Source organism: Lolium rigidum, chromosome 6, assembly GCF_022539505.1.
Source record: "Lolium rigidum isolate FL_2022 chromosome 6, APGP_CSIRO_Lrig_0.1, whole genome shotgun sequence".
In the NCBI taxonomy this organism is placed as follows: domain Eukaryota; kingdom Viridiplantae; phylum Streptophyta; class Magnoliopsida; order Poales; family Poaceae; genus Lolium; species Lolium rigidum.
Window position 1 is genome coordinate 98,722,075 of NC_061513.1, and position 137,899 is coordinate 98,859,973.

The 137,899-nt window shown below is 43.5% G+C and overlaps 7 protein-coding genes, 6 long non-coding RNA genes and 1 pseudogene across 15 annotated transcripts; 4 read left to right on the forward strand and 10 right to left on the reverse strand.

The window, feature by feature from the left end:
• Nucleotides 1-35,849: 35,849 nt before the first annotated feature.
• On the forward strand, nt 35,850-39,986 carry LOC124660459 (protein IQ-DOMAIN 3-like). Of its 2 annotated transcripts, none has more exons than XM_047198273.1 (6): nt 35,850-36,032; nt 36,926-37,031; nt 37,131-37,523; nt 38,009-38,230; nt 38,716-38,835; nt 38,979-39,986. In XM_047198273.1, exons 2-6 carry the CDS (start codon nt 36,954-36,956, stop codon nt 39,669-39,671), a joined length of 1,506 nt encoding a protein of 501 aa, XP_047054229.1. In that variant the 5' UTR covers nt 35,850-36,032; nt 36,926-36,953; the 3' UTR covers nt 39,672-39,986. The 2 variants fall into 2 exon arrangements, with proteins under 2 accessions (XP_047054229.1, XP_047054230.1); XM_047198274.1 differs by having other exon boundaries at nt 35,850-36,023.
• Nucleotides 39,987-43,079: 3,093 nt separating this feature from the next.
• LOC124663016 (coatomer subunit delta-3-like) lies at nt 43,080-47,754 on the forward strand. The gene is made up of 11 exons (XM_047200779.1): nt 43,080-43,174; nt 43,379-43,418; nt 43,765-43,988; nt 44,264-44,506; nt 44,576-44,696; nt 45,002-45,318; nt 45,691-45,877; nt 45,950-46,103; nt 46,769-46,831; nt 46,958-47,054; nt 47,668-47,754. Exons 1-11 carry the CDS (start codon nt 43,172-43,174, stop codon nt 47,752-47,754), a joined length of 1,536 nt encoding a protein of 511 aa, XP_047056735.1. The 5' UTR covers nt 43,080-43,171.
• Nucleotides 47,755-63,073: 15,319 nt separating this feature from the next.
• LOC124661054 (serine carboxypeptidase-like 27) lies at nt 63,074-66,624 on the forward strand. Its single transcript, XM_047198916.1, has 9 exons — nt 63,074-63,428; nt 63,521-63,616; nt 63,728-63,820; nt 63,995-64,080; nt 64,166-64,426; nt 65,253-65,380; nt 65,460-65,555; nt 66,058-66,163; nt 66,261-66,624. The coding sequence occupies exons 1-9, from the start codon at nt 63,074-63,076 to the stop codon at nt 66,402-66,404; spliced, it is 1,365 nt and encodes a 454-aa protein (XP_047054872.1). The 3' UTR covers nt 66,405-66,624.
• Nucleotides 66,625-67,849: 1,225 nt separating this feature from the next.
• LOC124661057 (uncharacterized protein At4g08330, chloroplastic-like) lies at nt 67,850-68,756 on the reverse strand. The gene is made up of 2 exons (XM_047198918.1): nt 68,567-68,756; nt 67,850-68,453 (listed from the first exon to the last, which is right to left on the reverse strand). The coding sequence occupies exons 1-2, from the start codon at nt 68,620-68,622 to the stop codon at nt 68,012-68,014; spliced, it is 498 nt and encodes a 165-aa protein (XP_047054874.1). The 5' UTR covers nt 68,623-68,756; the 3' UTR covers nt 67,850-68,011.
• A 442-nt stretch (nt 68,757-69,198) lies between these two features.
• LOC124661055 lies at nt 69,199-72,887 on the reverse strand. The gene is made up of 3 exons (XM_047198917.1): nt 72,543-72,887; nt 72,100-72,445; nt 69,199-69,449 (listed from the first exon to the last, which is right to left on the reverse strand). The coding sequence occupies exons 1-3, from the start codon at nt 72,875-72,877 to the stop codon at nt 69,384-69,386; spliced, it is 747 nt and encodes a 248-aa protein (XP_047054873.1). The 5' UTR covers nt 72,878-72,887; the 3' UTR covers nt 69,199-69,383.
• An 11,792-nt stretch (nt 72,888-84,679) lies between these two features.
• Nucleotides 84,680-85,237, reverse strand: LOC124660228. The gene is made up of 3 exons (XR_006989822.1): nt 85,192-85,237; nt 84,964-85,067; nt 84,680-84,852 (listed from the first exon to the last, which is right to left on the reverse strand). It is a non-coding gene; the product is annotated as an uncharacterized LOC124660228 (long non-coding RNA).
• Nucleotides 85,238-86,158: 921 nt separating this feature from the next.
• LOC124663017 lies at nt 86,159-89,741 on the reverse strand. Its single transcript, XM_047200780.1, has 14 exons — nt 89,725-89,741; nt 89,325-89,445; nt 89,161-89,226; nt 89,007-89,069; nt 88,486-88,913; nt 88,259-88,382; nt 87,990-88,163; nt 87,734-87,859; nt 87,560-87,631; nt 87,427-87,460; nt 87,027-87,080; nt 86,665-86,912; nt 86,428-86,547; nt 86,159-86,287 (listed from the first exon to the last, which is right to left on the reverse strand). Exons 1-14 carry the CDS (start codon nt 89,739-89,741, stop codon nt 86,159-86,161), a joined length of 1,776 nt encoding a protein of 591 aa, XP_047056736.1.
• Nucleotides 89,742-99,748: 10,007 nt separating this feature from the next.
• Nucleotides 99,749-100,306, reverse strand: LOC124661132. The gene is made up of 3 exons (XR_006990096.1): nt 100,261-100,306; nt 100,033-100,136; nt 99,749-99,921 (listed from the first exon to the last, which is right to left on the reverse strand). It is a non-coding gene; the product is annotated as an uncharacterized LOC124661132 (long non-coding RNA).
• A 51-nt stretch (nt 100,307-100,357) lies between these two features.
• LOC124659640 lies at nt 100,358-101,050 on the reverse strand. Its single transcript, XR_006989655.1, has 4 exons — nt 101,019-101,050; nt 100,704-100,875; nt 100,492-100,599; nt 100,358-100,394 (listed from the first exon to the last, which is right to left on the reverse strand). It is a non-coding gene; the product is annotated as an uncharacterized LOC124659640 (long non-coding RNA).
• Nucleotides 101,051-101,308: 258 nt separating this feature from the next.
• On the reverse strand, nt 101,309-101,806 carry LOC124659641. The gene is made up of 3 exons (XR_006989656.1): nt 101,732-101,806; nt 101,495-101,614; nt 101,309-101,354 (listed from the first exon to the last, which is right to left on the reverse strand). It is a non-coding gene; the product is annotated as an uncharacterized LOC124659641 (long non-coding RNA).
• A 24-nt stretch (nt 101,807-101,830) lies between these two features.
• LOC124659642 lies at nt 101,831-102,389 on the reverse strand. The gene is made up of 3 exons (XR_006989657.1): nt 102,283-102,389; nt 102,095-102,148; nt 101,831-101,980 (listed from the first exon to the last, which is right to left on the reverse strand). It is a non-coding gene; the product is annotated as an uncharacterized LOC124659642 (long non-coding RNA).
• Nucleotides 102,390-104,079: 1,690 nt separating this feature from the next.
• On the reverse strand, nt 104,080-104,460 carry LOC124661835. The gene is made up of 3 exons (XR_006990302.1): nt 104,398-104,460; nt 104,234-104,299; nt 104,080-104,142 (listed from the first exon to the last, which is right to left on the reverse strand). It is a non-coding gene; the product is annotated as an uncharacterized LOC124661835 (long non-coding RNA).
• Nucleotides 104,461-110,088: 5,628 nt separating this feature from the next.
• LOC124666524 (CTD small phosphatase-like protein) lies at nt 110,089-113,335 on the forward strand. Of its 2 annotated transcripts, none has more exons than XM_047203874.1 (6): nt 110,089-110,429; nt 111,379-111,507; nt 111,597-111,717; nt 111,828-111,909; nt 112,912-113,120; nt 113,198-113,335. In XM_047203874.1, exons 1-6 carry the CDS (start codon nt 110,109-110,111, stop codon nt 113,239-113,241), a joined length of 906 nt encoding a protein of 301 aa, XP_047059830.1. In that variant the 5' UTR covers nt 110,089-110,108; the 3' UTR covers nt 113,242-113,335. The 2 variants fall into 2 exon arrangements, with proteins under 2 accessions (XP_047059830.1, XP_047059831.1); XM_047203875.1 differs by having other exon boundaries at nt 112,912-113,065; nt 113,155-113,329.
• Nucleotides 113,336-114,322: 987 nt separating this feature from the next.
• Nucleotides 114,323-121,626, reverse strand: LOC124661842 (annotated as a pseudogene).
• Nucleotides 121,627-137,899: the final 16,273 nt, after the last annotated feature.

Below are 137,899 nucleotides of genomic sequence, written 5' to 3' on the forward strand. Positions count from 1 at the left end.
ATGCGCAAGTATAAGGTTTGCTCTTGATAGGGTTTCTTTCTCACCGGTCTCATAGTGTAGTTGGAGACCGGTTTATAGTTTAGTTGCCGTACTATCAAGAGGGCTCTCGAGTGAGTAACTCGATCGTATCGTTCGGAGAGAGCTCAAACCTTTGCATCCTTGCATCATCTTTCTTGGTTGTCATTTGGACCTTATCCATGTGATGTTTTAGAGCTTGTGCTTATTCTCATGACAAGCTCTAGTTCATCGAAACGGATTTCGCATAGATCACTTGTTGCGTTTTCGAGTTTGGTTCATCATCTTTCTTGGTTGTCATTTGGATCTTATCCATGTGATGATTTAGAGCTTGTGCTTATTCTCATGACAAGCTCTAGTTCATCAAGAATGATTTTTGCACGGGCAACTTGTTGCATTTTCGAGATTGGAGGTTTTACCGGTATGTCTTTTTTAGATAGGTCAAACCTTTCATCATTTGTTTCTATCCTCCCTTGTTGGACTATGATGGTTTCCTGCATGATCTTGTAGAGCTTGTTCCTAGCTTCAAAACAAGCCCAAGATCATCAAAATCGGAGTCCGGATGCTAAAGTTATGCCCGTTTTAGTTTTGGTGTTTCTGCAGTTTACTTGGGCCGGATATTTCGGAAATATCCGGGCCGGATTTATCCGGCCCCCTCGAAATCGACTAAGGACCTGGGGAATTGCTGCTCAGTATAGGGGCCGGATTTTTGGCCGGATTTTGACCAGGTTTTGTCCCTGAGGCCGGATTATCCGGGGGGCGGATTATCCGGCCCCAACTTAGGCCGGATTATCCGGCCCTCGAAAGTCTGCAACGGCTCGATTTTCTTGGGGGGTATAAATACCCCCTTCTTCCTCCTTGGGCTGTTGCTTCTTCCACTCTCTCTCTCCTCCATTGTTGTTCTTGAGAAGCTTGCCCTATCTCTCTATCCCTCCATGATTCTTGCCCCATTTTGAGGGAAAGAGAGAGGAGATCTAGATCCACACTTTGACCAAACCAAATCATCTCTTTGTGAGTGAATCTTTGGGATCTAGATCTTGGAGAATTTTGTGTTCTCCTCTTTGTTCTTCCTCTCTTATTCCCCCAATAGCTTTTGTAGCTTTGTTGGAATTTGAGAGAGAAGGACTTGAGCATCTTTGTGGTGTTCTTGCCATTGCATTTGGTGCATCGGTTTGAGTTCTCCACGGTGATTCGTGGTGGTGAAAGCAAGAAGGTTGTTACTCTTGGGTTCTTGGAACCCTAGACGGATTCTAGGCCTTTGTGGCGGTTTGTTGGGAGCCTCCAATTAAGTTGTGGATGTGTGCCCCAATCTTTGTGTAAGGCCCGGTTTCCGCCTCGAAGGAAATCCCTTAGTGGAACCGTGACCTAGGCCTTTGTGGCGAGGGTCACCGGAGATTTAGGTGAGGCGCCTTCGTGGCGTTCGGTGTGTGGTGTGAGTACCGCATCTTGGGGTGAGGCCTTTGTGGCGTTGGTGTGCATCGAGCAACCACACCTCAAGGTGAGCCTCTTGTGGCGTTCGGGAGCACTAAGCAACCGCACCTCTCCACCGGAGATTAGCACTCGCAAGAGTGTGAACTCCGGGATAAATCATCGTCTCCCGCGTGCCTCGGTTATCTCTATACCCGAGCTCTTTACTTATGCACTTTACCTTGTGATAGCCATCGTGCTTGAAGTTATATATATCTTGCTATCACATACTTGCTTGTATTGCTTAGCTTAAGTTGTTGGTGCACATAGGTGAACCTTTGCTTAGAATAAGTTGTTGGTGCACATAGGTGAACCATAGTATATAGGCTTTGGGCTTGACAAAGTAAACGCTAGTTTTATTCCGCATTTGTTAAGCCCATCTCGTAAAAGTTTTAAACCGCCTATTCACCCCCCCTCTAGGCGACATCCGTGTCCTTTCAATTGGCACCTCACAAGATCTAAACATGATGGCATAATAGGAGAAGACTACCATCTAGCTACTGCTATGGACCCATAGTCCAAGGATGAACTACTCACGCATCAGTCCGGAGGCGGGCATGGTGATGTAGAGCCCTCCGGTGATGATTCCCCTCTCCGGCAGGGTGCCGGAGGTGATCTTCAGAACACCCGAGATGGGGTTGACGGCGGTAGCGTCTCAGGAACTTTTCTCGTATTTTTGCTCTCGGTACTAGGGTTTTCCGATACGAAGGAATATATAGGCGAAGAGGCAGCGTCGGGGGAGCCAGGGGGTGGGCTCCCCACACACGGGCGCGCTAGGGGGTAGGGCCGCGCCGCCCTATGGGGTGGCCCCCCTGCTGGCCGCCTCCGACTCTTCTTCGATGTTCTGGAATCCTCCGTGGAAACTAGGGCCGTGGGCTTTTGTTTCGTCCAATTCCGAGAATATTTCTGTGTAGGATTTCTGAAACCAAAAACAGCAGAAAACAGGAACTGGCGCTTCGGCATCTTGTTAATAGGTTAGTACCGAAAAATGCATAAAAATGATATAAAGTATGAATAAAACATGTAGGTATTGTCATAAAACTAGCATGGAACATAAGAAATTATAGATACGTTGGAGACGTATCAGTAGTGGTTATTGATACGTCTCCAACGTATCTATAATTTCTGATGTTCCATGCTTATATTATACCAATTTCTACATGTTTTATATACACTTTATATCATTTTTATGCATTTTCCGGGACTAACGTATTAACAAGATGCCGAAGTGCCGCCTCGTTTTCTCGCTAATTTTGTTCCGTGAAAATTACTTCTGCGAATATTCTCGGAATTGCGTGAAACAAAAGGCCACGTCCCTATTTTTCCAGAAGCTTCACGGAGTCCGAAGGAGAGACGAAGGGGGGCCACGAGCTGGCCACCTCATAGGGTGGCGCGGCCCCACCTTCTCCCGCGCCGACCTGTGGGGAGGGAGCCCCTGGCTCCCCCGACGCTGCCACTTCGCCTATATATTGCCCTAGATGCGAAAACCCTAAAAAATCCAGTCATATTCCACCAAGGGTTCCGCAGCGCCGCCGCCATCGACGACAAGTTTCGGGGGACAGAATCTCTGTTCCGGGACGCCGCCGGGACGGGGAATTGCCCCCGGAGCCATCTCCATCGACTCCATCGCCATCTTCATCGCCGCTGCTGACTCCCATGATGAGGAAGGAGTAGTTCTCCCCCGAGGCTGAGGGCTCTACCGGTAGCTATGTGGTTCATCTCTCTCTCCCATGGTGTGATCTTTATGTGATCATGAGCTTTGTAATCTGTTGAATATGTAGATGTTACTCTTGTCTATTATGCACTCTAGAGGTTACTTTAATATGAACTCCGGATTCACTCTCCACGGTGTGATGTTGACAGTGTGCGCATCGTGTGTGATTCCTTTATGACGTTGTGGAGCTTGTTTACTCCGGCTTGAGGTGTGCTTTTGCAGCCCTACACAATGAATGGTGTTTGTTATCCAACAAGAGAGTGTTTGAGAGTAACATTTATTTATTCAGTTATGTGATCATTGTTGAGAGTGTCCACTAGTGAAAGTATGATCCCTAGGCCTTGTTTCTAAGCATTGAAACACCATTTCCAACAAGTTCTGCTACATGTTCGCTTGCTGCCATTTTTATTTCAGATTGCAATTACTACTTATAATCATCCATATTACTTGTATTTCACTATCTCTTCGCCGAACTAGTGCACCTATACATCTGACAAGTGTATTAGGTGTGTTGGGGACACAAGAGACTTCTTGTATCTTAATTGCAGGGTTGCTTGAGAGGGATATCTTTGACCTCTACCTCCCCGAGTTCGATAAACCTTGGGTGATTCACTTAAGGGAAACTTGCTGCTGTTCTACGAACCTCTGCTCTTGGAGGCCCAACACTGTCTACAGGAATAGAAGCGTGCGTAGACATCAAGCTATTTTCTGGCGCTGTTGCCGGGGAGGTAAGGTAAAAGGTATTCACATCCTCCGACTACTAAGCTATTTCCTAGCACTGTTGCCGGTGTGTGAGTGCTCGAAGCTATTTCCTTTAGATTCTGCAATTATATCTTTTTGTTTCTTGTTTTTATTTTCACCTGTTAGGCTTAATGGAAAACAACAAAAAAATTAGAGATCTTTATGAACTTTATATTGAATTAGGACATGATGTGTTTGAAGAGAGAATTAAAAAACCCATGGAACTTTGTTTGCAAAATAGTTGTAGCAATGTTTTTAGCATGAATTCTTTGAACACTATTATCTTTAATGCTATGGAAAAGTCTAAGCTTGGGGAAGTGGTTGTGATATTTTTAGTCCCCCAAGTTTTGAGGAGAAGATTTTCTTTGATCATACTTTGCCTCCCATTTATGATGATTATAATGATAGTGGTATTTTGGTGCCACCTACTATGGAGGATAAAGTTTATTATGATTATACCATGCCTGCAATTTATGATGATCACAATGATGGTTGTGATAGTTTTACTCCCACTATTACTAATAAAATTGATTATGCTTATGTGGAGAGTAATGATACTTTTATGCATGTGGATCATGATAAGAATGCTTTATGTGATAGATATATTGTTGAGTTTATTCATGATACCACTGAAAATTATTTTGAGAGAGGAAACTATGGGTATAGAAATCTTCATGTTACTAAATTTCTTCTCTTTATGATGAATGTTTTGAGCTTTCTCTTGATTTGGTTTTATTTGCAGGGTACTTTAAGACCTACTGGTCCTTACGAGAGACGGAGACACGATTTCATATATCACAATAATATTAAGTCTCCTCTCCTTGTGTTGAAATTTTTGAAGTTACACTTGTTTTGTCTTCCTATGCTACTCACTTTGTTCTTCATTGACTTGTTTTCTTACAAGGCTCCTATGCATAGGAAGAGTGTTAGATTTAAACATGTTTTATATATGCTTCTTGATGCTCTCTTTTCAACTCTCATCTTTATGTGAGCATCATAAAAATCACTATGCCTAGCTAAAAGGCGTTAAAGAAAAGCGCTTATGGGAGACAACCCATCGTTTTTATTTTCTGTAATTTTTGCTTTTTGTTTTGAGTCAAGGTGCTTGTTACTTATGTAGCAATACCTTTGTATCTTTATTTTCTTGCATTGTTGTTTGATGGCGTGTATTTCACACGTTCGTTGGGCAACCCCAAGAGGAAGGTATGATGAGCACAGCAGCAAGTTTTCCCTCAGAAAGAAACCAAGGTTTATCGAACCAGGAGGAGCCAAGAAGCACGTTGAAGGTTGATGGCGGCGGGATGTAGTGCGGCGCAACACCGGAGATTCCGGCGCCAACGTGGAACCTGCACAACACAACCAAAGTACTTTGCCCCAACGAAACAGTGAGGTTGTCAATCTCACCGAGCTTGCTGTAACAAAGGATTAACCGTATTGTGTGGAAGATGATTGTTTGCGAGAGAAAACGGTAAAAACAAGTATTGCGGTAGATTGTATTTCGATAAAGAGAATTGGACCGGGGTCCACGGTTCACTAGAGGTGTCTCTCCCATAAGACGAACGGCATGTTGGGTGAACAAATTACGGTTGGGCAATTGACAAATAAAGAGAGCATGACAATGCACATACATATCATGATGAGTATAGTGAGATTTAATTGGGCATTACGACAAAGTACATAGACCGCCATCCAAGCTGCATCTATGCCTAAAAAGTCCACCTTCGGGTTATCATCCGAACCCCCTCCGGTATTAAGTTGCAAAGCAACGAGACAATTGCATTAAGTATGGTGCGTAATGTAACTAGTGACTACATCCTTGAACATAGCACTAATGTTTTATCCCTAGTGGCAACAGCACAACACAACCTTAGAACTTTACGTCATCTGTCCCGGTGTCAATGCGGGCATGAACCCACTATCGAGCATAAGTACTCCCTCTTGGAGTTAAAAGCATCTACTTGGCCAGAGCATCTACTAGTAACGGAGAGCATGCAAGATCATAAATAACACATAAGCATAACTTTGATAATCAACATAACAAGTATTCTCTATTCATCGGATCCCAACAAACGCAACATATAGAATTACATATAGATGATCTTGATCATGATAGGCAGCTCACAAGATCCAACAATGATAGCACAATGGGGAGAAGACAACCATCTAGCTACTGCTATGGACCCATAGTCCGGGGGTAGACTACTCACTCATCACTCCGGAGGCGACCATGGCGGTGTAGAGTCCTCCGGGAGATGATTCCCCTCTCCGGCGGGGTGCGGGAGGCGATCTCCGGGATCCCCGAGATGGGATCGGCGGCGACGGCGTCTCGGTAAGGTTTTCCGTATCGTGGCTCTCGGTGCTTGGAAGTTTCGTCACGGAGGCTTTAAGTAGGCGGAAGGGCAAGTCGAGAGGGGGCACGGGGGCCCCGGATGACGGGCGGCGCGGCCAGGGGGGGCGCGCCGCCCTAGGGTTTGGCTCCCCTGTGGCCCCACTTCGTTTCGTCTTCGGACTTCGGAAGCTTCGTGAGAAAATAGGCCTCACGGGCTTTTATTTCGTCCAATTTCGAGAATATTTCTTTACTAGGATTTACGAAACCAAAAACAGCGAAAACGACAAGCGGCACTTCGGCATCTTGTTAATAGGTTAGTTCCGGAAAATGCACGAATATGACATAAAGTGTGCATAAAACATGTAGATAACATCAATAATGTGGCATGGAACACAAGAAATTATCGATACGTTGGAGACGTATCGGCATCCCCAAGCTTAGTTACTGCTCGTCCCGAGCGAGGTAAAACGATAACAAAGATAATTTACGGAGTGACATGCCATCATAAACTTGATCATACTATTTGTAAAGCATATGTAGAGAATGCAGCGATCAAAACAATGTGTATGACATGAGTAAACAAGTGAATCATAAAGCAAAGACTTTTCATGAATAGCACTTCAAGACAAGCATCAATAAGTCTTGCATAAGAGTTAACTCATAAAGCAATAATTCAAAGTAAAGGTATTGAAGCAACACAAAAGAAGATTAAGTTTCAGCGGTTGCTTTCAACTTGTAACATGTATATCTCATGGATATTGTCAACATAGAGTAATATAATAAGTGCAATAAGCAAGTATGTAGGAATCAATGCACGGTTCACACAAGTGTTTGCTTCTTGAGGTGGAGAGAAATAGGTGAAGCTGACTCAACATTGAAAGTAAAAGAATGGTCCTCATAGAGGAAAAGCATCGATTGCTATATTTGTGCTAGAGCTTTGATTTTGAAAACATGAAACAATTTTGTCAACGGTAGTAATAAAGCATATGCATCATGTAAATTATATCTTATAAGTTGCAAGCCTCATGCATAGTGTACCAATAGTGCCCGCACCTTGTCCTAATTAGCTTGGACTACCTGGATTATCACCGCAATACATATGCTTTAACCAAGTTTCACAAAGGGGTACCTCTATGCCGCTTTGTACAAAGGTCTAAGGAGAAAGCTCGCATTTGGATTTCTCGCTTTTGATTATTCTCAACTTAGACATCCATACCGGGACAACATAGACAACGAGATAATGGACTCCTCTTTTAATGCTTTAAGCATTTGACAACAATTAATTCTTTTCTCATTAGAGATTTGAGGATATTTGTCCAAAACTGAAACTTCCACCATGAATCATGGCTTTAGTTAGCGGCCCAATGTTCTTCTCTCACAATATGCATGCTCAAACCATTCAACTCGGTGTAGATCGCCCTTACTTCGGACAAGACGAACATGCATAGCAACTCACATGAAATTCAACAATGAGTTGATGGCGTTCCCCGATAAACATGGTTATCGCACAACAAGCAACTTAATAAGAGATAAAGTGCATAATTACATATTCAATACCACAATAGTTTTTAAGCTATTTGTCCCATGAGCTATATATTGCAAAGGTGAATGATGGAATTTTAAAGGTAGCACTCAAGCAATTTACTTTGGAATGGCGGGAAAATACCATGTAGTATAGGTAGGTATGGTGGACACAAATGGCATAGTGGTTGGCTCAAGTATTTTGGATGCATGAGAAGTATTCCCTCTCGATACAAGGTTTAGGCTAGCAAGGTTATTTGAAACAAACACAAGGATGAACCGGTGCAGCAAAACTCACATAAAAGACATATTGAAAGCATTATAAGACTCTACACCGTCTTCCTTGTTGTTCAAACTCAAAACTAGAAATTATCTAGACCTCAGAGAAACCAAATATGCAAACCAAATTTTAGCATGCTCTATGTATTTCTTCATTAATGGGTGCAAAGCATATGATGCAAGAGCTTAAACATGAGCACAACAATTGCCAAGTATCACATTACCCAAGACATTTATAGCAATTACTACATGTATCATTTTCCAATTCCAACCATATAACAATTTAACGAAGGAGAAACTTCGCCATGAATACTATGAGTAGAAACCAAGGACATATTTGTCCATATGCTACAGCGGAGCGTGTATCTCTCCCATAAAGTGAATGCTAGGATCCATTTTATTCAAACAAAACAAAAACAAAAACAAACCGACGCTCCAAGAAAAAGCACATAAGATGTGGCCGAATAAAAATATAGTTTCGGGGGAGGAACCTGATAATTTGTCGATGAAGAAGGGGATGCCTTGGGCATCCCCAAGCTTAGACGCTTGAGTCTTCTTGATATATGCAGGGGTGAACCACCGGGTGCATCCCCAAGCTTAGAGCTTTCACTCTCCTTGATCATGTTGCATCATACTCCTCTCTTGATCCTTGAAAACTTCCTCCACACCAAACTCGAAACAACTCATTAGAGGGTTAGTGCACAATATAAATTGACATATTCAGAGGTGACACAATCATTCTTAACACTTCTGGACATTGCATAATGCTACTGGACATTAGTGGATCAAAGAAATTCATCCAACATAGCGAAAGAGGCAATGCGAAATAAAAGGCAGAATCTGTCAAAACAGAACAGTTCGTATTGACGAATTTTAAAATGGCACCAGACTTGCTCAAACGAAAATGCTCAAATTGAATGAAAGTTGCGTACATATCTGAGGATCATGCTCGTAAATTGGCGTAATTTTCTGAGCTACCTACAGGGAGGTGGACCCAGATTCGTGACAGCAAAGAAATCTGGAACTGCGCAGTAATCCAAATCTAGTACTTACTTTTCTATCAACGGCTTAACTTGGCACAACAAAACTCAAAACTAAGATAAGGAGAGGTTGCTACAGTAGTAAACAACTTCCAAGACACAAAATAAAAACAAAGTACTGTAGGTAAAAACATGGGTTGTCTCCCATAAGCGCTTTTCTTTAACGCCTTTCAGCTAGGCGCAGAAAGTGTGTATCAAGTATTATCAAGGGGTGAAGCATCAACATTACCTTGGGCTTTACCCTTACCTTTCTTATTGTTTTTCTTTCCCTTTGGTTTAGGAAATATACGAGTTTCTCCCGGTATAGAGGTGAATTTCAAAGTGCCTTCTCCAACATCAATGACTTGCTCCCAATAGTTTCAGCGGGGATCTTAGAGTGTGAGTTTTCTGTTTCAACAACAAGATAATCAATAGATATTGTTCTTCCACAAATAGTTGTATGCACACCTGCGGCTATTCCTTTAGGGATTATAGTAGAGTTATCAATGAGAGTTATCTTTTCTCCTCCTTCCTCAACTCCCCAAAGTTTCAAAGATTTATAAATACTTTCGGGCATAAGGCAAAATTCATACATAATATCACGGTAGGCATGGAGGGTTCGATCACCGATAACAATTTTAACGGCGAGGATCCCACAATGAGAGTTTAGAGTTCACTAAGACTTGTTCAAGACGATTACGAACGTGGCAATAGTTATCATTCAAGCGAGATGTACTTATCTCCGAGTATTTAATCTACTATATATGCTAGCGAGGATTTGAATCAAAGTTATTAGGCTGAATCATATGATGCAACCAACTTCTTTATGGCATTAAAAGCTTGATCCCCATTGCAATGAAGGAAATCTCCTCCCACTAAAGTATCCAAAGCATATCTATAGCGAACCATAAGACCAAAATAAAAATTGCTAAGGAGCAAACTTAGAGTCATTTGAGGTTCGGTTTTACGATAAGAAGTAAAAATTCTAGACCAGGCATCCTTAAAACTCTCCTCATCCCCTTGTTTAAAAGTGAAGACTAATTCTTCAGGCGAAGAAGTAACAGGTTCAGAGCTAGACATGGTAACAAAAGTAAAAAAAAAAAAAAATTGTATTTTTAATATAGAGTGCAAGACAATAAAGTAAACTAGATAAAGTAAATGCAAGTAAACTAATTTTTTTGTGTTTTCGATATAGCAAACAAGATAGCAAATAAAGTAAAACTAGCAACTAATTTTTTTGTATTTTGATTTAGTGCAGCAAACAAAGTAGTAAATAAAACTAAGCAAGACAAAAACAAAGTAAAGAGATTGAGAAGTGGAGACTCCCCTTGCGGCGTGTCTTGATCTCCCCGACAACGGCGCCGGAAAATATGCTTGATGGCGTGTATTTCACACGTTCGTTGGGCAACCCCAAGAGGAAGGTATGATGAGCACAGCGGCAAGTTTTCCCTCGGAAAGAAACCAAGGTTTATCGAACCGGGAGGAGCCAAGAAGCACGTTGAAGGTTGATGGCGGCGGGATGTAGTGCGGCGCAACACCGGAGATTCGGCGCCAACGTGGAACCTGCACAACACAACCAAAGTACTTTGCCCCAACGAAACGAGTGAGGTTGTCAATCTCACAGGCTTGCTGTAACAAAGGATTAACCGTATTGTGTGGAAGATGATTGTTTGCGAGAGAAAACGAGTAAAAACAAGTATTGCGATAGATTGTATTTCGGTAAAGAGAATTGGACCGGGGTCCACGAGTTCACTAGAGGTGTCTCTCCCATAAGACGAACGGCATGTTGGGTGAACAAATTACGGTTGGGCAATTGACAAATAAAGAGAGCATGACAATGCACATACATATCATGATGAGTATAGTGAGATTTAATTGGGCATTACGACAAAGTACATAGACCGCCATCCAAGCTGCATCTATGCCTAAAAAGTCCACCTTCGAGGTTATCATCCGAACCCCCTCCGGTATTAAGTTGCAAAGCAACGAGACAATTGCATTAAGTATGGTGCGTAATGTAACTAGTGACTACATCCTTGAACATAGCACTAATGTTTTATCCCTAGTGGCAACGACACAACACAACCTTAGAACTTTACATCCTTTGTCCCGAGTGTCAATGCGAGGCATGAACCCACTATCGAGCATAAGTACTCCCTCTTGGAGTTAAAAGCATCTACTTGGCCGGAGCATCTACTAGTAACGGAGAGCATGCAAGATCATAAATAACACATAAGCATAACTTTGATAATCAACATAACAAGTATTCTCTATTCATCGGATCCCAACAAACGCAACATATAGAATTACATATAGATGATCTTGATCATGATAGGCAGCTCACAAGATCCGACAATGATAGCACAATGGGGAGAAGACAACCATCTAGCTACTTGCTATGGACCCATAGTCCGGGGGTAGACTACTCACTCATCACTCCGGAGGCGACCATGGCGGTGTAGAGTCCTCCGGGAGATGATTCCCCTCTCCGGCGAGGGTGCGGAGAGCGATCTCCGGGACCCCCGAGATGGGATCGGCGGCGACGGCGTCTCAGTAAGGTTTTCCGTATCGTGGCTCTCGGTACTGGAAGTTTCGTCACGGAGGCTTTAAGTAGGCGGAAGGGCAAGTCGAGAGGGGGCACAGGGGCCCCAGATGATAGGGCGGCGCGGCCAAGGGGGGGGGGCGCCGCCCTAGGGTTTGGCTCCCCTGTGGCCCCACTTCGTTTCGTCTTCGGACTTCTGGAAGCTTCGTGAGAAAATAGGCCCCTGGGCTTTTATTTCGTCCAATTCCGAGAATATTTCTTTACTAGGATTTCGAAACCAAAAACAGCAGAAAACGACAAGCGGCACTTCGGCATCTTGTTAATAGGTTAGTTCCAGAAAATGCACGAATATGACATAAAGTGTGCATAAAACATGTAGATAACATCAATAATGTGGCATGGAACACAAAAAATTATCGATACGTTGGAGACGTATCATTGTTCCAAGTAAATTCTTTGATAGAAAGTTGATACTAGATTTGGATTTCTGGGCAGAAACAAATTTTTAGCTGTCACGAATTTGAGCTTTTCTCTCTGCAGAAAAATATAAAAATTCTGAAACAATTCATGAGTAATCCTTAGATATGTATGCAACTTTCATTAGTTTTAAGTTTTCAGATCTGAGCATGTTAAGTGCCTCGAAAAAATTCGTCTTTACGGGCTGTTCTGTAATGATAGATTCTGCCTTTTATTTTGCATTGCCTCTTTTACTGTGTTTGAGTGGATTTCTTTGCTCCATTAAATTTCAGTAGCTATGGGTAATGTCCAGAAGTGTTGGTAATGATTGTGTCCATGCAGAACATGTGAATTTTTGATTATGCACTAACCCGCTAAGAAGATTACTTCGAGTTTGGTGTGAAGGAAGTTTTCAAGGATCAAGAGAGAAGGATGATATTACATGATCAAGAAGAGTTAAAAGCCTAAGCTTGGGGATGCCCCCGTGGTTCATCCCTCCATATATTCCAAGAAGACTCAAGCGTCTAAGTTTGGGGATGCCCAAGGCATCCCCTTCTTCATCGACAATATATTAGGTCATCTCTAGTGAAACTATATTTTAATTCCGTCACATCTTATGCACTTTACTTGGAGCGTTTGTGTGCTTTTATTTTCGTTTTGTTATTTTCATTCTCTGAATAAATCGGATCCTAGCATGCTTGTGTGGGAGAGAGACACGCTCCGCTTTTTCATTTGAACACTGGTGTTCTTCCTTTTACTTTTAATGTTCATGGCAAAAGCTGAAAGCCGCAGCACTGATTGCTATTTGGTTGGAAACAGAAAATGCTGCATGTGGTAGTTGGTATATTGTCTTGAATAATTTGATACTTGGCAACTGTTTTGAGCTTTCAAGTAGATCATGTTTAAGCTCTTGCATCATGTAGTTTAAACCTATTAGTGGAGAACTACCGTATAGCTTGTTGAAATTTGGTTTGCATGATTGGTCTCTCTAAGGTCTAGATATTTTCTGGTAAAAATGTTTGAGCAACAAGGAAGACAGTGTAGAGTCTTATAATGCTTGTAATATGTTCTTATGTAAGTTTTGCTGTACCGGTTTATACTTGTGTTTGCTTCAAACAACCTTGCTATCCAAAGCCTTGTACTGAGAGGGAATGCTTCTCGTGCATCCAAAACCTTGAGCCAAAACCTATGTCATTTGTGTCCACCATAACTACTACTATGTGGTATTTTTCTGCCATTCCAAGTAAATACTTCATGTGATACCTTTAAACAATTCAAAACTTTATTATTCCTTATTTGTGTCAATGTTTTATAGCTCATGAGGAAGTATGTGGTGTTTTATCTCTCAATCTTGTTGGGCAGACTTTCACCAATGGACTAGTGGCATATACATCCGCTTATCCAATAATTTTGCAAAAAGAGCTGGCAACGGGGTGCCCAGCCCCAATTAATTAACTTTCATTAATAATTCTCTTAACATGTTTTGCCCTGATTTATCAGTAAGCAACTTAATTTTGCAATAGACAATCCTCCATGGTATGTGAAATGTTGGAAGGCACCCGAGGATTCGGTTAGCCATGACTTGTGAAAGCAAAAGGTTGGGAGGAGTGTCAACCATAAATAAAACTAAAGTACATGTGTAAACAAAAGAGAAGAGGGATGATCTACCTTGCTGGTAGAGATAACGTCCTTCATGGGAGCCGCTCTTTGAAAGTCTGTTTGACAAGGGGGTTAGAGTGCCCACTACCATTCGTTGACAACAACAAACACCTCTCAAAACTTTATTTTTATGCTCTCTTTATGATTTCAAAACTTAAAAAGCTCTAGCACATGATTTAATCCCTTCTTCCCTCTGCGAAGGGCCTTTCTTTTACTTTATGTTGAGTCAGTTTACCTACTTATTTCTATCTTAGAAGCAAACACTTGTGTCAACTGTGTGCATTGATTCTTACATGCTTGCTTATTGCACTTATTATATTACTTTGTGTTGACAATTATCCATGAGATATACATCTTAAAGTTAAAAGCAATTGCTGAAACTTAAATCTTCCTTTGTGTTGCTTCAAAACCTTTTATTAAGAATCTATTGCTTTATGAGTTAACTCTTATGCAAGACTTTTTGATGCTTGTCTTGAAAGTACTATTCATGAAAAGTTTTTGCTATATGATTCGGTTGTTTAGTCATAATCTATTTGTTAGCAAACTATAGACCATTGCTTTGAGTCACTTCATTCATCTCATATGCTTTACAATAGTATTGATCAAGATTATGTTGGTAGCATGTCACTTCAGAAATTATTCTTTTTATCGTTTACCTACTCGAGGGCGAGTAGGAACTAAGCTTGGGGATGCTTGATACGTCTCCAATGTATCTATAATTTCTGATGTTCCATGCTTATATTATACCAATTGCTACATGTTTTATATACACTTTATATCATTTGTATGCATTTTCCGGGACTAACCTATTAACAAGATGCCGAAGTGCCAGTTCCTGTTTTTTGCTGTTTTTGTTCCAGAAAATTACTTCTGCGAATATTCTCGGAATTGCGTGAAACAAAAGGCCACGTCCCTATTTTTCCAGAAGCTTCACGGAGTCCGAAGGAGAGACGAAGGGGGGCCACGAGCTGGCCACCTCATAGGGTGGCGGGGCCCCACCTTCTCCCGCGCCGACCTGTGGGGAGGGAGCCCCCTGGCTCCCCCGACGCTGCCCCTTCGCCTATATATTGCCCCAGATGCGAAGACCCTAAAAAATCCATTCATATTCCACCAAGGGTTCCACAACGCCGCCGCTATCGATGACAAGTTTCGGGGGACAGCTGTTCCGAGACGCCGCCGGGACGGGGAATTGCCCCCGGAGCCATCTCCATCGACTCCATCGCCATCTTCATCGCCACTGCTGACTCCCATGATGAGGAGGGAGTAGTTCTCCCCCGAGGCTGAGGGCTCTACCGGTAGCTATGTGGTTCATCTCTCTCTCCCATGGTGTGATCTTTATGTGATCATGAGCTTTGTAATCTAGTTGAATATGCAGATGTTACTCTTGTCTATTATGCACTCTAGAGGTTACTTTAATATGAACTCCGGAGTCACTCTCCACGGTGTGATGGTGACAGTGTGCGCATCGTGTGTGATTCCTTTATGACGTTGTGGAGCTTGTTTAGTCCGGCTTGAGGTGTGCTTTTGCAGCCCTACACAATGAATGGTGTTTGTTATCCAACAAGAGAGTGTTTGAGAGTTGCATTTATTTATTCAGTTATGTGATCATTGTTGAGAGTGTCCACTAGTGAAAGTATGATCCCTAGGCCTTGTTTCTAAGCATTGAAACACCGTTTCCAACAAGTTCTGCTACATGTTCGCTTGCTGCCATTTTTATTTCAGATTGCAATTACTACTTATAATCATCCATATTACTTGTATTTCACTATCTCTTCGCCGAACTAGTGCACCTATACATCTGACAAGTGTACGTATTAGGTGTGTTGGGGACACAAGAGACTTCTTGTATCTTAATTGCAGGGTTGCTTGAGAGGGATATCTTTGACCTCTACCTCCCTGAGTTCGATAAACCTTGGGTGATTCACTTAAGGGAAACTTGCTGCTGTTCTACGAACCTCTGCTCTTGGAGGCCCAACACTGTCTACAGGAATAGAAGCGTGCGTAGACATCAGTTATCATCAAATTAGGATGAAAGAAGGGGATGAATGGAAAACAGCCTTTAAAACAAAATTTGCTTTATATGAGTGGTTAGTAATGCCTTTTGGGTTAACTAATGCACCTAACACTTTCATGAGACAGATGAACCATGTTTTGCGTGAATTTATTGGCAAATTTGTGGTTGTGTACTTTGATGACATATCAATCTACAGCCGCAATGAATCTGATCATACTATACATATTCGACATGTTTTGCAAGTGTTGCGTGATAATAAATTCTATGGTAATCTTGAGAAGTGCACATTTTGCAAAGATAAGGTCATATTTCTGGGTTATGTTGTCTCTCAGCATGGAGTAGAAGTAGATGTGTCTAAAATTGAAGCTATTCAAAATTTGCCTACTCCCATGAATGTGAGTCAAGTTAGAAGTTTTCATGGTCTAGTTGGGTTTTATAGAAGATTTGTGCCCAATTTTAGTACTATTGCTGCACCTTTGAATGACTTGACTAAAAAGGGTGTTATATTTGAGTGGGGCGCAGCCCAAGATCATGCTTTTGATGAACTTAAGAGATTATTAACTTCTGCACCGTTGCTTGCACTTCCTGATTTCAATAAACAATTTGAGATTGAATGTGATGCTAGTGGTATTGGAATTGGTGGTGTGTTGATGCAAGAGGGTCGCCCAATTGCATATTTTTCAGAGAAACTGTCTGGTGCTAAGTTGAACTATCCTATATATGATAAAGAATTGTATGCTTTAATTAGAGTTCTTGGGGTTTGGCAACATTACTTGTGGCCAAAAGAATTTATCATACATTCTGATCATGAAGCTTTAAACTACCCGAAAGCTCAGTCTACTTTGCATAAGCGTCTTGCTAAGTGGGTTGAGTTCATTGAGTCTTTTCCATACATTATTAAGCATAAGAAGGGAAAAGATAATATTGTTGTTGATGCTCTATCTAGGAAGAATATGCTATTAACTCAAATTGATGTTAAAATTCCTGGATTAGAAGTACTATGTGATTTGTATGCTACTGATCATGATTCTGCTGAACCATATCGCTTATGTGCTCTTGGTAAAGCATTGGAAAAATATCACATACATGATGGGTTCTTGTTTAGAGCTAACAAACTATGTGTTCCAGAATCGTCTGTGCGTTTGCTCTTATTGCAGGAATCACATGCTGGAGGTTTGATGGGTCACTTTGGGTGTGAGAAGACGCTACTCATGCTCGCTGATCACTTTTATTGGCCAAAGATGAGGCGGGATGTGGACAGGTATGTGAAGAGGTGCATTACTTGCAACAAGTCCAAGTCCAAGCTGAAGCCTCACGGTTTGTATACTCCTTTACCGACACCTACTACACCATGGGAGGACATAAGTATGGATTTTGTGTTGGGTTTGCCGCGAACTAAGAGAGGCCATGATTCTATATTTGTGGTAGTGGACAGATTTTCTAAAATGTCACACTTTATTGCCTGCCACAAGAGCGACGATGCGTCGCATATTGCTAACCTGTTTTTCAGGGAGGTTGTACGTCTACATGGAGTCCCGAAGAATATTGTTTCTGATCGTGACGTGAAGTTTATGAGCTACTTTTCGAAGACGTTGTGGAGAAAGTTGGGGACGAAGATACTGTTCAGTACTACTTATCATCCCCAAACTAATGGTCAAACGGAAGAGGTCAACAGAACATTGTCACAACTGTTGAGATCCATGATCAAAAAGAACCTGAAGGAGTGGGAAGAGTGTTTGCCGCATGTGGAGTTTGCTTACAACCGGGCGGTACATTCTACCACGGAGCTATGTCCTTTTGAGGTGGTGTATGGTTTCAAACCCATTACTCCACTTGACTTGTTGCCTTTGCCTATACATGAGAGAGTCAATATGGAGGCATCAAAGGGGGTAGATTTTGTACGGAAGATACACATGAAGACTAAAGAGTTGATAGAGAAGAAAGGCAAGAGCAATGCTACAAGGATGAATAAGAAGCGCAAGGAAATATTGTTCAAGCCTGGTGATATGGTTTGAGTACATTTTCGCAAGGATAGGTTCCCGAAGCTACGGAAGTCCAAGTTACTTCCTCGTGGTGCTGGTCCTTACAAAGTGCTTGCCAAGATCAATGATAATGCATACTCGATAGATCTTCCACTTGATGAGTTTGGTGTCAGTAATTCTTGCAATGTTGCTGATTTGACACCATATGCCGGAGAAGACCTTGGAGCGTCGAGGTCGACGCCTTTTGAAGGGGGGGAGATGATGAGGACATCCCTACCTCACTACTACCTCCGTCATTACCACATAAAGATGAACCTGCTGTGAAGCTCAAGTCCAATGAAGTTCGGATTGGACCTACTACAAGGGCTCGTGCGAAGCTACTTAAAAAACAGGTGAACTTGTTCCTAAACAATACTTTGATTGATGAGAACTTTATACTGCCTAAGTCCTGTTACTTATGTATCATCAGATATGAAGAGGAGACAAGCATCGCACGAGGAGGAGAGGAGCAGCTGGACGTGAAGATGGACGTGGAGCTGGACATGGAGCTGGACATGAAGATATCTCGTGGACGCGCGAGGGAGGAGCGGGAGGCATGCGCGAGAGGAGAAGATGTTGTCCAGGCCGGTGCCAGATCCGGTCCGACCGGCCGTGCCGTCGGACCATCCGGTCCCAGGCCCGGTCCGACCGGATCCCGCGCCGGGTCCGTCCGGTCCAAACCGGCTGTGGCGCTTGTGCCAACCGGGCGCTATCCAGTATGCCCGGAAGCCTCGCCCGGTCACCACCCGGTGCCAGGTCCGGTTTGAACCGGTCCGTCCGATCCCAGACCCGGTCGACCGGCCCCCAGGCCGGCCGCGTCCGAGTCTGTCTCGACCAGATCTATTCTGGGTCGGTTATTTTCGTACTTTTTTGACCTGAGGTCGTCCTGAACCCCTATATAAGTGCCCAGGACGCCCCCAAAGTTGCTTTAGACCACGTTTAAGATAAATCCTAGTTCTTAGTTCTTTACTCTGCAAAACTATTGAATTCCCTATACCATATTGCTTGATATTGTGTAGATCTGAAAGTCTTGTGTAATCTGCTGTTCCGTTGGGAATTAGAAGGTTGCAACTTACCGCTTCGTGGTCGGCGGCTACGTGCGCAAGTGTGTGGAGTTGCGGATATCTTGCAGGGTTGAGAGCTGTTGCATTGGCAACAGGAATCAATCGAGAGATCTCGTTGCGTCATACAAGTTATCATCCACTTCATCCAGTTACCTCTGCTGCAATCAGGGGCGGAGCTAGCAATATGGCGAGTTTTGGCGGCCGCCATACCTAAAGTTTTGCGTTAATACTAGCTATATGTATGTGTTAGGTTCAGGAGTTCAGCCTTGTCTTCAGAAGCATATATGGGCATCACCAGGAGTCAGAAACAACGAACCGGTGAAACGATCCTTGGTTTAGTCCCGTGTTGGGCCTTGTGATTGTTGGGCCTGGTAGCTATCGGTATAGCACAGGGGTATCACGACTCGGAAACAATCGATACATGATTCTACCTACTGCCCGTGCCGATCGCGATCGGCAACTTCCCTGCTTGGCGGAAACCCTCGCCTCGCCGAGTCGTGATCGTGCCGAGCGCAGAGCGCAAGAACCGCGATCGCCGACGAACGAGTGGATCCTAGGCCACGACCTGCAAGGCCACTAGGAGGACTAGGAGAATAAGGACATGGTGTCAAAGAAGAACATCAAATTCAGAACGCAAGGTATTAGATTTTGGAACTGAAACTGCACTTCAAATTCTGAAACTAATTTTGTTGTTGACTGAAATAAATAAGCTTCAGTACACAGTACGTAGTGTTCTCTAGTCTGAATGATTAATTGACTGGTTTTCTCAATGATAAATTGATTGATTTTCTGTTGGTTCCCGTGATTGTCTGATGGTTGACTTAATGACTTGATGGTGTGCTACATCGAGCGGGAAATATGATGCTACTAGTTATTAATTCATTTTTTTTGTTGTTTCTGTGCAGATCATCCGTTGTTGAACTATCTAAAATTGTTGATCGCTAGTTTAAGTTATATTTCATTTAGTGAGGTACTTTGAGAAAACTACTTATTTTAAGATTATGCAGTTAGAATGTACGTCTGTACCGTGAACACATAGTAATATTTATCTATTGGGGTCTTAATTTTTTTTTCTTTATCAACTCCGCCACACCATAAATTTATTCCTGCCTCCGCCACTGGCTGCAATCACCCATGATCATCATCACCACCGTCGCTTACTGAGAAGATCGGACCACCCCTTATCACTTATACTATCTATATGAGTAGCACTAAAATACTAGGCCGACAGATCGAACGAAGTCGCAAAGAATTCCTCGCTATCGATGGGAAGATGTCGTACATGACTTTCACATGAAGCATATCCATGTAGGCATGTAGCGTATCATGCTTCATCATTACCAGCGTACCAGACTGCGCTCAGTGCCTCAGTCTGCTCCCTGATCAAAATCGAGCGCACAATGATCCTCCCTCAACGCACCCATCACGGCACTCTACGTGGCTAAAGCAGCAATCATCATCACTCGTTCGTTTGCACGATTCATCCATTCGGCAGGATCGCAGCTGAGAGTAGCGTCCCCTAAACCTTTCTTTAAAGAGATTTGGGAGTCGAAAAAAAAAACATTTCCAGCCGCGCGTTCCAAAACCTCCTTTTGTCCGGCGCGGTCCAATACGGTGTCCGATGTCCCGAGTCCGTTCCCGCTACACAGGGGACGTTTCGGGCACGCCGTACACAACGAAAAGCGAGGCGTGGCGGGACCGACGCGTTACCGACACGTTTAAGTTTGGACCTAACCGTCGCCTACCTCGGCGACGGAAGTTATTGGCGCGCAGTAACACATGACCGAGGCGTCGCAGCTTTGCCATAATGGCGACGGAGGAGCAGGCGAGACATCTCGTCAGTGTTGCGCAGCCTCAACGCGTTGCCGGCGTTCGCACGCCATCGCGCGTTCCCGCGCTTTCTTCCCGCCGATTTTGGCCTCTTCCCGCGCTATCTTCCCGCCGGCATCTATAAAAGGTCCCCCCGGCTCAATTGCAGCCACCACAGCCGCCGACACCCCTTTCTCTGCGGCAAGCACAACCCTCGTCGCTCGAACACCACTGTGCAATGATGAACCGCCCGGCACCGGCCAGTTCCCTCCACCACCGTCTCCACCACCACCTCCAGGACGACGCCCGTGCCCACGAAAAGGCGCAGATTCGCCGCGCCATCGAGCTCTCCCTCCAGGCGGCGCAACAAGGGAGGGCAGGCGACGATGCGATGCTGGAGCTGCGGCGTCTGCTCACCGCCTTACGCATGGAGAGGCGGCGCGGGCAGCAGGAGATGCAGCGGTGTGGAAGCGACGACGGGCGGGACCATCGAACGCACCGCCGGGCGGTCAGTAGGCTAGGGTTTAAATGAAATCTAGCTATTTTCATTTAAACTTTATAATATATAATTAAATTTGAATGAAAATATCCCTAGTGGCTAAGCTTTTCGGCCCATTTTGAAATCCAACACGAGACTAGCTTTAGGGATGTTTTCATTCAACACGAGGTTAGGCTGAATTCCGGGAATTTATGGCCCACTTCAGACGCCCAGGCGGCCAGGCACAACTGTGACGGGCGAAGATACGAAAACGAATCGTTTTTTCACTTTAGGGGTGGCAGGTGTTGTAATTTTAGTGAAACTTAGGGGCAAGAAAAAGTGGACCAATAAGAAACTCTTTTGCTTTTATTATTAGGTACAGATAATCAAATTTGAATGAAAACATCCCTAGTGGCAAAGCTTTTCGGCCCATTTTGAAATCCAACACGAGACTAGCTTGAGCGGGCCTAGCTACGTGAATCACGTACATCAGTAATGGGCCCAGCACTTACATCTAGCGAATGACTTGGCCCGCTGGACTGCGTACATAACTTTCACATGAAGGATATCCGTGTAGTACCGAAACATTCTGAAGTGTAGTACCGAATTATCCAAAAGAAAAAGAAGAAACCATATAGGCATGTAGCGTATCATCATGGGTCATCATTAGCAAACTATCGGGCTACCAGCCTACCAGGATGCACTCAGTCATTCCTCTGATCAAAATCAAGCGCACCATGATCCTTCCTCAGCGCAACCATCACAACACTCTCCGTCGCCAAAGCAGCAGTCAGTAAGTCACCATCACTCCTTCGCTCGTGCGATTCATCCATTCGGCAGGATCGCAGCAGAACCACGCTCAAGTGATCTGATCTGTCACTTGGCTGGACTGATAGCTACACTAAGGGCATCTCCAGCGGCGCGACGTAAATGGTCGTTTTCGTCCGCCGTGACCGGAAATGCGTCTGGCACCCTCTCCAGCGGGGCGACGCAAAGCTGAGCCGAGCCGTCCGCGGAGACGCAAACCCGGCCCAAATATGCGCCTCGGATGCGTCTCCGCGGACACTGCGCGGACGCCGAAAGTGTCGGTCGTGATCCGGCGGACGTTTCGTCGGGCCCGCTCGGCAGCCGACTCGCGTCGATGCGTCTTCTCAAACGCGCCGCGACTAGCGCCGCCGCGCCGCTCCGGCGGTCCGCGCCACGTTAATGGCAATGCCTCGGCTGCCGAGCGGCCGCAGCCCACCTCCGCCAACCACGTTAATGGCGTCGCCACGCGTCCCGCGGCCACCGCATGTCTCCGGCCTATATAAAGGGGCCGCGCCTTCTTCTTCCTCATCCACTCCCTCCATAAAAACCCTAGCTGCCACAAAGCTCCGCCGTTCCGCCGCCTAGGTGTTCCCGCGACGCAGCCGGCCCGCGAGGAAGACCATGGCGGGTCCCGGTGGCCGGCGAGGCGGTCGAGGCCGCGGCCCCGGACGGCCCCGGGGACGGGGCGAGGGCCGCCGTGGTGGAGCAGCTACGGCCCCACGCTCGCCGTCGCTCGCGCCCTCTTCGTCTTCCTCCGACGTGGAGGGACGCCGCTTCGAGTTCCTCCTCCGCATCGACGACGACCCGCTCGGCATCAAGCGTCTCCCGGACAAGTTCGCCGAGGTTCGTCGACGGCGTCGAGCCGGCGCATTTGCGGCTACGGGAGGCCAGCCGCAACTTCGCCGCCGGGCCGTGGAGGTCCTGTTCGACGAGGCAGGGCAAGATGTACTTGCACACCGGGCGGGGCAAGTTCGCCCGTGACTCGGCGCTCGAGTCCGGCTGCCAGCTCACCTTCCTCTACGAGGAAGACGGTGAGATGGTCGTCAAGGTCTTCGACGACACGGCATGCCGCAGGCACTACCACACCGGCGAATCCGAGTCGGACTCCGATAGTTAGAACGTAGAGTGTTCTTTCTTTGCAGCGAATCTGGCTACGGCCAGACGAAGCCAGTAGTGGAAGGTTTCTGTCTGTTCGCCTCATCGGTAGAACCAACAAGGGCACCGTCAATCCTCCCGCTGGATTTTCCAGTTTGGGTGACTGGGTGTGCCCTCGAATGTTCTTTCTTGGCAGTGAACATACGGAAATCAACACAACTGGTTTCTATTTTTAAAATATTTATGTTTGTGTCCACCATGGTACAAACTATGTATTAGTTTGTGTAAACCATGTTCCAAACTATGTATTAGTTTGTGTAAAATAATCTTCCAATTTGTAATATTTGGAAGTATGTTGAAATGAAAAAGAGAAAAAAAATGTGTCGGGCCGCTGGAGCTAACCCCAGACGCAAACGGACACGCTGACGAAAACGATCATTTCAGCGTCCGCTGCGCGACGCAAACGGACGCGCGCGAACACTAAAATGCGTCGCGCCGCTGGAGATGCCCTAAACATTGGAGCATGGTGATCCCAGGAACCGAAAACGGGGCGATTTACACAAAAATAACCAAAAAGTGAAAGAAAAGCACAGACTAACCCTCCGGCGAAACTATTTCACCAATCTAACCTTTTTGTGTGGCGCCCCTCCCACGGGCGCCACACATGCCCATGTGGCTCCCCTCCTGCCGGTGCCACACACCCAGCCGACGTGGCGCCATCGACGATGAGCTGGTGCGCCCATCCGACGTGGCAGCATGTGTGGCGCCCCTCCCATCGGCGCCACACATGCACTTGGAATCCCCCAAAACATACTGTGAGACAAATCCTCTGGGACTTAGCCGTTTTGCGAGGCTCGATGTGTGGCGCCGATGCCACGGGCGCCACACCAGCCTGTGTGGCGCCGAGTGCCACGGGCGCCACACATCCACTTAAGTGTGGCGCCGCGCCCAGCCCCGACCCTTCTTTCTTCTTTCTCTTCCTCTCTCCTTCTCCTCCCCAACCGCCGCCGCCGCACGCCTCCTTCGGCCCCCCACCAAATCAACCAAGGAATCATCGGATCTATCCGGCCAACTCCTTCCTCCTCCATTCCTCAAGGTATTCCCCTTCGATTCCCTCCGATTCATCCAATAGTGTTGGTGGATTTGGTAGATTTGGGTATGAACCCTAGATTTGGTAGATTTCTTGGATTTGGATATGTAGAAATTTATGTTGGTGGAATCTACATTGTAGTATATGTGTTTGAACCAAAGATTTGTTGGAGCCCTAGATATGAAATTTTACATGTATGTGTTGAAATCCTATGTATGTATGTGTTGAAATGTCTAATATTTGCCTAGCAAATGCATTCAAATTTGTTACATATGCCTAGCAAATGCCTATTCAAACTTGTTGCACTCAAATGTGTGTATGTATGGGTGATTCGAAAGTTAGATATATTGTCTTACATATGTATGTATGTGGTGAAAGGCAAAATTGGAGCTTAGCAAATGCCTATTTTATTGTCTTACATATGTCTATTATGTGCCTAGGAATGGTATGTCTCATGTATGTGTTGCTCATTTTTGTTAGTGGAATGACTCATAATATGGTTGTGTAAACATGTAGGATGGTGTGACTTCTGGATGAAGAGTACGACAGGATGCACCGGGCTGTTCATATGACGGAGAGGGGAACGGATCTTCACCCTTTGAAGATTCGTTACCATGGCACATCGGATATACCTTATGACGAGAGGTACACGGAGTTCATCCGGCCTACCGGTCTTATGCCGTTCATATCCCTTGTAAGCCGTGGGGGGCCACACATGAACCCCTCGGCACTCACCGCCCTTGTCGACCGGTGGAGGCCGAGGGCCGGCGAGATGGCCCCTACTCTCCAGGATGTTTCCATGATCCTTGCACTACCTATTCAGGGCGAGCCACTGTGTATGAACACAGCTTCTGATGGGTGGCGCCAGCAGATGGAGGGGCTTATTGGCGGTGGCTCCTCCGCCGCCAACGTAACCAAAGAAGAGAGTTCCCGCCGGCGCGTCTTTCGAATGGATCAGGACTAACTTTGGAGAATGCCCGATAGAGGCCGACGAGGACACTCGGAGGACGTACGCCCGCGTGTACTTATGGTACATGATTTCGAGGACTCTCTTTCCCGACGATGGGGGTAAGCTGGCCCATTGGTGTTGGCTGAAGGCGCTTATGGTGTTGGACGACCGGTGGAGTTGGGGAACAGCGGCACTTGCCTACCTCTACCGGCAGGTGATGATTTGTTCTATGTACTATTTTCCTATAGTAGTGCGCTAGACAAAGTAGTAACCAAATATCTTATGTACGAAGTTGGACGAAGCTTGTCGCAGGACCGGGAGCGAGGACCGGGAGCGGCGGTATTGGTGGATGCATGCTCCTACTTTCCGTATGGAGCCGGGACCGCCTATCGCTTGAGCGTCCCAGTGGTACTCAAAGAGACGCCATGGCCACATCACCCTCACTTTCCCGATCGGGAGCCCACTTGGGCATACCTTTGGGACAATGTCTCGGAGATGACGAGCGATCCAATGGTCATGTACAGAGCAGTACATCGCGGAGTTGGACACTCTTACCGCCGAGCAGGTAACCGATCACTCGCGGAGTGCCAATCCTAGTTTTGATTGATTCTACCGGCATGTTCTAAATAATTGTATGCCGCAGGTGGAATGGGAGCCATATGGTAGCTACTACCATATTGGCGCGGGGATGGCCGACTCGAACCACAAGTGCACGGAGGAGGCGCGGTTCCGGCGTATGCGCTGCCCACTCATATGCATGTGGCTTGTTGAACACCACCAGCCGCAAAGAGTGATGAGACAAGCTTGGGCCGTATCGAGAGTGCCCACCAATGTGGCAAGACACGGACAAGACGCTTCATAGGTAAACTTCGGAATCATGCGATGAAAGATTCTTGATAGAAGAGGTACAAACTAACTTGTTGATTCTTGCGAGCTTGATAGGCAGCGGCAGAGGAAGATCACAAATTGGCCGCTCCATCATAGCGGCCACATCGCGGCGTTCCAACACCGCTTGGAAGCGGCACGGAATGCTGGCCCCGAGCGGATTGTGCCTCACGACTTCACCGCTTTCAACAACTACCTCGAGTGGTTCCATCGAACACGCGTATCGAGTTAGTGAAGCGCGCGTATCGTGAGGAGATCTTGGACGACCCCATCCAGGTTCGATGAGGTTGGGCAAAGCCAAGCACGACACTTTTGCTCGCAGAGGGAGATCGACTTCTATTGCTTCCGAGCTGAACTTCGTGGTAATGGATTCTCTCACTAACTAGTACATCATCTAGATTGCCATGTGCTCGCTTAAATTGTGTATGCTATGTTTGTCACAGCGGGAGGAGATCCAAAAAACAGCTGAGGAGTGCGAGGTTATGTGGGAGGAGAGCGGGAGAGATGAAAAGCCTGTCGGACCGTTGCGGAATTTCATTAAGGTATGATCACCAACTTTGAATGTACACTATTATGTTCTAGTGGCTTTGTAACCATGAGTTCCATGACGCAGAACACTGCACGAAAGATGCGGCGGTTAGCGAACTTGCTAGGTTGCCGCGAAGGCGAAATCCCAACATCCTCCTCTTCTGAAGAACCGCAGGTATGGACTATTTTGTTGCTGTGAAACATGTTCTTACTAATTTCAACTTTTGTAATCTCATGTGTTCATGTTTGTGAATATTCCTCCTGAGGACGACCTAATTCTGAGTCAAGGCATACTTCCGAAGCGTACCTCCAAGCAACGGTCAGCTTACCAGTTGAAGCCAAGGGGCAAGGCTCCAAACCGGTACACTCCGGAAGATTATGTCAACCGAGGAAAGAAGGTTGTCACTGAGGAGGATGACGGGCTGCCGCGGAGATCAGCTATGTTGAGGATGAGGAACGACGAGCCGTTCTCTTCAGATGAGGAGGAGGAGGAGGAGGAGCAGGAGCAGCAGGAGGAGCAGCAGGAGCAGCAGGAGCAGCAGCAACAACAGCCAAGGCAGCGGATGAAGAGGATGGCCGTCCGGAAGCAGCCCACGAGGACGGCACGTCGAGGACGCTACTAGGATGTGCTACGTGTTGTTCTGAACTCTATATTCATAAGTATCGATTTGTGAACCCTATGTCATTTCGAACCATGGTCCGTAATGCTACTTGTTGTTTGAATCTACGTGCTACAATGTGACCTATGAAGTGTTATATGTGTATGTCATGAAATTGCTACTTGTTGTGTCCAATGTTGTACTCGTGAATCGTTGGAGTTTGGTAGGATTTTTCATGTTTTCAACACAAGTCCATGTGTGGCGCCCTTCCCACCGGCGCCACAAGTGCTAGTGTGGCGCCCGTGGCATCGGCGCCACACATGCCAACTTATATGAACTATTGGGTCCAAAACATCCAGGGGCTCCGGACGATAAGTCCTTAGCCGTTTTCGCGAGCCTCTATGTGTGGCGTCCGTGGCATCGGCGCCACACAGGCTGGTGTGGCGCCCGTGGAATCGGCGCCACACATCGAGCCTCGCAAAACGGCTAAGTCCCAGAGGATTTGTCTCACAGTATGTTTTGGGGGATTCCAAGTGCATGTGTGGCGCCGATGGGATGGGCGCCACACATGCTGCCACGTCGGATGGGCGCACCAGCTCATCGTCGATGGCGCCACGTCGGCAGGAGGGGAGCCACATGGGCATGTGTGGCGCCTGTGGGAGGGGCGCCACACAAAAGGGTTAGATTGGTGAAATAGTTTCGCCGGAGGGTCAGTCTGTGCTTTTCTTCCACTTTTGGGTTATTTTTGTGTAAATCGCCCGAAAAAGGGGGACGAGCATCATTGCGGTCCTGGTCTTCCACGGATCACGGGCCCATACCTGTCTGCTACTGTCGACCAACGGCCTCGCGACAGTAGCCAGCGGGAGCAGCAGACGATGAACACGAACCCACGCGAGGCTGATGGTGATCGTCTGGTCGATGCTCGGTCGACATGCTGCTCGGCCCCCACCTCGCCGGTCAGCGTCCTTTCAGACGACTGGATCCAGGCTACGCGCTAGCCCATGCATGAGCCGAACAGGAACAGTTCGTAGTCGCCTCACGAGGAATCGCCTGCGCACGCAGCTAGGAGCTAGCGTTGGCTACTTCTGCTGCCATCTACCGATCGCCCATCGTCTCGAGCGCATTGCCGTCCGCGTGGAGAGACGGTTGGATTGGAAGCAAAAGCTTTTGACATTTTCCTATGCTGTATCTTCATCCTACGTGTCCCACGCTTTACGCTTACCGCATATGGATTCCATGAGGTACTCCACGCTGCCGTCGCGAAGCTCCAGCGAGTGAACCACACGGCTCGAAGCTCCAGCGTTAGAACGGGGCCGTCACAAATCTCCAGCAAGAGAACGGCGCCGTCGTGAAAACTACCGCGAGAGAGCGCCGTCCTGAAGGTAGGCTAAGTTGTCGTCGTCCGCGTCGTTGCTGATGTATTGCGCGAGCTCCTCGTTGTTGAGACGCGCGAGCCATTCCGACGGCCCTTCCTCGATCGCTATAAATGCCGTGCTCTTTTCGATTCAAGAGACAGAGGTAGGCGTTGTTTAGCTAGCTATTCCGCGACACGGTAGCCATCCTACATGTGACACTATATGATGAGCTACCAAACGTTCGAATGCATTTCTGACATTATATGATGAGTACATAACTACATATACATGGAGACATGAATACTGCGCGCACTACCTCATCGATCAAACTCTTCTACTATCAAAACCTAGGTGGGTTGACAATGCGCGCCTGGTGGTCATGCTCGTCCATGCCCCACGCCTGTGTGCTCGTCCCAGCCATGTCGACCGGTCATGCCTAACTTCCGACAATCATTTCTGGCAACATCAAGGATGTAGACGTCGGTGTTACCGTGACTAGCACCAGCCCCTTAAGCAAGGTCACTACTAGCAACTCCATGAAATTTAAGTTTGGGAGTATCGGCAATCAAATCACGACGAGGCGAAAAAGTGTAAATTATCGTGCGCTAATTTTTGTGGCAAAAATATTTGACAGCTTACAAAATGGTATGGGTGAAGTACATCATATGCTGAGAGAACAGATTACCATTTCTAGATATTACTATTTCTCATATTGTTCTAATATTTATCATTAGTGCAAAATTGAGATTATCTAGACTTAGTAAGTGTTATTTTTTTATTTTTAAACTTTAAACAAATTATGTTTATATTAAACTTTTTTACTTACTACTAATTTATTTTGAAAACTTCAGATCTTAATTAGTATATTTTCGGCTTAAGTAAATTAATCGTGCTACAATGTTGTTAAATATTAACATTTATGAATGCACATATAATACTTATTTTAATATTTGATCTTATTTCACATAAATATTTTGGTTTATCTTTTAGTTGTAGAATCTTGTTTGATACACTGTATCTTACTAAAACTCATCATTCAGTTGAATTCCCTAGATATAAGAATAGAAAGAAGCCAAAGTCATTTTTCTCAACCGATTATTCTTCCTTACTTAGATAGATTAAATTTATCTATATCTGGTCGTGATCATCATACTATTCGTAAGTACCTTGGTAGAAATATGTAGAGCTTACGAGTGAAAATATCGTTCCCCAGATATCTAGTCTATAATTGTCTAAATGTAGATGATAAATTTTAAATGTATATGATTTGCCCGCATACAGTTTCTCCTTGAAACCAATATTGAAAAGAGCAGAACAATAGTACAAAGCGGGCTTTTTTAAGGCCCGGCCACACACGGAAAACAGTTTACCTGTGTGGTGTGGAAGATCACTAATGCCAAAAATAGCCCGTCTGCTCTCTACCTGTGTAGGCTCCTTCACGGGCTCAACAAAGACAGAAAGTGCATGAAAACCGTCACAACAATTTCGCGCACCGCTGGCCAGTAAAAAACCATCAGAATATATCAAAATCATCGCACATGATTCCGCCAAAGTAAAGCGTGTGCATTATATTTGCTCAAATATGTTCCGTTTGTGTTTGTGGATGCATCTTAGGATGGCGGGAAACATTAATCATGTGGTGTATTCCTGCCAAGTTAGCTATTGGGCTTCCATTGGTCGTGTGTTGCATATTCGCCTCCTCAGAATGCCACATGTTGGCGATGAGGCAACTTCATCGGCCTTGTCTCTGAGCGCTATATAAAGCTCTCTGCCCACAACTTCCGTACCAAGGAAGGTATAGTTGAGCTGGCAAGGCCCGAAAATTGCATCTTGTAAACCGATTTGGCCGAACAACTTTCATTTTTAGTGAACTTCCATATGATTTTGTCCGACGTGCCATCATCCAATTGGATGTTTTCAAGAAGCTCCAAAAGCTTTGACCTTCAAGAATTGGACAATGTGTAGTGAGGCCATTGAGCAAGTTGATTTTGGAGACCCAAAAGTCAATTTCCAAATATTTTGCAATTGTGCATTCCTTCTTGATTGTAATCTCAAAGATCAAAGGTGCAATATCTTTTGGTCTCATGCCATTTAGTCAAGTGGCCTCCTAAAAGAGGGCCTTATGTTCATCTCCAATGGTAACTTTGGTGGCCATTGCGAAGACCTCGCGGTCAGGGGACGTGCATGGGTTTCCAAGTCCAAAACACAAGGTTTTGGCTCAACACTCCATTCGTGTCAAAGCCACCTCATATGAAGTGCTGAAGCAAACTTGGTGAAGTTGGATTTTGAGACCACATTTGTCTTCAGGTTTGCACATACACTTTCCCAATTAACTTTGCATTCCTTGCTTACTTGGTCACAATCTGTCCAAAGAAAGGCGCGCCTAATGCTATCAATATTCATGGGAAACTCCATCGGCACATCGAGCACAACCTTCACAAGAGTGGACCGGTCATCCATAGTGACGAGCTTCCCAAACCAAGGAACTAACTTGGCATCTACTTTATCTTCCACAAGTTGGAAATGATTTCTCTTGAGGCATGTGACCAACAAGGGCATACCAAGGTACTTCATAGGTAAGTTGACTCGGTGGCCGGGAAAGCTTGAAGGATATCCACAAGATCATGTCCATCACAACATATGGGAGAAACTTGCCTTTTTGGACAGTTTGCAACAATGCTGGTGGCATTTCAAAGAAATTCCAAGATGGATGCTCTAGAATTGATGTAATTTTTATTTGGGGCCACGAAGAAGGCGGCACCATCGATAAAGAGAGATAGGTTCGGACCGTGGGTGCACTCCATGGAGCTTGTGCAGTTTTCCTTGTTCGGTGGCCTTGCATACGGTGTGGTGAAGAGGATCAATGGCCAACACAAAAAGAAGCGGGGATATGGGACCCCCTTGTCATATCGCCGACCATATTTGATAGGTTCCCCAAGAATTACATTTAGAAGCACTCTTGAGGTAGAGGTGGATAGAAGTGCCAAAACCAAATCTCTAAACTTGGTAGGGGAACCAAAATGTTGAAGCATGTCCATCAATTAGTACCAGCAAACCGAGTCAAACACCTTTTTGATGTCAAGCTTGAATAGGAGCATTGGCGTTTTCGTCTTATGGAACTTCCTTGCAAGGTTTATAACACACAAAAAATTGCCATGAATACTTTTTTTTATTAAAGTTTATTGGGATTTGGACATGTGAGGTGAAAGTCTAGTGGCCATCATCTTTGCAATGAGCTTTGTGACTGCGTGGATGAGGCTAGTAGGTCTAAAATCGGGAACTTCCTCGGCCCCTTCTTTTTTATGGGACAAGTGCTATATTTGTGGAGTTTAGCCAATGGAGTTCATTGATGTGAAGATTTGAGAATTGGTTGATGGTGCTCCAGAAAGCTTTGAACAAATCCCACGTGAAGCCTTCTAGCCCCGATCCCTTGCCACTAGCGTTTTTATCGACCACAACCTTGACTTCCACGTCCGTGAACGGCTTGTCACTAAGATCACATTGGCGTCCAACTAAAGTTAGTCACTCGCGGGGGGTGGGGGCTTTATTTATGATTTTCTTCAAGTGGTCATGGATAATGCATTTCTTTTGGTCATGCCCGGCTTGGCATATATTCATACGATTTAGTTGATTAATGTTATTTTTTTCTTTTTCTTGCATTGATGCGAATGTGGAAGTATCTAGTGTGTCCATCTCTCTCGTTTGAATTCTTGACCCTCGAAGATTGACGCTTTCTTGTTCTCTCAAGTGTTGCTAAACCTATGAATCTTATTTTTAGTCTAGAATCAATGTCTCTTTCGGTCTTTCCTCGTTGTTTTCTTGGGCCACATCCAAAGGTAGGATTACCTCCAAGGCTAAATGAAGCCCAACTTTTGGTTTGGAAAAAAGGCTCTTGCTCCATGGCCTCATTTTTTTGCAAGTTCTCTTGAGCTTGTGGAAAGGGCGATGGAAAGTCTCAAGGTTGGTGATTTCTTTATCCCAAGCATCAGCGATCACCTCGGAGAAGCTTGACATCTTGATCCTGAAGTTTTCAAACCAGAAGGTTTTAGGCCTTTTTAGCCCACTATCAATCTCAAATAGTAGAGGGAAACGATATGAAAAAGAGGACGAAAGACCATGGACGATGTGTTTGGAAAAGGTGACATCACATTCATTATCGCAAAAGAAAGTGTCAAGCTTTCTCAAGGTTGTATCTTGTTGTTCGTTGCTCCATGTGAATTTTCAGTTTTGGGGATGAACTTCTTTGAGGTTGCAAGAGTTGTGGCAGTCTCCTTCCTCTTGTATGTGTTGTATAGAGGTCGTGTTGGTTTTGTTCGTTGAGTTTGTCCTATATTTTTTTGTCTCCGTTTGTATGTTTGGCCTATTCCTTTTTTAATATAGCACATGCAACTCTCTTGCATGGTTCGAAAAAAAAGGAGGAATACAATATCAGTCAAGCGTTGAATAGACTCTCCTAAAAATCTATATAGCTTTTTTTGGGATCTATCTAACATTATCTGAAACATTTTATATCCATGAAAATGTTTTGGTTGTTTGTATTTTCTCCGTCATATACTCCCTTGCAAGGTCTATTTCCTTTGGCTATTTGATTTCTATGATATTGACATAGGTGGAGAAAGTCATGGTGGTTGAGATCGGATGTTTTAGGTGAAGAGGTGTTTTGATTGCATTGGAGACTTTGCTGCACAGCCTGTGTCGGGTGTTTGGAGACTGGTAGCAGCAGCCTTGGCAAGAGGGGTGACAACACAGGTAGAGTGCATTTTTAGTGGTGCTCCTCGAGTACCGAGTCGTGATTTCTAGGCTGAAAACCCAATATCTTGCCTTCATTGGTTGTACGTGGAATGTGCTTCCTAAATGAATTGCTTTGCGAACTCGGACTTTCTCGAGGATGAAAACCCAAGATATTTGATCGGGCGATGAAAACTCTTGCGCATTATTTTCTTCTTGAAAGTGTTGCTTTTGGAGAATCTCTTTTGTAGTCTGGTGTTGTCTTTGGTGGTGGTTAGAGTGTTGCTACAAATGTTTCATCACCGCAATAGGGCCTTTGTTTTTCTGTTTCTATCTTTTAATTTTTTATTTGCTTGTGTACATCCTTGATGTCTATGAACATCTTGTTGGTGCATGCTATATGTAATTGTTATGTTTGTGATATTAATACATTTTCGTTTACCCAAAAGATCTTTTCTCCACTCTCATAGTCCCATCAGGATTGCACTGCCGCGATCTAGTCCCCCATTGCACAGAAGGGAGAGTAATCAACGGTCCGTATTTAGCACTCAGTCGTTCTATCATTACACTCTGAATTTCTCTTGATTTTCTATCAACGGTCCATGTTACTACTATATTCTGTATTACTTTTAATGAACACGCACCCGGCCTTACGATTTTGAAGGGAGCCTGTCTAAGTACCGTCATCCGGATCTGACCAATCATCATCACGAGGAACCATCATCATCGCCTAGCTGATTAGAGAAACGATCCGCAGTTTCCCTAATAATAACGGAGATGAATGACAAGAGAGCAGATCAGTGGTCTGACGGCTGACGCGCGCGTGGACGCCAAACGTAAATTTCTACGATTCCACTCCCAGTATTGCACTATGTGTCTATGAGACTAGGACCGCTACATCGGAAAATATAATTGCTGAATTGCCGTAGCACTGCGTCGCCATTATACTGATTCTACGAAGACTACGGGTGCATCATTGAATTATTGGGTAGTACCACCATACTGACCAATTGAGAGTATTGAGGACGACGAGTGCATGCGTGACTAGTGAATCCACAAGTGCTCCGAGTCTCCGAGCAACTGTTCAAGACGACCCGCAAACACACATACATACAGAGCCACCATTACAGCACCACCATTCTACAGCACGGATCACTGCGCGAAAAGTTGCAGGTCGCTGACGGACTTTTCACCGCTGCGGCAATGAGGATCCGAAATGCAGCGGTATCACTGCGGCTGACAGTGGTAAACAGGCAATCGGAACGGAAAGACGCAGCAGCGAGATGCCAGAGCCGTTGGTGGTAGGTGTACGGGGCGTGGAAGCAACGAAAAGAAAAGGCGTCCCGAGCCATGGTGGTCGGGCCTGCCGGCGCCTGCCCGATCTGGCATTCTGCATGTGCAGCCTGCAGGCTGCAGCAGGAACCGATGGAGGCAAAGGCCATCCATAGCCGCTAGCTCCTTCAGTCCAGTACTCCAGTGTCTCCAGTTGAGTCCCCACCAAGATCCAAGACACCGCATGAAAGGCTGGCACACTGAGATAAACAATTAGCAAGTGACGGATCCCGCCTCACCATCGGCCAGACAGAGCCTCCCGCTCGGTCTCGCTGACACCCAATCCTATTCTAATCATCCCGATCCGTATGCTCTTATCATATGCGCCATCGAGGCGCATCTGATCGGCTGCCTGCGAAAGATGGCGGAAAGAAAAACCGCAAGAAACGGCTCCCACAAGAAAACGTTTATAAAATCCACGAGGTAGAGTGCGCTTTACAGATCGCACACGCGTCGGTACAAAAGCTGGCAAGTAAAAAACCGGGGAGCAGGTGCAAAGCCTTTTCCAAACCCCGCGACATTTTGCGCACCGTAAAAAATGTACGAGTAGTAGTATACTGTTTAGGCTCGCGTGGTCAAAATTAGGTTCTATTTCAGCCCAATGATTCAACGCAAACTGATCAGGTTGTTCGATCTACGCGTTGAACTCGGCGAACTAGGACACAGGGTCTTGGGAGTTCAACACACGCTGAAGATAACCTAAACACCCCATTGAAGACGGCATTAACTGAAAGGGACACGAATCCATCTCGAGAGAAGGAACGGTTCAGGCGGGCCCGGTGCAGCCGTCCCGTCCCGTACTCCGGAGATGCTACAGGCGCCACGGGCGTCGCTAGCGGCGCACCACTGACGCGTGGGCCACCAACTGCGAGCCCGCCCATCCCGGCCACAGAAAAAGAAAACGGCGTCTCGCGCGCGGCAGCCGGTATTCCCTCCCGCGCCCGTTCCTGCCGCGACGTGACTGGACTGGACTGGCCTGATCCGGCTTCTGCCGTTTCTGGTCCATGGCACGCGCCGCGGGGCGGAGCACGGCGGGCTGCTGGCCCCACCCGCCTCCTCCCATAAGAATCGACAGCGACACTGCCTTTCAGCTGGCACTGGGGCGCGCGCGCGACGCCGTCAAGACGCGAGAGAGAATACGTAGAGATCGGGAGCAGAAGAGAAACGGCTCGCCGTCGTACGCTCCGCCGGCGGGTCCCGCGCGGCGCCAACGGCCGCTCGTCCTCCCGGTCGCCGTGGTCCCCGTGCGCGGGAGCGGCGGGTCCCGCCGACGGGAATCAATTCTCGGCGGGGCGGTGAGCCGATAAAAGCGGGGCGGCGGCGTCTCTCGACGGAGGTGAGGAAAAGTAAATAAGTTTGTAGAAAAGTCTGGGCTACTTCCCATTCCCCCTCTGCCGTCCTTCTCCTTCCTTTCCCAATTTTTTCCGCCCCTTTCCGCCTACTAGAATGCTGCTGCCTCCGGTCTGGGTCTCGGTCTCGGGTTGATCTGACCCGCAGAGGGTGGCGTCCGAGGCCGCCTTCAGTGAGGTGAGGAAGGTGCGTGTGGTAGGCCGGCTTTCGGCGGTTGCTTGCTTTGGGGGTGAAAGCTCGCTCGCCTTTCTCGCTGTGAAATTCGGATCTCTTTTCCTCTTCCTGGGGCGCCGCGCCCCCGGCCACGCTTGGTTCTTCCAGCTGGTCTCTGGTTTTATTTCGGGCGCGCGCGCGGCTGAGTAGACTTCTTCGGTTTCATCTGGGGCGCGGCTGGGTTGATTTCTTGCGAGGAGTGCGCCGGGCTTCAGGTAGGCGAGGCGGCGCTGCTCCGAGGGTTTATGCGGGGGATTAAAAATTCAGTCCGTTTCGGTTGCTGCTCGCCTTGATTCTTTCAGTTTCTGTTTCCGCTGCCCGACTGATGCATGTTTTCTGAAACGGTGTGATTTTATGGCGAAGAATTATACCCCTCGTAGCGGCGAATTTCGCTCTCTGACGCTAATCAACTAACACTACATCCTGGAGTTCAGTTCCTTCTGATTTTTTCCCCTAGTAATTAGGCTGCTCAAGCCGTCCTCAGAATTGCTTGCCTACTTGTTAGCTCCTCCCTCGGTAGCTCATTTTGTTCTGATTTGTGGCGGAGATGCTGGTTTTCTGTCCGTTTCGGTGTCAAAACGTTCCTTCTTCCCGATTTTACACATGGTGCTTGCTTGGGAACGGGCAGTGTTAGAATCTCCGATCTCTAAATGTATTGGTTTTACACATGGTGCTTGCTTGGGAACGACAAGTGTTAGAACCTCTGATCTCTAAATGTGTTGATGGAACAGCTGTCCTTGTGGCCGATCCTGCATATGCTATGATTAATGTTGAAAGCCTTTGATTTTTCCTGCCTGCCTGTCTTTTTTTTTTCTTCTTTTGTATCATCATTGTACTGAAGCTCTGATCTGTTCTTGTACTTTAAGGTGAAGGCGCAGAAAAGGAGTACCAAGTATGGGCAAGAAAGGGAAGTGGTTCAGTGCTGTCAGGAGAGTCTTCAGCTCCTCTGATCCGGAGGGGAAGGAAGCCAAGGTATAAAAATCATGTACTTGACAACTGAAATTACTCCAGTTTTGCATTTTCCATGAAAGCTTGTCCTTTCAACTATTTTGACTTTTGGCGACCCTGTAGACTGAGAAGGTCGACAAGCCGAAATCCAGGAAGAAATGGCCATTTGGCAGCAAGTCTAAGCACTTCGATCCACCGACCTTGCCAGTGTCAGAGGTCGCCCCAGTAGCTCCGTCGCCGCTGCCGCTGCCACTTCCGCCTACGCAGCCTCCTCAGCCGCAATCCGAGGAGATCAAGGATATCAAGCCAGTCGAAACGGAGAGTGAACAAAACAAGCATGCCTACTCTGTTGCCCTTGCCTCCGCTGTCGCTGCGGAAGCTGCTGCTGTCGCCGCCCAGGCTGCTGCTGAGGTCGTCCGCCTCACAGCTGTCCCTACAGCCACATCAAAAACGCATGTTTGCTCAAAGGAAGAAGTCGCTGCTGTCAAGATTCAGACTGCCTTCAGGGGTTATCTGGTAATGAAACTACGCTCGCTGGATGTTTATTGCTTGCTGCTGTTATCTATCTGTATTAATGTATGTCCTTGCAGTAGCAATACAATAACAAACAGACATTGTGAATGGTTTGGGTCACTATCTTCAGTTTTTATTAGCATTTGAGAGCATGCACGCAAGATACCAACCTGCTATGAGTTAAGATCCATTAAGATACCTGATTTGGTTGGTAGAGAGTTGCTGTCTAATGTATCAGTGTGATGTGCATTTTGGAATACCACCAAGATTGTGCTTTGCTGGTCATTTTCAATCATATATTCAACTGATGATTCTGATGTTCTTGCACCTGAGAGTGTCAATGCTGATATGACAGCTGAATGAAAAAAAAATGTGTACATTATTTCATCTTGCATGGCAGGTTATATATGTATGTTTTAGTGCTCACTCTCTTTTTTTAATACAGAAAATTTTATTAGTTACTAAATATGGAAAATATAATGTTGTAGGCAAGGAGAGCACTGCGGGCACTAAGAGGACTAGTTAGGCTAAAGTCGCTAGTTGATGGAAATGCTGTCAAACGCCAAACAGCCCACACCTTGCATTGCACACAAACAATGACAAGAGTTCAAACCCAAATCTACTCTAGAAGGGTGAAGATGGAGGAGGAAAAACAGGCTCTTCAAAGACAGCTCCAGTTGAAGCACCAAAGGGAACTCGAGAAAATGAAGGTGAGCACCTTTTTTATGTAGCCCATGCAACCTCATAATATTATTTTTCTTTTTCTCGAACATAAAACTAGACCAGCAGAGACTATCCCAAGTGCCCTTTTTAATTAAGGAAAGGCAAGAATGAGGCACCCCCACTGCAGAGCACTGGGCTTGAATGTGGGTGGCTGGTTGGACCCGTGTGTGCACCTCTAACCAACTGTTTGACGCCCAGTTCAGCATAATTTCATCTTAAAATATTTCTTTCTTGTTTGTATCTGATTGACATCGTAGAAGGCTCTCTTTGGGATTACCTATTTTCTGTTTATAGGAGAAAGAGTTATTAGTGCTAAATGATAAAAACATACCAATTGCATTGAAGAAAGAATAGATATACTCCATACCATATATGGTTTTGATTAGTGGCATTTAAACTTCTGCAGTAATATGAGAAGTTATAGTTCTCATGTGATATCTTATATCGCTCTACTATCTAATTTACCTGGCAGATGGATGAAGACTGGGATCATAGCCATCAATCGAAAGAACAAATCGAGGCCAGCTTAATGATGAAACAGGAAGCTGCACTAAGACGAGAAAGAGGACTTGCATATGCATTTTCTCATCAGGCAAGTTCACTTCTTTGGTTTCCCTTGATGGCTTGTACTTATATTGTTTCCTCCTTGTTCTTACTTACTGTAATTGTACTGTTCTGCTCAGCATATGTCGTTGTATTTATCATTATATATCTAAATTTTTGAACCTCATGCAGTGGAAGAATTCTGGCCGAACTGTAACACCAACATTCACAGACCAAGGGAATCCTAATTGGGGCTGGAGCTGGATGGAACGCTGGATGTCAGCAAGGCCGTGCGATAACCAAGTGGTGTCAAACAAGGATCTTAAAGACTCTGCTCTTACGAAAAATCTCAGCACTAGCGCCGCTCGAACCTTTGTACCCCGTGCTCTCTCAATCCAGAGACCGGCAACACCAAGCAAGTCAAGCCGTCCACCGAGCCGGCAATCACCATCAACACCCCCATCAAAGGACCCCTGGTCTGCAGGAAAGTTCAGACCATCAAGTCCAAGGGATAGCTGGCTCTACAGGGATGATGACCTGAGGAGCATCACAAGCATACGCTCCGAGCGCCCAAGGAGGCTGAGCACAGGTGGAGCCTCGGTCCAGGATGATGCAAGCCTAACAAGCACGCCTGCTCTCCCCAGCTACATGCAGTCCACAAAGTCCGCAAGGGCAAAGTCCCGGTACCACATGGTATTCGCCGACAAGTTTGAGGTACCTCAAAGAGCATCTCTGGTCCAGTCGTCAATAAAGAAGCGCCTATCCTTCCCAGTGACAGACAAACCAAATGTTGCTACTGCTGATAAGCCGATGGAAAGAGAGAGGCGTCATTCAGAACCTCCGAAGGTGGATCCTGCCTCCCTGAAAGACGTCCATGTTCCCTGATATGATCGAAGGAACTTCTATGATCAAATGACACCAGGCGCATCGCTTATGACTGTTTGATCGTCTTGTTTTTCGTTTTGGTATTTTCTAGTTTAGATTGTTTTCTCTTAAGGTTGAGCCCTCTATGAAATGTATGTTGTGTTTGGGTTATAATTTGAGACGACTCTTGACTGTTAACAGACAGAGGTTTTTCTCTGTGGATTGCTTATTTGCGTGTGTGATGTTGGTGAGGAGTAAAAGAGGAGGGATGAAGTGCGTGCGTGGCTTTCAGTGTACATTATGATGCTTGAAATGTAAGTTGTTGAATTTTCCTGACTTCTTGGTGGTCTTGCTGTAAAAATATAAGTGGCCTGGTACTTGGGCTAGTCTCAGTTTTTCTGTTGCACATGTATGCCTAAAATCCCTACTGTGTTGCTAACTGTTACTCCAGTGTTGCGGTATGCATGTTTCCTTTTCAAGAGTAATGGTATGTCTTTTCCTATCATGCGCGTAGCGAGAACGCACTATGGCACTGTATGTAGCTGTCGTGGTGCACTGAACAGAGGATGAACGTTTATCTCATCACCATCGCTTTGCATTTGTTTCCACCCGTGGTTGTTCGTCATACTTGACTTGTACTCCAACACTCATTGCCTTGCACTTGCACCTGCCGTAACGTTTCGTTTAAGGCACCACTAATTGGAGTACACTTCTTTTATCACCTACCCAATCTCGATGTCCTTCTTTGTGCTTGGCGATACTCCCACCAGCCCAAATTAGTTGACATAGCCGAGGAGTACACTTGTACCGGACGTAGTATATGGCTGCACCTATTAATTTATTCCAGTAATCTTAGAAGATTGAAGAGGCTCTGCTGTTGCTGCAAGTATGGAGCCAATGCCAAACAGATCGGTCTATGGGCAGCTGCTGGCTGAAGTGAAGCGTTTACTTGGCCTTCCAGATGTTAGTTTTATGAAAATTACTAGACATCAGAATAGAGTTGCCCATAGTTTAGCTAATTATGAAAGAACTGGGGGGTAACTCTATTACTACGAAATAAAATCCCGAAGTTCACCCGCAAAAAAAAAAGATTGAAGAGGCTTTACAAATTTTTCATGGCTCTTTTATATGTATTTTAAAAAACCATTGAGTGGAAACTAAAGGAAATTTTCCTTTATTCCACCAATAACTATGACATACATACAATTTTTGCAATAAAATTCTATGTTTTCTCTGCGATGCGATGAACGACATCTATTGCATTTTCCTATGTGTTTCAATTTCTACAAGATTGAACATACATGAGATCTCATATATCTACGTTTTCTTATTCGTGTATTTTAGAAAGCATACGAACCAAAGAGACCCTTAGGTTTATGTTTGGCTACAATCACGAGGCGTGAACTATGTAGAATTTCTCAAAACCCACTATGAAATCTTCAAGTGTTTTGTTAGTCGGGAGCTTAACATAACATCTTTGACAAGCAAAAAGGTTTTCTCTAGTGCCAACAGCACAACAACAGTTCAAAAAGTGCAGCGGAAAGTTTTGACACGCCTCATAATTTTGTTTCCTTTTCTAAGAGATACAAAAATGTCAATCTTGTGCGGTTATGCTATTATTACTTTAGAGACTGTTTATGATTACAAGCATAAATTAAGTGTACTAAATGAAGAATTTTCATGGGTTTGGAAATAAAATGTGTCATGCATTATAAATATACATCCATAAATGTGAAAATGCATTTTCACATATTTTGAAGAAGATGTCAATGATATGGAAATAAATGTTCATATGTTTCTAAACAAATATTTATCTATACATGAGAAATATTAACATATTTAGTAATAAATAAAATGAAAATTAAATACTCATGTATCATAAGGTTAATGTCTGTGTATCTTAAAAATGTATTCATATATACCCAAAAAGGAAAAAGAAAGAAAGTACTACAAAAAGGTGATAAAAGGGAAAAGTAAAAACAAAAAAGAGGAATACAGACCAAAGAAAACAGGGGGAAAAGCTAAAAAAGGAAAAAAAACAATAAATTTATGGCCGGGCAATAAGAAATGCCGCTCATCGTGCCGTAGCGTTCAGCCCATATCAAGGCAGCATGGCCTGGTAGCTTCGAAACCGACATAACCTGGCCCAAAATCTTGTATCTATCCAATAGCTGGCCCAGAAGGAATCCTGCTTACTAACCAAGTAACCCCGTGTCGCCAAAGCCTGGAGGAAGCCGGCGTACGAAGGCACCACTTCACGAAACTCGCCTTCCTCGCCGCCCTCCGTCGTCTGCACTTCCCTTCCGGTTCCCTCCATTGCTCGCCGATCTGAGGTACGCGCGCAGCTCTCCCCTCCCTCCTCGCCGAACCTCCTCCGCCCCCGTCTCTCCCCGCGCCCCCCTAGGGTTTGCTCCGCTCCTAGGGCGCGCGCGCCATGATCTGATCTGCTGTGATCAGCCCACGAGCCGTGTCCCCGAAGCGCGCGCCAACTTTCTCGCCCGCGTTCTTAGATAGATCCGCGAGTCCGTAATCGTTTCGTGCGCGACATTGTTCGTGTTTAATTTTCTGCATGAGTTTTCCGAGCGGAATCTCGCGGGTTTCGGGTTCTCGCGAGGGGTCGTGGCCTCGTGGGTGTTGCGCATGCTGCAGTTTGCTGGAATTTAGTTCGGATCTTAGTAAGGCTCCCCGTACGGCTCTCGCTAGCTAGGAGCGCTTCTTCGTGCCTCTCCGCGACGTGCGTACGGTTGGGTTCCGTTTGATGGTTCGTGCGCGGAGTGCGAGGATTGTGCGGGCTGACGAGTTGTGAAGCGTACCGCGCAATTTGGATGGCCAATTATCTGCTGTCATATGACTATTTTTGGGTTCTCGATCTGTATATCCTCTTAACGTTATGCTCGACTTGGATGACCAACTTAGTTTAGCTTTACAGTCTTCGATTTTTTGATCTGTGTCTGAAGTTGTTTGATTACGCACACCTGATCATATTGTTCCTGGCGTTTGGTATGTATGAGCGTGAAAGTTCTCTCAGATCACAATCTGCATTTTCATCACACCGAGTGCGGTTGGGCATAGCGTTAGTTTGAACTGCATCTATCTGTTATCTGCACGTTGTACTTTCGAAATTCATAAAAGATGGCATTGGGGAGAATATCTGAATTAACAATTCTTCATAATGATTATGTTCATGCAGTTGTTTCCTTGTCTTTTGTTCTTGTATTTCAATAATAGTGGCCACCTTGTGGTATCTGGATATCATCATTAAGATAATTTGATATGCTGATTTTCGTTCTGCTGTATGCTGTTTGATATGTGCAAAAACATTGTTTCTTCACCATCCTGTGTGTACTATGAATGGTTGTGCATTTGCAGTTCCCATGAATTACTTACCTCCAATTATGGCTTGTTTGTGTTTGAAATAATTAGCTTCTCGATCTCTTGCAGTTATATACCTTGTGAAGGCCTTTTTAGGGCAACTCTCAACTTGGCTTTGGTAATTCCTGGGACTGACAAAACCGTTGAAAATGGTATGACTGATCGCTTCAAATTGTTGTCCTGCACTCTTGTAGTATTTTATTCTCCATTTTGCAATCTGATTTACTTCTGGACATTCAGGAGTCTTGATATGCATCACACTGAAAGAATATGTGTTATTATTAGTTTATTCTAAGTAGTATTTTTTCAATATAATAGTGAGAAGAAGAAATGACTTTCTTTTATATGCCACACAGGTGGTTCTCGCGGTTTCTATTATATCAAAGTCTGGAAAAGGTGAGCTTCTCTAAAAGTCCCTAGTCACTGGAGTCCTTATGAACTTTCGGGCAAAAACAAAATATGCAACAGAATCTTAGTAGCTGTAGCGTATATTTCAATTTGACGTCATATGCTATGTACATGATAATACAGTTCTTCAAAATAACAGCACTGAAATGGCCTTTCCGCTTAACTGTTGCTCAATAAATTTATGAATGTTTTAGCCCGTGTTCGCATCAATAGTTTTATACTACATCTGATACGATGTCAAGAACAAAGATAGTGCCATTTCTTTTCCTGTGATGTTTTTATTAACAATCGTGAAGTGGTTTTATTATTTATTTATTTATTACTTGAACTGCAGTACTTGCTTCAAGGCAATTTGTTGATATGTCCCGGATAAGGATCGAGGGCCTGCTTGCAGCATTTCCAAAGCTGGTTGGAACTGGAAAGCAACATACTTATGTGGAGACTGAAAATGTTCGTTATGTTTATCAACCAATTGAAGCGCTATATCTGCTACTCATCACAAATAAGCAGAGTAACATTCTTGAAGATCTGGATACACTGAGGCTGCTCTCCAAACTTGTATCCTATTTTCAAATTTCAGTCGTGTTATATATTCTATTGTCAGAAACTAGGTTGTTGCAGTTGCGAAATGAAAAGTTATATCAATCGCGAAAAAACAAAACAAAATGCTTGCAACTGGATAATCAGTTTTGTTTTGAAGCAAAAGTTAACTTGGTGATCAAATCAGTAGATTGTTACCATCTGTTCTTGCTCAGGGGCTCAGGGTATAGTTATATAATTTGCTTTTTATGTAAATCAATCCAATGCAATGGTTTCCTTGAACATGTGTAAAGGTACCTGAATACTCCCCTTCATTGGATGAAGAGGGTGTCTGCAAGGCAGCATTTCAACTTATATTTGCTTTCGATGAAGCCCTTTCTCTTGGAAACAAGGAAAATATAACTGTTGCACAAGTTATACAAAATTGCGAAATGGAGAGCCAGGGAGAGAAGCTGCACAAGCTGGTGATGCAAAGCAAGATAAATGATACTAACGAGGTCATGCGGAGGAAAGTAACTGAGATTGAGAAAATCAAGGTTTGTTCCTACCCCCCCCCTCCTCCGTGACACATGGATATAACTATCATTTCATTGGAATTCATGCAGATTGAGAGAAACAAGACTGAGAATGAAAAATCTGGTCCCAAGAGAACTCCAAACAACTTTAATGACATGAACAGGGATCCAGTATTTCATGATATTGACCTGTTACCTAACAAGGTGAAAGGTATGTACTCGAACATGTGGATGTTGTGTGGAAACAGAAAGGTCTGCGCATATTAGTAACATATTTGTGTTTGGAAGTTTCAATGTGTTTTGATTGAGGACAAATCCGGATGGAAAATAAATCTGCATTCTGACACTCAATTGCTGGGACCCCGTGCATGACTTCATATATGTAAAGTATTTATTTTATAGCAAGCTTGTGGTTAGAGGAGAGATCATGCAGTCATGTCTGAATATTTTGTCTTGTGTCTATTCTTTTGTCTTGTGTCTATTATTTTGTCTTGACTCCTATGGACATTTGTACAGAGCACCCATCTGCTCCTTCTGATACTCTGAAAAAAGCGCCAGTTAAGGGAATGGTGTTAAGTAAAGAACAGAAGAAGACAGATCAGTTCATAAAGTCTTTGGAAGCTGAAGGAGAAGTTATTCTTGAGGATACTCAACTAAGCGCAATTCAGTCAAGGTCTTCATCATCTATTCCACCAAGTGATCCTATCACAGTGACCATTGAAGAGAAGCTCAATGCCACTGTTAAAAGGGATGGTGGAGTTAGTAATTTTTATATTCAAGGAACTCTTGCTCTCCAAGTTCTTAATGATGTTGATGGTTTTCTCCAGCTGCAGGTCCTCTCTATATTTGATTCTGAATCATTCTCATTATCCAAAGACTTCTGTTTGGAACATTCAGACTATTGAGCTGCAGTCTGTTAATTCAGTTTTAATGTGAAGCTGCAAACTGCTTTTTGCTCATGTGTATTTATAGTATATAGTCACACTTTTTTTTGTACATCTCAAATGGTTCCTCAATATTCGTTTGAGCCACTAGCATCAGAAAAATTGGTTGCAACTTTGTTTAGTATCCCTGGCTATAGTGCTACTATAGCAACATGTTTAGGAATTGCTTGCCTGCAAACACTGCGTTTTTGGTTAGCAGCACTTCGGAAATGACTTAAAATTTAAATTTGAAGGTACTAATTTTATATGCATTTGGTACAGATTGAGAAACAAGATGTGCCTGGACTTACCTTCAAGACGCACCCTAATATTAACAGAGAGCTGTTCAACGGTCAGCAAATTGTTGGGGCAACAGATCCAAACCGGCCTTTCCCCAGTGGTCAAAATGAAACACATCTGGTGAGGTGGAGAATCGAGGGGTTGGGTGAATCTTTTCTGCCATTGACAGGTATACTGCAGTTTTTCTTGTTCTCATAGCTTGCCACTTTGGACTTGTGTAACCTGGTTTTGCCACTTGTAGTCAATTGCTGGCCTTCCGTGCATGGAAATACAACCAATGTTAACATTGATTATGAAGCTTCGGAGATGTTCGATTTGCAGAATGTTGTCATCTCTATCCCTCTGCCTGAACTCAGGGAGGCTCCGAGTGTTAAACATATAGATGGAGAATGGAAGTAATGTTCTGATTCCCTCATCTTGTCCTAAATACCATGCTAACATGGATGTGTAAGACTGGCCTGTACAGCCAGAGTAATGCTAATAGCTGTAGGTTTTACACAGTACACCTGCAAGAGAATAACAAAACTATATATGATGTTTCGTTGAGCAGCGCACCATGTGCACAGACCAAGGAACGCTAAAATTGTGAGAAATTTAATGATAAATTTCAGTTCTACTGTATTGACATGTTACAGCAACCCTCTTAACTTCTTTTCTAGTTTGTGAGGTTATGGAGTGGAAATATGGCAATTACTATGCTCTTGATTCACGCAGTAGACTGAGGACAGTATATAGTCAATTGGAGGGAGTAGTAATTTGATGTATATTTAGCATCAAGTATTTATTTTAAATGGCTAGATGTTCCATTTTATCTGTAGCCTAATAAGCTAAGCAACTTTAGAAACAAAGTGTTACAATTAAATTCATTTCTTAATAGAAAAATAATTTTCTTGGATCGTAGTTTCTCCTGGCCACCAGCCCGGTTATTCTTTATCATTTATTACTTTATATGTAAACGGTTTTTACTGGACGCAAGTTTCCCCTGATCAACCATCTATTTCATCTTTACCTGCATTCATCAGTTATACTTTGTCGATTTATCTATTTTTTTTGCATCCAGGTATGACCCGAGAAAGTCAGTTCTGGAATGGTCTGTTATTCTTATTGATCAATCCAACCGAAGGTACATACAGTATACGTTTTCTCAATGCAGTGTTACTTCTATATCCTCCGTTTTTTTTTGCAAAATTTATATCCTCCAGTTTGTTTGACAGCGTTAGTAACACTTGTCATTTTTCTCCATTTGCAGTGGTTCCATGGAGTTTTCTGTTCCTGCAGCCGATCCATCAACATTTTTCCCAATCTCTGTTGGATTTTCTGCATTAAATACATTCAGTAGTTTGAAGGTTTGTTTTATTATACTTCTCAGTGATATATGCATACTTGCTTTACCCTTTGTTTGTTCTAGTGCCTTCGAAACTAGTGTGGAATTCGCATGGATGTCCTGCTGTATTACATCATTTTACTAGCATTGGACTTGGTTGAAAATTGATTGGGAACAACGGTGGTTTACTGTGGGACTTCCTGTTCACAGAATAGTATGATGTTAGCCGGTGAACTATATCAAACAGTAAGATGGCCCTCCTACTGGCTTTTACAACTTCTTGATCTACTCTGATTTGCAATAAAAAAAATTGAGCCATGTTTCAATTTTTTTTTATCTCCACCCTTTGTAGAGAAATACGCTTTTCTAAAACCGGTTTGCCATGTCATTTCACTGGAGCAGCGCTTTAACCAGATAAAGTTTATATATGTTTCTACGCTGCACCGCATTTTATGATGGCCTTTCTGATACAGAGTATTTCTTACTGTTTATCTGATGTCACTGTACCCCATAATTCCAGAAACATAGTCTCCCGTGCCATTCTGCTTTGGTTGAGTTAATTCAACTGTCCAAATTTGATGTTCCTCCACTTCAAATTTATAATTCTTGTGATTTTCTGCAAATTCTGGTTTCAGGTTATTGCCGTCCTTCCATTGGGGGAAGGTAGCTCAAAATATTCCCAGCGGGTTCGACTGGTCACTGACAAATATGAAGTAGTTTGACGTCCCACTGAAGTTTTTTTCTGGTCAAATGATAGCGTACATTGGAAGTACATAGGGTTTTTGTTTTTCTCGTGACTCGTGGGGCCATTGCACATGGATAAAAATTTAGTACAGACAATACCTTACCTTTTTGTAATTTATTATATTTTGAAGTGTTGAACGAAATGCTGGCGTTCTTCCTACTCACATACAGCATGGAAATATGCGCTTCGTTCGATGCTCGTTTTGTGATATTATGTGCCTTGTTGAATCGTCATATAGGCAAGGTGACTAATCCGGTTGCAATATCAATCCAGTATCATATGGTTTTATCTTTTTTGCGGTCATCTGTTCAGTGAGACGTGCTTTCACTTTCAGTCAAAATGTCTCTGGCTGCTTAGGAAGCACGACTGCAATTTTCTTCTGGTTATGGAATCTGGATCCTTGGTCTGTGTTATTTCTTTTACATTCCAGCAAGACCCATTTGTTGATGGCAGAAAACGAAATCATGTCATTGCTGGCCAATGTGTTGTACTGTTGTGTGCGTTTATACACTTTTGTACTTTGTACACTCATAGCCATTGCTCCCTTTCTGCTTGAAACTGCGTTGATCTATGGTTACTTCTGGAACCCACCACGAATACCAAAGGTATGAATAATATTTCAAGTCATCCGTAATGCTAGTCAATGTTTACCCCAATCATACTGTGCACAGGCGCAGGTTGACTGTTTACCTGCAAAACACTTGGCACGAAATGTCGCAGTCCTAGAAATTTTGGCACTTTCTTTGCTGAACCCTGAATAAATCCCGCGTAGACGAAGTGCGCCACACCGCGAAGCTTGGTATGTATCCCGCCACCTTCACGAACACCCAATCGAGCGTCCATTTCAATTTTCTGTTGGAGGCAACGCAAAGCTACTACTCGTACATGCACCTTTAAATATTTTTAAAAAAAACACAGTACAAACGCAGACGCTCACACATATAAGTGCATACACTTACCCCTATGAATGTATATATACCTCCGAAACCACAGGCGTTTCGCTGTCGACGGGAACGTCGCCTCCCAATGAATGAATATTCCGCCTTTATAAGACATATATATGTCAAACCTGAGGTTTAAATTCTGGTGGGATGGGGGCAGTGACGGAGCTAGAAACAATCAAGTGTGGTGGTAATACAGGCTTAGTGGTGCTAATTAGCTAGACATTTCATGTTTGTAACCTTAAAACCGAGGAATAACTCGTTGTAATGTAGCTGCTGGGACGGTGCTACGACACCGGTAGCACCGAGTGCAGCTCCACCACTGGCTGGGATACAACCACCCTCCTAACCTCCTAACTTCAGGTTGGTTCTCTGCAACTTTAAGACTTGAAGGACACTCCTAACCTTTTCCTTTTCGTCTTAACACACGTGGCTATGCTTACATATAGTAGCAACCTTTTGGGCTTTTTCTTTAAAAAAAATGATGCATGAACAGTAACATGGAGTTCTACGCGCACATGATGGTCCGCCAGCGCGATCTGCCATCGAGCCCGCATTGGACATGGCAATATGATCCCATATGATGCCGCCGTGCGTTTCCGTTGCTGAATTTTGGAGCACCAAAGACATCTACTGGTACATGGAATAGACAACAAGGGAAGAACCACAAAATTATTCAATGAAATAAACACCTACCACCATCTAAAAGAGCAGCTATGCCAAAATCACCTATTTAGTTGCAACACGATTAAGAAATAGGGAAAACCATTCGCGCTGATGTTGTCGCCATGTCCATCATGAGATGGCTGGGGCTAGGTTTTCATCCTAGATATCGGGTCCAACCAATCAAGACCAAGTCGTTGCCGCTAGTACCACTACTTACCCCCATCGAAGAAAAATGGCACATGCAGGTTAAGCTTTTTTTCTTTAGTAGACGCAGGTTAAGCTTCTAAGTAGTTGTATTGGATGTGCTTGGAATTTCTAAATAGTTGGGCTGGATGGTCTGTAGCAAGCAGCTAAATGATTGGATAGACTGATTTTGATTAAAGGGAAAATAGATTGATTGATTTATAATATAGAGGCACATGTCTTACCTCCGCTCGGCTCTCGGCTCATTCAGCGTGTCCTGGACGGGCAGGAGGTGGAGAAGGGAGGAGCACACATGACACATATACATTACATTCCTATATGTGTGTGTGTGTGGGGGGGGGGGGGGGGGTAGTTTCCCATCTACAATACTATGTCTTTTACCTTGGTCATACCAACATTTTGAACCATTCTACGCCACTGCATGCACTGTGTTTTTTTGTCGTGCCATAATGGGTATTGTTTTGCACTTCTGAAAGATCAAGGATACCTCCTAGAGTGGGAGGGGCATGAATAAGTGGTCAGAATTAAATTACAGTTTTACTTGTCAAGCACAAAATCTATAAACTAGGGTTTGCTTATGTGCACCAACAACCTATACTAAGGAATATAAGCAGCAAGGTTATAGAATATCAAGCATGGAAGTTATCACAAAGTAAAGAAGCTCGGGTTGTTGGGAAGTAACCAAGGCACACGAAGACGGTGATGTATCCCGAAGTTCATAATCTGCACCTTGCAGATGCTACACTAGTTGGAGCAGTGTTCTCCTCTATCCTTCCCACCAAAAAAGAAATCCTCGATCCACTGAGGAACTCTTGAGGAGGCGCAAGATAACCATAAAAGAACATGATCCATGATCCAGAATATCACTGTTCCCACGTTATTTGAGCTAGGGGAAAGCCAAACTCCACACTTAGAAGAGACAAGGATTATATCCAATTTTTGATAATAGGGTCAAGCCATGTGTATAGTCTCCCAAGTACTTAATTTCATTATAGAAATTAAAGGATTAAACGAGTAGAAGTTACTTGTATGGATATTTATTACGCAAATTCCGATTGTATTTAATTACCAAAAGCAATACCAAAGTTGCACTAGCATATTTAACCATACACATCAGACTGAACACATGGGACATACCTGAATATGGAACAAGTAGTGCTGCAATATTTGAGATGAAGAGCATACATATCACACCATGGACGTTGTTGATGTCGCCCATGTTGTTGTCAGAGAGGTCAGATCCGTCGAAGAAAAATAAGGACAACGCGGAAGAAGACGAGCATCATCGAGCAGTCGCGCCGAGAAGCTCTGAAAAACCTTATCATCCGCCTCTCGGTGCAGGATGTCGACGAGCGGGGTTTCGGAAACCTGCTCTCCTGTACGGCCGTTCACTTAGTCGCCGCGATAGGGAAGACTAGAGGGCGACATAACAAAAGAAACATGGCAAGAGAGAGGGGGGTGAGTGGAGAACTCTAGATGCGTTCCAACCGCCATGAGTAGAAAGTCACATACACGCGGCAAGCATGCACACGCACGCTGACACGTACCCTTCTCAGTTGGTGCACCAAGCAAAAAAATTAGGCTTCCACAAAACTGATTTCGAACTAGAACTCGAGTCACGAAACACGACGCACGTGTGTGCGATGCTTGGCGAGGTGAGGCGCGGGGGTGGGGGGCTGAGGAGGAGGAGTGTGTCGGGAGCCCTGGAGGTCGGGGCTAGACAAACCCAGATTCACATCTGGCATAAATCTAACCTAGATCTCTAGGGCCTACAGTGTAAGAATCGGTAACAGAACAGTGACTTTACGACCGAAAGAAAATATATTACAACTCTTAACAGAGTTAAGATCCAAATTATTACACGCAGTCGTCACTGACCGCATTACAACAAGCAACAGAAAGAAAATTATGTTATTCTACATAACAAAACTGCAAACGGCCTAAGAGGCCATAACATAAGGCGACGTCCCAGCCCATAAGTCTCGGGCTGCCGCCTGGGAACTCCAAACTACTCGTCGACGTCAAGGTAGAAATCACCGAGGGGCATCGTCTTAAACAAAGTATGCAAAACTGAGTACAGGGACTCAGCAAGACTTAGTACAACCTGTTAGCAAAGCGGGTATGCGAGGCTTTATATGGAGCTTATTTTGCGTAAAGCCAGTTTTTCTTTGTAAACAAGAGGGAGAAGAAGCTCGTCTATTCAGGCCATTTTCAAAAGGGATAAGAGAGTGATAACAAATCTAGCTCTATATCATCATGTTGAATCCACCGAATCTTAATCATTTGCTGAACCTATCAACTAGGATCACCCCCTCATACCCTAAGAAGGGATCCTTATTCATACACTTGATACCAAGTTTTACGATTATGTCCAAGTTATCTATGATCACAAAATCCATCACCAAGTTGTTTGTAACCGTGGACACGACTTTTCGAAAATATTTAACCCTGCAGGGGTGTACAACTTTACTCACACGCGCCGACCGACTCTTAATGCCACTAGGTTAACACACTTCCTTGGTGTGCCGGCAGAGGGTGGTCGACCAAAACATTTCCCTTACTTCGCCTATTCCATGAGTCAACCTAACTGGAGAACTCCGTCATCGTAGGTAGCCATTCTTCCAGGCGGTCCCGGTTATTGTGCGCATAGGATCCAGTTTAATGCCCCGGCCACGCCCTGTATGATGCATCTTTGAAAACATTTTCCACCTTTTCCCCATGCGTATGGCAAATGGAACTCGCAAACCAAGTGACTCATGGGTAAGCTAGGCAAGTTCGGGCTAAGGGGTTCCCATAGGCCTCGTATGTCTGTACGCTCAGTCTTGGTTCCGATGGCGAGAAATCAGGTCCTAGTATCGTGAAAACGACTCAAATCACCACATCCCCATGTGGTGGCCCATCCAAGCCTTTAAACATGATTATTATCTTTACTGATCATACCACGTTATCATGTCATACTAGGTTCATTCGTAGCTCTGATTCATCAACCGGATGGATCAGCAGCAACTAAGCATGGCTAAGCATATCTCATACGGCTCTAGCGATGCGTACAAGCTCAAACCTAGTTTTGGTTGGAGCGGTGGATCAGGAACTTTAGGCTACAAGGATGGAATATGCACACATAGGATAACTATAACTGCCGATAAACATATTTGGAGCGTATGCAATATGTAAGAACCAGAAGTAAAAACATTTCAAAACCATATATGAACAAGGTTAGGGCTTGCCTTGTCCCTCGTTGTTCGAGTGATGCTCTTCGGCGTCGTTGATCGCCGGCTCGCGTTCGGTCCCTATCGAGAAGAACCAAATACCGGAAGGGAAGGGCACAATCAAGACATGGCACAATGCAATGCACATACAATTAAAGGGGTTGGAACAACCCTAGGTGCATCAACTGAAATTAAAGGGGAATCTGCATCGAACCCAAAATATGAGAGGGGTCAATTAGGGTTCCGCTAAGATTTGAATTTTAGTTGGTTCAAGCATGTATGACACATGGATAAATAGTTAGGATTTGTTTTTTTGAACATTTTCATATATTATTTGTATTTTTCTGATTTAAAATAAATTTCCAAAGTTTAATTCATTTTAAAACATTTTCTGAAATTTCCATAAATTATTAAAACTTTGACAGATATGGCCCACTCGTCACAACTTTATTATTTTCTAAATAATTAAGAAATTATCAAATATCTGACAGAGGGTCCCACATGTCATACTATTTTCCTAAATAAAAAATGAATTACAGAAATAATTACAGAACATAGAGTTATGCCATCATGCTGACGTCAGCACAGCCATAAGCTCACAGGCGAGCTCGGCTTCGGCGATTTTGACCGCAAGAGGGCACGCGCGAGGGGGAAAACGGGCAGCGCGACGTGGCCGGCCATTTGCTAGCGGCGCCGCTGCCAAATGGTGGTCGGAGAGTGGCCACCGGCAAGGCCGAGCGACGGCCGAGGCAGGTGCCTCGTCACGGTGGCGCTACAGGGCGTAATCGGGCAGGGCGAGGGCATGGAGAGGAAGAGGGTCTGACCCTGGTGGCGATGGTGGTGACGGCGAGGATGGAGGGGGCTCGCCGGTGAAGAGTTTGGCAGGGGTGGTCGGCTTCTGCGAGGGTTAGGGTTCTCCGGTGCGGGAGCGAGAGAGAGGGGACCTGGGAGACCTAGGGTCCCTGGGCGGTGGTGGAGGATCTCCACGCGGTTGGGGCATCGGGTGGTCGGTGAGGCTGCCAGCTAGTAGCTTGGAGGCGCGGGGACGAAGACGCTTTTGCGAAAAAAACCCTGCGGGAAATGTTAGGCCAATGGGCTGCTGGTTGGGCCGAGTTGGGCTTCGGCCAGGGAGAGGAGAAAGAGAGGGGAAAGTGGGCTGAGCCCAGGGGAGAGAGAAGAGAGCTCTCTCTCTTTTCCTTTTTTCTGGTTTTTATTTCCCAAATCAAATCCAAATTTGAATCTATTTGAATATGGTTTGAAAACTCAAACTTTTCAGAGATATTTCAAAGCACACATGGGCTCATTGAATAACAACAAAACCATGATGCTTATCTTGTAAAAACTTGAGAGATTTTGAAGCAATTAAAAATAGATAAGAATTTGCATATTATGGTTTGATGCAAATTTTGCTCAAATGCAAACTAGATGCATGAAATGCACATGATCGCTCCTTTATTTATTAAACAAAGTTGGGATGTTACTGAAAGGAAATGGATGTCGCCTAGAGGGTGGTGAATAGGCGGTTTAAAACTTTTACGAGATCGGCTTAACAAATGCGGAATAAACTAGCGTTTACTTTGTCAAGTCCAAAGCCTATATACTAAGGTTCATCAATGTGCACCAACAACTTATGCTAATATATAACTTCAAGCACGATGGCTATCACAAAATAAAGTGCATAAGTAAAATGCTCGGGGTATAGAGATAACCGAGGCACGCGGGAGACGATGATTGAAGTTCACACTCTTGCGATTGATTATCTCCGTTGGAGAGGTGCGGTGGCTTAGTGCTCTAGAACGTCACAAGAGGCCTCACGTTGAGGTGTGGTTGCTCGATGCACACCAACGCCACAAAGGGCTCACCCAAAGATGCGGTAGTCACACCATAGACCGAGCGCCATGAAGGCGCCTCACCTTATTCTCCGGTGACCCTTGCACAAAGGCCTAGGTCACTGTTCCACTAAGGGATTTCCTTCGAGGCGGAAACCGAGTCTTACACAAAGATTGGGAAACACATCCACAACTTAATTGGAGGCTCCCAACAAATCACCACAAAGGTCTAGAATCCGTCTAGGGTTCCAAGAACCCAAGAGTAACAACCTTCTTGTTTTCACCACCACGAATCACCATGGAGAACTCAAACCGATGCACCAAATACAATGACAAATCCTTCACTCTCAAATTTCACCAAAGCTACAAAAGCTTGTGGAGGAAGAAGAGAGGAAGAACAAAGGAAATTCACATAGAACTCTAAGATCAAGATCTAGAGGATTCCATTCACCAAGAGAGGGATTCGATTGGTAGAAATGTAGATCAAGACCTCCTCTCTTTTTTTTCTCAAATGGGGGAAAGAATCATGGAGGGATTAAGAGATAGAGCAAGCTTCTCAAGGTCAACAATGGAGGAGAGAGAGTGTGAGAGAAGCTACCGCCGAAGGAGTAAGAAGGGGGGGGGGGGGTATTTATACCCCCCCAGAAAATCGAGCCATTGGGGAATACCATGGGTCGGATAATCTGGCTTAAGTAAGGGCCGGAATATCCACACCCCCCCCCCCCCGGATTATCCGGTGCCAAGCAAAATCTCCGGCCAAATATCCGGAGGGTATACTTGGGGCTCGGCCACTTAGTCCTTAGCTGTTTTTCAGGTCCCGGATATTTTGCAAATATCCGGCCTGGGGGAAACTAGCAGCAACATCAAAACGAGAAAGACCATAATTTGAGCATCCGGACACTGATTTTGATGATCTTGGGCTCGTTTCGAAGCTAGTAACGAGATCTACAAGATAATGCAGGGAACCATCATAGTCCAACAAGGGAGGATAGAAACAAATGATAAAAGGTTTGACATATCTATAAAAGACAAACCGGTAAAACCTCTAACCTAAAAAATGCAACAAGTTTCCCGTCCAAAAACCATTCTCGATAAATTAGAGCTTGTCATGAGAATAAGCACAAAAAAATCACATGGATAAGATCTAAATAACAACCAAGAAAGATGATGCAAGGATGCAAAGTTTTGAGCTCTCCGAAGGATATGATCGAGTTACTCACTCGAGAGCCCTCTTGATAGTACGTCAACTAAACTATAATCGATCTCCAACTACAACATGAGACCGATAAGAAAGAAACCCTATCAACAACAAACCTTAACCTTGCGCGTTCCTCTTGAGCTCGATGATGACGATCTTGACCGTACCTAGATGGAACGCCTTTCTTGATAGTGCTTGCATGAAGAAATCTTGTGGATTGCTCCCCCATAATCCACCATGGGAGAGCTTCTTATTCGGCGCATCTTCACATATCCATGATCACCTTCAAGTAAATGATCTCTTCGAGATGGTTCATCTTGAACTTGCACTTCATTTCTTCATTCTTCATCATATTGATGTCTTGAAGTTAAACTTGAGGGCTCACTTCATATTCATCTTCATCTTCAAGACATACTTGACACTTGATATTATTCATCAATTTCTCCTTATTGCAACCTTGAAGCCAACGTATGGTTCAAGCATTGCCCCTATGGAAAACTCCTACAAATATAACTCGATGCAAACATTAGTCCATAAGGGATTGTCATCAATTACCAAAATCACACATGGGGGCTCCATGCACTTTTAGTTACAGAGTGCGCGATGACTCATTCTCTTCGCACTAACTTACAAGGACTAGAATAGCAACCCTTATAAACAACTCCGACTCCCTCGCAACTAGCAATGTGGGACTAAACTTTAGTCCCCAAAGTTATCTCCAAGCCCTCACGTGATGGGTCTTGAGATTTCAAAAATTGTAGGCTATATGGGCTGCTTTCCGCCCATCTACATCCGACAAATCCCCTACCAGATCTCAAAGGCACATCATGTGGCACATTAGTTGCAATCACCAATTAATATACATACACTTTAGTGGAGACTGTTAAGTTAAACTTCCACTTAGATAAGGAGCTACGCTTGACTACAACTAAACAGTTGAGTAGGTGACGAGGCGGTTCCTCGGCAATGCCCACCATGAGGGGCTTGGGTTTTAGAGAAAGGCGACGACGGAGGTTCCGGGAGCGAGGCGGTACACGACGTACCCAGGTTCACGTCCCCATTGTGGAGGATCGCTACGTCCTGCTAGCAATCCAGTATATGAAAATATGGGTACAGGGGGCCACCATAGGCGGAGTAGTTGTATCTAGTCTAGTTCTAGTTCGCGGGTTGCGATGTCTAGGCGTGTCGTCTCTATGATCTATGTTTCTGAATATGTCCCCTAAGGGGTGCCCCTGCCTGGCTTTATATATCAGCCAAGCTAGGATTTACAAGAGTCCTAGTAGGATTTGTGTTGGAGTATTCTTTCCTTGTAGTCCAAGTTGAGGCGCGTGCAGGTCCAGCTCGTCGAGTCCTTGTGCTGGTCCAGCTTCATAGTTTGCACCGGGTATGGCAATGTCGAGTACTCGAAGGGTTATGCCCACGTCAGTAGCCCCCGAGTGTCTGGCCGAAGTGAAGCTTCGGGCAGGGACTAAAGTTGCCATCGTCCAAATGTCTTGATCTTCTACTGAGTCTTGAATCTTGTGCTTGATGCAGAGTCGAAGTTTCTTTTTTTCCGGTGCGCGAAGCGCTCCCGATGGGAGTATCCCCCGAGTCTATGGGCGGGTGGTTGCAGCCACGCATAGACTCAAGTTGTACTACTCGAAGATCTTGATATTGATGTCTTCGGGTTTATTCTTCATTGTCGACGAGGCTTCAATTTTTTTTATCGGGTGCGCGACTAGCGCTCCCGATGGGAGTAGCCCCCGAGCCTGTAGATAAATATGAAATAGTTATGTATATGGTGTAAAAAATGCTAAGTCAAATACCGCAGGCGTCTCGGAGGAGCCGATGATTTGGATGATGACCCAGAGGAGCCGATGATTTGGATGATGGTCCAGAGGAGCCGATGATTTGGATGATGGCCCAGAGGAGCCGATGATTTGGATGATGGTCCAGAGGAGCCGATGATTTGGATGATGGCCCAGAGGAGCCGTTGATTTGGATGATGACCCAGAGGAGCCGATGATTTGGATGACGGTTCAGAGGAGCCGATGATTTGGATGATGGTCCAGAGGAGCCGATGATTTGGATGATGGCCCAGAGGAGCCGATGATTTTATCGGGTGATGGCCCGAAGTAATCATCCGTCCAGAAATAGTTGATGTGGCGGGGGCAGCTGAAACGCCACCAAAGATAATCCACGTGGCGGGTGCAGCCAAAATAATTTCACGGACAGAGATAGTCCATGCGGCAGGCGCAGCCGAAATAATTCCGCGGACAGAGATAGTCCATGCGGCAGGCGCAGCCGAAATAGTTGCGCCGTCCAAGAAAGTCCACGCGGTGCCTAGCTGACGTGACCGATGAAGAGGATGCGGTTGACATGGTTGATCCGCGGCGGGTGAGCATCCGAATATATCCAATCCACAATGTCGTGCTCACGACAGACGAGCTCCTAGTATGACGAGTGCGTGACGGTGGGTGCGGTCAGCCGAGCAGAGCAGTCGATGGACGAGCTCCCAAATATATCAAGTCCACGATACAACAAGCGAGCTCCCGAGCGTGGCGACTGTGCGTGGTGAAGCAGTCGAAACTTGTTCCGATCTGGTCCTGATGACGAGACGCGGCTATCTGATATTGTATAAGGCCCCGGCTTCCTATTTTGTTCTTCAAAATTGCTTCCCGCGTGTGTCAGATGAATTTGACTTATTGGCCGATTTGTTTCTCTCCGTTTTCTTCTTGCAAAACCGCATCAAGTAGAGGCTCCACATGAAATTTGAGCGTGTATGCGCGCAAGATGGCCTTGCCTGGCCAACATGCACTTCATCGTGTAGCCTGACCTGCTTGGCGTGTGCTGCTGCGTGGTCTACAATGACGTAGGGTGGCTCATCTGTACGTAGCTGGACATCGAAACGTCGGCTGGGCATTGCTATGCATCCTGTAGATCGATCTAAGACTGCAGCCTTGCATGAAGACATCTTCAGGCCCACTTTACTTTATCGACGTGACATGGATTTTCCTGCACGCCTGTGGTTGTTCTTTTGCTTGACTTGCTGCTGCTTTTATCGATTGAGGTAAAGGACCACCCGACACCAGGAGCACGGTGCCCTGCACGGGCAGCGAGCACTTCGTCTTGACAGGACACAAACCCTGATGAACCGATTGTCGCGACGAAGCCGCCCCCTGGTGATAACGATATTGATTGCTTTGAAGAAGACGAGTACGCCAGATGCAGCGCAGATTTCTTATTCCAGATGATGACGAAGCCGCCGTTTGCTGATGATGACGGATCCGAGGGCTTCGAAGCGCGCGGACCATATGCGATCCGAATGCTGTTGATGAAGATGGATCCCGCCCGGATGACAAAATCCAGTCGCCGCGATTCCCACAGACGGCGCCAATTGACGAGGCGGTTCCTCGGGAATGCCCACCATGAGGGGCTTGGGTTTTAGAGAAAGGCGACGACGAAGGTTCCGGGAGCGAGGCGGTACACGACGTACCCAGGTTCACGTCCCCACGGTGGAGGATCGCTATGTCCTGCTAGCAATCCAGTATATGAAAATATGGGTACAGGGGGCCGCCATAGGCGGAGTAGTTGTATCTAGTCTAGTTCTAGTTCGCGGGTTGCGATGTCTAGACGTGTCGTCTCTATGATCTATGTTTCTGAATATGTCCCCTAAGGGGTGCCCCTGCCTGGCTTTATATATCAGCCAAGCTAGGATTTACAAGAGTCCTAGTAGGATTCGTGTTGAAGTCTTCTTTCCTTGTAGTACAAGTTGAGGCGCGTGCAGGTCCAGCTCGTCGAGTCCTTGTGCTGGTCCAGCTTCATAGTTTGCACCAAGGTATGGCAATGTCGAGTACCCGAAGGGTTATGCCCACGTCAGTAGGTCTTGTATTGCTAGTCTTGTGCAGCAAGTTTCACTCAATGTCGGTATTGTACTAGGCTCCATAGGCCTTCCTCGGGTGAAGCTTACAAATCATACTCCCCAGTCTTTCATGAACTTGCTAGACATTCACGCAAATCTCCCACACTGTTTACCATCAGTGTTGCTCATATATGTGTGTTCCTTCAGATTGCCTTGTAGGACATCCTGTTTGCTCAGTAAGAGCGCACATCTCAACATGACTTACTATAGCTATGAGAGAGTTGCATCTGCATCAGAGTGGGACTACTAAAAGTTTCTCTTAACTTAGTTGCTTTGGTTTGTTTTCCTAGGTCCTAATTCACGCGATCTCCGATCTCATAGGCCGGGTTATTCTCGGCATATGGGTCTCAAACGCATCTCCCTAGATGCAATGTATATCCAATTTGGTGATAGTCCTTTTGCATACTGATAGTGTTTGATACAAGCCACCCAACACCTAGGGTACGGAGGCACATGCGGAGCCAGTAGGGGGTCGAGGATGGTCGACCGAACCGGCTCAGTTCGAGGCAAAAAGAAAACAGGCCCCGATCGAGTCGTGCCCCGAGTGATCGAGTCGTGCATCCCTGAGAGACCCCGCCCCCAAATCCCTCGCCGACTCGCTCTGCCTCCCCCTCCCCACGCCTCCTGGACGCCACCACGCCACGCCTCCTCTCCCGCTAGTCAACGCCCCACCCCTTCTGTCTGCCGCCACGCTAGGCTGCAGGCAGCGCTCCATCCCGCCAACCGCCAGGTCTTGCCCGTTTGCCCCACCACTCCGTGTGTCTGCCCTCCCTACTCCAATGGACGCCAACGAGGAAGCTGAGTGGATTCAAGTGGAGGAGGAAGAAGCATCGGCACTGGCTCTAGCTCAGCAAGAAAAATATGCAAAAGGCTTGAGAAAGAGGGCACACCAACAACAACATCAGCAGGTTGATTTCCCGGGCATGACTTGGGTACGATCTACCATTATATAGGATCTATGAGATCATTTATTTTTGAAAAGGCAAGACATGTTCAAATATTCTAAAAAAAATTGACAATACACATCTATGTTACATATGGAGAGCAAGAATTTGCAGCTTCAAATTCGACCTACACTTAGAGAACCAACAAGGATAAATTTGGGTGTGAATAGTATTCACCCAAAACTGACACTATTCATTGTAAAATTTGTCTTTTTTGTTTCTCTAATTGTAGGTCGAATTTGAAGCAAAAATTTCTTGGACTTGTAGAAACAACCCATAGGTATGTTGTATAGAAGTTTCAAATTTTTTCACAATTTTTAAATATGATTTTTATGTGTAGATCCTAGGATCTCACCCAAAGTAGAGATCCTATACCAGTCTCCCCCTTGATTTCCCCTTTTACTTCAAATGTCAGTTTTATTTTCTAGTGACTAGGTCTAGTGACTGGTAGTGTGTAAGAGATTGCTGAAGATTAATTTCAATTTCAATGTTATAGGATAATGAACAAGCTATGTTGACAAAGAGATATTTGCAAAAAATGATGACAAGAAGGTTATGCTACGTTTCCTCGACAGTTTCGACTTACCAAATTGATACAACTTAATGGTACATACTATCTTGTGAAATTGTAGCTTTATTTTGTATATTCTAATTATTTTTAGTCATTTTGTAGTTATACTTGATGAAATATGCAAATTGAACCGACATGGACCCGCTTTTTTTTTTTTTGAAACTTTCACCGGGGAAAAACTCCCCACCTAAATATATTGATTCAAAAGATCATTACAAGACCAGGCTCCTGTCTACCCACAGGGATTGACATTGATCAGGATATATAGTTTGATGGCATACTGTACGGAGGGCATACTGATTCACTGTTTGATGGCATCCGAGATCCGCCGGTCAGCGCGTAGAACTAGTTCAGTTGAGCTTATATCATGCCACACACGGCGACGCTGAAGAGCATGCTGGTATGTCGACACGTCGCTACCTGCACCAAACTTCGCATAGGGCCTGCACGCACGTAGGCCACATCATTTCATCTCTCAACGACACACGCACCCACCCACATGACATGAGGTTCGTTGGGCGCTGTAGACAGAAGAGCTCAACGTGAGTGAGAGAGAGGCAGACAGTGCGCTAGAAAAGATGGAAGCCTATAAAGAACAATGCGCGCGTAAACGTGAGCGCTTTCCCCCAAGCAATCTCTGCTTTCTGTTCTGCGTGTGTGTGCGGTGCAATCATGCGGCAGTCAGCATGTTATTCTTTTCGGGAGCCTCCGACGCTGCAGTGTACTACCGCTCGCCATCATCACAGCGTCTCCAAAGCCCTTTTGCTGATCACAGTGGCGGCAGATTCCTACTGCCTACTGCCGTCCACCCTGGGTTCCGCGTCAACCGGCTCTGGTTTATCCACTCCAAGTCCAGCGGGTCTCGGACTGTCCATGTCGAATCCATGTCGGCCGAGCACCATAAGAGAGACGGTGGTTAACGACACGGGAACGAGCACAGCTCACTGCCGCGCCCGTGTCGCGGCGGTCCGGCCGCCGCCCCTGTCCTTCACGCGTGAACGAGCATGACGGCCACCGCTAGCTGCCGCGGCGAACAGCGGATAGATGCGTTTCCCGAACGAATTATTATTCGCCGCTGGCTGCCGCGCGCCACCACCTCCCGTTTTCCCTCCAACCCCATGTGCCCATTCCAGCTTCGTCTACCTCCGGTCACACAAACCCAGGCTCGCCGCCACTATACTATTGCCGACGGACGGGCCACTTTCCGCGTCGTTGCGCCGCTAACCACGCAACGCAATGCCCACCGATCTGTAGCAGCAGCAGCACGAAGCGCACCTAATTTAGTCTTGAAATCCACTCAGCCTGCCAAGTACACGATCTGATTCTCACTTTCTCCTTCGCGCCTGAGCTGTACTACTCTACTTCTGCTAGTCAATCATCGCATCACGCGGAGAAAATCCTGGCACATTTTCATCTTCCCCGTACCCACCGCGCGCCTCGGTGGGGCGCGCCGGTCAGAGGGAATGAGAATGTGAGATCGGCCGCCCGCCACCACCATTCCTTCAGCTAGCGCTTCCGTCGAGGGGACCCAGCGCAGCCAGCCGAGGTCCCTTGACCTGAGCTGTCGCTGGCGTAAGGATCGAAAACCAAATCCCCTGCTCGCAGCTGAAATCCATGCAAGCAACCCCGACTTCTTGGTGCCGGCACGGGAATTTCTTATAGCTCCTCGCCCGCTGTCAGTCTCCACTCTCCAGTGGCTGCTGCACAGGACGCTTTGCGTACTGAGCAAGCGCAAGCAAGCTCAGCTCAGCTCAGGCTCCGCTACTAGTGTGCCGCTGCGCGCGCAGGAGCCAGCTCCACCCACTGGAGCTTGCTCTGTCTGTCGGGTCCCCAATGGCGCGCAAGGCCGCGGCTTTACTCACGCTGCTGCTGTCAGCGGCAGCGGTGGCGGCCGCCGTCGCCGACCAGGAGAGCGACCGGATCCGGCAGCTGCCCGGGCAGCCGCCCAATGTGGCCTTCTCGCAGTACTCCGGCTACGTCACGGTCAACCAGGCCCGCGGCCGCGCGCTCTTCTACTGGCTCGTCGAGGCGGAGCCGGCGGCCGGGCCCATCGCGCCGCTCGTCCTCTGGCTCAACGGCGGGCCAGGCTGTTCCTCCGTCGGCTACGGGGCGTCCGAGGAGGTCGGCCCGTTCCGCATCAGGCCGGACGGGAAGACGCTCTACCTCAACCCCAATTCCTGGAACAAAGGTGCGTCTTCTTCAGCTCCAACTCCAGTCAGTGTATCATCGGAAGTGGCCCATTTTTTCTTGTGAGTGTGTTAATCTTGCTTGTGGTTGCAGCGGCCAATTTGCTCTTCCTGGAATCGCCGGCCGGCGTGGGCTTCTCCTACTCCAACACGTCGGTGGATCTGTACACCGCGGGGGATGCCAAGACTGGTAACTGCTCACTGATTCTTGACCATTTTCGTGCAAAGCCGTCCGGTGACACTGATTCTTCAGAATTCCGGTACCAACTTCCTGTCCTTTGGTGTTATTTTTGTCTTCTAGCACTGGATTCCTACGCTTTTCTGGTGAATTGGTTGGAGAGATTCCCACAGTACAAGTACAGGGAGTTCTACATTGCTGGAGAGAGCTATGCAGGTATATATTGTATTCTGTAAAGGCTTGTTTTAAATGCAAGAATTTTGTAAGAAATATTACTTGAATTGGTGAAAACCCCCCTTGTTCCAAACGGGGCCTGAATTTTGAATTTGCTGTTCTGGCGTTTTTGCCAAAAGGAAGACTCAAGCTATATGGCATGTGTGATATTTGCAGGTCATTATGTTCCGCAACTAGCGAAGATCATATACGAAAAGAACAAGGGCATTCAGAACCCAATACTTAACCTCAAAGGATTCGTGGTGAGTATTTGAAATCTACGTTTTGATTGTACAAGTTTCATTCCGTATGATAGTTTCTAAAAACATACTATTCCTGATCATGAAGGTGGGGAATGCGGTTACGGACGACTACCACGACTATCTTGGCACATTTGAGTACTGGTGGAGCCATGGTCTGATCTCTGATAGCACTTACCACAACTTGAAGGCGACGTGCATTTTTGATTCCGCAACGCACCCTTCTCCTGAATGTGCCAAGAACCTGAATCTGGCTAGTGCCGAAGAAGGCAATATTGATCCTTACAGTCTCTATACAAAGCCCTGCAATAACACAGCCTCTCTGAAACTTGGCCTCGGAGGACGCTATGTAAGTATTTTACCTTCTAAATCTTGAAAACTGATCCTGCTGTAACTTTGTTAGTTCCAGTTGTTACATCAAAATGCAATGGTACGGTATTGTTATAACTAGTTGCTTACAAGATAATTGGAGTATGGATTCTACGAGCAGGCAGCGGTGCAATGTCGAACACAAAATGTTAGTTAAACATCAGTGTGTTAAACATGGCACTGCTATGTTACTTTGACACATGATGTCTTGTAGTAAATGCATATAAACCTAGAGAACATGAAACTGGGTAGACGGTCGAGATTGATTTACTGTCACCCCAATGGTTCACCATTATTTTAGGCTGGATAATGAGCAAGTAGTTCAGTCTCAACTCTCAAGGTGGTTCTCAGCAGTGGTGGTTAAGAAATAGTGAAGTATAAATTGCTAGTGTTCCAATAAATAGGAACCAAAAATTAGAAAATCACTAAAAGTGAAGTAATGGGTGAAATACACTCTGTTAAGGAAATTAACATTTTGGTGATGACTACTTCCAGTTAGATGGTTTTGCATTTTCTTTCAGAGGGTTCCATTTGGGTGCTCTTGTACAGAGTGCATTCATGCACCTGTGGCCATTAACACTGCTTGAATTTGGGTATTGTATCAAGTAGAAGATCGATATGTATCTTAACATGAAAGGTCATGCTATGAAATTTGCTACAGTAACTTCAATCACTCTAGAACTATTTGCTCCATTTTCGCTTCTTATTTGTTTACCTAGAATTGCTATTTTCCACTTGGTTGAATGGGTGAATGTACATAACTACATATTTTTTTATTATATTGTTTAAATTTACTTTATATACAGCCTTGGTTGTCTAGAGCTTATGATCCTTGCACGGAAAGATATTCAAATATCTACTACAATCTACCAGAAGTGCAGATGGCGTTACACGCTAACACTACTGGAATTCAATACCCTTGGCAAACTTGCAGGTTTTTATTATTTTGACTGAAAAATACATTTTGAAGTACTGTCCTTTATTTTAAGTACTCATTTACCTATTTGTTGCAGTGATATTGTCGGCCCGTACTGGGCGGATTCCCCCAAATCTATGCTTCCTATTTACCATGAGTTAATTGCAGCTGGTATGAAGATATGGGTTTTCAGGTAAGCGCCAGAAGGCCCAGCACTTGCTTATTTGAGATCTCCTATATTTTGCATGACAGAGCCGTCTCCTATAATTTACTTTATATACAGCCTTGCTTCCTATTTACCATGAAACATGTCTAAAATTTGTCTAAATTCGAATGCATCTAGACACTAAATAGTAGATAGATACATCTGAATTTTGACAAATCACAGACAAGTTTCATGAGATGGAGGGAGTACATCGTTTAGGCAGCTTAACATGGAGACTGTCTTGTTTCATCTTTATGTGTTATGTTCGACTAACTGCGGTATATTAGTACCATCTTATATTGTTGTCGACCTATTGTACAAGTGAAGATCTTCTCCAAACATTTTTTGACTATTGCCCCTTCAGGGAAGGAAGAGGAATGAAAATTCCTTTTTACCACATTCTGAAATGATTTCTGGTTGCTGCAAAATAATCTATCGTATGATCATGACCTAGGATAATGAGTGACCATGCATTTTACTTTTTTCACAGTGGGGATACTGATGCAGTAGTTCCTGTAACTGCAACAAGATACTCGATAAGTGCTCTGAAGCTACCAACGCTGATGAATTGGTACCCTTGGTATGACCACGGAAAGGTCGGTTTACTAAAAGGCTTATCACTAAATTGAGAAAGTTATGGCTGAGAAAGAACTGTTTGAAGTATGATATTGAGTACTCCTCTTTGTTTTGCAGGTTGGGGGTTGGAGTCAGGTTTACAAAGGACTAACCCTCGTCACCGTAGCAGGTGCAGGGCATGAGGTGCCTCTGCACCGGCCTCGACAAGCGTTAATAATATTCAGACATTTCCTGAAGGACACACCATTGCCAGCTCAATAGCCACTTGAAGCGAAGTGATAGCGTAAAACGACGAAAGTAATATTAGATGTTTTTTTTTACAACATTCTTTTTTTCCGTTTGATTTGATAATCACACCATGGTATTCAGTTATCCCTATTGAACTGTATGTATGTTTCATAGAAAATAGGGAAACCTGACATTTGTATTGTTGCAACTATAGAGCTCCTTGTATATGATAACGATAGAGATTGTTTGAGCAGTGCCAGTTTCCAGATTTACTAATTGCACAGAAAGAGAATAACTGGCCTTTTGCGTGTCCATGTTTTTGGATTAGAAGATGTTGTTTTTAGTCTGATGATGACCCTCACCATGGCATCAAACTGAGGTGCTGATTGCATGGACTTGCCTGGAGCTCTGACTGCAAACCTTCATGCTATGCTCCGTTCCCAATTTACAGCGAGTTAGCTGCAAAGAAGAACTGACGTTGATAAGCACAAGTGCACAGCTAAGGTTAACCTTAGGACATTGTTTTTTCAAGTCAACTTATTTTTTCGATAAAGGGAATATATTAATATCAAAAGATACCAATTACACCCAGCCTCTGCAACAACGCACCACCCTAATGGCACTACGGATGCACACAGCCAAAAAAAGAAAAGAAAACTAAGAAACAAAAGTCCCGCTACAAGTATCTCGGGCCTAACAACAAGAATACATCCACCGCCAAGACAACACCCGAAATACGGACTCTCCAAAAACGACGCCTTCAAGAAGGGAACAAGTGCTCTAACACCGTCGTCGCCCGATCCAAGATCTTAGGTTTTCACCCCGAAGATAGCCCCCGCTCTCAAAACAATGCCTCCAACAAGATCATTGCCGAGCACAACCAAGCTAAGGCCAGACCTTGGGTTTTCACCCTGAAAGGTAGGACTCTGAATTTCACCTGTGTTGTCGCCCCCACTTCCATACCGCTGTTGTGAAGCCCGGAACACCAAGCCAATTTCATCTCACCACCAAGATCTGACCACCATCGCTCTTCCACCAATCTTGACTTTCATGACCTTCTCCGCCAGCACCATGGAAAGAAAAACAAGCTCCATGATATTAACAGCCAGCAGAGCTTCGAAGCGCTCCCTCTGAAACCAAACGGTCAGATAAAAAACATGGGTGCGCTCGACCGATAACACCCAATTCAGCAATCTTCAGGCATTGATCGCACAATGAATTTCGCCGGCAGGGTCTTCCGGAACACGACAATCCAGCAAGCTCGATGAGAAGAAGCATCCGAACGATCTTCAAGTCAACTTATTAAAATGGTGTTGAAAAATAATTGAATATATATTATTAGCTGACCATGGAAAACCAAACAGACTCCACAACTTGGATGTCCACATAGAATTTCATGTCAGTAACTGGTGTCCATGGACAGGAAAAACCACACAGAAATTAAGCCGTTGATACAAGGTGAGTCAAAACTGTAACCATATGGTGATTGGTGAACTTCATTACAAAACACAGACACTGTAGGATCCAATTTACATACGGAGTACATCAAGCTCTTCTAGTCTACTAAGTACTAATACAGAGAAACAAAATTCAGCAACAGTCCTCGCGGTATACACTGCCAGAGTCAATTCGCAACGCCGTCATAGGGAGAAGGGGACAGCGGTGAAATCGTCCGACGAGGGCTGCAGCGCGCTGATCCTGATCACGTAGCTCCTCCTTCTGGACGCGCCGCCGCCGCTGTCACCTGAGCTGGTGCGCAGGTCGTCGTCGGAGCCGCCACCGCACGCGGAGGGAGTGCTGCCGTCGTCGTCCTGTTGGTATGCGGCGCCGATGCGGCCGCCGCACTTGCGGCAGAGCAGGCGGGCCCTCCTCCTGAAGAGGCCCCATGACCATGACCAGGAGCGGCCCGGGCGGAGGTAGGGCGCGCAGGTGACCTCGTCGGCCAGCGTGAAGCGGGACTCGTCGACGGCGTGGAAGGCGACGACGCCCTTCCTGATCTGCTTGCCGTACTTGGAGTAGCCGATGGTGGCCGTGTCCCGCGCCGAGGAGCTCAGGTTCAGCGCGTAGCCGCAGTAGCCGCAGCTGTGCCAAGTCAGGGAGGGAGCACAACATATGTCAGTTCCCTGATGCAAAGATCGATCACAACAGGCAGGCGACGGGAACTGAAGAAGCGTCGGTGGAACTGGAGTTGGAACCTGTAGGTGACGTCCTGGACGGAGGAGTAGCTGTCGAGCGACTGGGACCTCACCATGGACGACGATGGGTCGGCGGCGTTCGAGAGCTTCTTCGCCGGGGCGTCCGCTTTACCTTTGGCCGATCAGAGTGGGGAGAGTGGAGCGAGTGGGGGACGGGGAGAAAAGGACTAAAAAGAGCGGTTGATTGTTCGGTGTCTAGTCAGGCAGTCGGAGACGGAGGAATTTGGGCAGCGTCCGGCGCCTCCCGTCCCGTGTCGCCACCTCGCGCGTCGTGCGCTTTAATAAAGTCGTTCGGTATTAATTGGTAATCGGCATGGGTGCTGTGTTTGCTTGCTGTGACCAACAAAGCACCCGACGCTGCTGCGACGGCGGCGGCCGGCCCGGGTACAGACGTGTTGGTGTCGAGGGGAGCTGCATATCGTGCCAGCCAAGCGTGATGGAGGGACAACCGGCGGCCACATAACTTTCTCCCTGTATTGAAACCTGCGGGTGGTCGGCTGGTGGCCTCCGTGTCAATGGCGGCCGCGCGCCATGTGGTGCCGTGTGGCTTGCGCCAATCGGCCGTGCGTCGCTCCAGTTTTGGACAGGCGCAGGCGCGCAGCGCAATTCGAGCTTCGAGCAACAAAACAGACTGAAGAAGCAGCAGACTAACAAGATGCCAGACATACGTGGGTTGTAACTTGTACTCACATTACTGTATTACACTGTACTCATTAGAATACGTGGCTTATTACATTTACATACGGGCCATGTGGTCACGAACACGACCTGTGGGCGCGCCCGGTGCACTCGACTCCATCTTCGTGCCTGGGCCATTTCAGTCCTCGATCACAAAGGTTACACCATCCTGCTTCTCGAAATAGTGCGTGGTGTGATCCACAACCTGCGAATATTTGCAGAGGAAGCATCAGATTAGAACTGTAGCGCATCCAAGCGAAGCAAAAAGCCTCAGATTAAGCTCAAGATTGCAACGATTGCAACTCAACTAGTAACATCTAACATCTAACTCAAGCCCAATACTGGTAGTGGAATTTTAAAGTAGCACAGCTTCGCATCATCACATCCTGGACGATTTGAGACGGTGCACCTCCAGTTGATGTGTACAAATAACTTCTGATAAAAGAGGGGATAGATACCAAGCAAACTTGGCAGATCAACTACATAGTCGAATCTTTTTAGCACGTAATATTGTGTTTGGTCTGAATAAGATGGAGCTACTTTACAGATTAGGTGAGCACCAGTTCTATTAAAAAAAACTGCACTCCATGAAGCCATCAACTCTACATACATTATTCAATCTAGGAGAGACACGTTGGTTACCGTCAGAATAGAACGGTAGCGCATCCAAGCGAAGCAACTGCCTCGGATTAAGTTCAAGATTACAACGAATGTAACTCAACTAGTAACATCAAACTCAAGCGCAGTACTGGCAGCGGAGTTGTAAAGTGGCATGGTTTTGCAAGCTTCACATCATGGAAGATTTGAGATGGTCCGCTACCAGTTGATCAACTACACGGTCGAATCTTTTTAGCACATAATACTGAGTTTGGTCTAAATAAGATCGAGTTATTTTATAGATTAGGTGAGCACCAGTTCTATTAAAAAAAAAAAAAACTGGGCTCCATGTAGCTATCAACTCTACATACATTATTCAATCTAGGAGAGACAAGTTGGTTACCAATTCCAGCTGAACAATAATAATGCACTTGTACAAGAGTTTTATCAGGATTCCGACTCTGGATACACTAGCAGTTAGGTCAGGCTGAGCTCACAATAATAATTCACTTAAGACAATTACCGCTATACACAGCAGTAGCATATGGACTAAGTGAAAGCTTTATAGACATGTAACAATTAAGAAACACAAACTGAAGTCAGAAATAAAAAAGAACCAAGTTAATTCACTAGATAGACAACATATCAAGTTTTCTGTTGAGGTGGTTGCCGATTCAGCTATGAGTTTTGACAACATACCAAGTTGATTCATCAGATAGACAACATACCAAGTTAATTCACTACTCAGCTGGCATACATATATACATATAGTATGAGAGACCAAGATTATGCACAGCAGCACGGGGTGAGCGAAACAGTAAAGTGGTGCCTAAAAGACATGTAGACTGCTTAGTGAAATACTAGTATAAAATTACAAACTCATGATGAAGTGCCTGGCAGACATTCTAAATTTGCTATAAGCCAATTAACTTAGTTTTGCAAAGTGTAAAAAATGCACAAAAAATGCAAACATCATGGCTTGGGAAGTGGTGAAAGAGCATGTTAAGATAAAGCTTGGGACACAGTGCTATGACGAATGGCTCACCATTGCCTTCCAACTGGGCTCCAGCTCCAGTACTGTAAGATCCCAGCAGAAGATTGATGTGTTTTCTGTGGGCGTTCGGAAGAAGTGGACCAAATCTTCTTATTCTGTCCATTTGCTAGGACGGTTTGGGATGCAGTGAAAGAGCATGTTCAGATAGCTCAGAAGGGGTTCCTCTTCGGATATGAAACAGTGGATTTTCGAGTTCGTGGATAGAGTGTCTCCTATACAGGTGACCACAATGGTGGTCACGTGCTGGCACCAATTGGACACACAAGAAAAGATGCCAGAAACTGACATGACCGGCTGCAACCAGTGCGGATAGCTAGCAAGATCACGGCATTTGTGTACAACATAGTACGGTACTGCTTCAAAACCTCGGCAGCTAACAGGTGTGATTCCTCCTTCCGTCCACGTTGGACTCCACCACCTGCTGGTCTGGTTTGCAAGAACGCAGAAGCCGCTGTGTTCAAGGCCGATAATCGAATGGGCTTGGGTGTTGTGGTGCGTGACCACTCAGGTACCCTCAAACAAGCTTGCAGAGAATGGATATATGGCATTATCTCCCCTGAACTTTCAGAGGCTACGCGGTTCGGAGAACTCTTGTGTTCACAAGGGATCATGGCTTCAGACACATTATACTGCCACCAGATTGTCTCTCCGACTCAGAAGATTTCAGCCCCAGCGAGGAATCGATCTCTTGTAGGCTCTGTGATGGGTGATATCAAACGTCTCGCCTCAGAGTTTTCTGTTTGTTCATTCAAACATGTTGGACGCAAGGTGAATGCGCGGCGCATACCTTTTTAGCTCGTAGTAGCGAGCCTTCTATTTGTAATACTATTTCTTTTGATGTTATTCCGGAGTGCATCGGGGAAATACTTTGTAATGATGTTGTTTAATCAATAAAGCGCCACAATTCTCTCCAAAAAAAATGCAAACATGATGAACTGTTTCACGAAACCTCATAGAAGCTATTCTAGAAGAAACTCTTATCTTAGTGTTGTGGTTTTGAACTTTTAATGACATGTTACAATCAAATGCACAATGCAGTGCACTACTGCTGCTAAAGATCACCGCTGATACATCTGCTCTACGAAGCAATTGAGATTCTCTAACTTAATGACACTACTACATATATAGGAAGACACATGAACTGAATAAGTTCAATTTTATAACTTAAACGCGGTAATGAATTATTCGATAACACAACACTTACATTGGTGTCGCTGAGCTCGAGGTTATAGAAATCCACGGCGTGTGCCTTGAACAGCGGCCCGGCGTGCCAGGTGCCCGTGTGCAGCTTGAGGAACTTCGGACCGGAGACCCGGAAGACGCAGACCTCGGCCGGATCGGGAGGCAGGTAGAAATGCCCAGCGCGCGACTGCACGGGGCTCCTGCCGCCACGGGCACTCTGTTCCGCCGCCCTGTCCACGACGGAAGGCTTGGCGACGCCGAGGTACCAGTCCTGGCCGCCGATGGAGCCGAGGCACTGCGTCACGCCGGCGTGGTGCGTGATTGTGGAGAACTTGAGCGGCTTGCTCTCCAGTCTCATGATGTAGAACCTGCCAAGGCGGAGGTCACGATCTTCAGTTTAGCCCAGGTAGCAGAGGATTGGTTGGCTGGGGCTGGTTCGTGCGGAATCTAGAGAGGGTGCGTGACCTGGGGATGCCGCGGGTGAGGTCGAGCTGGGCGTCGTGGGGCCCGAACTGGTCGCCGTCCGGGGAGGCGGCGATGACCTGCCCGAACGGCGCGAAGGACTCCGGCGTGGCCTCCACGGCCCGCAGCGTCAGCACCGTCTGCTCGTCCCGCTTGGCTTCCATCGTCCGCGGCGCCGACGAGGCGGCTTCGGCGCGCACGGCTACGGCTCTGCCGCCGCTCTTGCTGGTGGCGCGAGGAGGGAGAGGTGGAGGGGCTGGGGAAGGAGTGGTGGCCGTGCTGCGGCGGCAGGAATGGCCGAGGCTGCACGCGCGGCCCAGGCCCAGCGCCTGCTGCATCCCGCTCGCGTCCTCAGTCGGCTCGGTCGGTCCCCTCGGGTCCGTATACTCGTAGCCTGACTGAGAGGCCGACCGGGCGACGGGTGTCTGGTAGTGATAGTGCTACGAAGCTGTGCGGTGTGGGTGCACCGGTGCATCGTACGTCGCTCGGGGGCCTCGTCAGGGAGACGAGTGAGGATGCTTGCCACCCGAGCTCTCCGGCGGTAACCTGAACGATGGCTTCTCGCCGGCCCTGCGACGAGGGCCACTCCCATTCGGTGCGACGGCGGCGCCGAACGACGAGGTGATGAACGAGATGATCAACTCTGGCTCCATGGTCGCCGCTGCGAGCCCGGGTTCTTTACGCAAGAGGAGGCGAGGGCGACGACAACTGTCGCGGCGCGCAACGAATGGGTGAAGGATGTGGCCGACGGAAGTCAAGTCGTCGAAGAAGAAGAAGAGGAAGAACCAACTGAAGCCGGGGTAGCCGACGCCAACCTGCCGAAGGGAAAGAAGAAGAGGAAGAAGGACTCGCCGTCGGCCGAACCGCGGATCAAATGGACGGGGAGGGAAGAGGAGTGCCTCGCCGAAGCTTGGATGACCGTGTCCATAAACGGCATAACCGGGGCGAATCAGTCGTACGACACGTATTGGCTTCGAGTGAAGCAGGCGTTCGACGAGCGCAAGCTCATCGATCCCTATGTCAACAAGACGATCATGAACCGGGGAGACAAGTGTTGGGCCGACGCGAGGACGCACGCCGCCGGGAGGGACGATAAGTTCGACGGCAGGTGGAGGGAGATGCTCGCCAACCAAGGCGCCCGGATCGCCCTGCTGAAGACGACGGCCGCGGCGAAGAAGAGGAACACAAACTTGGCGTTTCTGATGGGCGGCAACACAGCCCTGATGGACGAGGAGACGAGGATTTGGTACGAGGGCCATCGCATCGACATCCTCCGACCCACTCCGGCCAGTGCTTCGTCCTCACCGTCTACGAAGTCGACTGCGGCCGCAGCGACATCGGCCGCCGCTTCGACCACGGCGTGTAAGGAAACTGGGCTGTCAGACACCGCCGTGACAGACGGGACTGCCGACGCCCCTGTTTCAGTGTAATTTCCCTCCGATCGTCGATCTGTGGCTGATCCTTTTGCCGATCTGGACGTATTTGTAGCGGGACTACGTTTTGTTTGAATTTCGTCTTTGTCCGCCGAACACCGGGTGGACGAATGGAAATATGGTTCTCCCCACGAATTAATTTCCCCCAATCCGACGATTGTTTCGTCCGGATTTCGGTGTGGGGAGGCCAAACGAGTGGAGATGCTCTTAGCTTCTTTTTTTTAAAAAAAAATAAGTCTACTGATCTAAAATTAATAAAAATTATAATTTGATCTTTAGATCACCTAGCGGAGAATACAGACACTAGTGCGAACCAAAAGCGTGCCGTCATCGCTCCTCTATCACCGGAGGCGAGCAAAGTTTATCGCAGTAAACTTTGTTGTAGTAGATAAATGAGAAGTCGTCGTGGTAAGGCTCGAAAGGATCAGCTTACCAGAGCATCAACCATTGCCAAATACGATCCATAGATGAAAACGAAAACCGACTGAATCCTAAAAGACCTGCATCTTTTCGATGAAAGGAAATATATTAATATCAAACCGTAATGATAAAGGCATGTCTATAAGGTGATAATCCGATTTTGCTAATTCCCAGCTAGCTGAGATTTATATTACTGCTTAGTCAAGTTAATTACCCACCCAACCTTGCCCCAATTGAAACCCATGACACAAACCATAAAAGAGGGAGATTTAGAGGGTCGGCCAACCTAGCTCGTTGGAGGAAGGAACTTAGGGTTGGGGGTGCCGGGTGGAGGTCGCCGCTGCCGGGTGATGTCCGCAAGTGCATATAGTGTATGTAGCTAATTTTGAAAAATAAATAGAGAGAAGAGACAGCATGAACTATGTAAAGGACTTGAAACTCAATAAGATAACACGTTCTCAGGGAGTTGAAGACTCACCACTAGCATAGTATGAAATCTTTCATTAGGATATTATAAGCCATTGTAGTGTGTACACGATGAAATCACACATAAATGTGCACTTAGTAGCACTAACATATGCCACTCATAATGACCACTAGTTCCCCTAACCATTGGCTGGAATCCTAAGTAATTAAGGGTTCCCTATGGTTATAGATATTAACTCTTGGATTATACATAGTTGGTGCAGGCGGTGGATGATGCCATGTACTTACCTCACATGTTCCTTCAACTACATACAAATGTTGTTTTCCCCCCAATGCCCCAAAGGCAAATATTATGTGCTCGACAACACATAACATCATTGAAGAAGGCCACCACACATATATTTCAAAAGAAGACAAACACAAATCTTTATTTCATTTTATAATGTTGCTAGGGTTTCGTTATTTCTCCCAAAAATAGAAATACTCACACATGAAGAAAAATAACATCATCATGATTATATGAGTGGAATATGAGGGATAGAATGAATACAAGTGAAAAATCCACAATGGGGTTTAGGATTACAACAAGATAAGTGAAGATGATGAAGGTGATGATGATGATGATGAAGATTGATGCCAAAGCCTCCAAGATCCAAGCAACGGCGGCGGTGGATTCCCTCTACGAGTTTGCACTCTAGATCCTTTTCGGATGTGAGGTTTCATTGTTCTACTGTGTCTCTAAGTCTCACATCTCCGATCTATTGCATGGGGTAAAATTATTTGGTGGGACGAAGCTACTGACATATGGTACGGTCACGCTACATGGACGGGCATGACCGTATCATTGATCATTAAATCATTTGTTAGCTTCTTTTTAGGATTTCTCTCTTTGGCTTGACCCCCAGAACGAGTTGAGACATTGAGGATCCAAACAACCAGAAAGGAAAAAAACATAGAAAGGAAAAGGAAAATACGCCGCCACAATAATTGACCACTCCTAGCAGCTGGACCTAAACCACCACCAAATACAACACCCTGATTACAAAAAAGGTTATCCAAAAGGGACGCATCCGGGAAGGAAACAAATGAACAACGCGGCAGCGCTATCGCGACCAATCAAATATTGTAGGTTTTCACATTAGAGGAAACCTAAAATTTCTTATTAATGCCTTCAACAAGGATGGCATTGACAGGGACTGCAATGATGGCCAGATCTTAGCTTTTCACCTTAGATATTGAAACTTAGTACTCGAAGAGCACCACCAAAACTGAAGTTTCCAAGTGATGTCGCTCCTACTCACCAAGGTCGCCGCTGCAAAGCATCAATCACTACGCTTGCATGCATATGCACGATCCAGACATCCTACAGCCGTGCCCGCACAACGGCAAGTGAAGCAATATCTCCATCGTCTCAAGACTCCGTCTTTGACAATACCTTGAGATCTTCCAATCATAGTCGTCTTGACTTTCCCCACCTCTGCCAACACCATGGAAATCACAAACATTGACATGTCCCATGGAGTTAACGAGAAGCAAAGCTTCGCAACACATCCCCTTGAAACCCCACAGGATGAAAATTGTGGTTCGGGGCCCTAGTGCCTAGGGCCGCCGCCCCAACTCCTTAACTCCACCGGCTTCGCCGCGTCGTTCGGGGCGACGTGCCACCGCATCCGAAGGGCTCCGCATGAACACCGCACGAGAAGAGAAGGTCGACCAGGCGGCTTTTGCCTGCCGACATCCTCTAACAACATGATGGGGGGGTGGGGGGGGGGGAGAAGGTTGTAGAAACAGCGGCTGCTAGAGTTTCTGCCACGTCCAACCAATCCTTAGTAGTCTGCACTACCTGCACAAAGTGCAACCAGATGCGGCAGTATGTTGCTACTTTGCAGCTTCGGAAAATCCGATGATTGGTGACAGTGTAGGCTATAGCGCACCCATCAGATACCTCTCACGATGACCGGCCGATTGGGAGAGGTTGTTGCACCAAAAGTCCCATTAGCACTGTCCTGAAACATTGCCACATGGCACATGCCATACTAGACTTTTGTTCGCTGCCGAAAGCCAGAAACGAAGGAAGAAAAATATCAGGTACCCCTTTCGCTTTCGCTTTCGCTCTAGTTTGCCAAAGAATCTACCACCGTGCAAATGTTACGAAAGAAACGTTTGGCGCGTCGAAAAGTTGGCGAAACCCACCTTGCCTCACTCGAAGAGGTAGGTGCGGCTGTGTTGCGGTGCTGCCGAACTGATGACAGCCATTTTCCTCCTCTGGTGCCTTCTTTTCCAGATCTGAGGTGCCAGTGCAGACCAATCTGTAAACGTAACCATGGAAAGCTGCTAAACAAACTAGAGCATCTTCTCATGCTTTTAGCGTGGACACTAGGTACTACAGTAGTACGAGCTAAGCTAACAAACACATAATCAAAGAATACATATATATATATACTCTAATCTGAACTGCTGAATTTGATGGTAAATTACTTCACTGGCATGAATTAGGTGGTAAATTCAATTTCGCTCCAGTGGATAAACTTTGCAGGATTTTTTGTGTGGAGACAGCTCAACGACCATCGTGTATCCTGACAGCCTTTTGCACTCATCCAGAGTGTGACGTCAAGACTGTTTTATCAGTTTTAAATTCTAAAGCAACCGCTCGAAAAAAAAATCTAAAGCAGCCCATCCAGCTACCATTGGCCGGATAACGTAGACAAGCAGGAGACGTCGAGTGATGACAAGAGGAGACGTCTACTGTTTTATCAGTTTCTTAAGCCCAAGTTTACTAAACTGGACTTATTATGCTATTGCAGAATTTGGAACATGCCACGCACCAAAGTTTACTTGGATAACGTCTCCACAACATGCAACATCCCTCCACCGTTTACTACGACATGGTAGTTGGTCAATATTTCACACCCTTATGTTTTTCCCTTTGTAGGCGAGCAGGCCTGGGACGGGGCACATGGATGCTCGCCATAGGCCTCTAGAAGCTAGGGGTCCGGATAAAGAATTGTTTGTATGATCATATTAATGTAATTTCTAATTTTGAGTTTCAAGATTTAAGAGATGGCTCAAGCTATGGCTTATCATGCCTCAACTCCGACTTCTCTTAAAAAATGCTCTAGAAATTTGAATCACTTCTCCCAGTGCCACGATTTATGTCTAGCCTCCCTAAATGTGCAGAACAACGCTGGTCCTCGCCTTCCCGACGTTATGAGTAGTTATTAGTGGAGACTAACGACACAATCAAGTAACTATACTATTCTGCAAGTAGCTCTCCTCTCATTCACACAGTTATATTTTCCCCAATCATACATGTAAGTTTGAGATCCCGTATATTTCATCATCTTATTAATTGAGTATCAAATATGTCTATTCTTGTAATCACTTTTTTGCCTAGGCATAAAAATCAGTTACTCCCATATTTTTTATGTAATTAATTGTAGAGGTACATATGTATACACACATGTATAAAGGAGCTATTTTTAGAAATAAGTATTTGGTATATAGTTCGCCCGATAAGTATTTGTTGGCGCCTGATTCATGTCTGACGGAGATAACTCAATTAGCTATAGTTCCCTGCAAAACAACACAATCAAAATACTGAATAACTCACAAATGCATCTATACTCACAGAATGTCCCCTTATACAAATGACAGTAGCCGAGATAGATATCATGGTGTTCAGATATAAATGAAGGCTGAGAAAACTGAAACAATACTGATAACAAAGTATTGCAAAACTGTGAGCGCTGAGGAAATATAAATGGAATGAACTAATTAGGATTAAGTGAAAAGAATGCTAATAAGATGGACTCGTTGATTAAAAAGCTGTTGAAAATGAAAATTGATAAACTGATGAAATCAAGATCTATGAGAGACCTGAGAGATTGAGATAAACTGACAGATCAAACTGGACAGACCCTAGGTTTCATACCGTAATGGAATAGAGATGCAAATTCAAGGCAGTGAATAAATTTGCAATGCATACATACGGAGCAGCTATCAACATGCACAGAGACAAGCTGCCTGCCCTGCATAAGCAAGTGGTACAGACTAAGGATCCTACACCTGGTCCAGGCCGTTGGCCTCCGGGAGCATACGCTACTCTGCTCCGCCAACCCACACTTGCCTAATTCAATCCTTGAATATGCAGAACAAAACTGCCTAACAGCCAAAATCGACCACTCCAACTACATCCGCCACACTCCCTCCAACTACAAAGTAGCAACTAACATCCGATCCAACCTCAAACCATCGAAACGCTGGAAAAGTACACACATAGAATACAAATCTGGCTCATGCTCATAGGCTACATACCACCCATCCAACGCCAACACACACGAATCTGCGCAAAAAAGAGCACGAGAGGAAGAAGGAAGAGTGATACCCATCTTTCCGGCCATGCACGTACCTTCCGCGCTCGCAAATCGCCGACCTCTTCCCGTTTGACGGGGAGGATCCGAGCCGCGACTCTCCCCATCGCTGCTAGCGCCGGTTGCGGGGTCACATCGCTGTCCATCGGCGCTCTCCCTGTCTCGAGAAGCACCGCTCCTTGGACGCCGGCCGAGCAGTATGCGGTGTCGCCGTAGCCTTCTCCCGTTCTCCGCCATATGAGAAACTTAAACACTGACAAAACAAACTGCAAAACTGAAACACTGACAAAAATGACAAAAATTTACTAAACAGAAAGACTTATAGGTGAAAGAGTAGACTGAACTAATAAGAAAAAAGTACTGAAAGTAATACAACAAGCTGTATAGTGGGCCAAACTAAACTGAAGACATGATCGATAAACCGAAGACATGACCGATAAAATTTACTAAACCGATGAAAGACTAAAAAGATGAAAAACTGAATGACCGAGAGACAAGTGACCGCAAGGAATATAGGGAGCCCGGGAATGCAAACCGAAACACCGAGGCAATGATGGGAATGCAAACTGACTTTTTCCAATAATTGAGAATACTAAGGAAAAACTGAGACGGAGAAAACTGAGAAAACTGTCTTAATGACAAACTGAAGAAATTATAAACTAAAGGCTGAAACAAAACTGAAGAAATTCTAAAACTGAGAATGAAGAAAGACTGACTTACTGACAAACTGAGAGATTAAAACTGAGAATAAGAAACTACTAAGAAAACTGTCAATAATGAAGACAGAAGAAACTGAAAAACTGAGAAAGAACTGACAGACATAGGAAAGAAACTGAGCCACTAAATTACAGAAGGAAATCTATACTGAGAAACTGAGAAAATTAATGAGATAACAAGAAAATCTGAACAGAGAAACTGAGGGAGTGAGAAAATAAACTGACAAACTAAAACTGAAAAAATGCAAAGGGGCTAAACAGATATACTGAAGAAAATCTAAACAGAGAAATTTAACTGACTTACTGACTAACTGAAGAAATTATAAAGTAAAGGCTGAAACTAAACTGACTTACTGACAAACTTAAACTGAAGATAATCTATTGTGTGCTCTAATATAATTTATTGTATGCTTTACTGATAATCTGTTCTACATAATTTTCTGCAGATAATCAATGCTGCCAGCGGGATGACAGACGCTCATTATCAATTTGATGAATCAATGTCATTACGAGTACAAACAATAAACAAAAATTAGAAAACATTTATATTATTTCATGAGAATTATGTATGCATAAAAACTAAATCTTCAAAATTCTTGCAGCAAGGATTCTCATACTTGGCTTTATTAAATGGAGATATTGAAGTGAACTACTCATCAAAAACGACAAATATGCAGGTGCTACAAGGAAATAAAGACATTATTATCTATATAAATCATGTTCCAAAAATGACAAAACAATTGCTTGCTTAACTAAAAATGTTACTACAGGGACACACATTCTTGGATGATGAAGGAACATCTGAGAGAGCAACAAATCCAGGCATGCAAAACAGCAATGAGCATGACGAAACTGAAGACAAACCATGGGAATCAAGCTTCTTTCACGACATGCAACTCGATGAGGTACAAGAATATCTTTAAAATAGTATATAGTATCAGTAAAAATAGGTACAACAAAAAATAAACACTGGTGGACATACTTTCGTTTCTAGGTTTTCGATCAAGTCAATGAACAAGATGGGACAAATAAACAGGACTTTGACAATTCATGCAATCTCGAAGGAAAGAAGGCTACCAATGGTGAAGGTGACGATGCAAAAATACATGATTCTGAGAGATCAAGTCAAAATGGAGAAGAACAAAACAAAAACATCACTGAGGAAGATGTGGAGAGATTCCTAGAGAATGATGAGCAAGGAACAGATCAAAATAATGAAAAAGAAACTGAAAAAGGTTGTTCAACAATAATAGAAGACCTAATGCCAGTGAAGGGGATGGAATTCAAATCAAGGGACGAGGCACACAATTACTTGAACATGTATTCTTATGCTGCTGGATTTTCTATAGCTGTGGTCTCAGTGTATCGCACAACAAGCAAGAAGAGAAATAATGAGATAACAAGGGTGACAAGAAATGCGAGAAACATGGACACAACACAGATGCTGAAAATGAACAGGTGGTGGCACAGAGACAAACAACGGTGTTTGTAAGGACTGATTGCAAGGTGGAGATGGTAATCAATGAGAAAAGGGGGGTTTGGATAATAACTAACCTCAAGCTTGATCACAATCATCCTCTTGAGCCAGGTGGTAGGTTCTTCCGGTCACATGTCTACATGACAAAAGAGGAGAAATCAATAATAAGACATATGAAGCAATGTAACATTCCAACAAGGAATATTGTTTCAGCTCTTAGCACACATGAGAGGCGGAATGGAGCAGCTTCCATACAACAAGCGCAAAGTCTGTAACTATGCATCAAGTGTGACCAGGGAACTAAAACACAATGATCTCCAGGAGGTACTGACATGGTTCAACAAAAAACAAGCTGAAGAACCTGGTTTTTACTACTCTCTCGACCTAGATGGAGAGAATAAGGTTAGAAGCATTTTCTGGTCGGATGCAAGGGCGAGGCAGTACTATGATCTATATGGAGATTGCATATGTTTTGACACTACATTCTTGACAAACAAATACAACTTGCCCTTTGCTCCATTTGTTGGCATATCACCACATGGAAAAACTTATTTGTTTGCTTGTGCATTCATCATAAATGAACAAGCAAATACATTTGAATGGTTGTTCAGACAGTTTCTAACAGCTATGGGTGGCAGACAGCCTCAATCAGTTATGACTGATCAGTGTAGGTCCATGGGCAGTGCGATTAAGCTTGTTTTCCCAAAAGCAACACACAGAAATTGTTTGTTCCATGTGAAGAAAAATTGCGATGACAAAAATGGACCAACATTTGCAGAGAATGAAGGTTTGTATGAGGAAATGCAAGACATTATTGATAACTCATTGACAGAACATGAATTTGAAACATTATGGCCACAAATGATTGAGAAGCACAATGTTGCAGGCGTGAAAGTATTTGATGACATGTGGACCAACAGAAAGAAGTATGTCCCAGTATACTTCAAAACAAAATTTTTCCCATTTATCCAGACAACAGCTAGAAGTGAAGCAACGAATGCCTTGTTCAAAAAAGGAGTAGGTGCACAGTTTAGCATGACGAGCTTCCTAAGAGAGTATCAGAGAATAATGGACACGATACATGCAAATGAAGATGAGTTGGACAACAAGGTTGAAAACAAGAAAGTCCTACCAACTAAATTCTTGACAAAGTACTACATAGAAAGACAAGCTCATGACCTATACAACCTTGCAATTTTCAGAAAGTTCCAACACACACTCAAGGATGTTACAAGACTTCATGTTCGAGAGCAGGAAAAAGACAAAGTTTTTGTCTTGTTCCAGGCAAGCAATTGTGAAATAAAAGAGTACAGGCAGAGAAACTACATAGTGCTAGTAAACTTACCGAAAGAGGAATACTCATGCGTCTCGCTCGCAAGTTTGAGAAGGACGGCATTTTGTGCTCTCATATTCTAAAAGTTATGCTGCACCTTGAAGTGGAAAAAATTCCAGAAAAATACATCCTTGAAAGATGGCGAAAGAAGAGCAAAAAAGTTAACTACAGACTTCCTGCGCCAGAAGAAATAGACAACAATTGTCTAAGGTACAGCTTATTAACAAGAATCCTGACGCAGACAGCATCAAAAGGATCTAAAAGCAGAGAAAAATGCCAATATCTGATACAGGAAGCAAAAAGAATAGAAGAACATATGGATGCAATGGACGAGTATCCGAAGACACCGGAGAAACACATCAAACGAGATCATGCCACATCAACAAGAACAGTCTCAAACTTGTTCAATGCATCACTGTGTGATGGTTCAAGTGCAACAATAGATATACTTGACCCTGACCATGCTCACACGAGAGGACGCCCAAGGATGCTCACAATAAAAGAGAAGATAAAGCAGAACAAGTTGTACAAATGCTCACATTGTGGCAGTGGTGAACACACTTTCAAAAACTGTACAAACAAGCATCTTGTTTTCAATTTGCCAAAAACAAAAAGGAACAGGAAATCGAAAGCTACAGGTGCAGGTAAAAAAATATAGTGCTACCAGATCAAACTCTGAAAAAATAGAATTACCAAACTAAACCTTATGTTTGATTGCAGGGACAAATTCTCCAGCCAAGAAATCAGCAAAGAAGGGGAGGAAAACAAGAGATCAAGTTCAAGCCACTAAAGAAGCTCAAGTTCAAATGATCCCCAGCACATACAGCGGAGAAGCATCTACAATAACTATGACCACATGTAGCGGAGAAGTAACTCAGGAGACTCAAGATCATTTGATCCCAACACACATGTAGCAGAGCAAACACTCAGGAGACTCGGGAAACTATTATGTACTGTATGGAAAGTGGAAACTATATGTATGATCCAAAAATGATATACTGCATTTGCACTATATGTATGATGTACTGAATGGAAATTATATGTATGACCATTTTGGGTGCTTGTTTACTACAGTAAAATGCGCACTAAAGAAATAAGTTTCCTATGTATTTTTCTACAAATGGTTATAAAGTAACATGAAGGAACAAGTTTTCATGATGTACTTGCATATTCATCGTTTCTCCCCGAAAAATGGCTTGCCCCCACACATTGATGTACTACCTATACTTATTACACAAAGGCTGTTTCACTAAACCGAGACATACTCAAAGTACCAAACTAAAAACTAAAATTTCAGAAACTAAAGAACATCCCCGGCATGGTAATTCATTTACAAGCAAAATGACAGGAAAGGAAAAAGTGACCATGTACGAGCAGAGAGTACATGCAGCAACCTCGTTCAAAAAAAGAAAGAAAAGGGAAGAACGCGAAAAAGCACAATCTGGTAAAACAAAAAAAGGAAGAAAATATGAATAGATCAACTGAAATAAACAATAGATTGATTAGGGGTCCTCCTCCTTTATCCGGGCTTGGAACCGGCTATCCAATATAGAGAAGCAAAAAAATGATGGATAGGCGGAGTTACCCCGGATTACCCCATACGCAAAAAAAAAACTAAAAAATACCCCCCAAAAAAAAAATAGAAGAAAAGATAACGTGGCAAGAAAATAAAAATGAGAAGAATAAAAGTGAGGGTACTGCAAAAATGAAATGAATCAAAAGTATATATGAGTATACGAGTTTAGTCTTCCAGGAAACTAAGACAAAATAAGTACAAGCAATGACTAATGGAGAGTTCTTATAAATTTACATATGACAAATATATATCTACTTCTTCTTTCCAAAACAACAACAGAAACGGACCTATGCCTCGCAAAAAAAGAAGAAAGGACTCCTATAAATGAACTACTATGAACCATAGAAAAGGATTTTAAAACAACACCAAAAAATAAATATAAACCTGAATCTTGTAGTTGACAACAACTGATTTATCCACATTGTTCCTTTTGCAGAAATAGATCTGGTTGGCAAACTGAATCCTGATATGAATAATATCTTCTTTGGAAAATAATGAGCATGTGTCCACCTCTGGTTTGAAAATCTCCATAAATTTCATAGTGAACACTCCGCAATCGTCACTACGAATAACACACATAAAAGCCAATGAAAAGTTCAGAAATATGTATTTAACAAATAAAAGAACAATCAGCAAGTTGAACCATTAAATGATATAGAAGTTGTAAACTTACGCGTTGGCTTGCTTTGGAACCTTTGCATACATTACTGAAAAGTTTTTGAATATATTCTCTTCAGTTTTGAATATAATTTGCCATAGTCTTACAAAGTTGTTGATCTAAAGATGAAAAAAGGGAGACAAGAAAGAAAAAGGTTGTCAAAAATTAGTGATACAGATTATACACGTAGCCTAAAAAGATGAGTTAAATGCAAAGATAAAGTAAAATAAAAACCCTACTTACAAGGACATTCTTGATTGAAGTGTGGAAATCATCATCTTTGTTATACGAGAGAATCAAGAAAAACGAACAACCTAAACTTGAAATCCACAGAGAATGTGAACCAATGACGTGAGCGGCATATTGGGAAAAAGAGCTAGAAAATCAAACAGATGGAAACACAAGTGAGAGTAGACTACAAAAAATGATGTTATTAAAAATGCTCAAATGGAAACAAGAATTATAAAAATACCCTGTCGGATAGCTCCAATCTTTTCCCTTTACTTGCTGATGCAGCACCAATAAAAGCTTTAGCAATTAATCCTAGCCGAACATCATTGTTATAGTCGAGGATATTTTCCTGAAATAAAAACACCAAAATGAAAAAATAGGGTAAGCTGGTCTAAGAGAAATGTAGTAAAACTGACATAACAAATGAAAAAATAAGGGATTGAAGATACTAACACCGATAAAGGAGAAGAAATGATGCCTCCCGCATTTACTAGGGTGATTATCCTCAAACAGTTTGCGACAAAAAACTGGAATCAAGAAGTTATCAACATGCCCTTCTCTTTGTAGAGATTGACCCAAGGATATGAAGCTACAGTGAACTTTGGAAAATTTCACACAGTACGACCTGAGAGAAAACCCCAGTAAAAACAACAAAATAAGCAAACCAATAAAAAAGATTTGAACTCCTAGCTGTATGACCTAAACAGAATTAACCACACAAGTGATAAAACAACATATATAATATGAGGGAAAAGGATAAGTACATACTTTTGAACTCCTTTTGTGTATGCCAATTCTACAATAGAACAGAAATTTTTGACATCAAGGTTTGAAACAGGGAAACGGCGATTCTGAAGCAAAGGGAGGACCAGAGGGTTTTTAGGCTGAAGGATGATAATATCATCTTTTGGGAGCTGTTCTTCGAGCAACATCTTGTGACAGATCAACATGATCATCGTTGCTATTATGAAAATTACTTTTAATTATAGGCTGCTCGATCATCTTTCTTTATGAACTTGTTATACAACTCATCACTTTCACTAGCAAGCTGAACTTGTCTCGCGCGGAAATCATTTGATCCATTAGAAACTTTTGAAGATTTCAAAATCTGTTACAAAAAGCATGGTACAAAAATGAAAAATCAGGAAACAAAACAAAGTAGAAAGTCGAAAAAATTATGTATACGACAATAAGTAAATCAATAGAAAAAGAGGATCAATATAAAAACATGAAAAAAGAAGAACATACATCTTTCGGAGAATTCTCATGTACAAGAATAGGAGCCCCTTTAGATCCACTTATAGTGCTGCTTCTATTACTATTCTTGTTTATCGTACCTCCTTGAGGCATCAGAAATGCAGACACATCCTATTAAAAAATAATTAGAATTTTTATTTGAGAGAATGTACCTACATATACTACTGACTCTAACATACAAGGACAAATAAGCAGACGCATCGTACAAAGGTATAGAAAAAACTTTACCTGCTCAACAAAAGCTTGCGAAAAATTAATCTTCGAAATAGGAGATGTGATATTGTTGTCGACCACAAAACCTCCAAAAGATATAGATTGCTGGACATTGCTGTTGTCATTATTGCTACCATGAATAACAAATGCTGAAGAATCTTTCACTCCAGTGGGATAGTTTTTCGACGATAGCAAAAACTGATCATTGTGCACTAAATGCGGGAACCTTGACATAACCTTTTTCGGAGGAAGCATTGTAGGAGCTACAAAACAGAAAATCGGTATGTTATCTACAAACAATAATTACTATATATCACATGATATTCCTATACAAAAAAGAAATGATGACACAAAACAATAGTAAGTACACAAAGTACCTGTACTGACAGTGGAAGCCTCAGCTGTCTTAGTCATCACAACTTCTGGACTTTCTGTTGAGGAAATGAATCAGAAGATAAGTTGATCAAAAATGTGCAAAAAGATTATTATTCACTTCATTGCACCTTAATACTTTAAGAAAAGCCGTCTAAAAAATAAAGCTACAACAAAGGGAAAAGAGAGTTACCAAAAATTTCAATAAAATTGTTCTTCATCTGAATTGCATCCTACCTGTTTGCAAGAATTCCTTTTGGTTAATGAAACCCAGATTGCTTGCTATGTCCAACTAATCTCGACAGAAAAAGAAGAAAAAAGACATATATAAGAAACACAAATGAAAGTAACAAAGCAAAGATAGAAAGGACACAATTAACATGAAGACAACCTTAGCTTCCGAACTGATTTGCTTGTTGCTGTCTAGAGATGCAGCGCCCTTGGATTTCACATTTTCACAGTTGGGTATGGCAGATGCTTCTTTAGTTTCAGAAGACTTCAACTTCATCAAGAAATCCAACACATTACTAACACACACCTCAGATTTGCATACGGGAGGATGTTTCGAAGTAATTGCAGATTGAAATGAATCGATTATGCCATCTATAATCTATAATAAAAGTAGAAAAAAAGACAAGAAATATAAGGCCGCAAAACCAAAATTCATATAAGAAATCTAATGAAACAGCAAAAAATTAGTTTGGAACGTTACCTTGCCCTCAAGTGTACTACCAAATCTCAAGTGCAAGCTGTTCTTGAAAGCCAAAGAAAAACAAGATATTTCGGAACACATGTGGGGAGCATCCTTAACACATTTCGAAACATCTTGCACCTCACCCTAGAAACCATACCGACAAAAAGAATCAAAACCATATGTATAATCCCGAGGACAATTGAATATAATCAAAACCATTTGCGAAGAAAAAAACATACTGTTAAAAAGACAATGAATATAATCAAACACACACCTCAGTATAGCAAGACGATAGGTTTTTCCTCAGATGTCTCTTCCCAAATATATTATTCTTTGTACGGTCTAAATCAGAGAAGAATTTTACCAGATTACCATTCCAGACAGAAATCCTCGGAACACTTTGATCAATAATTCTAGCCCCAAAATCCAAAGAATCAAGATAATACACCTGCAAAAAACATTTCATATTTACACACCATCCAAATAGAACAAAAAAATTGATGATAGCAAAGCATAAACAAATACTTCGAGTAATGAACTCACAGCAAGAATATAGTAGCAGAACTCAAAAACCTTTGGCTTCCTTCCTTTCAATTTACAAGACTTGTTGTATTTATATACTCCAGAGATAAGATGTTCAAAAACAAGGGCACACACATCAAAAGAACTTGCAGATTCGGAGTTGTTCGAGAATAGACAAGTAATCCGTGTTAGGGAGCTCATTGCTTGTAGGAAACAGAAAACACTTGAATGCAATAACCATAAAGCACACAAAAACTTCAGTGTCAGTCAAAACATCTTGAGACTTTAGCTTGTTGCCAAAGAAAGTGATGTGAGGCATCTCCGACAGTCCAAATAATTTCAAAATGAACTTGGCACCACCATCACTATCAGGCATAGGGACAGACCCAGAGTTTGGCAAACCAGTAACAAAATGAACTGAATCCTTGGAGATTGAGATAATCTTGGAATCATTTACAATTATCTGATGGGAGACATGGTCAACACGAGAACAGATCCAACGAACAAACGGAGAAGGAATCTCACATTTCTCAAGCAACAAAAGATGACCAAAACCAAAATTCCTTATGACCTCCTTACGACGAAAAGTCAATGATTTCGAAATGTCACAGAAGTACTTAATGGAATATGAAGTAAATGATTCTCTGCCAATAGAATGCTCTTTCAACCGTTTGTTCTGAAAAAAGGTAAAAGAAGGTTGTGAAAAAGAATTCAAAGTCTCACAAATATGATAGCATTCAAAATTCATATATAAAAGACGTCAAAAAACCTTAGAGAATAAGACAGACTCTTCGCAGAACTTGGAAAAGTCCCTCTTGAGAGATTTGATAGCCTATAGAAACATCAAGGAACAAGCAAAAAAAATAAGTATGATCAAAAATAAAACAAAAACTAAATAATTAGTTAAAAATGAACTAAAGAACCTCTTTGCGAAAAAACTGAAACAATGCATCATCCAAAACACTTTTCCTCCCTGGCTTTGCATTTTCCTTCCAAAGAAAAAGAAACAACAATGAATGAAAAACAAGTATATGCATATATAAACCATGAAAAAGCTGAAAGGTAAATGCACAGACAACTATCGTACTTTATCACTAGATGAAAAGCTATCCATATGTGACAACCCAAAATCAGCATCGTAATCACATGAACCAGTGCGATTTAAATTCCCAGACAAATCATCGCCGAAACTTCTTCCAGCTTCCCCACTACAAAGCAGAAAAAAGATAGTGTCAGAGGATCACAAACAAAAACGAATAGGAAAGATATAATCAAGATTCAGACTGATGTTGTGTTTGCTCTTGCTGGAAAACATCCAGAATTGCAGCAACGGATCAAAAATAAAGGAGTGTTCAAGAAAAAGCACCTGCATGCAGCAACTATGAATTACTCATACTGGTAAGTTTACATTGAACATAATATGACAACATGCAGCAAAATGAAAATGGTTTTCCAAGCTACATATTGCCAAACACTATGTAACTTACGCATACTCGCCTGCCATCATGGATAATACTAAAAACTACTAAATGAGATTCAGCTAAAAACTAATTTCTCTTGTATTATGGTTGTAGCCATGCAAAAGTAAGAAACACAAGCAATTTGGTGTGCTAAAAATGAGCTAACACTTCACACTTTGGCCAAATTAAAAAACATACGCGAGGAAGGGTTTGTACTTCAATGAGAACAGATCGGGATCCTTTAAATTAACAATCAGATAAACAGTGAAAATGCGTCTTTAAGAACACATATCAAACTTCGAAGTTAAGTAAGTCCACTTTTGAATTCATCGAACCACAGAGCTAACAAATCCAACCGCCTGCCATCATGGATAATACTAAAAACTACTAAATGAGATTCAGCTAAAAACTAATTTCTCTTGTATTATGGTTGTAGCCATGCAAAAGTAAGAAACACAAGCAATTTGGTGTGCTAAAAATGAGCTAACACTTCACACTTTGGCCAAATTAAAAAACATACGCGAGGAAGGGTTTGTACTTCAATGAGAACAGATCAGGATCCTTTAAATTAACAATCAGATAAACAGTGAAAATGCGTCTTTAAGAACACATATCAAACTTCGAAGTTAAGTAAGTCCACTTTTGAATTCATCGAACCACAGAGCTAACAAATCCAACCGAATGTCATTTTAAAATCGTCACATACTACTGTTATTGTTAAGGAAGTGAAAATTATGTCGTAACATGGATGGGCATATCCTACATATACACAATGGATCAATATAAAATACGATAACAAAGGCTACCACCCAAAAATGCAATTCGGCTACCAGGACATTTCTTGATAAGAAGTACTAGTACATGTGCAGCTAGGGTAAATCGACACACAAACACTGCCTAAGCTTCAGATTTTTCAAATATAAGAATTCTACGTAGACACTGCATTGTCTTCATATTCAAGGCTTGCTAACAGAAACGGAGTGGGCAACTCCTTTAGTACTGAAGTTATCCATTGCAGCTGCCAAGCCAGGCATCGAACATCACATGACTGATTTCATGAGAAGTAGCACAAAACTGAATTAAATCATAACACAGACACTACATAACAATTATTGGAAAAAGTTTTCTCCGTCTCAGTTTTTCCTTAGTATTCTCAATTATTGGAAAAAGTCAGTTTGCATTCCCATCATTGCCTCAGTGTTTCAGTTTGCATTCCTGGGCTCCCTATATTCCTTGCAGTCACTTGTCTCTCAGTCATTCAGTTTTTCATCTTTTTAGTCTTTCATCAGTTTAGTAAATTTTATCAGTCATGTCTTCAGTTTATCAGTCATGTCTTCAGTTTAGTTTGGCCCACTATACAGCTTGTTGTATTACTTTCAGTACTTTTTTCTTATTAGTTCAGTCTACTCTTTCACCTATAAGTCTTTCTGTTTAGTAAATTTTTGTCATTTTTGTCAGTGTTTCAGTTTTGCGGTTTGTTTTGTCAGTGTTTAAGTTTCTCATATGGCGGAGAACGGGAGAAGGCTACGGCGACACCGCATACTGCTCGGCCGGCGTCCAAGGAGCGGTGCTTCTCGAGACAGGGAGAGCGCCGATGGACAGCGATGTGACCCCGCAACCGGCGCTAGCAGCGATGGGGAGAGTCGCGGCTCGGATCCTCCCCGTCAAACGGGAAGAGGTCGGCGATTTGCGAGCGCGGAAGGTACGTGCATGGCCGGAAAGATGGGTATCACTCTTCCTTCTTCCTCTGTGCTCTTTTTTGCGCAGATTCTGTGTGTGTTGGCGTTGGATGGGTGGTATGTAGCCTATGAGCATGAGCCAGATTTGTATTCTATGTGTGTACTTTTCCAGCGTTTCTGATGGTTTGAGGTTGGATCAGATGTTAGTTGCTACTTTGTAGTTGGAGGGAGTGTGGCGGATGTAGTTGGAGTGGTCGATTTTGGCTGTTAGGCAGTTTTGTTCTGCATATTCAAGGATTGAATTAGGCAAGTGTGGGTTGGCGGAGCAGAGTAGCGTATGCTCCCGGAGGCCAACGGCCTGGACCAGGTGTAGGATCCTTAGTCCGTACCACTTGCTTATGCGGGGCAGGCAGCTTGTCTCTGTGCATGTTGATAGCTGCTTCGTATGTATGCATTGCAAATTTATTCACCGCCTTGAATTTGCATCTCTATTCCATTACGGTATGAAACCTAGGGTCTCGTCCAGTTTGATCCGTCAGTTTATCTCAATCTCTCAGGTCTCTCATAGATCTTGATTTCATCAGTTTATCAATTTTCATTTTCAACAGCTTTTTAATCAACGAGTCCATCTTATTAGCATTCTTTTCACTTAATCCTAATTAGTTCATTCCATTTATATTTCCTCAGCGCTCACGGTTTTGCAATACTTTGTTATCGGTATTGTTTCAGTTTTCTCAGCCTTCATTTATATCCGAACACCATGATATCTATCTCGGCTACTGTCATTTGTATAAGGGGACATTCTGTGAGTATAGATGCATTTGTGAGTTATTCAGTATTTTGATTGTGTTGTTTTGCAGGGAACTATAGCTAATTGAGTTATCTCCGTCAGACATGAATCAGGCGCCAACAACAGCCGCTTCACTCCTCCTCAAGGTACCTCTCTATCAGATGAGTCCTCTATCTCTTTCTCTCTTTTGTCACCATAGCTTTTTAGTTTGAGGCAAAGGCTATTTTTGGCTAACTGCACACATGGCATGCCATTTTGTTTTTGTAGTATCACACATGGAACCACATCTGATTGTACCTCAGGATTCCAGTAAGTTGTTTTAATGCAATAGAAGATAATGCAGGTTAGCGCCTAGTGGTGAGGGGGTGTGTGTAATGACTTTCTTTTCGTGTGTAGATTCAGGTTGAACTACTGGCTTGTGTATATTAATTCATTTTGCCAAAGCCCATGTAGATTGAAATACTGGTTAGTGTAGATTAATAATTCATTGACAATCCGCACACATTTTATCAAGTTTAGAGGGTTTTCTGTCTAGTTTTTATGTTGTCTGGTTTTTATCCATTTTTGTTCAGATTTTTCAGTATTATCAGGTTTTCATTTTTAGTTTATAAGGATCTCAGTTCTTATTCCTTAGTCGTCATTATTCTGTTCCTACAGCCGCAGTCGTTCATCTCCGTCAGGGCACCACTTGCATTTCCATTAGTTACTCAAACCCTCAGTATGCATTTGCTCTAAATATTTTTTAATCTCCCAGGCTGAATTCATGGGCACCCTGTATTTCCTCGTTGGCTGGTTCCATTCTGAACTGTCACTTGTCGCCATCCAGCATGAATCAGGCACCAACAGCAGCCTCTGAACTCCTCGAGGTACCTCTCTCTAATGTGTTTTGTCTCTCTGATTATGTCTAATTCTCATATATATTTTTGCGTAATTCATTCGTAGTAAATGCATTATATGAATATCTCAGTATGCATTTCCTTTTTTAACTCTGTATATTTTCCTCACTGTATAGATTCGCTTGTACGTAATGTTGTATCTACTCATCTTAGTCTGGGCATGAAATAAGTCTTTTTTCCTCACATGTCAAATTTGATTAGTACATAAGGCCATATCTACTCATCTCAGTGCGGGAATAAATCAGACGGACGTGACGCTAAGCACCTCTTTTTCTCTGTCTGGCATGAATCAACTGCCAACATCAGCAGCTGAGAATATCTGTCTCTTTAAGATTTGCATTATCTTTAACCACTGTATTCCTAGTTGTCAATATCCAATCTGACCTACTTGCTAAACTCTGGAGGTTTTTGTATCACATGCCAACACGAGCCAATGTACTAGTCGAATACATAAGGTATTCTATTGGCCTAGTCAATTAAATAGTGTTTTTTGGGTGATCAATAGTTGTCAGTCGCTGTAGGTAAGCAAGTTTTTTCCTGTTGGCATTTATCAAAGTTTTCCGATGCGCTGTGGCATGGGCATATTTGGCAGTAGGTGCATTGTGAAAGCGAATCAGGTATGCAACTGAGTTTCCTAATCTAGGTATGCAACTGCAGACATCGAATGAAAAACCTGATGCTAGCTTCCATGCGTTTTTATTCTACCTTTGTTGACAGTGATAATTTGTGTGATTCAGTTGATAGGGGAATCGACACCATAGAGTGCAGCAGAACTGATTGGTAAACAAAGGTAGAATAAAACTAATTGATGCACCCCCGACCTACGCCTGCAGTTGCTTTTTTTGTGTCCGCCCGTGTGACACTCCAGATGTTGCACGAATAGGCGCCATCACGATCCCATTGTAGTCTTACTCAAGGTAGCTATCTCTCCGATTCGGTAAGTGATTCTCTCTTACTTTCTCAGTAAGGTCAGTATGTTCAGTTTCTCAGTTTGTGATTCTCTCTTCTGTGCGTTAGAATTCAGTATTTGATTCACTCAATCACAGTTGCCATACGCTTAGGCATGCTAGGATTTTAGTTACCACATGTCTTATTAATTTATTTAGTTTATTGATTTCTCGTTTTTTGGCTCAATGTTCAGTTTTCCCAACAACATGTCAGTTAGCGGCAAACTGAGTACATGACACTTGGTTGATGAGTTCTTCCATCATTATGTAAAGCTTTTATCCTTGTCTACACTAAGTTTGTCTAGTTCCTTGTGTTAGCATCTATTGTTCCTGACCTTTGTTGATTGAGTGCAGGTGAATCTGAAGTATGAAGGCGATCGCCCAGTGGATCGTTCCATGACAATGATTGTGAAACCTGGCCCTGTTGTTGATTTCCTACTTGCCAAACAGAAGGTTGATCACCCGAACAAAATTGATTGGGGCAAGGTAAAATTGTTCTTCAACTTGCTCATGAAACATGTCGATCATGCTTTGTATTTATCTATATCTGTACCATGCTTGACTTTGTAGGCCAAGCGTGCACTCAAGAATTTAAGGATAAAAACAAGCCCAGCAAACACCGAGTACAAGATTGTTGGCTTCAGTGACCGCAAGTGTCATGAACAGATGTGAGTATTTTGTTTAAGTCATGACATCTCCTGATGTAGATTATCTTTTGAGCAATTAGATGTTCAGTGTTCTGTGCAGTATTCAAAACGACTTAGGAACAGTTCAAACAGTTGTACATCTACTGCCCAAAACACTTAGGGACAATTCAGAACATGCTGCCCTATTTTTTGTTGACAATAATTTTCAAAAACATACCTCAGACTGAATAGGATCTTGATTTGGAAGTTGAGTTTCTTGCTGAAGTTCTTTTCCTTTGTTCTTCCCCAGTGATTGCTCCTCTTTTTCCTCCATCAGTTGCTGATCCTGCTTTTGGATCTAGATCCACGAAGGAGCATGGACTCCCTGGAAGGGGGGTTTGGTTGAAGTGGTTGGAGCACGTGAAGTCCTTTTCTTGCTGGAGAAGAAGATCGAAAAGGTGGGATTCACGTGTTGGGCTGGGAGTTGTTACTGTAGCAGCACCTGGCATCAACTTACGATGTCTGGGCTTTTTTTACTGTACACTCGGATGAGTCCTTTTCGTTGCTTGGGATTTCTCTCATTTTACTTGTTGGGCTTTTTGATTCGTTCACTCATTGGCAAACGAACGAAAATTACATCGTAATCAAGTCAGCCCAGAAACTAAAATGTGTCTGTTTAGTTGGACTGAAACAGACAGTTTTACTGATATAATTTATTGTGTGCTCTAATATAATTTATTGTATGCTTTACTGATAATCTGTTCTACATAATTTTCTGCAGATAATCAATGCTGCCAGCGGGATGACAGACGCTCATTATCAATTTGATGAATCAATGTCATTACAGGTACAAACAATAAACAAAAATTAGAAAACATTTATATTATTTCATGAGAATTATGTATGCATAAAAACTAAATCTTCAAAATTCTTGCAGCAAGGATTCTCATACTTGGCTTTATTAAATGGAGATATTGAAGTGAACTACTCATCAAAAACGACAAATATGCAGGTGCTACAAGGAAATAAAGACATTATTATCTATATAAATCATGTTCCAAAAATGACAAAACAATTGCTTGCTTAACTAAAAATGTTACTACAGGGACACACATTTTTGGATGATGAAGGAACATCTGAGAGAGCAACAAATCCAGGCATGCAAAACAGCAATGAGCATGACGAAACTGAAGACAAACCATGGGAATCAAGCTTCTTTCACGACATGCAACTCGATGAGGTACAAGAATATCTTTAAAATAGTATATAGTATCAGTAAAAATAGGTACAACAAAAAATAAACATTGTGGACATACTTTCGTTTCTAGGTTTTCGATCAAGTCAATGAACAAGATGGGACAAATAAACAGGACTTTGACAATTCATGCAATCTCGAAGGAAAGAAGGCTACCAATGGTGAAGGTGACGATGCAAAAATACATGATTCTGAGAGATCAAGTCAAAATGGAGAAGAACAAAACAAAAACATCACTGAGGAAGATGTGGAGAGATTCCTAGAGAATGATGAGCAAGGAACAGATCAAAATAATGAAAAAGAAACTGAAAAAGGTTGTTCAACAATAATAGAAGACCTAATGCCAGTGAAGGGGATGGAATTCAAATCAAGGGACGAGGCACACAATTACTTGAACATGTATTCTTATGCTGCTGGATTTTCTATAGCAGTGGTCTCAGTGTATCGCACAACAAGCAAGAAGAGAAATAATGAGATAACAAGGGTGACAGTAAAATGCAGTAAACATGGACACAACACAGATGCTGAAAATGAACAGGTGGTGGCACAGAGACAAACAACGGTGTTTGTAAGGACTGATTGCAAGGTGGAGATGGTAATCAATGAGAAAAGGGGGGTTTGGATAATAACTAACCTCAAGCTTGATCACAATCATCCTCTTGAGCCAGGTGGTAGGTTCTTCCGGTCACATGTCTACATGACAAAAGAGGAGAAATCAATAATAAGACATATGAAGCAATGTAACATTCCAACAAGGAATATTGTTTCAGTCTTAGCACACATGAGAGGCGGAATGGAGCAGCTTCCATACAACAAGCGCAAAGTCTGTAACTATGCATCAAGTGTGACCGGGGAACTAAAACACAATGATCTCCAGGAGGTACTCGACATGGTTCAACAAAAAACAAGTCGAAGAACCTGGTTTTTACTACTCTCTCGACCTAGATGGAGAGAATAAGGTTAGAAGCATTTTACTGGTCGGATGCAAGGGCGAGCGATACTATGATCTATATGGAGATTGCATATGTTTTGACACTACATTCTTGACAAACAAATACAACTTGCCCTTTGCTCCATTTGTTGGCATATCACCACATGGAAAAACTTATTTGTTTGCTTGTGCATTCATCATAAATGAACAAGCAAATACATTTGAATGGTTGTTCAGACAGTTTCTAACAGCTATGGGTGGCAGACAGCCTCAATCAGTTATGACTGATCAGTGTAGGTCCATGGGCAGTGCGATTAAGCTTGTTTTCCCAAAAGCAACACACGGAAATTGTTTGTTCCATGTGAAGAAAAATTGCGATGACAAAAATGGACCAACATTTGCGAGAGAATGAAGGTTTGTATGAGGAAATGCAAGACATTATTGATAACTCATTGACAGAACATGAATTTGAAACATTATGGCCACAAATGATTGAGAAGCACAATGTTGCAGGCGTGAAAGTATTTGATGACATGTGGACCAACAGAAAGAAGTATGTCCCAGTATACTTCAAAACAAAATTTTTCCCATTTATCCAGACAACAGCTAGAAGTGAAGCAACGAATGCCTTGTTCAAAAAAGGAGTAGGTGCACGGTTTAGCATGACGAGCTTCCTAAGAGAGTATCAGAGAATAATGGACACGATACATGCAAATGAAGATGAGTTGGACAACAAGGTTGAAAACAAGAAAGTCCTACCAACTAAATTCTTGACAAAGTACTACATAGAAAGACAAGCTCATGACCTATACAACCTTGCAATTTTCGAAAGTTCCAACACACACTCAAGGATGTTACAAGACTTCATGTTCGAGAGCGAGGAAAAAGACAAAGTTTTTGTCTTGTTCCGGGCAAGCAATTGTGAAATAAAAGAGTACGAGCGAGAGAAACTACATAGTGCTAGTAAACTTACCGAAAGAGGAATACTCATGCGTCTCGCTGCAAGTTTGAGAAGGACGGCATTTTGTGCTCTCATATTCTAAAAGTTATGCTTGCACCTTGAAGTGGAAAAAATTCCAGAAAAATACATCCTTGAAAGATGGCGAAAGAAGAGCAAAAAAGTTAACTACGGACTTCTGCGCCGGAAGAAATAGACAACAATTGTCTAAGGTACGACTTATTAACAAGAATCCTGACGCGTGACGAGCATCAAAAGGATCTAAAAGCGAGAGAAAAATGCCAATATCCGATACAGGAAGCAAAAAGAATAGAAGAACATATGGATGCAATGGACGGAGTATCCGAAGACACCGGAGAAACACATCAAACGAGATCATGCCACATCAACAAGAACAGATCTCAAACTTGTTCAATGCATCACCGTGTGATGGTTCAAGTGCAACAATAGATATACTTGACCACGACCATGCTCACACGAGAGGACGCCCAAGGATGCTCACAATAAAAGAGAAGATAAAGCGAGAACAAGTTGTACAAATGCTCACATTGTGGCGAGTGGTGAACACACTTTCAAAAACTGTACAAACAAGCATCTTGTTTTCAATTTGCCAAAAACAAAAAGGAACAGAAATCGAAAGCTACGAGTGCGGGTAAAAAAATATAGTGCTACCAGATCAAACTCTGAAAAAATAGAATTACCAAACTAAACCTTATGTTTGATTGCAGGGACAAATTCTCCAGCCAAGAAATCAGCAAAGAAGGGGAGGAAAACAAGAGATCAAGTTCAAGCCACTAAAGAAGCTCAAGTTCAAATGATCCCTAGCACATACAGCGGAGAAGCATCTACAATAACTATGACCACATGTAGCGGAGAAGTAACTCAGGAGACTCAAGATCATTTGATCCCAACACACATGTAGCAGAGCAAACACTCAGGAGACTCGGGAAACTATTATGTACTGTATGGAAAGTGGAAACTATATGTATGATCCAAAAATGATATACTGCATTTGCACTATATGTATGATGTACTGAATGGAAATTATATGTATGACCATTTTGGGTGCTTGTTTACTACAGAAAATGCGCACTAAAGAAATAAGTTTCCTATGTATTTTTCTACAAATGGTTATAAAGTAACATGAAGGAACAAGTTTTCATGATGTACTTGCATATTCATCGTTTCTCCCCGAAAAATGGCTTGCCCCCACACATTGATGTACTACCTATACTTATTACACAAAGGCTGTTTCACTAAACCGAGACATACTCAAAGTACCAAACTAAAAACTAAAATTTCAGAAACTAAAGAACATCCCCGGCATGGTAATTCATTTACAAGCAAAATGACAGGAAAGGAAAAAGTGACCATGTACGAGCAGAGAGTACATGCAAGCAACCTCGTTCAAAAAAAAAAAGAAAAGGGAAGAACGCGAAAAAGCACAATCTGGTAAAACAAAAAAAGGAAGAAAATATGAATAGATCAACTGAAATAAACAATAGATTGATTAGGGGTCCTCCTCCTTTATCCGGGCTTGGAACCGGCTATCCAATATAGAGAAGCAAAAAAATGATGGATAGGCGGAGTTACCCCGGATTACCCCATACGCAAAAAAAAAACTAAAAAATACCCCCCAAAAAAAAATAGAAGAAAAGATAACGTGGCAAGAAAATAAAAATGAGAAGAATAAAAGTGAGGGTACTGCAAAAATGAAATGAATCAAAAGTATATATGAGTATACGAGTTTAGTCTTCCAGGAAACTAAGACAAAATAAGTACAGCAATGACTAATGGAGAGTTCTTATAAATTTACATATGACAAATATATATCTACTTCTTCTTTCCAAAACAACAGCAAAACAGACCTATGCCTGCAAAAAAAGAAGAAAGGACTCCTATAAATGAACTACTATGAACCATAGAAAAGGATTTTAAAACAACACCAAAAAATAAATATAAACCTGAATCTTGTAGTTGACAACAACTGATTTATCCACATTGTTCCTTTTGCAGAAATAGATCTGGTTGGCAAACTGAATCCTGATATGAATAATATCTTCTTTGGAAAATAATGAGCATGTGTCCACCTCTGGTTTGAAAATCTCCATAAATTTCATAGTGAACACTCCGCAATCGTCACTACGAATAACACACATAAAAGCCAATGAAAAGTTCAGAAATATGTATTTAACAAATAAAAGAACAATCGACAAGTTGAACCATTAAATGATATAGAAGTTGTAAACTTACGCGTTGGCTTGCTTTGGAACCTTTGCATACATTACTGAAAAGTTTTTGAATATATTCTCTTCAGTTTTGAATATAATTTGCCATAGTCTTACAAAGTTGTTGATCTAAAGATGAAAAAAGGGAGACAAGAAAGAAAAAGGCTGTCAAAAATTAGTGATACAGATTATACACGTAGCCTAAAAAGATGAGTTAAATGCAAAGATAAAGTAAAATAAAAACCCTACTTACAAGGACATTCTTGATTGAAGTGTGGAAATCATCATCTTTGTTATACGAGAGAATCAAGAAAAACGAACAACCTAAACTTGAAATCCACGAGAGAATGTGAACCAATGACGTGAGCGGCATATTGGGAAAAAGAGCTAGAAAATCAAACGAGATGGAAACACAAGTGAGAGTAGACTACAAAAAATGATGTTATTAAAAATGCTCAAATGGAAACAAGAATTATAAAAATACCCTGTCGGATAGCTCCAATCTTTTCCCTTTACTTGCTGATGCAGCACCAATAAAAGCTTTAGCAATTAATCCTAGCTGAACATCATTGTTATAGTCGAGGATATTTTCCTGAAATAAAAACACCAAAATGAAAAAATAGGGTAAGCTGGTCTAAGAGAAATGTAGTAAAACTGACATAACAAATGAAAAAATAAGGGATTGAAGATACTAACACCGATAAAGGAGAAGAAATGATGCCTCCCAGATTTACTAGGGTGATTATCCTCAAACAGTTTGCGACAAAAAACTGGAATCAAGAAGTTATCAACATGCCCTTCTCTTTGTAGAGATTGACCCAAGGATATGAAGCTACAGTGAACTTTGGAAAATTTCACACAGTACGACCTGAGAGAAAACCCCAGTAAAAACAACAAAATAAGCAAACCAATAAAAAAGATTTGAACTCCTAGCTGTATGACCTAAACAGAATTAACCACACAAGTGATAAAACAACATATATAATATGAGGGAAAAGGATAAGTACATACTTTTGAACTCCTTTTGTGTATGCCAATTCTACAATAGAACGAAATTTTTGACATCAAGGTTTGAAACAGGGAAACGGCGATTCGAAGCAAAGGGAGGACCGGAGGGTTTTTAGGTCGAAGGATGATAATATCATCTTTTGGGAGCTGTTCTTCAGCAACATCTTGTGACAGATCAACATGATCATCGTTGCTATTATGAAAATTACTTTTAATTATAGGCTGCTGATCATCTTTCTTTATGAACTTGTTATACAACTCATCACTTTCACTAGCAAGCTGAACTTGTCTCGCGCGGAAATCATTTGATCCATTAGAAACTTTTGAAGATTTCAAAATCTGTTACAAAAAGCATGGTACAAAAATGAAAAATCAGGAAACAAAACAAAGTAGAAAGTCGAAAAAATTATGTATACGACAATAAGTAAATCAATAGAAAAAGAGGATCAATATAAAAACATGAAAAAAGAAGAACATACATCTTTCGGAGAATTCTCATGTACAAGAATAGGAGCCCCTTTAGATCCACTTATAGTGCTGCTTCTATTACTATTCTTGTTTACTGTACCTCCTTGAGGCATCAGAAATGCAGACACATCCTATTAAAAAATAATTAGAATTTTTATTTGAGAGAATGTACCTACATATACTACTGACTCTAACATACAAGGACAAATAAGCAGACGCATCGTACAAAGGTATAGAAAAAACTTTACCTGCTCAACAAAAGCTTGCGAAAAATTAATCTTCGAAATAGGAGATGTGATATTGTTGTCGACCACAAAACCTCCAAAAGATATAGATTGTCTGGACATTGCTGTTGTCATTATTGCTACCATGAATAACAAATGCTGAAGAATCTTTCACTCCAGTGGGATAGTTTTTCGACGATAGCAAAAACTGATCATTGTGCACTAAATGCGGGAACCTTGACATAACCTTTTTCAGAGGAAGCATTGTAGGAGCTACAAAACAGAAAATCGGTATGTTATCTACAAACAATAATTACTATATATCACATGATATTCCTATACAAAAAAGAAATGATGACACAAAACAATAGTAAGTACACAAAGTACCTGTACTGACAGTGGAAGCCTCAGCTGTCTTAGTCATCACAACTTCTGGACTTTCTGTTGAGGAAATGAATCAGAAGATAAGTTGATCAAAAATGTGCAAAAAGATTATTATTCACTTCATTGCACCTTAATACTTTAAGAAAAGCCGTCTAAAAAATAAAGCTACAACAAAGGGAAAAGAGAGTTACCAAAAATTTCAATAAAATTGTTCTTCACTGAATTGCATCCTACTGTTTGCAAGAATTCCTTTTGGTTAATGAAACCCAGATTGCTTGCTATGTCCAACTAATCTCGACAGAAAAAGAAGAAAAAAGACATATATAAGAAACACAAATGAAAGTAACAAAGCAAAGATAGAAAGGACACAATTAACATGAAGACAACCTTAGCTTCCGAACTGATTTGCTTGTTGCTTTGTCTAGAGATGCGACGCCCTTGGATTTCACATTTTCACAGCTTGGGTATGGCGAGATGCTTCTTTAGTTTCGGAAGACTTCAACTTCATCAAGAAATCCAACACATTACTAACACACACCTCAGATTTGCATACGGGAGGATGTTTCGAAGTAATTGCAGATTGAAATGAATCGATTATGCCATCTATAATCTATAATAAAAGTAGAAAAAAGACAAGAAATATAAGGCCGCAAAACCAAAATTCATATAAGAAATCTAATGAAACAGCAAAAAATTAGTTTGGAACGTTACCTTGCCCTCAAGTGTACTACCAAATCTCAAGTGCAAGCTGTTCTTGAAAGCCAAAGAAAAACAAGATATTTCGGAACACATGTGGGGAGCATCCTTAACACATTTCGAAACATCTTGCACCTCACCCTAGAAACCATACCGACAAAAAGAATCAAAACCATATGTATAATCCCGAGGACAATTGAATATAATCAAAACCATTTGCGAAGAAAAAAACATACTGTTAAAAAGACAATGAATATAATCAAACACACACCTCAGTATAGAAAGACGATAGGTTTTTCCTCAGATGTCTCTTCCCAAATATATTATTCTTTGTACGGTCTAAATCAGAGAAGAATTTTACCAGATTACCATTCCAGACAGAAATCCTCGGAACACTTTGATCAATAATTCTAGCCCCAAAATCCAAAGAATCAAGATAATACACCTGCAAAAAACATTTCATATTTACACACCATCCAAATAGAACAAAAAAATTGATGATAGCAAAGCATAAACAAATACTTCGAGTAATGAACTCACAGCAAGAATATAGTAGCAGAACTCAAAAACCTTTGGCTTCCTTCCTTTCAATTTACAAGACTTGTTGTATTTATATACTCCAGAGATAAGATGTTCAAAAACAAGGGCACACACATCAAAAGAACTTGCAGATTCAGGTTGTTCGAGAATAGACAAGTAATCCGTGTTAGGGAGCTCATTGCTTGTAGGAAACGAGAAAACACTTGAATGCAATAACCATAAAGCACACAAAAACTTCAGGTGTCGGTCAAAACATCTTGAGACTTTAGCTTGTTGCCAAAGAAAGTGATGTGAGGCATCTCCGACGAGTCCAAATAATTTCAAAATGAACTTGGCACCACCATCACTATCGAGCATAGGGACGGACCCAGAGTTTGGCAAACCAAGTAACAAAATGAACTCGAATCCTTGGAGATTGAGATAATCTTGGAATCATTTACAATTATCCGATGGGAGACATGGTCAACACGAGAACAGATCCAGACGAACAAACGGAGAAGGAATCTCACATTTCTCAAGCAACAAAAGATGACCAAAACCAAAATTCCTTATGACCTCCTTACGACGAAAAGTCAATGATTTCGAAATGTCACGTAAGTACTTAATGGAATATGAAGTAAATGATTCTCTGCCAATAGAATGCTCTTTCAACCGTTTGTTACGAAAAAGGTAAAAGAAGGTTGTGAAAAAGAATTCAAAGTCTCACAAATATGATAGCATTCAAAATTCATATATAAAAGACGTCAAAAAACCTTAGAGAATAAGACAGACTCTTCGCAGAACTTGGAAAAGTCCCTCTTGAGAGATTTGATAGCCTATAGAAACATCAAGGAACAAGCAAAAAAAATAAGTATGATCAAAAATAAAACAAAAACTAAATAATTAGTTAAAAATGAACTAAAGAACCTCTTTGCGAAAAAACTGAAACAATGCATCATCCAAAACACTTTTCCTCCCTGGCTTTGCATTTTCCTTCCAAAGAAAAAGAAACAACAATGAATGAAAAACAAGTATATGCATATATAAACCATGAAAAAGCTGAAAGGTAAATGCACGGACAACTATCGTACTTTATCACTAGATGAAAAGCTATCCATATGTGACAACCCAAAATCAGCATCGTAATCACATGAACCAGATGCGATTTAAATTCCCGGACAAATCATCGCCGAAACTTCTTCCGGCTTCCCCACTACAAAGCGAGAAAAAAGATAGTGTCGAGAGGATCACAAACAAAAACGAATAGGAAAGATATAATCAAGATTCAGACTGATGTTGTGTTTGCTCTTGCTGGAAAACATCCAGAATTGCAGCAACGGATCAAAAATAAAGGAGTGTTCAAGAAAAAGCACCTGCATGCAGCAACTATGAATTACTCATACTGGTAAGTTTACATTGAACATAATATGACAACATGCAGCAAAATGAAAATGGTTTTCCAAGCTACATATTGCCAAACACTATGTAACTTACGCATACTCGCCTGCCATCATGGATAATACTAAAAACTACTAAATGAGATTCAGCTAAAAACTAATTTCTCTTGTATTATGGTTGTAGCCATGCAAAAGTAAGAAACACAAGCAATTTGGTGTGCTAAAAATGAGCTAACACTTCACACTTTGGCCAAATTAAAAAACATACGCGAGGAAGGGTTTGTACTTCAATGAGAACAGATCAGGATCCTTTAAATTAACAATCAGATAAACAGTGAAAATGCGTCTTTAAGAACACATATCAAACTTCGAAGTTAAGTAAGTCCACTTTTGAATTCATCGAACCACAGAGCTAACAAATCCAACCGCCTGCCATCATGGATAATACTAAAAACTACTAAATGAGATTCAGCTAAAAACTAATTTCTCTTGTATTATGGTTGTAGCCATGCAAAAGTAAGAAACACAAGCAATTTGGTGTGCTAAAAATGAGCTAACACTTCACACTTTGGCCAAATTAAAAAACATACGCGAGGAAGGGTTTGTACTTCAATGAGAACAGATCGGGATCCTTTAAATTAACAATCGGATAAACGGTGAAAATGCGTCTTTAAGAACACATATCAAACTTCGAAGTTAAGTAAGTCCACTTTTGAATTCATCGAACCACAGAGCTAACAAATCCAACCGAATGTCATTTTAAAATCGTCACATACTATCGTTATTGTTAAGGAAGTGAAAATTATGTCGTAACATGGATGGGCATATCCTACATATACACAATGGATCAATATAAAATACGATAACAAAGGCTACCACCCAAAAATGCAATTCGGCTACCAGGACATTTCTTGATAAGAAGTACTAGTACATGTGCAGCTAGGGTAAATCGACACACAAACACTGCCTAAGCTTCAGATTTTTCAAATATAAGAATTCTACGTAGACACTGCATTGTCTTCATATTCAAGGCTTGCTAACAGAAACGGAGTGGGCAACTCCTTTAGTACTGAAGTTATCCATTGCAGCTGCCAAGCCAGGCATCGAACATCACATGACTGATTTCATGAGAAGTAGCACAAAACTGAATTAAATCATAACACAGACACTACATAACATTCAGAAATCCACATGAACGTGTGCATCATCATCTCCAAAACTTATAAAGGAGTGAGCACTCATGTAGTACTAGTACAATCTAAACACTACAAATGGTGACTTATGTGACGCAACAGCAATATGCATAAGTATTAGCGGTGTTGATTTATGTGATGCAGCAACAACACACACGAAGTAGTATAGCAGTGCTATAATATAGACATGTCGATCCAGATCTGGGGAAAGTTGGATATGTTGTGCAGCCAATTTAAGTCCTAGAACCACATGGTAACAATCACCTGGTTATTAACATGATACTAAACCTCATTCACAAATCAAAGTGAAAACAGAGCTCACAAGCCTACAATCGGATCAAGATGATTTTGAGGTAAGAATGAACACCAAATACACAATCTGTCTCATAACAAGCTGGACACAAAACTCAGACTGAACACAAAACTAAACCCTAACTAATCAAAGATCGGAGCATACCATCAGCCTAACCTGAAAATCAGCTAAACCCTAATGTAATCAATAAGCTAGCGCCCCAATGTTTCCCTCAAAAAAATATAGAAGGCTGATAGAAAATCCAGATTCAAACTAAAAAAAAGAAAATTACCGACATACTGATTCATACTAAAGAAAACAAATTACTAACAAACTGAAGAATACTTAAAACTCATAGAAGGCTGACAGGGTAAATAAGATAGTGCTCAGAAAATCATTGCACACCCACCAAAAACAATATCAATACTGTTTGATCCATGCACACTAACCAAAACATGAATGGCCATGTTCATCTATGATAATCCAAACATTAAAGACCATAGCTCAAAGCATGATGACAAAAAACATGACACTGCTACTTAACATAGGCCATATACACCAATGCAGCACTTAAATCCCAAAACGGTTCAACCTTCAAAATATACAACCACTAATAGCAACAAAATCTACCCACACTATATCCACTTTCAAAAGTTTCTCAAAGTCAAAAGAGGCACCATAACAAACATAGTCGAAGGAGAAGGGGGTTCATTCACTAAAACCATAGACCCCATCCTCACAGAAATTAACATATTGAAAGACTGAAGAGAAGAGACTATATGTCAGATGAATTAGTGAAAGACCTGCCTTCTCTCGGCGAATCAAACAAAATTATTCAGTGGAATTGGTGACCCTACTCTACTTCTCCTGTACATTTGGATACTGTCTAGACTAAAGCATATTCCTCTATCTGTACTTCTATACACTGTGATTTGGCACATTATTTGGACCTTGTGACAGCAAATTCGTCCAAAAGGGAATGGTGTTAATAACAGCATGAATCGTAACAAATCCCCATCCTATATCCACACTCAAGGATAAAAGGGACTAGGAAGAGAAGCAGCAGCAAACTTGAGCCAGGAAGCACCTAAATCCAGTGTAATCGAGACAAAACTCGAGAACTACAACCCCAATCAAACAACAACTGATGCGTCTCTCAAAACTCATGCGACTCCAAAATTAAACTAAGGTCGAAATCCAGTGAAATCGAGACAAAATCGAGCACTACACACACGAATCAACAACAATTGCTGCGTCTCTCACAACTCATGCGTCTATCGCGCGACCTCGAGCACAACCTACCAGGCACCTAGCACCACAAAATCGGAGAACAAAAAAGGCAGAGGACATGGGAAACAAGAGATTACCCATCACGTCGACGGGACTCAGATCTTCTGCGCTTGCAAATCGCTGACATCTTCCCCGGTGGACGGAGAAGAACAGGAGAAGCACATTTCCCCATCGCGCCTACCGCCGGCTGCGGCGACGCAGCACTCCCGGTACCGAGCGGCACCGGCCCGCCCCCAGACGCAGTACGCGCTGTCGCTGCCGCCCCCGACCCCTCCAACACTGGCCGCGCTGCAGCCCCCAACCCCTCCAACACCGGCCGCCCTGCAGCCCCCGACCGCTCCGACACCGGCCGCGGCGCTGCAGCCCCCGACCGCGCCGACACAGGCCGCGCTGCAGCCCTCGACCGCTCCGACACCGCCCGCGCTGCAGCCTTCGAAGCTCCCCTCGCCATGGATGGATCCGGGACAGAGCCACACGACGACGGGATAAGGGGAAATGAAAAATTCAAAAGAAAAGCTGAAAAAGGAAAAGGAAGAGACGCGGTGCGGGAGACTCAACGGAAGCTGAAAAAAGATGCGCCAAGATTGGTGAAGACATCGGACGGCTGAAAAAGTGGCTGTTTCCCAATTGAGAAACAGCTAGCTGTTTAGTAGGAAATGTGTAGGTATAATCATCAAGCACGAAATGTCGAGAGAGAATGTCTCCGCTGCAAGGCAATGCGGCATGCCATCTCTTGGGAGAAAGGAATATTTCTAACAACAATCAGAATTCTTTTTTCTAAGCTCCCTATGTCGTCTAATTCAACATCTTCTTAGCACCATTGAAAGAGTTGGCCATAGTTTGGAAGAAAATGTCAGCTATAGAATTTCTGCAGCATTTCTGTAGCTGGTACAAATAGTTTGTCCAGGAAACTTGTATCTTATTCTTAATCTAGTTGTTCTGAACAGTAAGACATGGAGAAGCACATTGTTGAAATCAACTGAACCTGGTTGCCGAAAATAACATGTCAACGTTACTGGTACATCATTATATTCATAGTTACTTTCGTCAAAACAAATTAATTAGTAGCAGCACATGCTGATAAGCATCAAAGGATTCAAAGCCAGCAGGCAGAAATGCACACAAAATATAGAGTAAAATACATAGCAGGTCATCAGACTTCTCGACTGGGTTCAGTTCGGTCACCGTACTTCGAAAATAGCAATTTACGGTAATCAAATACGTGTTGCCTGCTCATAGACGGTCACTGATCGGCAGTACATCGTTGTATTTGAGGACGTGGCAATTTGTGGACCTTATTTGTCAGACTAAGTAGCGTTACAGCTGTGCAAATCGTTTTGCAAAAAGCCCTCTGATTTTGCACATCCACCTCCATCTCAATCTCACTAACCACCGCTCCAATCTCCTCGTCGTGGTCCGTGCGTGTTACCGGCGGATGAGCCTGGAGCGCCTCCATATGCGGGTCGCTGGCCTCCGCTAGGTAGAGCGGCGTGGCTCCGTCCATGCCCGAGTTGCGTGGTGCCTGCCTAATCTCTGAGCCAGCGGATCTCCAGGACGCGTCCGGCCAAGGCACGGCCGACCCCGCCTCCACCGGGTGACCCCGCCGCCGGCGTCCCCATAGCCAGGTGCTTGGTTTGTCTCCGCCGATACGTGCCCGCGCGCCACTGGTTTCCCCATCATCGACTGGTTCCCGCGCACTGCTTGGTCAAGGCGGTCCAAAGGGTCGCGGCAGGCAAAGGAGCAGGAGATTGAGCTTGTCTTGGAGCGGTTTCCAGCAGGGTAGGAGGGTGGCGCGGATGGGAATGCATGCGCTCCTCGCATCGTATGCGCCACAGAAGCATATGGCGCTAGTGCCCTGCAGTCTCTCCACGCCGCCGTCGACTTAGCACGCCGGCGTGCGCCCCTGCCTCCCCACGCCGCCGCCTCCCCACCCCGCGTCCCATTCCCGTCCGACGCTGCCTCTCTCGGAGACCCTCAGCACGCGGCGAAGGAACCCTCCGCCCATGCGCTCATGCGGTCCGCGAGCAGAGGGAGGCATGCTGTGCTTCTCTTTCTCCAGGAGCTGATAGAGGGGAAGGATGAAATAAATGTGACAGACGAGGAAGAAGACACAGAGGGATATATTTCCGGGGGTTTTCTGTAAAATATAATACAATTGGAGGCTGACATGTAGGCCCCATGAGTATCAGGTCGACAAATACATCGCATCTCGAGCGTCGGTGATCGTAGACAAACCTTCGCACATGTTCAGTGACCGTAAATTGGTATTTTTGATGTACAATGACTAAACTGAAACCCGCCTAGAAGATCGATGACCCACCATGTATTTTACTCCAAAATATATTATTAACCAGGAGAAAACTGGGTGTGGCCGTATGATAATTCCTCTCCTCCCGGCAGCTCGCCAGTTTAGCCGTACTGTCCCTGACAGCTGGGCCCACCAAATCTACCCCCCCAATCACCGATCCCCTGTCCCGCTAAGCCCACCCGGGCACAAAGCACCAGAGCACGTCCACGTACGTGCACGCGCGCGGCCACAGAGACCGACCACCACCTCCACCTTCCTCCGGTCGCCTCCGGCATCGCCCCTCCCCGCACGCGCGTGGCGCGACAACCTGCCGCTGGCGTCCATGGCAGCCGCGGAGGTGTACTCGCCGACCGCGGCGGCGGCGGCGCAGCACCAGCAGCGGGGGAAGGCGGCGACGCAGGCGTGGCAGGCGGTCGTGGGCTGGATCGGCTTCCTCCTCCAGGTCCTGCTCCAGATCCTCCGCGGCACGCCCTCCTGCGCCCAGCTCCTGTCCTTCGTCGGCTTCCGCTACCCCCTCCTCTCCTCCACGGCGGGCTCCGACCAGCCGCTGCCGGAGGTGGCCTTCATGCCGCTCCGCTCCGAGATCCCGGCCGACGCGGCTCCTGTCCCGGCGCCCCCGCTGGAGCCCCTGGACCGCCTCACGGTACGAAAGATTCCGGCTTTTATTGGATTCATTCGAGCTAATTTGGTGTTCTGGGTGGAGGGGAATGGAGACTTCGGAACGAGATGGATTCCAATACGATAGAAAATTGATGTAGGAGACCTGCCTGTATCCAATTGCAGTATGCTTCGGTCCTCGGGTGATTAGGCGGAGCGGTTGATTGAGCTAATTGGGCGTTTAGCCTGCTTAATTCAGTTTGCTTGATTGATGTGTTCCCTTGGCTGCTGAATCCGTGCGTGTGCTATAGAGCCATTTTGGGGCGCTGGGTGGTAAAAAAGGCATATTTCTCCGATTACGAGCACCAACAGTTCGTTGTGCTGCGAATCCAAAACAAAGATTAATGCTGTCAGTAGCAAATAGCTTTACGAGCAGTGAGAATTTGCTGTGCTTCAATCCCAAAACAAGGGCCTCTATTGGTTTTAGTAGCCAAGGACTGCATTAATCTCACATCTAGACAAGGGCTGCTTTGAGAATTTACGGGATTCCAGTGTTGCTACCTTAGAAGATCAAATACTTAATCAGGCAATTTGGTATTGCATTTTCTCGTGTAGTCAATTTGGCAGAGATGATTTTTAGAAAAGTTGCTGTCTGCGTTGTTACTTTAGATAGTCCACCCTGCTGTCAATACTAGCATCATGATTGGAGCTGAGTTATGAGATTATGCACTTGGCTGATGATAGATGGATCAGCATGTGTGTTGTTTCACTGGCACATATACTCGTAACAGGGTTTTTTTGGAAGCATATTTAGTTTGGACAGGCAAGCAACTTGGGTCCCTGATGAGCTTATAGCTTCACACTAATAGAACGAACTGAATTAATGTTTGTGTTAAAGCTAAACATCACTACCTATTAACGAACCAAATTTTAGGAAGTCATTTTTAGTTATAAACTTTTCACTGTGTCTGAATAAATCTGGGCTATCTGTTCAGGTAGTGCTTGACTTGGACGAGACTTTAGTTTCTGCGTATGAGTCATCTGGTCTTCCTCCTATTGTACGCGCCCAAGCTGTTGAAGCGGGACTACATTGCTTCGACATGGAGTGCATATCCACTGATAAGGTACCAAACTTCTTCTCTTGCTACTTCAGTTTCATAATCATTTTAATCGCTACTGACAAAGGATTTTTTTTCTGGTGTGATCTGTAAAGGATGCTGAAGGAAAACAAAAGGTGAATCATGTTACTGTTTTTGAACGTCCTGGTCTACATGAATTTTTGAAGAAAACTAGTGAATTTGCAGATCTTATCCTATTTACAGCAGGTTTGGAAGGTACGTTTGCTGGCTGGCTGCTACCTTTTTTTTTTTTTCATTTGTCTAGTCACATGAGCCAATCAGTTCAACCTCACACTCTCACAAAACCTCTGCAAATTTCTCCTCAGGTTATGCAAGACCTTTAGTGGATAGAATAGATGCCAACAATAGATTCAAACTCCGTCTCTATCGTCCATCAACTGTTACTACGTAAGTAATACAGACTTCCCTATGGGATACAAACTATTGTGTAACATTGTGCGGTTGTAACCACATCTCGGTGATAACTGTTACTAATTTGGTTTCTGTCTTGTGTGCTAAACTAATCAGTTGAATGCTAAATGGACACCAGTATTTTCTTAGGTCGAATAGCACACAAGTTTTATTTATAATTCATTAATTTGCATGAGGTGCACGATAATAGAGATTGGTCAGTTTCCATCAATTTGAGTTACGAGTTACAGGATTGTAAAAGGTTGCCACACAATCATTTCTAGTAAGGCATATCATGCATTACATGTATCACGTGATGGGTGATTAGAGAGGAAGATGATAGGCTGCAGTGTTTGAGTTGTGTAAGGATTATAGCGCAGACCATAGTGTGCGCTGTTGGAGGCCGTGGCCATGGACCTATGCATTGTGATGCCAGCCTCGAAGGAGCTGCTAAGGCAGGGTGGACAGAATATAAGGAATTTATTGCCCATTCTTCATAGTCAATCCATATTCTTTCTCATGCTTTCTGGCGCCAGTAAGAAAGAAGCTGCTCATTAATTCCACTTCTCTTGGTCTTGCTTTGGACTATTGGAGATGCACGCATCTTCAATAGCTTAGGATGCATTTTACTGAGAATCGTTTGCTTGATTGGGTGTAGAGGACATCAAAATGGTGGGCATGGTAGAGATAACCAAAAGTTACTTACGTTCTAAGGGTCAATATGTCAGTTAATTAATTACATTTGTGTCACAAAACATAATCCATCTGTGCCACTGCGTTCAAGGCATGTCCCTGATCCAGTCTTTAGTAATTAACTCATGGTGCTTTCCTTATCTATGCATGAACAGATGTTCATGTTCACTTGTCACTTACTTAATAGCGATTTGCTTAGATTCTTGCGGTTTGGTGCAAGCCTTACTGAGAGTGGATATAATACTGATTTGGCAATGACATAGTGAGCCATTTCATTTGCTGATATCACTGGGTGCGCAATTTCAGGGAGTACAGAGAGCATGTGAAAGATCTTTCTTGCCTGTCCAAAGAATTCAGTAGAATCGTCATCGTCGACAACAATCCGTTCAGCTTCATAGTGCAGCCTTTGAACGGAATACCTTGTGTTCCATTTTCTGCCGGACAACACTCAGATGATCAAGTAACTGATAATACACATCAATCATTTAGTGGTTCTGGTTTTCTAGTTTCTACAGGTATATTGATTTTGTTTTGTTTGCAAATTTCCAGCTCATGGAGGTTATATTTCCACTTCTGAAGCATCTCTCTCCAGAGAGATGTGAGGCCAGCCTTGTACGAAAGGTTTCATATGCCTGAATGGTTGCAAAAGCATGGGATCCCCGAACTGATCATGCAGTGTGAGAATTGTTTAGATGGAGGATCAAGTGCCTACCAAGCCATAAGTCCCTTAGGGGAGAGCACTTGTACATTATTATTTATATTCATTTAGGTTTCCTGATAAGGTCACGTCATTGTTCATACGGGATTGCCGTGTCTGGAGATAAAGGAATTGTAATCTAGCAGAATGTCAGATCTGTATTGGTGTTAACATCAATTGTTGTATATCTTTTGTTGTAAAATTTGATTGTTGATAGTTCAGATGATTTAATATACAGTTGAAGGGTCTATGACTATGATGTCAAGGGGCTGACAGAGTTTTAGTCAGAATTTTTCAGGAAATTCACCTGAAAAGAAACGGAAACAGAATCCAGGGAATTGTACTCAAAGGAAACATAATTCTCCAAAATCATGTGTATCTTGTAATTAACTCACAGGGTCTCTAAACCATATGATAGTACTTACATAGGCCTCAGCTGATAACATATCAGTCCTATAATTAACTCAAGAGGAAGTCTTCTGAAATAAGACATGAGCACTTACAAGTCACAACCATGTTTTCTGAGCGACCTGAACTTTTACTCTTGCTGACATTCTTCATAATGGACATGATGGCTTCTTATCTGAGAACGTGAAAATCTTTGGAACTTCACATGCTCCCTTATAAACGCCATCGAACACTGCCCACCACGCTAGAGAATGCAGGTTCCAAAACTGAAGGACTGCAAGTATACCTTAGTCTTGGATTTAGTACACAACAAATAAAATAAATGAGTACTATGCCTAAAGATGTAAGCTTCTGAAAAGGCCACAGTTACAAGATTTAATCATTTGAATTACTATGATAAATAACCAAAATAGAAATTGACCGCATGATATTAACAAGGTTTATAGCTTTCTCAAACATTCCCAACACCACCAAGAGTTAACAACAAAGTACACATAATACACTTCACAAACTTGGTTTGTAGCCTTCATAAACATTCCCCCAACATCACTAATAGTTCATAACCAAATACAGATACAACAAACAATCATTGTTTCTCGACATCTCTGAGCAGATACACTCAGTTGAGCTACACCTTCAGACCTCCCCATTTGATGCATCCATCCTGTTGAAGACTTGTAGTTGCTACAACATCCCAACAGAGGCAGGCTGTCAATCCTGCATGAGATCCCAGTTTGTAAATAAGAACATTACTTCAGTGATGGTAGAGACAATAGATCACTTCTCTTACTGACCCCCAAAATCGCATCGAACAGTAAATCCCTTTGCAATATAAAAAGGAATCTAGACTTAATTTATTTGGTTTCATTCATGCTGATGACCACATTATTGGTGCATAACAATCAGCAGAAGCTCTTACAAGCATTTAGCTACTAATAGTCCAAACTCCAGTCTAACTGGCAACTGAATAAAAAGTTTATAATCAAAATGGCAAGTTGTCAATTGTTCCAATCAAAAAACTGAATCTGTCTCAGAAAAGTGAAATTTAACACGATTAAAAATGGAGTGAGTGATAAAGAGCTAAAGACTTGCTCGATAACATCAGGGAATAAACAGAGGGTGCTACTTGCTAGGCTTAGCATTAATGCTGTCCTTTAGCATGAATGTGCCAAAAAGAAACACGGCAAGCATCTACTATCTATTATATACTAAAAGCAAAATACGGAGGTCTAAAATAGAGACCACGTTAATCCACATCATCTTAATTATTCTGATAGTTAGATCTAAAATATGTGGCCAAAATTTAACCATCAGATTTAAGTATAAAATAATTATCCACCTTTGCCATTACATACAAAAACACGTCCACGCTATGACCCTATACCGATGTGTCCCATTAGGTTAATTTTCTTTGCCTACACAAATACAAGAGATGAGTTCCTATCTCCGTGGCCCTGCACATCGCCCTCGACCTCGTCGTCGCAGCCTCAGCTGAAGCTACGGCATGATATGCTTGTTCAGATGCTTTACCATGTGAATGTGTGAAAGTATTTGTTCAGATGCTTTACCATGCCCATAATCTATAATGATAGGAATTCACACGGCCGCCGGCCGCCACCCACGGTCGTTCATGTTGATGCTTCCAGGCCACGCAATCGAGGGTTCCTCAACGGCACACGTGCAGATGTGTCCCGACTCACGATGAGTCGATGACTATGAGCTGATTCTTAGCTGGACGACGTGTCGGACAGTACCATGACTGCATCCTCCGGCGTCTTGGATGGCATACAGTGTCTAACTATACATGCGGTGGTTGCATACAATCTCCGGCAAGAGGGACCGAACAAGCAGATCGAGGTTTCTACAGGTCATATTGGTGGCATAGATGGGGTTCCCATGAAAGGTTGATCAGAATTTGGTGAGGACCTTCCAGCGTAGAGGGAACGAGACTACAAGAGTACAATACGCTCATGTTCCTGCCTTTCCAGATGACGACGTGAGTATGCTGATCGTGCTTGGTATATTTCTATTACCAAAAGTTAGCTGTGTACGCTATTTTCTCGAGCCTCTATGTTCTATATTGGATATTTGTTCACCTATCCAAATAAACTTCTATTGAGCATGGGGAATCTGCATCTCTTTTACTACAATTTAGCTTCTTAATTTTTTTTCATTTCCCTACTCAGTTTCCAAAAGTTAGCTGTGTACGCTATTTTCTCAAGCCTCTATGTTCTATATTGGATATTTGTTCGCCTATCCAAATAAACTTCGATTGAGCATGGGGAATCTGAATCTATTTTACTACAATTTAGCTTCTTAATTTTCTTTTTTCCTTTTCCCTACTCAGTTTTCACTGGAATCAATAATTAATTGAATAGATGCAAGATACTGGACACATATATTCTTTTAAGACTACAAGTTGAGTCAAATATTTGAGGTCAACAATTAAAGCTAGCATCGTTTGTAACATATATTCTGGTGATGTCATCGCTAAATTCCCAAGCATACAATGTCAAGTGAGTTACGTAAGGGCTCTTATATTGATGAAATATAAATGTTCAGCTTTGAGCTGAGAAGTCCATTTACGAAGATTAGGACTGAGGCCGACTACATATAAATGATTCACTACACTTTTTCTAATCGACAAGTGCCTAATTTACTTACAACCTAGCTCTCATTCAGCTTATTTACACACTAGTTTATAGCAATGATTCAATCCAATGCTGTTTCGGAGAACAGTAAACCAAGAAACACATATTTAAACAAGCCGATCTATTTTAGTCTTCGAACAGAATATTTTGATATAGGTTCACACAGATGTCCTTCATAATCACACACTATACATGCAATTTAAGTTTTAGGCCACACCAACAACAACCTTAAGAGAAACCTATAGAGTAGGCGAGACTATCTATTAGACTAATATCTCTTTTTGCATATAGTAAATGGAGCATCCATTTTTATAAAAAAAATTAACCATCCAGTTTCAGTATATCCAATTTTTACCGTCGGCTCGATAGTATAGTAATCCTGGGAATACCTCAGCTAACTTTTTTAGTAGGCCTACTTATTAATTGATTCAATGAATTATTTTTTTCATCAAAAGTAGTACCCTCTGACCCAAATTAGTTGCATATTCAATAAATTTAGACAAATTTAGGCAACATTTTTTTTTCTAAATCTGCGAGAATTAATTTGGATCAGAGGGAGTTTTTTTTTTTCCAGTAATCAACTGACACCAGAATGTTTCAGTCTCTCATCCACTATACAACTATATTTAATTGGTTTTACTTAGATTGCAACCGAACTAAACATTAATATAATCATGTATCACTTATTTTGCGGGTTAATCATCTATTAATTTACATATATATTCCGAGCATGGTAGACATATGAGCGTTCTTTCTTTCCATTTCCAATTACATTTACTACAAGGAGCAGAATACAATATCATTACTGCATTATTCTGATTTTAAGCTCATCCATCCGGCTTGAAATCCAAGTTTAAATAGGATTATGCCAAACAAAATTCACAGCGCAGACATATGAACTTTTCAAAGGGTCATACTATGAGTTTAAGTTCGATCAATATATATTTTACATTGTGAGGTCACTTATAAGGACAAAGAGACTCTATTCTTCATCATTCACTACTGTAAGATCAGGAATCCAAATCATATTGACAAGTTTATGTCACTTATGGTCCTAAGAGTAACTTTTTAAAAGTCAGAGGAAATCGTAGTACTAATATGTTTCATCTCAAAACATACAATTTAGTTTAAAATTGACTAGAATGAAAATGTTTAGGAGTTAGAGCATCTCCAGTCGCGTCCCCCAAACCGTCCCCCAAAGGGATTTGGGGCGCGCCGGACAAAAAAAGCGTTCCAGCCGCGTCCCCCAAAGCCCTTTTTTGTCCGGCGCGCCCCCATTCGGTGTCCGGCGCCCGAGCCCGTCCCCGTCCCACGGGGACGCACCGGGGACGCCGGACACAGCGAAAGCGAGGCGGGGAGTGGCGGGGCCGACCCGTCAGCGGCACAATTAATTTAAACCTAACCGTCGCCTACCTCGCGACGGAAGTTATTGGGGCGCAGCGACGGTGCAGTTCCCGCGAGAGGGCGCAGCGACGCGTCCCGTCGCGCCTAGCTCTGCGTGCCGGCGTTAATGAGCGCCACCGCTCCTCCGCCTCCCTCCGGCCTATAAAAAGGGGCGCCTCTCATCGTCCCTCTCACACACAAACCCTAGCGCCTCTCTCCCAAACCCTAGCCGCCACCATCTCTCAACAAGACTCGACGCTATGTCTGGTAGAGGCGGACCTCGCGGCCGCGGCCGTGGTCGTGGTCGTGGCCGCGGCATAGCTGAACGCTCGCCGTCGCCTTCCACGCCGCCGCCTTCATCATCGTCGGAGATGGACGTGGAGCCGGACGTCCTGTTCGAGTTCGTCCACGTCCTCAAGGGCGACCCGCGCGGTATCCAGAGGCTGCCGGACTCCTTCGCCGAGTACGTCGGCGGCGTACACCCGCGCACGATGCATCTGCGGGAGCATTCGTGCGGCTACTGCCGGTGGATCGTCAAGGCGATCTACGACGCGCGCGGCAAGATGTACTTCAACATCGGCTGGGAGAAGTTCGCGCGCCACCACAGCCTCCAAGCCGGCTTCATCCTCTTGTTCTCCTACTTCGGCAACAGGGACATGAGCGTCAAGGTCTTCGACGAGAGGCGCTGCCTCCGGGACTACCACGTCGATAGGGACGACGACAGCACCGACGAGGAGGACGACTGAATGAGTGTTGTTTCTTCGCAGCGAATACGTGCACGGAGGTTTCTGCCTGTTCGCCTCATCGGTAGAACCAACAAGGGCACCATCCTCCCGCTGGATTTTCCAGCTTAGGTGATCTGGGTGTGCCCTCGAGTGTTCTTTCTTAGCAGCGAACACACGAAACCTTCGATGCACGGCCTAGTTAGGTTTAGTTTCTTTGCAATATTTTATATTTGTGTCCACCATGGTTCAAACTATGTATTAGTTTGTGGAAAACCATGTTCCAAACTGTGTTTTCGTGTAAACCACGTTCTAAATTATGTATTAGTTTGTGGAAATTGAAATAAAAATGCCAGAAAAATTATTTTAAATGTTTGGGGGCGGCGTTTGGGGGACGCGGCTGGGGAGCGACGTCCCCCAAACGCGGCACGAACGAAACACGTCCCCCAAACGCTCGATCCGGCGCGGTTTGGGGGACGGTTTGGGGGACGCGACTGGAGATGCTCTTACGCCATTACTGAAAAGGAAACCACCCTTGCCATATTTGCAACCATGTTGCAGTATATATTATGGGTTTATGATTCATCGTACAACTCTCAGGTTGAACCTATTATCGATAACCTCTAGGTGACTTCTAGCCTAAAAGAGATTATACACGTTTTTTCCCCTCTAAGGTATCTGACATGAATGGCTACCTTTTATTAAATTGGGTTTTTTTTAGCGATGTTTATTTGTCTATTTTTTGCATACAATATCCATGTAATGGCACTTAATGTGTGTATTTTCAATTTTTATGCTTGAAGTAAAGTAATGGATATCTCCTCTCAATTTCAGGTAAAATCAGCACCCTATGCAAGTGAACAGATGATTAATTTTAAGAGAGAATCCTGATGCTATCTTGAGAATGTATGTCATTTGTTTTCCCATATCTCAGCGAAAAATGATTGCTCTTGACCTCTTTATTGCTCAATATAAAAAAGGGGCAGCCCGGTGCATGAAGCTCTTGCTTTGCGTGGGGTCCAGGGAGGGGTTGGACCACATCGAGTCTATATTGCTCAATATATTAATCACCAATCATAAAAGATGGATAAGAAAAGACCGGACTGGGTCATTCTCAATTTCTTTCATTTGTGCTACCACCCTTTGAGGTCAGACTTTTGTCATCCAATCCTAATACGTTATGTTTCTGAGATGTAATTACTTGAAGTTAAGTTTAGCGATATAAGGCCCTTTTCCATCAAATATTCACCTCACGTGAATTCCAGATGCATGGAGTCATAATTAGCTTTACTATTGAATTTTGTCGTCTACTTAAATGAACATGAAAGAATTACGAAATTGCAGGATTCGTGCACTTTTTTTCTTGGATTTATCACAAGATCAAGAAATTAGAAGCAACTAAAAGATATATTTGTTTTCCAGTTTACCGATTCATAAATTTGTTGACCACATCAAATGCATATATATGTTGCATGGGAAGTTTTAATCTAGACCGTCGCCCAATGGGTTACAAAATAGGTTGTTGAGAAAAAACATGTATTTTAATATTTCTAATAAAAAAAGTTCCATCATATTTTGTTATTTCTTAGCACTGCACTCATATATATCAAAACATTCAAAGTTACACATTTAGGACTGTATCCATATCCAATAAAACGTCATATGTTTAAGCACAAGGAGTATTGATATAATAAGACAGAAAAAAGACTCAATACTGTCTATAACTCTATATACTGTGCTATTTTTTTTTTAACAACAAAGTATCTAATGAAGGGTAAGAAAATGTAGATACTGCAGTTTACTCGAATCATGGAATAAAAATGACCTATTCTTTGTCAGACTCGGAATATCAAAAATGAAAAAAAAAATCATCTGATGGCCCAAAAAGGAAAAGACCATGATACCTTGCCGACATTTCATGAAGCACCTTCAACTTGAAGACATGGCTTGTCGCATACCAAAGAACGAGGCCACGGCATAATGTAGGGATGGATATGACTATCATATCTCTTCTGAAAGAGCAAGTCAATGTCTGATGTCTCCAGGTCTAAAGATAGGAACCAGCATGGAAGATTTGCATCCTCGAAGGTCTCATGGGTAGAGAAGTAGACGAATCCATCAACAACACCCACAACCTTGAGTTCACCGTGTTCCTCGAGTGTACCCCCAGTCTCCTCAATAATATCATCTAAATCAAACAGCTCACCTTTCACCCATTTCTCGACGCCATCATCACAAATTTTCCGGACCCAAACATACAGTTTGAATGCAATTGCAACAACGATACAGAGCACCCCATCCTTGGTGTTGCCAACCCTAAACATGTGAGTATGTCCTTGCAAGTAGGGCGGCAGATCCATCCGAGAGAACTGCAATGTGGTGGTGTTGAGCAGGAGCATGGAGGCTTCATCCAAGTATATCCAGTAGACGAACCCATTCGCCATCCTACCATCGCTAAGCCACTGCTTTTCCTGGGCAGACTGCGGCGTCTTCACAGCTTCGGACCAGGGGAAAACCTTCCACGCCCTGGTATCCGAGGAGAAGACCGCAGCGCGTGCCCGCGACTCGTCATGGCAGGCATAGATCACGCGGAACATCCCGTCGTCCTCCTCAGAGGAGATGATGTGTAAATCAAGGCAGTTGAAGTTGTCGTTGGAAGTTGGCGCGCGTTCTATCATAACCCCCCTTGTGTCACTGACATGTGGGGCTGGGATCCACATGTCAGCGACACAAAGGGGGGGTTATGATAGAAGGCGCACCAACGCGGGGGGGGTTATCGTGGATTTTCCCGTCGTTGATAACCCATCCGGGGAAGAAGTCGTCGTCGTCGGGGAGGCCGGTGAGGAAGAAGTCGGAGCGGCGGACGGCGGCCCTCAGGTCCGGGTCGGATTGGCGGCGGAGGGGGGAGAAGGCGGGGATGGCGGGGCCGTCGGGGTCGAAGTAGATGCCGAGGAGCGGGAGCGAGTGGAGCGCGCGGAAGCGAAACGGGGGACGAGCGGACGGCGTGGAGGAAGGTGCGGCAGGCGAAGGCGGCGCGGACGAGGCTCGGTAGGGAGGGGAGAAGGAGGAATATCTCGCGGAGGAGGTCGCCGCCGAGATCGGTTAAGGTGGTAGGAGCTGGTTCCGCCGGCGGCGGCTCTGGTGGTTGCTGGGAGGCCATGCTTCACACTGGAACTGCTCTAGCCCCTAGGCCGAAATCCGGAACTATTCAGCGCTGGATGGATGTTTTTTTTTTTTGCCTGGGAGGCCCATTTTTCCAGCGGAGAGTCCAGGATGGATGAAAGTTTTTGACAAAATACGGCGAATTCAGAAAAAATTGGGCGATATAATTTCAAACGTAAGCGAAATTTAATGGTATTTAACATATATAGACGAGTTCGTACATAAATAGGCCGAATTCGTACATATATTTGAATTCGCCGATAGGCAAACTTAAACTTAGACTAAAAGCGGCCTTCTATTTGTCGAAATGGCGGTAGAAGGCTGTGTAGTCGCCATCGTCGTTGTCGTCGTTGGAGTTCCCGGCGTCCTCGGGCGGCGGCGCCTCGTGCCATCGGCTGGAACCCTGGCCAGGGTCGCCGGCGCGTGGCGGCGTCGGCCGATACAGGTCGTCGTCGCTGCTCTCCTCCAGTTTTATCAGCGGCGCGTTCCTGGGCACGGCGTTCCTTGTCGAGATGGAGAGTCGCCGCGCGGCGGCCAAGTCCAGCATCCGTCGCTGCTGCTCCGCCTCCTGGCGCTCCCAGTCCCGTCTGGACCACTCCAGCGCGGCATTGATGGGGAGGGTGTTGTCGGCGGGCACCAGGTCCTGCAGCGACCTGGCAATCGCCTCCTCCACCGCGGCGTCCTCCGCGCGCTTTGCCTCCTCCTCGGCGAGCTGGTTGGCGGTGGCGGCAACCTCCTTCTTCGCGGTCTTCCTCTTTCGCCCGCGCGATGGAGAAGCCAGCTGGTCGCGGATGACGAGGGCGCCGCTGCTGCACCCTCGTGTCGGCGTTGGAGACGTCGGCTCCTGCTTGACGGGGTAGCGCGGAGTCACCGTCGGAGGCGCCGATCCGCCAGACCTAGAGGGGGACCTGGATCCTGACGAGGAGGAGGATGGAGCCATCCTCCTCGGCGTCCAGGAACTACCGTGTCGACGTGACAAGGTAGCCGCCTCCGGCGGTGGCATCCCCAGAACTGGGGAGTTCCCACCCTCGATGTGCGCGAGCACATTGGCGAAGGTGCGGCTAGGTGCGCTCCACCACCAGCGGGGGCCGGCGGTGTTGTTCCTAGCCGGAGGTGGAGGAGGGCAGTCATACGCGGCGATTTCGCGCTCGTACCTGTGCCGGAAGAGTCTGAGCACACGTCGTAGTTGTCCGGCCAGAAACGCTGCTCCGCGCGCTGCCGCCTGGATCTACGCCTCCAGGGCGGCGCGACCCATCGGTGGCGGCGGGATCGGGACTCCGCCCGCGCTAAGTCGCCATCCTCCCCGCGTGCGGAAGTCCGACGGCGCCGGGTAGACCTCCATGTGGAGGAGCCGGCCCTCCCATTGGTGGAGAGAGCGGCGACCGAAGCCATTGTTGGCAGCGCTGTCGTTCGCCATTGTCCGCTAGCTTTGCTCGAGATTGGGGAAGATTGGGGAAAATGAGAAAATGGCGGCCGACGTGGTGAATGCGGCCAGACGCGGTAGTTCGGCCATAAATAGAGGTAGACGCGCGTGAAACCGAGGCGGCGAAGACTGACCGGCGGCAGGCTTTTACAGCGCGCTGAAGACGATGCGATGAGGACGACGATCGGTCTCTGGCCGACAAGCCGGGGTCACCAGCCGCGCGGGAAGTTTTCTCGGTGTTTCCCGCACTTCCGTTTCGTCGGGAGTCCCCGAGCGCTCCCCTGGGGGTCGGGGATGGCCTGGGCTCCCCGGACGGATGAAAGGCCAAATCCGGACGAAATCGAGGAGCCGGGGGCGCGACTGGGCCGTTTTCGTCCATCTGGATGAAAAGAAGGCGTCCTGGGGGCCTTCATGGGGAGACGGCTGGAGATGCTCTGACTGTTTGCATCCGTGGAGACCGAAAATGCGCTTAGGTCCTACTTCAGCGAGGCGACGCAAAGTTACCGGACCGTCCGTATGCGCCAGGTTTGTGTCTCCGCGGACGCGAAAAGTGACCGTGTTGATTGCATTCGGGCCCGTAGGCAGTGACTAGGTAACCAAAATATTCCTTTATTACTATTGATTGACCAAAAATACTATGGTTAGTCGAGTTAAACTAAAATTACAACGGCCGTACCTACTCGCCGTCGCGCGGTGATGACCCACAAGTATAGGGGATCGCAACAGTCTTCGAGGAAGTAAAACTCAAATTTATTGATTCGACACAAGGGGAGCTAAAGAATATTTATAAGTTTTAACAAGTGAGTTGTCAATTCACCTGCACCTAAAAATAGACTTGCTCGCAATAGTTTATCAGTATAACAGTTTTCTGGCAGTGGTAATAGTGAAGTAACAGCAGTAGCGAAATAAAAACAGTAGTAACGATGATTGCAGTAGACATCAGGATTAAAATATTGTAGGCACAGAGATGGATGAACGGGCGTTGCATGAATGAGAGAGTCCATGTAATAGCAAGACATGGGCATTGCAACTAATAATGATATAAGCATCCTACCATAATATATCCATAGGCGTGTTTTCCTATTTAGTCGTGCATGCTCACAATGAGAAACTTGCACGACATCTTTTGTCCTACCAGCCCGTTGCAGCGGGACCTCTAGGGAAACTACTGGTAATTAACGTACTTCTTTTAATAGAGTACTGGAGCAAAGCATTAACACTCCGTGAACACACGTGATCCTCACATCATAGCCATCCCCTCCGGTTATCCCAATTTAAAGTCACTTTGGGGCCTCGGGTTCCAGACAACAATATGTGTATACAACTTGCAGATATGATCAAAAACAATAATTATCCTTATGAATCAATAACATGTTCATATCTGTGATCATGACACTCGGGCCCAAAGTGACAAGCATTAAGCATAGCAAGTTGCAACAATGTCAAAAAATACTAACGACGGATACTAGGCACTATGCCCATAACAATCTTATAGCTATTACATGACCAATCTCATTCATTCCCTAGCATCCCCTACAACCTACAACGGGGAATTACTCACACATGGATGGGGGAATCATGGATGGTTGATGGAGAGGCGTCGGTGATGGCGATGGCGATAGCGATGATCTCCTCCAAATTTCTGTCCCGGCAGGGCGCCATAACGGAACTTCTGGTCTCCAGATTGGGGTTTCTGGTGGCGGCGGAGCAGCAAAACTCTTTGTGAAAAAACGTTGAACCCCCCTCAGTTTTTAGGTCCAGGGGCTTCTTATAGTGCGAAGGAGAGGTCGAAGGGGTGGCCGAGGCGCCCATACCACCCCTTGGCGCGGCCAAGGCCTGGCCCACACCAAGGGTGGGCGTGGGCCCCTCGTGGCCCCTCCGTCTCGTCTTCCGGCTTCGGGAGTCTTCAGGTAAAATATTGGGGTTTCTATATTTTCGAGAATTTTCTGAAATTTGGATTTCTGCACAAAAACAAGACACCAGAGCAATCCTGCTGAAAACAGTGTTAGTTCGCGTTAGTTGTATTCAAAACACACAAGATTGAGGGCAAACAACAGCAAAAGTGTTCGGGAAAGTAGATACGTTTTGGACGTATCAACTCCCCCCAAGCTTAGCTTATTGCTTGTCCTCAAGCAATTCAGTGACAACTTAGTGTGATAAAAGAAACTTTCACGAACCTATTTGATTCATATGATGTATATATTCTCACTACATGATCAAATGCTTAGGCAATTAATAATAAGAAGTATGCAACTAGAGATACTCAATAGTTATGCAAGTCATGAAAGGGTACCAACATAATAATAAGCAACATGAAACATAAGTATCTGCAGGATTGCAATGTTCATAATATGATATGATAAAGTGGTATCTCGCTTGCCCTATTGGTGGATAAAAACATAAATGCCGGGACACCTCTTAAGTTCAAGAGAAGACTAGAAGTAAAAATATCAAAAGATTCAAGCATCACAGTTATACCACAATTAATATTATTCCGGGACAAGCACATTAAACTAAGAATGAAAGCTATGCTTTCAAGAAGATGCTCGAAGAATGGATGGTGACTCAACATAAAAGTATAATATTGGCCCTGCGCAGAGGGAAGTAAGATTGCTCATGTGCTAGAGCTTTTCATTTTGAATACAATAGGAGTGTTGAAAATATTTTTTTTGAGAAGTGCAACTCATGTCAACGGTAGTAATAAATAATATAGCTCATGCATAACACTTCCTATAAGTTGCTCGCCTCATGCATAATATACTAATAGTGCTCACACCTTGTCCTAATTATCTTGGATTTCCATGGATTTTCATCGTATACATATGTGTCAACCAAGTGTCACAAAGGGGTACCTCCTTGTCTCCTGTACAAATATCCTAGGAGATGAATCTCATTTGATTTCTCAATTTTGATAAATCTCAAACTTTTGGACATCCATACCGGGAAGACAAGGACAACAGATATTTGGACTTTTGTCCAACTGAAACTTCCACCATGTGAACATGACTTTAGTTGGCGGCCTGATGTCTACGGGTGCTTCTATTCTTGTAGACAGTGTTGGGCCTCCAAGAGCAGAGGTTTGTAGAACAGCAGCAAGTTTCCCTTAAGTGGATCACCCAAGGTTTATCGAACTCAGGAGGAAGAGGTCAAAGATATCCCTCTCAAGCAACCCCGCAATCACGATACAAGAAGTCTCTTGTGTCCCCAACACACCTAATACACTTGTCGGATGTATAGGTGCACTAGTTCGGCGAAGAGATAGTGAAATACAAGTAGTATGGATGTATATGAGTGGTAATAGCAATCTAAATAAAATATGGCAGTGAGTAAACATGCAACTGAACGATAGAATAAACGGAGTTTCGATGCTTAGAAACAAGGCCTAGGGATCATACTTTCACTAGTGGACACTCTCAACATTGCAATCATAATTGAATATAAATATAAGCACTTCACTATGCTACTCGAATTACTCTTTGGCAAGATAACGAACACTAATTCATCATGTAGGCAAACCTTAAAGATGTATTCCCAAGTACTAATAAACACCCCACGCTATCACCGTGAGCATTCATAGGAGGTACTAACACACCACAATTTCATAGAGACATCCAACTCAAATCATAACTCGGTGAATAAGTATTCTCGTGAAATATAGCCGAAGAGACCCACACCGTGCACACACCGTCACCTTTACACACGTGGGACAAGGAGTCTCCGGAGATCACATAAGTAAAATCCACTTGAATAGCATAACGACATCTAGATTACAAACTCATCATATGGATCTCAATCATGTAAGGTAGCTCATGAGATCATTGTATTGAAGTACATGGGAGAGAGAGATTAACCACATAGCTACCGGTACAGCCCTTAGCCTCGATGGAGAACTACTCCCTCCTCATGGGAGACATCAGCGGTGATGAAGATGGCGGTGGTGTCGATGGAGATGCCTTCCGGGGGCACTTCCCTGTCCCGGCAGTGTGCCGGAACAGAGACTTCTGTCCCCCGAATTGGAGTTTCGCGATGGCGGCGGCTCTGGAAGGTTTTCTCGGGTTTCGTCAATCGGGATCGATGTTTTAGGTCAGGGAGGCTTAAATAGGCGAAGAGGCGGAGTCGGAGGGGCTGCGGGGCAGCCACACAGTAGGGGGGCGCGCCCCCTGGGCCACGCCACCCTAGCGTCTGGTGGCCCTGTGGCCCTCCTCTGGTCTGTCTCAGGTGTTCTGGAAGCTCCGTGGATTTCTAAGATGCTGGGCGTTGATTTCGTCCGATTTCGAGAATATTTCCTTACTAGGATTTCTGAAACCAAAAACAGCAGAAAACAGCAACTGGCCCTTCGGCTTCTCGTCAATAGGTTAGTTCCGGAAAACGCATAATAATGACATATAATGTGTATAAAACATGTGAGTATCGTCATAAAACAAGCATGGAACATAAGAAATTATAGATACGTTTGAGACGTATCAAGCATCCCCAAGCTTAGTTCCTACTCGCCCTCGAGTAGGTAAACGATAACAAGGATAATTTCTGAAGTGACATGCTATCATAATCTTGATCATACTATTGTAAAGCATATGAGATGAATGCAGCGATTCAAAGCAATGGTAAAGATAATGAGTAAACAAATGAATCATATAGCAAAGACTTTTCATGAATAGTACTTTCAAGACAAGCATCAATAAGACTTGCATAAGAGTTAACTCATAAAGCAATAGATTCAAAGTAAAGGCATTGAAGCAACACAAAGGATGATTAAGTTTCAGCAATTGCTTTCAACTTCAACATATATATCTCATGGATAATTGTCAACACAAAGCAATATAACAAGTGCAATAAGTAAACATGTAAGAATCAATGCACACAGTTGATACAAGTGTTTGCTTCTGGGAGAAAGAATAGGCAAACTGACTCAACAATAAAGTAGAAGATAGGCCCTTCGCAGAGGGAAGCATGGATTACTATATTTGTGCTAGAGCTTTTCATTTTGAAAACAAGAAACAATTTTGTCAACGGTAGTAATAAAGCATATGTGTTATGTATAAGATATCTTATAAGTTGCAAGCCTCATGCATAATATACCAATAGTGCTCGCACCTTGTCCTAATTAGCTTGGATTAACATGGATTATCATTGCATAGCATATGTTTCAACCAAGTGTCACAAAGGGGTACCTCTATGCCGCCTGTACAAAGGTCTAAGGAGAAAGCTCGCATTGGATTTCTCACTTTTGATTATTCTCAACTTAGATATCCATACCGGGACAACATAGACAACAGATAATGGACTCCTCTTTAATGCATAAGCATTCAACAACAGTTAAAATTCTCATAAGAGATTGAGGATTAATTGTCCAAACTGAAACTTCCACCATGAATCATGGCTTTAGTTAGCGGCCCAATGTTCTTCTCTAACAATATGCACACTCAAACCATTTGATCATGAAAATCGCCCTTACTTCAGACAAGACGAACATGCATAGCAACTCACATGATATTCAACAAAGGTAATAGTTGGTAGCGTCCCCAGAAACATGGTTACCGCTCAACAAGCAACTTATTAAGAAATAAGACACATAAGTACATATTCTTCACCACAATAGTTTTTAAGCTATTTTTCCCATGAGCTATATATTGCAAAGACAAGGAATGAAGTTTTAAAGGTAGCACTCAAGTAATTTACTTTGGAATGGCGGAGAAATACCATGTGGTAGGTAGGTATGGTGGACACAAATGGCATAGTTTTTGGCTCAAGGATTTGGATGCACGAGAAGAATTCCTCTCAATACAAGGCTAGGCTAGCAAGGTTGTTTGAAGCAAACTCAAGTATAAAAGGTGCAACAAAGCTCACATATGAACATATTGTAACTATTATAAAACTTTACATTGTCTCCTTGTTGTTCAAACACCTTAACCAGAAAATATCTAGACTCTAGAGATCAATCATGCAAACCAAATTTTAACATGCTCTATGTAGTTCTTCATTAATTGGTACAAAGTACATGATGCAAGAGCTTAAACATGATCTATATGAGAACAACAATTGCCAAGTATCAAATTATTCAAGACATTATACCAATTACCACATGCGGCATTTTCTGTTTCCAACCATATAACAATGAATGAAATAGTTCAACTTTCGCAATGAACATTAAAAGTAAAGCTAAGAACATATGTGTTTATACGAAACAGCGGAGCGTGTCTCTCTCCCAAACAAAGAATGCTAGGATCCGATTTATTCAAACAAAAACAAAAACAAACAGACGCTCCAAGTAAAGCACATAAGATGTGACGAAATAAAAATATAGTTTCACTAGAGGAACCTGATAAGTTGTCGATGAAGAAGGGATGCCTTGGGCATCCCCAAGCTTAGACGCTTGAGTCTTCTTAAAATATGCAGGGATGAACCACGGGGGCATCCCCAAGCTTAGACTTTTCACTCTTCTTGATCATATTGTATCATCCTCCTCTCTTGACCCTTGAAAACTTCCTCCACACCAAACTCAAAACAAACTCATTAGAGGGTTAGTGCATAATCAAAAATCCACATATTCAGAGGTGACACAATCATTCTTAACACTTCTGGACATTGCACAAAGCTACTGGAAGTTAATGGAACAAAGAAATCCATTCAACATAGCAAAAGAGGCAATGGGAAATAAAAGGCAGAATCTGTCAAAACAAAACAGTCCGTAAAGACGAATTTTAAAGAGGCACCAGACTTGCTCAGATGAAAATGCTCAAATTGAATGAAAGTTGCGTACATATCTGTGGATCACGCACGTAAATTGGCAGATGTTTTTAAATTTTCTACAGAGACTACTGCTCAAATTCGTGACAGCAAGAAATCTGTTCCTGCGCAGTAATCCAAATCTAGTATTGACTTTACTATCAAAGACTTTACTTGGCACAATAATGCAATAAAATAAAGATAAGGAGAGGTTGCTACAGTAGTAACAACTTCCAAGACACAAATATAAAATAAAAGTACTGTAGTAAAACAAAAACATGGGTTATCTCCCAAGAAGTGCTTTCTTTATAGCCATTAAGATGGGCTCAGCAGTTTTAATGATGCACTCGCAAGAAATAAGAGTTGAAGCAAAGAGAGCATCAAAAAGCAAGTATGAAACAAATTGAAGTCTAACCCACTTCCTATGAAAAGGAATCTTGTAAATAAACAAGTTCATGAAGAGCAAAGTTACAAGCATAGGAAGATAAAACAAGTGTAACTTCAAAAATTTCAGCATATAGAGAGGTGTTTTAGTAACATGAAAATTTCTACAACCATATTTTCCTCTCTCATAATAACTTTCAGTAGCATCATGAGCAAACTCAACAATATAACTATCACATAAAGCATTCTTATCATGAATCTCATGCATAAAATAATTACTACTCCCAACATAAGCATAGTCATTCTTATTAATTGTAGTGGGAGCAAATTCAACAAAGTAGCTATCATCAAATATAGGAGGCATATTGTAATCATAATTAAATTTATCCTCCATAGTAGGTGGCACCAGAAGACCACTATCATTATAATCATCATATATAGGAGGCATATCATAATCAACATAAACTTTCTCCTCAATACCCGGAGGGTTAAAGAGATCATTTTCATCAAAACCGACCTCCCCAAGCTTAGAATTTTCTATATCATTATCAACAATGGTGTTCAAAGCGTTCATACTAATATTACTACTAGCATGCAAATAAGGTTCCATAGGTTTTTTAATTTTCGCATTAAACCATTCATGTCTTGACTCAGGAAATAGTACAAAAAGCTCACAGATGTTTTCCATTATGCCTTACTAGTGTTTAACAAGAAACAAAAAGATGCAATTGCAGGATCTAAAGGAAATAGCTTCGAACACTTACAACGGCAACAGAAAATAACTTAGTTACCTGGGACCGGAGTGTGAGTGCCATTTACCTTTCCTCCCCGGCAACGGCGCCGTGAAAAGTGCTTGATGTCTACGGGTGCTTCTATTCTTGTAGACAAGTGTTGGGCCTCCAAGAGTAGAGGTTTGTAGAACAGCAAAGCAAGTTTCCCTTAAGTGGATCACCCAAGGTTTATCGAACTCAGGGAGGAAGAGGTCAAAGATATCCCTCTCAAGCAACCCCGCAATCACGATACAAGAAGTCTCTTGTGTCCCCAACACACCTAATACACTTGTCAGATGTATAGGTGCACTAGTTCGGCGAAGAGATAGTGAAATACAAGTAGTATGGATGTATATGAGTGGTAATAGCAATCTAAATAAAATATGGCAGCGAGTAAACATGCAACTGTAACAAGTAAATAAACAGAGTTCGATGCTTAGAAACAAGGCCTAGGGATCATACTTTCACTAGTGGACACTCTCAACATTGCAATCATAATTGAATATAAAAATATAAGCACTTCACTATGCTATTCCGAATTACTCTTTGACAAGATAACGAACACTAATTCATCATGTAGGCAATCCTTAAAGATGTATTCCCAAGTACTAATAAACACCCCACGCTGTCACTGTGAGCATTCATAGGAGGTACTAACACACCACAATTTCATAGAGACATCCAACTCAAATCATAACTCGGTGAATAAGTATTCCGTGAAATATAGCCTAAGAGACCCACACGGTGCACACACTGTCACCTTTACACACGTGGGACAAGGAGTCTCCGGAGATCACATAAGTAAAATCCACTTGAATAGCATAACGACATCTAGATTACAAACTCATCATATGGATCTCAATCATGTAAGGCAGCTCATGAGATCATTGTATTGAAGTACATGGGAGAGAGAGATTAACCACATAGCTACCGGTACAGCCCTTAGCCTCGATGGAGAACTACTCCCTCCTCATGGGAGACAGCAGCGGTGATGAAGATGGCGGTGGTGTCGATGGAGATGCCTTCCGGGGGCACTTCCCCGTCCCGGCAGCGTGCCGGAACAGAGACTTATGTCCCCCGAATTGGAGTTTCGCGATGGCGGCGGCTCTGGAAGGTTTTGTCGGGTTTCGTCAATCGGGATCGATGTTTTAGGTCAGGGAGGCTTAAATAGGCGAAGAGGCGGAGTCGGAGGGGCTGCGGGGCAGCCACAAAGTAGGAGGGCGCGCCCCCCCTGGGCCGCGCCACCCTAGCGTCTGGTGGCCCTGTGGCCCTCCTCTGGTCCGTCTCGGGTGTTCTGGAAGCTCCGTGGATTTTTAAGATGCTGGACGTTGATTTCGTCCGATTCCGAGAATATTTCCTTACTAGGATTTCTGAAACCAAAAACAGCAGAAAACAGCAACTGGCCCTTTGGCATCTCGTCAATAGGTTAGTTCCGGAAAACGCATAATAATGACATATAATGTGTATAAAACATGTGAGTATCGTCATAAAACAAGCATGGAACATAAGAAATTATAGATACGTTTGAGACGTATCACGGCCCAATGTTCCTCTCTAACAATATGCATACTCCAATCTTTGCAACTCATGGTAAATCTCCCTTACTACAAACAAGATGAGCATGCATAGCAATTCACACGATATTCAACAAAGGCAAGTTGATGGTGTTCCTCATGAAAGCATGGTTATCACACAACAAGCAACTTATAAGAACTGAAATGCATAAGACATAATACTTACCACAATAGTTTTTAGGCTACTTTCCAATGAGCTATAAATTACACAAAACAAGTGATAATAATTTTGAAGGTTTAAAGGTCGCACACAAGCAATTCACTTTGGAGTGGCAGTGAAATACCACATATAGGTATGTATGGTGGACACAATTGGCACTTTGGTTTTTTAGTAGTTGGATGCACAAGTAGAGCTCATACTCAGTGCAAGTGAAGGCTAGCAATAGACTGGGAAGCGACAATCAAGAAAGCAGTAACTATCATAATCATGCTTGCGACAGATAAAATTAACGGAAGCATAAAAGTAATACAAGAACTCCGAGGCAAGATAAATCATCGAGTTTTAAATGACTTTTGTTTTAGTGTTATGCATGCTTGAGCATGTGCCAAGTCGATTCGGATGAAACATTCAGAGGAGGATACCACAATGTCATACCGTTATATAAATAGAGCAATGCAAGCAAACATCTATATGACATGTTACCTAATATTAGTAAATTGGAACTAATCATGAGAGATCATAAACTACTGAGCATCATCAAGTAGCATACACCTTACACAACAAACTAAGCATGTTCACATAAATGAGTATACGTACACAAATGAAAATAAATAGAGTTCATACCAGCCTTTCACCACAACTCGAATTGTCGTGACCGTCATTATTGCTCTTCACTTATGTGACTTGAATGATATGAAATGATAACCAAGCTCCAATAAATTTACGGAAGACCGTTGAACCCTGCATCAACTTTACAAAATAAAAGAAGAACAACAAATATTTTTGGGTTTTCAATTTTTAATCAACACACAAAGCAAAATCTTTTTAGATTTTCGCATAGCAAACCATAATGAGAAAATGAAGCAAACTAAGAAGCAAATGAAGAGAAACAACAGAAATATTTTTGGTCTTTTTGTGCTTTGGAAAGTAGAAACAAAATCAAGAACAACAAAAAGAAAAAAAACTAGCATAAACACGCAAATGCAACTAGTGGCAGAAATCTGCCAACCCAGAACAACAGGCAAAGATCGATTTTTATGAAAATGTTCTGTAGCTCAGCTCGAAAAGTGCTCAACTAACGAGAGTTAGTTAACAACCTTAGGAATATGCTGAAAAATTTGCAGCTCAAAATTCCTTTTTTGCTATTTATACGAAGTTTTATGGTGATAGCACAGAATCTGGTTTTAGATAGCAACTCCTCAAATTCTTACCTCCTTCCTATTAGACGCTATCCTTGGTATAAAAATGAAATAAATAAGATAAAGAGAGGTTATTACATTAGTAACAACTTCCAAGATTCAAATAAAGAGAAATTATAGAAATAAACTAGCAAAAACAAAAATAAAGCGAAACATGGATATACAAAGTTCCGACGGAATATGATATGTAGATGAGCGAGATGTCGGTATACCTCCCCCCAAGCTTAGGATTTTGGCCTAAGTGGAGATCAACCCCATGGTGACCAAGCATCGAAATAAATGTTTCCCCCCTTCATCCCTTTCACCAAAATCTTGAGCAATGAGATCTTCATTGTAATATCGCATGTATTGGGTAGATGATCTTGAAGACTTCCTTGGTCCAGGTGCTTCCCTCTCAAAGATCTCTCCATATGTGTGGTTGTCCATCTTTGTTTTCTGAATTTTTTAACAAACCTCATAAAAATGATTTTCAGACAAACAAATGAAGGAGAACACTATGGAGACTCATAAGAGGACTAAACATGCATCAAAACAACTTATGCCATCATAATACAAGCATGCAAGCTCACTCATCATGTCATCTACAACAACAAAATATTTAAGATATACTTCACCAATAAAAATTCTACTTGGATAATCGGAGGAGTCACATACCGGAGGGCAAATGCTTCAAATTTCAGCAAGAAATTTGGGCTGAGGAAGGAGATCGAAAATTCGCGATGAAGAACAGCAAAAGCACGAGTTTGAGCAATGGTGGGGTGTTTTTTCGGGAGAGGGAAGGGAATGGCAGAGAAGGGAGCAAGTGGAGGGCCATGGGCCCACACCTGCCCTTCGCGCGGCCAGGGGGTGCCTCGCACCACCACATGGTGTGACCGGCCTGTGGATCCTCCTGGGCTGCCCCAGGTGCCCCTCTGCCCCTTTTCTCACGTAAAAATTTTCTATACATTTTCTGAAATTTTTCGAGAAACTTTATTTTTGGGCAAATTTCAGAATTTGAATAATGAATCTATCGCAGAAAAACAAGTATGGAAAGATGAAAAACCAAATCAAAACCAAACCTATAGCAACTCTAAGATATTCTAATATAAAGTCAATCAATGGTGCATAGGTGAAAACATAGTTTCATTCATTCTAAATTATTTTGTTAACAAGGTTGATCAAGTCTTGTTGTCAAAAAAAATTTATATGAAGCAAAACCTTGTATTTCACACAATGATTATGTTACCTCAACCTTGACGGAAATAGTTCCAATCATGACAAAATTCTTCTTCTTCTTTGGCTTGGGCAAAGGCAAATGAAATTTCCCAATTTGGATGGTATCAACATTAATAATTGAGTTTAGACCATAATTCACATCAATATTCTTGGGAAAATAAACCGTATGCGCTTTGTCATTGACACTGAAAGTTACTTTTCCTTGTTTGCAATCAATAACAGCCCCTGCAGTGTTAAGAAAAGGTCTTTCAAGAATAATAGACATATTATCATCTTCCGGCATTTCCAACACAACAAAGTCAGTTAATATCATACAATGATGAGCAACTTGAACAAGAACATCCTTCACATATACCAGCAGGAATAGTAGTAGATTTATCAGCCATTTGCAAACATATAACAGTTGGTATTAATTTTTTTAGGTCAAGTCTTCTATAGAGAGAAAAAGGCATAACACTAACTCCTGCTCCCAAATCACATAAAGCAGTTCTAACATAATTATTTTTGATGGAGCATGAAATACTGGGTATACCTAGATCACCAAGGTTCTTTGGAACCTTACCATTAAAAGAGTAATTAGTGAGCATAGTGGAAATTTACTCATTCAGAATCTTCCTCTTATTAGAGACAATATCTTTCATATAGTTTGAATAAGGAGGCAATTTAATAGCATCAGTCAAAGGAGTTTGCAAAAACAAAGGTTGCATCCATTCACAGAACTTATAATAATGTTCTTCCTCCTTCGATTTATGTTTCTTATCATGAAAAGGCATTGATTTTTTTCACCAAAGGTTCTCTTTCACTACCATGTTTAGTAGCAATGAAATCTTCCTTAGTGTATTTTATATTCTTGGTATGCTTTTCAGGTTCTTTTTCAGTTTCTTCTTTATCGGAAGCATCATTTTTATCATTACCACTTTCAGTTTCACCATCAGAAATAGATATACTATTAGGATCTTTAGCAGGTTCAGATGATTCTACAACAGTTTTATGTTTCTTCCTATTTTTCTTAGACTTAGTCCTAGTATCATCAACTCGTTGAGAATCTTGTTAAATTCTCTTTCGATGTTCTTCGCGATATAGAGGATACTGAGTAGAAACACCACTTCTAGTTCTTATTTCATAAGCATGTTTTCTCTAGAAGCATTAACTAGCAAATATTTTTGCACTTTAGTGAGCTGATCAATTTGAGTTTGAACCATATGGAAATGTTTAACAAGCATTTTAACATCATTAGAGGTTGTTTCCACAATATCATGCAAATTATTGATGGCTCTAGAATTTTTCAGTAGGTGATGTTCCACTCTCTTATTAAAATTATCTTGCTTAACAATATAATTATCAAATTCATCTAAGCATTGATCAAGGGTTTAGAGTAAGGAATATCTCTATTATCAAAGCGTTGGAGAGAGTGTACCTCAATAGTGGAAGAACGAGGGATAAACTTACATAATTCTTCTATAGGTGGTAGATTCTTCACATCTTCAGATTTAATACCCTTCTCCTTAAGAGATTTCTTGGATTCCCTCATCACTCTATAATTTAATTCAATCATTCCCCTTTTCTTTGGTGTTGGTATTGGCTCCGGTGTAGTCCAATCATCATAATTCTTGCTTATTTTGGTCAATAATTCCTCAGCTTCAGCCGGAGTTCTTTTCCTAAAAACACAACCAGCACAACTATCCAGGTATGTCCTAGATTCAACTATTAGTCCATTATAGAATATATCAAGGATGTCATTTTTAGCTAATGGATGCTTCGGTAATGCTCTAATTAAAGAACACAATCTTGCCCAAGATTCAAGCAATTTCTCTCCTTCTGAAAGTATAGAGATGGTAAACCTAGAGGGGGGGGGGGGTGAATAGGTTTCTACAGATTTTAATTCTTTCTTTGCAATATTAGGCTTTGCGGAATATAAAGGTGAGCCTAATGCAAACTAGGTGAACCAACCTATATGAGGATACAACTAACTCGAGCACGAAGGCTCTCACGAGCGGTTAAATCACAAGTAAGGAGTTCGGTTAGAGATAACCGATAGCACGTGGAGACGAGGATGTATTCCTGTGTTCCCTTCCTTTGCAAGAAGGTACGTCACGTTTGGAGGGGTGGAGGTCCCACGAAGGATTCCCCACGCCACGAAGGCTCACCCTATTCTCCGGAGCCTATCCCACGAAGGAATAGCTCACTCACTTGTGGTAGACTTTGAGGTAGCCTCCAAACCTTGCCCGGAGCAAATCCACAGCCCGGATGCTTCCGGACCACTCTTGCCCACCTAGGGTTTCCAAAGAACCCTAGAGAGCAAGCTTCTTGATGAATACAAGGGGGAATGAGATTTGGCTTGGTAGAACAGTAGATCGGGTCCTCCTCTATTGATTCCCCGGAGGGATTTGAGTTTGGGTGGAGGAGGAGGGAGATCTGAGGCTTTTGGTGTTTCTAGCAATGGAGTATGAGAGAGAGAGAGCTCAAGAACAGCTTGTAGTGTAGTGCCTAACTATTCGGAGGTAGGGAAGGGCTATTTATAGTGTCACTTGAAATATGGCCGTTGCCCACTTGACACATCAGCTTTCTCCCGAGAAACCCGGTCAACTGGACCACAGACCGGACAGCCCGGCGCAGGGGCCGGTCCGACCGGACCAGGGACCGGACCCGCCGGTCCAAAACGGGCGCCAGACCGGGCCTTGACCGGGGACTTCTTCGTGTCTTCCAGTACGTCGCCCGGTTGGCGCCGGCCGCAGAGCCGCTGGCGCCGGAGCGCCCGCCTGCGCCGGTCGACCGGGCGGCAACCGAGCCGCCGGCGCACGGGCGGTTCAACCGGGCCTA

Bases quoted from the DNA above. Each gene is read 5' to 3' on its own strand.
- LOC124660459 (XM_047198273.1), top strand. From the start codon at position 36,954: ATGGGCAAGAAAGGGAAGTGGTTCAGTGCTGTCAGGAGAGTCTTCAGC. The intron at 37,524-38,008 runs GTAATGAAACTA...ATAATGTTGTAG, and splicing joins CTGCCTTCAGGGGTTATCTG to GCAAGGAGAGCACTGCGGGC. The intron at 38,231-38,715 runs GTGAGCACCTTT...TTTACCTGGCAG, and splicing joins GGGAACTCGAGAAAATGAAG to ATGGATGAAGACTGGGATCA.
- LOC124663016 (XM_047200779.1), top strand. The intron at 43,419-43,764 runs GTGAGCTTCTCT...CTTGAACTGCAG, and splicing joins TATATCAAAGTCTGGAAAAG to TACTTGCTTCAAGGCAATTT. The intron at 45,319-45,690 runs GTCCTCTCTATA...CATTTGGTACAG, and splicing joins ATGGTTTTCTCCAGCTGCAG to ATTGAGAAACAAGATGTGCC.
- LOC124661054 (XM_047198916.1), top strand. From the start codon at position 63,074: ATGGCGCGCAAGGCCGCGGCTTTACTCACGCTGCTGCTGTCAGCGGCA. The intron at 63,821-63,994 runs GTATATATTGTA...TGATATTTGCAG, and splicing joins TGCTGGAGAGAGCTATGCAG to GTCATTATGTTCCGCAACTA. The intron at 64,427-65,252 runs GTAAGTATTTTA...CTTTATATACAG, and splicing joins TTGGCCTCGGAGGACGCTAT to CCTTGGTTGTCTAGAGCTTA.
- LOC124661057 (XM_047198918.1), bottom strand. From the start codon at position 68,622: ATGGTGAGGTCCCAGTCGCTCGACAGCTACTCCTCCGTCCAGGACGTC. The intron at 68,454-68,566 runs GTTCCAACTCCA...GACTTGGCACAG, and splicing joins GTCCAGGACGTCACCTACAG to CTGCGGCTACTGCGGCTACG.
- LOC124661055 (XM_047198917.1), bottom strand. From the start codon at position 72,877: ATGCAGCAGGCGCTGGGCCTGGGCCGCGCGTGCAGCCTCGGCCATTCC. The intron at 72,446-72,542 runs GTCACGCACCCT...CCGCCTTGGCAG, and splicing joins CTCACCCGCGGCATCCCCAG to GTTCTACATCATGAGACTGG. The intron at 69,450-72,099 runs GTAAGTGTTGTG...AAATATTCGCAG, and splicing joins TCGAGCTCAGCGACACCAAT to GTTGTGGATCACACCACGCA.
- LOC124663017 (XM_047200780.1), bottom strand. The intron at 88,383-88,485 runs GTGCTTTATGGT...CGAATCTGCAAG, and splicing joins ACTGACACTGAAGTTTTTGT to TTCTTTTGATGTGTGTGCCC. The intron at 87,461-87,559 runs GTGTGTGTTAGT...GTGAAATCCAAG, and splicing joins CTCCCGTATGCAAATCTGAG to GGCGCTGCATCTCTAGACAG.
- LOC124666524 (XM_047203874.1), top strand. From the start codon at position 110,109: ATGGCAGCCGCGGAGGTGTACTCGCCGACCGCGGCGGCGGCGGCGCAG. The intron at 111,718-111,827 runs GTACGTTTGCTG...ATTTCTCCTCAG, and splicing joins ATTTACAGCAGGTTTGGAAG to GTTATGCAAGACCTTTAGTG. The intron at 111,910-112,911 runs GTAAGTAATACA...GCGCAATTTCAG, and splicing joins CGTCCATCAACTGTTACTAC to GGAGTACAGAGAGCATGTGA.